This window comes from Pan troglodytes, chromosome 6 (assembly GCF_028858775.2).
Source record: "Pan troglodytes isolate AG18354 chromosome 6, NHGRI_mPanTro3-v2.0_pri, whole genome shotgun sequence".
Classification (NCBI taxonomy): domain Eukaryota; kingdom Metazoa; phylum Chordata; class Mammalia; order Primates; family Hominidae; genus Pan; species Pan troglodytes.
In genome coordinates, this window is record NC_072404.2 from 60,471,485 (window position 1) to 60,615,663 (window position 144,179).

Here is a 144,179-nt window from a genome sequence, read left to right on the forward strand (position 1 = left end):
CGGGAAATTATCACAGAAGTGAGCACTATTTATAAAATAAGATGCTAATATTATTTGCAAAAGCAAAAATTAAAAGAAATTAAATATTTAAATCTAATATTTAAAGTAATTACATTATGTAGTAAAGTACTTTGTAACTAACAGATTCTCAGATCAATTTTATGAAATTATATACATTTATAACATTAACAGTGCATACAATAATATACAAAAATCTGAAATATGCAAAGAAAAAATTTTTTGAAAAATATCAACATGTTAACTGTTACTATTAGAATGTATGGTTATTTTTATTTTTGCTACGTTTCACGTGTCTGTGATTACTGAATTTCTCCAATAGCACTTTCATAATGAATAAATATAAGGATAACAGAAAAATTATGAAAAGAAATTGAATAGACCTTTATTTGACCTTTGAAGAAAGAGGTACTTGCTGTATTTAGAAACCACGAAATGATTAGATGAGTAGGCAAAGGACATAAGATTTTTACAAAATAATATGATATCATAAACCAATGTATGGCAAAATGTTCAATCATAGTAGCAAAAAAGAAAAACAGTATAAAATTAGTACAGAATAAGATATGTAGGGACAAATTGAAGAAAAATGATAATTTTAAAATGTTTGGCCTTGGATGCAATGGTTCATGCCTGTAATCCCAGCACTTTGGGAGGCTGAGGTGGGAGGATCATTTGAGGCCAGGAGTTCAAGACCAGCCTGGGCAACATAGCAAGACACTATCTCTACAAAAGATTTTAAAATGTTTAAATAAAATTTTTTTTAATTTTTGAATTGGATTATAAACTGGAATGAAGCCTTTGAGAGTATATATAGACTGTATATATATATATATATATATATATATAAAATTATGCATAGTGTTTGTATGTATATATACACACACACTACATGTATACATATGCCCGTTTTCTCATCATTACTATTCACTGAAGAACTTCAGTTCTAGATTTCTATACTAAGCGACCAACTCCAAAACAGATGAAGCTTTTCTCACAATGTAAACTACTAGAGAAAAACAGGAAAACAGTAGGAAAATCATACACCCATACCCACACCCACCCACACACACACACAGGCAGCCACATACTGACATATTATGGAAGTATTATCCACCCAGTTACAATTTTATTTAACATTTTTATTAAAAATGTTTATATCTGGATAGGAAAAAGCATACAGTATCATATGAAGTGAAATGCAAAGTACAAAATTGTACAACTGTGTGAATGAAAATAATTAATATTTATTAAATACTATGTATTAAGCACCATGCTCTGTGCTTTATGCATTTAACTTTGTTTAATCCTTCACAACTCTATGAGTAGGCATGAGTATTACCCCAATTTTATAGATGATGGAACTTCATAAATTAAAAATTCCGTATAAAAATTGAAATGAGATATAACAAAATGTTAACAAAAATTTTAGATTATAGGTGATGTTTTCTATGTTTATTTTTCTGAATTTTTGTACATCCCCTAAATGGAGACTACTGTTTATATTATTGGAATACAAAGCAATGCATTTTAATTTTTTTTTTTTTAAGACAGAATCTTGCTCTGTCACCCAGGCTGGAGTGCAGTGGTGCGATCTCGGTTCACTGCAACCTCCGCCTTCCAGGTTCAAGCGATTCTCCTGCCTTAGCCTCCAGAGTAGCTGGGATTACAGGCGTGTGCCACCACGCTCTGCTAATTTTTGTATTTTTAGTAGAGACAGGGTTTCACCATGTTGGCCAGGCTGGTCTCGAACACCTGACCTCAGGTGATCCACCCACCTCAGCCTCCCAAAGTGCTGGGATTACAGGAGAGAGTCACCATGCCTGGCTTGCATTTCAATTTTTTAAAATGGTCGTTGGCAATAGAAACATAGATCAAAAAACAATGGGAAAATGTTCTGTCTCAGATATTAGCAACAAAAGAAAACAAATGGAGAAGCCATAAAAAGTGTAGCTGCCGATGAAAAAATGTATGATTTGGTAAACAGAATGCCAAGAACAAGTACACAGTGAAATGTCATTTAATAAGATAGCATTCTTAGTGTATAGAAAGTGTGTAAAAATCCTGACCTCAGGTGATCCACCCGCCACAATGAACTCCTGACCAACATGGTGAAACCCTGTCTCTACTAAATACAAAAAATTACCCAGGCATAGTGGCGCATGCACCAAGTGGCACATGCGCTACTTGGGAGGCTGAGGCAGGAGAATCGCTTGAACCTGGGAGGCAGAGGTTGCAGTGAGCCGAGATTGTGTCATTGTACTCCATCCTGGGCAACAAGAGTGAAACTCCATCTCAAAAAAAAAAAAAAATCCTTAAGGTAAATCAAACAAAATAATTTCCAGATCAAGCCAAAAATAAAACTTTAAAACTCTAAAGAAAAATCCACAGTAATATGATAGAAGATTTGTCAAATCTGTATCATAGAGTGATCTTGGGTTTGAAGCAATAGAAGAAGTCACAAAGGGATAAACAAACAGATTTGAATATAAAATATTTATAAATGGTAGAAGGAAGAAAAAATAAACTAAAAAGCAACAGACTAGAAAAACACTTTAAAAATATTACAACTGGGAAACAGTCATATTTTTAAAGTTTAATTTTGCATTTTAATTGGATATTTACATTAACATCCCATCAGATATTTGGGAAGAGATTAAAATATTTCACACAAAATTGTGTAGAGGTTTGCAAATAATAAATAAAACATTAGAAAACATGACCCTAAATAATAACCAAAATGCAAATTAGAGCAATAGCTGAGTGTCTTCTCCATGTACTTAACTAGCAAAAAATGTAGTGTAAAAATGATATAAACACCCAATGGATGTGAATATCTTGAAGCTAGATTATCGTGAAACTACCATGGCTCACTTTAAGTCTTACATTCTTTCAGGAAAAAATTCTGGCACAAAAGAACCTCATATCATTTGACTTCTCACTTCCACATATAGGACTTTGGTTTTATGTATTGATATTAAGCCGTGAATTTCGTATCTCATGCCATTCTCACAGCCATCTGGAAAAATAGGGATTGCAGTCTCCATGTAGCAAGATTGAGCCAAGGCTCAGAGCATCTTTAGTCATCAGAGCTTTATCTCCCCTGAGGAGACTGTTTCTTGCACCGACATCTGTGGCCGCCAAGCCCTCCAGCAGCCCCTCCGCAGCCGCAGGGGACCCGCACAGCCACGCGCACCCACTGCCTCTCGGGGTCGGCCTGCGCGCTGCCATGGACGCGTCAACCTCCACGGCCTGGCACTGCTGGGCACTTATGCGGGTCGGGACCCGTGTCCTTAGTCCCACAGAGGGACGGGACGGGCAGCAGGTGTGGTGGGTCGCCTAGCAGCTGAGGAGCTGGCGGTAACCTGCGGCGGTGGTTTACAGCCTGCAGCTGCACCGAAGGAGGCAGAGAGGAAACCAGGGGTGTGGGCGAGAAACAGCCTGGAGGCAGCCTCCTGGGAGATGGGGAGGGAGGTGGCAACGGTGACAGCTCCTCCCAGGCTGCGTGTCCCCTGTGTTCTGGTGAGAGCCAGAGTGTTCTGTAGAGGCTTGGGGTGGACGGTGAATAAGCCTCTCCAGTGACCTGCTGGAGACATCTATGGGCCGCAGCCACACTAGCCCCCCGGGTTGCGTTCGTCTTTCTTCCTGCTCTGTGCCTGTGGTTTCCGTCCTGATCCGGGTTCTACTCTTGCTGTCCCTTGGATATCTACCTTTCCAGTATGCCGCCAAAACCAAGGGTGGCTCCAGTACCTATTTAGGAAGACTTCTTGGCAGGTCCACATTGCGACCAGACCTCCCTGAGGTCCCTGTGCAGGATTGGGAGGAGCTGTGGGCGTGTATTAAACAGAATCACAGCACTTGAATGGAAGACTCTCCATTTAGTTACAACTTGCTGTTTTAGTAGAAGATAGAAGATTCCTCCATTACCACCACCGCCATCACCACCTTCTGCAGCGTGTCCCGGGTGGAACCGGCTTTTGCCCAGGTGCTGCTCCAGGTGGATGTTGCCGTCCGTCTGGCTGGATTCCTTCTGCCAGCAGCAACCATGAAAGAGCTGCAAACTTCTTGGGTTGGAAGGTCTCTCCCAGTGGGGGCCTCTCCCATACCTTGTGATATGGATGTTGAGTTAGGACATTTACTGAGGTAATTTTATGGTCAGGTGTCTGGTAAATAGGAAATTCAAATAGTTTAAGAGGAAAAAAAAAAAAGCATTGAACTTCCCATTTATTCCCCTGTGGGCTCTGATGACCAAACTCTATCAGCAGAGGCTCTCAGGTCTCACTGAGCAAAGACAGTTTTCTAGGACTGCAGATTTATTCTCTCTCGGTTCTGAAAGTCAGAAGCCTGACCTCCAGGTGCTGGCAGCACTGATCTCCTCTGGAGGCCCTGAGGGAGAATATAGCCCATGCTGTCTCCTGCTTCTGGTGGCTGCTGCCAGTCCTTGGTTTTCCAGGCTCATGGAAGCATCACCCTGATCCACACACATGGCGCGTCAGTCAGGGCCTCCCAGAGAAAGGAGAAAGAGAGGTATTACAAAGAACTAGCTCAGGTGATTATGGAGGCAGGCAAGTCCCAAGATCTGCAGGGTGCACTGGCAAGCTGGAGACCCAGGAGAGCTGATGGTTTTGTTCTAGGCTGAATTTGAAGGCCTGGAAATCAGGAGAGCCAATTGCTGTTGTTTTTGTCCAAAGACTGACAAGTTCAAGACCCAAGAAAAGCCAATGTTTCCGTTCAGATCTGAAGATCCCAGTTAGAAGGCAGTCAGGCGGGAAGACTTCTCCCTTACTCAGTGGATGATCAGCCTTGTTCTGCTCAGGACTTCATCTGGTTGGATGAGGCCCACCCATGTTGGGGAGGGCAAAGTGCTCTACTCAGTTCACCAATTTAAATGTTAATCTCATCCAATAATGTCCTCACAGAAACACCCAGGATAAGTTTTGTCCAAATATCAGTGTACCTCGTGGCCCAGTCAAGTTGACACATAAAATCAACCATCACATGTTCCCTCTATGTGTCTCTGTCTAAAGCTCAGATTCTTGTAAGGGCACCAGTTATTGGATTAGGGCCTGCCCTACTTTGGTATGACTGCATCTTACCTTGATTACATCTGCAAAGACCCAGTTTCCAAATAAGGTCACCTATACAAGTACAGGAATTAGAACTTATGCATATTCTTGGGATTGAGGGAACACAATTCAACCCCAAATAGGTATTCATAGTTGAAAGCTGACTTGATTTCTGGCAAATTACATCTTCATGGGGAAAGAGACCTTGACTAGAATCAGTTGAAAATTTTGTCGAGAAATAGGAGACAGAGGTCACCTATGCCTCTTGCCAGGGGTTGACGTCATAGTGAGAGGGTTGTCAATTTTAGAGATGTTAGATGAATTTAGTCTGGATGCGAAATTGTTTAGCTCCTAGCATGTTATGAGGATGGCTCCCAGAAAGACATGCAATTTCCCTTTTCTGATAAAGTCAGGGTAGAAAAATGAATGAGAAATAAATTGCAGTAGTGTTTGCTGCTTGGAGTGTAAACTGGCACACCACTTTGGAAAACTGTTTGATATTTGCTCCTAAAGTCTTACATATGGCTCCCCCAGGACACCGCAATCCCCTCCTAGACGTACACCCAGGAGAAGTGAGTGCATTTGTCCTCCAAAAGATGTGTGCAAGACTGCTTACAATTGTCAAGAACCCACATTTCTATCAGAAACCAATAAATGTATGGTGGCATATTCATACGGCAGAATAGTCCCCAGCAACAAAAATAAAAGAGCAAACCACTGGCTCAACAACAATGTGGGTGGACCTCACAGACATAACATCGAGCAAGAGAGACCAGACACAAAGGAGCAGGGACTGTGTGACTCCTTCCCCACACACTTCAAGAATAGGCAGCACTGATCCGAGGTGACAGACCCCAGATCCATCGTTCCCTCCTGGACAGGGACTGTCTGCAAGGGGCAGAGGGAGCCATCTGGTGTGAGGGAGATGCCCTCTGTCTTGCCCTAGGTGTTAGTTATATGCATGCATGCGTATGTAAAAATCCATTACACTGTACACTTAGCACTTGTGCGCTTTGGGGATGTATTTTATACCTCAATTTATTTTATTTTATTTATTAATCTTTTTTGGAGACACAGTCTCACTCTGTCACTTAGGCTGGAGTGCAGTAGCAGGATCTCAGCTCGCTGCAGCCTCTGCCGCCCGAGTTCAAGCCATCTTCCTGACTCAGCCTCCCCATTAGCTAGGATTACAAGTGTGCACCACCACACCTGGCGAATTTCTGTATTTTTAGTAGAGGCAGGGTTTCACCATGTTGCCCAGGCTGATCTCAAACTCCTGACCTCAAGTGATCTAGCCGCCTCAGCCTCCCAAAGTGCTGAGATTACAGGCATGAGCCACTGTACCTGGCCTGTACCTCAATTTAGAAAAACTAAAAAATGAATGTGTTGAATTCCTACTACATGACAGGCATTATTCCAGGCACAGCAGTAAAATCAGAGTCCCTGCTCCTGTGGAACTTACAGTCTAGGGAAAGAAGACATTTCCTACACTAATCCACTAGTAAATGGAAATGCCGAGAGTCTGGGAATAACACAAAGACAGAGCCAATGGGATTTGCTGACGGATTTGATAGAAGATTTTCAAAAGAAGAGCAGATTTTTACTTTGGGCCCAATCATCTGATAGCCTGAAGTTGTCTTTTATGTATGTGAGCAATACAGGGCTAGATGCAGGCTTAGAAAGGAAACTCAAGAATCTGCAATTCCTGTGAAGACATCTAAGTGCAGGGCCCAGGTAGGGGCAAGACGTCTGCATCTCCAGTGCAGGGGGGTGGTCTGTGCTGGAAATTTCCATGTGTAAGTTTATAGCATATATTTGATTTCTTTTGTTCTAATAATGGAACTGGGTAAGACTGATGAGAGAGATTGAGGCAAGGGAGGGGTTGGGTTAAAATGAAAAAAAACCCTGAGTATTATTTGACTTCTGAAATTATGTGCCTGCATAAAACAAAAACTAAAAATAAATGTAATCATGAACGAAATTTACTCTCAAGGTTAAATAATTTCTGTACACATTCTATCCATCCTTCCCTCAACTTCATCTTCTTTCCTCTGAAATATGTCTCAATGGGTTTCAACGGTTGTCTACGCATAGTCTTTCTACATCTAAACATGTCTAACTCATCTTGAATGAGAGTTTAGTTAGTACAATGGGCTATTCAGTAGGAAAATTCAAGGCACTCAAGTACAGGTGAGTTGTAAAATGGGCAACCTTATGAGAAGGATGCAATTCTCATAGGAAATGGCTCCAGCCGCTGAATGGCCTCTAGTGCCACAGGAGAAACAGCAGAGTTGCTGTGTCTTGTTCTGCCCCCACCCAGGGCGATGGTGGGGTGAAGTGGGGCCAACTCCTCAAATCTGGCTCCAACTGGATGACTTGGAGAGTTGAACATTGAGTCGGGGAGTGCGGGGAATGAAGTGGCCAGCTTCCAAATCCCGCCTATGACATCTGTAGAGGCAGAGACAGGCGGGTGAGCTGCTGATGGAAGAGCTGAGAAGCAGGAACCAGTCAGCAGCCTGGCATTGGTCAGGACAAGGGGAAGCAGGAACTCCAGGGCCTGCACTCTGAGAGCTGACCTGGAGTCCTTTGGGGCCCCCTGATGGGCAGTGGGGTCCCAGCACAGAAGCTGAAGGTGGACCCCTTTATTCGTAGAGGCCAGATGGGTCAAGGCATCTGTGGAAAAGAGAATGTCTGTGAAGGAAGGGGTCTAAATAACACGTCGTGTGGGTCTAAATAACACGTCCACTCCACGCAAGTCAGAGTCAACTTCAAACATGGCACAGGCCTGAAACGTGCAGGGCCAGCACTGAACACGACCGGCGGAGTGTTCCTCTCCCCTGCCTTACCTTCCTTCTAGCCGCCTTGGCTGAGGGAGTGACAGCTGGTGATTTTGAATCAAATTAGGAGCTTTAACCCTGGGATGGGACTGGACAGTCTAGGTTCATGGTTTGAAACTGTGTTTTGTGTCTTTCTTTTTCTTTTTTTTTTGAGACAGAGTCTCACTCTGTCACCCAGGTTGGAGTGCAGTGGTGCCATCATGCTCACTGCAACCTTGACCTCCTGGGCCAAAGTGATTGTCCACCCTCAGCCTCCAGAGACTTGGGACCACAGACCCATGCTACCATGCACAGCTAATTTGTTGTTGTTGTTGTTATGGAGTTTCACTCTTGTTGCCCAGGCTGGAGTACAATGGCGCTATCTCGGCTCACTGCAACCTCCACCTGCCCAGTTCAAACGATTCTCCTGCCTCAGCCTACGGAGTAGCTGGGACTGCAAGTGCCTGCCACCACACCTGGCTAATTTTTTGTATTTTTAGTAGAGACAGCGTTTCACCATGTTGGCCAAGCTGGTCTCGAACTCCTGATATCAGGTTATCCACCCGACTTGGCCTCCCAAAGTGCTGGGATTACAGGCGTGAGCCACTGTGCCTGGCCTGCTAAAGTTTTTTTAAATTTTTTGTAGAGACCAGGTCTCGCTATGTTGCTCAGACTGGTTTGATCGCCTGGGCTCAAGCGTTCCTCTGGCCTCAACCTCCCAAAGTGCTGGGAGTACAGGTGTGAGCCACTGTGCCCAGCCTGTTTTGTATCTTAAAGCTTCCACACAAATTTTAGTTAACTTAAGAGTGCTCAGAAACATCTCCACAAGCCTGTTAATTTTGAGAGTGGAAAAGGAGTTCCTTCACAGAAAATATTTCAAAGGGAGACTGGGGAACCCACTAAATTTGCAAGTATTCCATCCTTCCCTGTTGGGTTGTCCAGCAAAGAGGGGAAATTAGCTACATCAGCTGTCTGAAGATATTATCCCGACTCACCAGGGCCTGTGGTTCATCCGTGGCGGGTTATTGGTCTTTTCTCTCAAGATGCATGTTAGACTTTCTTTATCTCCTGGATGGTCTGCATTTTGTTACATCTCAAGTGTGGATGTTTTATTTATCTGATTTGGAGAGCTTAGGCCACCCTCTTGATCTGAGGTCTCAAAATCATTCATTTTTTTGTTTGTTTCAATACTGAAAGTTCTCTCTTAAAATATGGGCTTTTCATCATTCCTTCTAGTCTCTTCTTCTGGAATCCTCAACAAACATATAAGAGAGATTCTCAATCCATTCTCCACATCTCTGGGTTTTCAGGATTTTGGTTCTGGCTCTTAAAATAGTGCCCTAGAGATAATTTTCCAGTATTAGTTTCTAGTTCACTGTTTTGCTATTCAACTGTGTCTAGTCTAAAATCCCTCCCATTTAGTTTTTTTAAGATTGCCATCGATTCTTCTTTACATCTTCTCTTTCTTATTTTTTTTAGCATATCATTGTTCACATTTCATGAGTGCTATTCCTTTTTAGCATCTTAAATGTAATTATTGCAAATATTTGTTAGTCTACACCAGATAATTTTATCTGCGGTAAATTTAGTATTTCATTTTTTGCTTTTTCCTTGTGTCTTTTTATAAAATTAAATATTTTAATTAGCTATAAGATGGGTAAGTTCTGGGGATTTTATACATTTTTGCAAGTATGTGTTGCAGGAAAAACTTGTTTTGTTTTGTTTTGATTTGATTTTCTCTTTCTTGTTCTCTCTGTTTCTCTCTTCCTGTGTAGATATTTTGTATTTGCCTCCAGCTGGTCCCTCAGATATAAATGTAGAAACGATAGTTTTCAGACTTCTAGTCCACATTAACGTTGAAGACAGTGAGATGTGATCACCAAGCCAGTGGGCAGCTTGGCTCACATGTGGACATGAAGCTACGCCTTTGTCAAACTTTCTTCCTAGGCCAAAATCTTTCCATGAATTGGTAAAGTAGACTTCATTTGATTTTATTCTTTTTTCATGAGCAAGACAACTCACTTCTCACCTGCTTCAACCTCAGGTAGACACTCTTCCTTCTCTTTACCCCACAGGTGCCCAGCCCCTGTCCTTGCTGAGCCCAGAGTCCACAGGCCAGCACCCTTTGCTATCAACATTGTTCCTGTCTTCTCTCTTTTACATCTTGTCTACACGGTTTAGGATTAAAGATATGGGAGGGACCAATTCATGAGTTTAATTTGCCACCTTCCTCAGAAGCTGCTTCTCCACCCTAACTCATGGAATTTACTACTTGGTTAACTTAATTCATCCTCACTTTAAAAACAAAATAATTTTTGGCTTCAGAGTTTGATCAAATTCCATAAGTTTTTATATAGCCTTCTCATTAATTTCACTTTCTCAGTAAGCTATAATTTTTTTTTAATTTCCTCATTGGCCTAAGAGCTATTTAGAAATTTTTGTTTCTTTTGCATCAGAAATATGAATCAGTGAATAAACCACCTCGTTTTCTAATTTTAAACCTTTTTTCAGCTGTTCTATATATATGTTTCCCACCACATGAATGATGAAAGAAAAGTCCCAAGTCATCAAAGTCCCTATTTATCTGTCCTCAAGAAGAAACAGAAGAAAGCCTACCTCAGCAAGCCTCATAGCTGTTTCCTGTCTTTCACTGCTTATGAGATGCTGGCTAAAATTCCCCATAGCTGACAATGTGGCCAATAAAATAATATCAGATTTTTTTAGTGACACATGCCTCCATTCTATAATGTTAGCTTTATATTATTTTTACTCTATCTTATATGTACTCTGACATTTCAAATCGAGAGAAGAAATAAAAACACTTCAAGAGACTTATGTGTACCCATTTTATTAAATTTAAACCCACTAAGGCAGTCAAGAGTGTGCCTTGGAGATAGAAGCTACTTGGGGCAGATTTCTATATTTTGTCCTATTTCATATTGTTAGATTCAGTAAAAATGCATTGAGAAAACAGGTAGGAACATTCAGTGCATTTAAATCTATTTCAGCTTCTGACTTAATCTGATGAATGTGTACCCCTCTTTTGAGAGTGAACTAAAAGTTAAACTTTAAAACAGGCTCCATGACAAAGGGATGTTACAGAAGGGCAACATCAGCATCAGGGTTGGCTTCATTCCAGCCTTTTCACCAGCAGTCTGATATGAGTCATTGGTGTACTGGCACCTCGGCAACCCAAATGAACCGATGAGAAGAAAAGGAAGTTAGAACTAGGCTTGGCAGGGGTTTGGAAGAAAGCCAGGCAGGGATCCTTTCCCCTAGGTGGTGTTTCATTCAGAGCACTGGTTCTCAAATGGTGTCCCTGGAAGTGGAACATTAATTCTATCCAAGAGCAGGTTAGAAATGCAAATTCATGGGCCCTCCCATGACCTATTGAGCCAAAATCTCTGGGGAAAGAGCCCCGGAATTTGGGTGGGAAAATGAGGAGTTGTTGCCTGCAGGGTACAGACTTCCGGTTATAAGATGGATAAGTTCTGGCTGGGCCTGTAATCTCAGCGCTTTGGGAGGCTGATGTAGGTAGATTACTTGAGGTCAGTAGTTCCAGACCAGCCTGGCCAACATGGTGAAACCCCATCTCTACTAAAAAAAAAAAATACAAAAGTTAGCCAGATATGATGGCACATGCCTGTAATCCCAGCTACTTGGGAGGCTGAGGCATGAGAATCACTTGAACATAGGAGGCGGAGGTTGCAATGAGCCAAGATTTCACCACTGCTTTCCAGACTGGGGGACAGAGTGAGACTCTGACTCAAAAAAAAAAAAAAAGAGGTAAGTTCTGGGGATCTAAGGTACAGCATGGTTACTTTAGTTAATAATACTGGATTGCATTCTTGGAACTTGCTAAGACGGTAAATCTCAAGTGTTTTCATCACAAAACAAAGGTAATTATGGGAAGTGATGGCTGTGTTAATTAGCTTGATAGTGGTAGGCACGTCACAATGTATATATCAAATCCTCACGTTGTATACCTTGAATGTTTACAAATTCTATCAATTTTTACCTCAATAAAGCTGGGGAAAAAATCTTAAGCTGCATTCTGCGGGGTTTTTTAAAGTAATAATATCACTATTGTTTTTTCCAAAACAATGATATAGATAGACATATAGATATTGTGAACCCCAAATATCTGAGACAGGCCTCAGTCAATTAAGGAAGTTAATTTTCCCAAAGTTAAAGATGCGCACCTGTGTCACAGCCTCAGAAGGTCCTGATGACATGTGCCCAAGGTGGTCTGAGCACAGCTTGGTTTTATACATTTTAGAGAGACATGAGATGTTAATCAGCGTATATATATATAATGAAGGCTGGTTCTGTCCAGAAAGGTGGAACAACTTGAAGCAAACGCGGGACAGCTCGAAGCGGGAGTGGGCTTCCAGGTCACAGGTAGGTGAAAGACAAATAGTTGCATTCTTTTGAGTTTCTGATTAGACTTTCCAAAGGAGGCAATCAGATATGCATATACCTCAGTGAGGAGAGGGATGACTTTGAATAGAATGGGAGGCAGGTTTACTCTAATCAGTTCCTAGCTTGACTTTTCCTTTTAGCCTAGTGATTTGGGGGCCCAAAGATTTATTTTCCTTTCACGTGCCCCCTCTTTTCTTTTTCAAATCTTCCATAGAAAGCATTTTAGAAGAAAATGAGTCCCTGGTCTCAGGTTTTGTCTGATCTTTCATGGCTAGGATGGTTTTTTCCCAGATGGGCAGGTCCCATGTTATTAGGAAAGCTCATTTTTAGCAGGTTGTGATGTCTCACTTCTTATTAAGAGAAAATGGGGGAGGAAGGGAGAAAAACAACAACAAACAAAAGAACAACTCTGGAAAATTGATATAGGCCACACTACTCTGAAGTCCATACATCAGTATGCAGGTATGAAAGTGGCTTATGTATGTAAATAGATTTCCAGTATTTTCTTCGGAACTTTAAGTTGTCTAGTTTCAGTTCACAGGGCTTTAAGAAAGCACAGCTTAGTTTTCAGAGATTTCAAATCAGGAAAAATGGAGGCAGGAGGGAAAAGAAAGAAGAAAAAAATGGAAAACATTTGTTTTGGAGGCTTGGAGACAGGAAAAATTAGAATTCAGTCCAAACTGTAGAAAATAATAAAAATTGAAAAAACACAGGGCAAGACTAGAATCTAACAACAGGTATACTATAGTTTTCGAAACAAATTTTCTCTCTCCAGTTTCCCTTTTCCAGTAAAGACAAATCATGGTAGGACTGATTTGGCCAGATGATTTGTATAAAGAGAAGCAAGAATAATTATATTTTACATAGGCTTTTAAAATTGGCTTTGATGGAACTTTGTTCCATAGAAGGAATCTCAGATAAGACTTTCTTTTTTTTCTGTTTTGTGATGGAGTTTCGCTCTTGTCATCCAGGCTCAAGTGCAGTGGCATGATCTTGGCTCACTGCAACCTCCGCACCCCCAGTTCAAGCGATTCTCCTGCCTCAGCCTCCCAAGTAGCTGGGATTACAGGCACCCACCACCACACCTGGCTAATTTTTGTTTTGTTTTGTTTTTAGTAGAGACGGGATTTCGCCATGTTGGCCAGGATGGTCTCAAACTCCTGGCCTCAGGTGATCCACTAAAGCCAAGCCCCACCATGGATTTGTACCATCAGATACCTATGAGTTGGGTAAATTCCTCTCCTCTTGAGGTCCCAAGATAACTTGAGACTCCTGGACCTGTCAGAAAGTGACTTTCTTTACTTACCACAGGTCAGGAACCCTGTACAGTGACTCTATAGACAAAATATGAGGCCAGTTTCCCCAAGGGGCTTTTATTGGCTCTATAAGTCAAGTTCGATTCCTTAAAGGAAAGCACACCATTCCAGTTGAAGCCTTGGTAAAATAACCAATTTCCCTAATGGTGTCCTGTTGCAAAAGAAAATATTCTTATTGCACTTATGCAAAGAACTATATTGCCGTAAGTTAAGAGTACTCACAAGTAGTTTCTAAATCTGGATAAATCAAGTAGACAGAAACAAATATGCTCCAAATTTTGTTCCAGAAGTAAACTTTACTCAATTGCTACAAGCTGTAAGTAGCTCAAAAGAAAAGTTTTCTTGACTGTGGAAAACAAAACAAAGGATCAGCAATATTTTAAGCAAAAAAGTCAAAAAAAGATTACTTAAATCTTTTATTAGTTCAATCCATGCTGTTAACTCCTGTTCCACATGACATTCATGGACATCCCAGCTCTCCATGAAAGACCTGAAAGTTTTTCCTCTATTCTAATGTCACAATTTCCAAAGTTATCAGAGCCCTGCATTCAACAACACCTACTAGAGTTTTATAGCTGATTATAAAACCACCTTCTAGAGAGGACCAAAACAAGACAACAATTGTCCATGGATGACAAAAAGTTTTAGGGCAGCCATAGTCAAAGACACAATTGACAAGGAAATTAGTTATCTCTGTGGCACACAATAATTTAACATAATAGTTATAATTATTACTGATAGCATACACTAAGTCATATCAGAATTATACGAGTTTCCCATAATTTTGAAACACATACCAATAACATATTTATACAAATACAGCCCAAAGAAAGCCAAACATTTCATATTTGACAATGCTTTCTGCATGATTTTTATGCCAAATAAGCCAAGTATGTCATTTTTGGAATTTAGGAAACCTAATATCTTAAAGGATTAATTAGGTCAGAAAAAGACACAATTTATCATTTGATTTTGGAGAGTTTGTAAATATCAAAGGTTTAAAATGCTTGATATCACAAAATAGGATCACAGGTCATTGTAAAATAAGTCATTCATTTAACCGAAGTGATAACTCAAGGATTTAAAAAAAAAAAAGGCAAATCCTTTATTCTTTGATAGAGGAGACTTAATTTAATCCTTTAATGACTCACCAGGTAGAGGGTTAGTATGTTGGAGGTAATTACCCTGTAAACACCCACACACCCTTTATCTACCCCTGTTCTAGACCCACTCATTACCTACTTCTGCCCCACACCCACTCATTAGCTACCCCCTCGATATCCCTGCCACTCTCTATCCCACACCACTCACTACCTCCCACACACCTCACACCCACTTGTTCTCACAACTCTACAGCTACTCACTGTCAAACCCCTGCCCCATCACCATTTTCTACTTCCTGCCCCACATCCACTTGTAATTTGTCCTAAGTTCCCTATGGATACTTACTTAAGTATTCAGTAATCCTATCTCTCTCTCCATCTATCTGTCTATCTACCATCCACCCATCCATCCAACTATTTTAACAGGGAGTTAGGAAAGGGCAATTCAGCTTTCCTAGCTACTCATGATCTTAAGCTAGAACCTCTACCTTGCACTTACTTACTTGAAACTGCTTGTGAGTGGAGCATGGAGGCTTGGCATCCTGGTGAGTTTAGTGTCTCACACTCAAGAACTGCTCTCTTTCTTTTTTTCTCTTTTGTGGGAGTCTCATGCACACTCACACAGCATGTGGACAGAGCTGTGCTCTTACAGTTTGCTGGAGAGTCACATGTTGGACTTACTGTGGCCACAGTTATCAATAGTAAGAAACCTTAGTAATTCCATGTTGAAAATTACTTAGTATTAGAAAACATCTTCTTGTCATGTGATCAGCTATGTTAAAAACAAATAATTTTTAAAAACATTTAAATTATTAGTTATTTATTTGTCCTGTCCTAAGACATACTGTTGAAGTGTATTATTAGGAATTATTCAGGGGCCTGATATCAATTAAGAGGGGCATAGTAGAACCCAGGCAGTCTTTCTTCCTTCCCCCAGCAGTGGAAGTTGTTTTAAAACAAAATTGCTTGACCCAGACATTAAAAAGAGAGCTTCCTGGCCAAGCGCAGTAGTTCACACCTATAATCTTAGCACTCTGGGAGGCTGTGGCAGGTGGATCACCAGGTCAGGAGTTCAAGACCAGCCTGACCAACATGGTGACACCCCATCTCTGCTAAAAATACAAAAATTAGCTGGGCATAGTTGTGCTTGCCTGTAATCCCAGCTACTCAGGAGGCTGAGGCAGGAGAATTGCTTGAACCTGGGAGGCAGAGGTTGCAGTGAGCTGAGATCGCACCATTGCACTCCAGCGTGGGTGACAGAGTGAGACTCTGTCTCAAAAAAAAAAAAAAATAGATTTTTCTTTTATTTTCATTTTCTGGCTATCTTAGAATAAATTTACAAATATCTCATTTATTTTTTCTCCTTGAGGCTCTTGGTCCATATAGTAAATAAAATTTAGACAACTTTTTCCTGAGAAGATCCAAACTATTAGACAACAATTTATCAGACAATTGGGTCCCATAAAAGTACTCTTTATTCATTCCTTCTTCCTCACAGATTGTGCAGTGTCAAATTGATGGAAGGAGCTTCTTTTAAACATCATTTATATAAAAACGTTTGCTTTTAAAAGGGCCTCAAGGCTCACACCTGTAATCCCAGCATTTTGGGAGGCCAAGGCAGGTGGATCACAAGGTCAGGTGTTGGAGACCAGCCTGGCCAACATGGTGAAACCCTGTCTCTACTGAAAATATCCAAATTAGCTGGACATGGTGGTGGGTGCCTGTAATCCCAGCTACTCGGGGGGCTGAGTCAGGAGAATCGCTTGAACCCGGGAGGCAGAGGTTGCAGTGAGCCAAGATCACGCCATTGCATTCCAGCCTGGGTGACAGGGCAAGACTCTATCTCAAAAAAAAAAAAAGGGGGGGACCTCAGGTCATTGTATTCCTGACTCCCATGCAGCTGTTTTCTATGCAAGAGATAATATAATCTTTTTAGTTCAATTAACCTTTGATTTTAGTTATGTAACCTAGGATCTAGTGCTCACAATTATAGAATCATAATGTAGAAAAATGGGTCCTAAGTCCCTAATACATATCAAAAGATTTACAAAATTAGTTTTACTTAAAAGATTTAGTCATTTTCAGAAGAATTTACCAGAGGAAATACTAATATTAGTGATTTATATCAAAGGGGTAAAACAAAAGCTGAAATGTTCTTTTCAAAGTAAGAAGAATTGGTCTTCTTTACAAGTGTTCTAAAAACATGATATAAGCCCTCAATTCGACAAAATAGATCAGAAAGATTCGTTGCTTTCTCCTGTACCTGTTGGAATCTTTTTTATGTGTCCAATAGCTTTGTGATTTAGTGATTCATACATTTGCTTTGTAATTCATTCACAACACATCTGCTCCAAAGTTTCATCCTGGAGTTTCAATAAGCATTGTCTCCCCCAGTGTCCCATAGCTCCTACTCATCTGCCTATTATGCATTGATTAAAAGCTAAAAATGTGAACTTTTTTTTTGAATAGTGATATTGCAAAAACTATTGCATAGACTTTCATGTTGCTTATAATTATTTTTGGTCCACAGTTTATAAAGAATACATAGTTATGCCAATTTCTGGAAATACATGCTTCCAGACTACATGAATAGCTTGAATTATTTAAAAGTAATATTTTCAGTTGACAAGGTGCTAAGATAACAAAAAATGAATTAAATATTATAGCTACCTTAAGGCTGGGCATGGTGGCTCATGCTTGTAATCCCAGCACTTTGGAAGGCTGAGGTGGGTAGGTCATGAGTGGATGTGCAGTGGGTTGTGGATAGTGAGTGCATAGGGGTGAGTTTGCATGGCAAACAGTGTCATCTCTGAGTGGGTTTGAGGTGGGATGTAGTTAGTAAGTAGGTAGGTAGGGAGTGAATACAAACATTGGACCTAGTCCTGTAATTGGAGTTTTTCAGTTCATTGGACCTGACTGTACATGGGACGTGATCTAGGAACCATACTTGGGATGTGGCTCTTAGACCAGAACTTTCCACGTAGAGTTTGAACTAGTGCCCTAGATTTGGACTTTACTCCTGGGTGGAACTGGCTCTCTTACCTCAGACATAGACTTCAGCCTTGATGTTGGATCTCAGCCTAGACCAACTTTTCTCATAAACGTTGTACTGGAACCTCAGACCTTGACCTTCAAATGTGCTGGACTTAGACCTTGGTACCAGAACCATGGGTGCAAACATCAACCCTGGACCTTTGACATACACCTTGTATTTGGATCTGTATCTTGCATCTGAACCTGGATCTGCAAAGTGGATCAAAACCTGGATCTTGAAACTGGATCTTGGACCTTGCTCCCATCTGGACATCAAATCTGACCTGAGGCATAGAAATTGGGCCTGGACCTTGACCTTAGAATTGGACTTCGGACCTTGGAGCTGAACTTTGCCCTGGAAATAACATATCAGACCTCTATCACGATCTCCATTTCAGACCCTGGACTTGAACCTGGGCCTGAAATGGAAAGTGGACCTTGAATCTGGATTTGTCCAGAATTTAGGACTTAAAATTAGTCCTAGATCTTGGACCCTGGTGCTGTGCCTTTGACTATAATCAGGGGTTTGCACCCTATCTGTGGTTTTCTTGTATGAGCACAGGATCAACTCCCCACAGAACAGATGTCAACACTGATGATGCAACAGGCTCACCAAAAGCGTACAAAAGGTTTCTTATTCACACAGTGAGGCTTTCTGGGAATGCAGGAAAGGCATCGCAGATGGTCTCGAAGAAGCTGAGAGAGCAAGGAGGGGCAAGTGGCTTGCGGCTTTATTGTAGTTAGTGGGTGGGACCAGGGCATGGACCAGGACTTGCATGGTCTGAATTTTCTGCCATTGCCAAGGGAGGAGCCCATGGGATTTCTAATCATCTCTCCAAACTATGAGGCAAGTGGGAAAGAGGGAGGGCTGGGCTTGAAAGTCACTCAGATATTAAAAGTGGCATAAGGCTCTTCATTGTAATTCATACCTGATGAATGACTGATGGCTGAAATATGCCACATTTCACATAATTGAATTTAAACGTGTTTAAGTACGCCATTATGATGTTTTATGATGCCCTTAGTCTGAGTCTGGTAAGGGAGATAAAATTTCCATTGAACGCCATGTTCAAGAGCCCAACATTGTGTATTTTTAAAAGTGAACTGAGGATCTTGGCCATTATCAATAATACCTCAACTGTTGCGGGAAATAGAGAGTACCTGAATTGTAGATTAGTATTTACTGAGACATGTGTGACCTTGGTTTATATTGTTGATAGTTGTGAGACAAGAAGTTCTAAGAGTTGTTTACTCCCAAGGTTGTGTTCTTAGAAAAAAAAAATTTTGCTCCATTGGCTAAACTTGATGGCCAGATCATGGACAATGGCCAAGGATCTATAAGAATGTGCAGGTGGCTGGGCATGGTGGCTCACGCCTGTAATCCCAGCACTTTGGGAGGCTGAGGTGGACAGATCACCTGAGGTCAGGAGTTTGAGACTAACCTGACCAACATGGAGAAGGCCTATCTCTACTAAAAATACAAAATTAGCTGGGCATGGCGGTACATGCCTGTAATCCCAGCTACTCAGGAGGCTGAGGAAGGAGAATCACTTGAACCCGGGAGGTGGAGGTTGTGGTGAGCCAAGATCGCACCATTGCACTCCAGCCTAAGCAACAAGAGCAAAACTCTGTCTCAACAACAACAACAACAACAACAACAACAACAACAATGAAAAAAAAGAATGTGTGGGTAAGGGTGGCTGTTGGACAGAGCATCAGTGCTAAGATGCCAACCTGAAGTTCAGCCAATTGCACTGAACATTCAGTCCCGGACTTTATCCAAGACACTGATTAAGGGATGGCCAGCAGCAACTCTCAACAGGCTCTAGCATGTGTCATGCTGATGATGCTGTCCATAAAGTATATTAGCTCCCTTTCTTATTTACTCAGGGGACCCCCAAGTGACCAATGAGTCCAAGAGAGGAATGATTTCCTCCAGGCCTATATGGTAAATGACTGAGGACAAGGCGAAGCTGCTTTCTCCTGCAAAGTTGATATGCCAGATGTCACAGATCTTGCTTTATCCTATAAAACATCACTTTTATTTTAGCAAGGTTTCAGTGGCCATGCCAAGCCTGCAGGGTACTGCCTCCATGATCCAAGGCATAGTGAGAAGCTCGGGGCCTGTGAGAGCCTTTGCCCAGAAAAACCCAATGTGCAGCCCAATACAGCTAATGGTGTAAAGCACGGGGCTCAGGGAGGCAGAAGCCCAGGAACAACTTAGGGCCATTCTGGCCAGACTCCAGGAGGCAGCAAAGGAGGCTGCACAAGCTCTACAATGAAGGAGCCTCTGGGATCCACTGATTGGAGCGCCTGTTTTGTTGCCATTTGAACATGTACTAGAGCCTTTTGTTGTAGGAGGTCTCATTCAAAGTGGGCCAATTAGCCAGTAACAGAATAAATGGTTTTAGGTAAAATGTAAATGAAACCCAAACCCAGAAATTCCTAAAAGATGCCAAACTGTTCTAACATTGTGGGGGCTGACGGTGTCAATTGTTGTTTCTTGACAGTTTCAAGGATGAAGTAGCCCTCAAATGATCAAATAAAGCTCAGACATTTTGCTAAGGCGGAAGGGTCTTGTACCATGTGTGGGACAGTAGTGCATCCCTTTCTGTGAGCTCTTTTATGAATATTTGTATGTACTGAATAAGTGTGTCAGATGAATCTCTTTGGAGAAGAAAGTCACCAATGCAACATCACACCTATGCTCCTGGAGAAAGGTGGCTGTAGCTAAGATCTTTCCTGCAAAGACAGGCTGTATGATAGTTGCGACAAAGACTGCATGATGGTCAGGACAAAGACAGACTGTGTGATGGTTGGGCTGTTGAGGTACCTCATGGGCAGCTGGGTAACGGTGCATTGTGTCCCCTTGAAGTTGAAGGCCACCGAGAGGCTGTTGCAACAGGTGCAGAACAGAACATACCAGCCAAAGTTATGATTGTACGCTATTTTCCAGTTGCTCATTGGATGAAGTCAGTAGTTTTAGTAACACTGAGTATGGGGATTATAATGGGTAGAATCATGGCATTAAAGAATTCACTGTGAGATACCATTCATTTTTTTCAGGTTTAAGAATAGGCTAAATTAAACCAAAATAGGACTTTGATCCTTGAAGGTCCTGATTTAATTTATTTGGAGCTGTGGTAACAATTATGATAGATGGGAACAAACCCATAGGGTCACATTCTATCATGCCAATTCTAAGTGCCAAAGACTGAATTTAATTCCAGTGTATTACTTATTGGGTCAGAGTGTCCATACCTGCTATGGGATATTTTAAGGCAATTGGCACAATGGTCATGGGGAATTTAGGCAAAGCAATAGTTCTGATTGCTTTAAGGTGCAGCATACCTATGTTTCTTTTATTTTATATTTGCAGTTCCTCTAAGAGTATAGAGGGTATCTTATTAAAACTTACTGAGGTCCTCAGGTATAGGATAACTTATTTAAATTTAGTGAGGTCCCCAATTATAATAGTAATTTGACATCCAGTATAGATCAAAGTGATGAAGGTTTACCAGTTGCAGCACTTCAGCAGAGATTAATTTGGAACCTATACCGTAGAGGCACAAAATCCATTCAGCACCTCTTTTATCTTTTTATTATGTATTTTCAGTAAATTTCAGCTCTGCAGTTGGATCAAATTGTGGTACAGAGTCAAAGATTCAGGTCCAAACTCTAGGTCCAGGTCTAGTTCCAGGCTTAATATCCAACTGCAAGGTATGGACCCAAATTTCAGGTTTTAGGTCATGCCCAAGAAACTTAAAATCCCAGGTCCAAGTTTTACAGCCAACATCCATGTCCAAAATTAAATCCAGTTTCAAGTCTGAGGTCCAGATCTGACTGCCTGATCCCGAGGTAAGAAGCAGTTACAAGGTTTACCTCCAAGGTCCTAGAAATAGGTCCAAAATCCAGGTATTGGTCAGTTCCAAAGTACAGGTTGAAACAATTACAAATTTGTGTTTAACATCTAGGGAAAGTTCAGGGTTCAGGTCCACAGTATGGATCAAGGATCAAGTTCTAAGTACAAGTTCCAGGTCCAGGGTTATGTCCAGGTCTATGTACAAGATCCAAGAAAAACTTTGGACATCAAGATCCAAGTCCTAAGTCTATAACAATGACCAAATTAAAGGTCAGGCCCAAGGTCCTAGACATATCCAGGCCCAAGGTTGACGGCCTATGCCCAGGTCCAAAGTCAAAGTCATGGTCCACAGTCCAGATTGAAGTCTGAGCCCCAGGTCCTTGTCTAAAGTCCAATTCTAAGTTTCATTGTCCAAGTCTTCATCCATGTATGAGGTCCAGGTTCAGGTCTAAGGAATGATGTTTATGTGCGCATTCCAGTTCTAGCTCTCTGAGGACTATTTTGAAACATCTCCAGGTATGAGGTCTAGAAATGAGGTCTGAATTTTATTTTCAAGTTCTGGGTGCAAAGTCAAAAATCCAGTCCAAGACATCATACCTAGACTCCAGGTATGAAGTCCAGGTCCAAGATCTACATCCATAGTCATGTTCAGGGGCAGGTTAGAAGTCCAGATTTGAAGTTTAAATTGAAGTTTAGAAGTCTAGTTCCAATGTCCTCTTCCAATTTCTTGGGCCAGATCCAGATCTAAGGTCCTGATCTAGACCAAAATACAGGTCCAAAATCAATACCTTAGGTCAGATTTAGGTCCAAGTCTAGAACAGAGATCATGATTCGAGTTCAAGATTAAAGGTCTAGGTCCTGGCTTGAGATCAGTTTCAAAGTTCAGGTATGAGGCTTGGCACTGATGTTAAGGGTACAAATCCATTTCCAGGTTAAAGTCCAGATTGAAATCTATGCCTTGTGCAGATAACCCACGGTTGAGATCCAATATCCAGGACCCGGTCTAGGTTTAGGTCTAATATCTAAGTGCAAGGCCTATGTACAGGTCTGAGTTTCAGGCATAACGGCAGGTTAAAGGAACTGGGAAAATCCAGGTCTGAGGCCCCGGATTTAAGATTTGCCTGAGTTCCAGGTCTGAGGTCCACATATGAGTTTAGAGATCCAGTTCCAAGGCATAGGTCCAATGTCCAATGTCCAAAGTCTGGGTCAAATTTATGTCAGAAGACCAGGTTCAAAATCTAGGACCAGGTCAAGGTTGAGGTCTAAAGTCCTGGTCAAAGTTTGAGGTCCATAATCTTAGTTAAGAATCAAGGTCCAGATCCTAGTACCAGGACCAAGATTATGTTCTAAACTAGGTTTGAGACCTAAGATAAAAGTTAGATGTCAAGGTCCAAGATTCAGGTCCAAAGTCTAGTTCCATGACCAAGGATACTGACTAAAGTCAGTGCCAAGTTCCTCAGCAACCAGGTCCAAGGTTGAAGTGCTATGTTCCAAGGTCCAAATTCCAGGTCCAAGATCCAAAACCATGATCTACATTCAAGGTCTAAGTCAAATCTCAGCTCTATATCCAGTACAAAGGTCAAAAGCCCAGTTCAAAAGTCCAAATCTATGTCAAGGTACAGGGCAAAAGGCCAGGTCCAGTACTTAGGTCCAAGGTCCAGATTCCAAATCCTGGTCTTGGTCTAGTTCCTGGTCCAATGACCAAGACCAAGATCCAGATCTAGAACCAATATCAAGTTCTAAGTCATTTCCATGTCTAGTGTCCAGGCATAACGTCAAGTCCTGGTGTAAAATCTAGATCCAAATTTCAGACCAAAGGTTCTGTCTGAGTTCAAGCCCCAAATCAAAGATCTAGGCCCAGTACCAAAATTCAAGGTCCAAATAGAAGGTCCAGATAGACATCCAAGTTCCAAGTCCAGGATCCTGAGCAAATGTCTAGGTGCAGGCTCAGATTCTGGTCCACTTCTAAGGAAGGTCATAGTAAAATCCATGTCTCCATATCCTACCTTCAGAGTCAATGTCCAGGACTAGGTCAAGATTCAGAATAAAGGTCCAGGTTCAAGGTCAAGGCCACACCCTTCTTTCAGGGTCAAGGTTTGGGTTTAAGTTCCAGGTCCAAGGTCACAGCTAGGTGCAGATGTGAGGTCTAGGTCTGAGGTCCAGTTCTAGGCTGTAGGTGTGCAGTACAAGTCTGAGCTAAGAGATCAATATCCAATATCTAGGTCAACGTTCAAGCCCTCTGATTAAGACAAGGTCGAAGTTGAGGTCCAAGGTCCTAGACAAATTCAGGTCCAAGCATAAACCTGAAACATAAACCTGAAAGTATAAACCTGAACAGTTCCAAGATCCAAAGCAAGATCCAAATTCCAAGGACAAAGACCAGTTTGTGATCTGAAATTGGTACAACATCCAGGTTCAAAGCCCAGGTCCAAAGTTCAGGAACAAGGTCCCAGGCCCAAATCCAATATTCACATCCATGTTTAAAGACCATCTCTACATCCATGGTCCAGGACCAATGTATATATGTCCAAGGCGAAGTCCAGGTCCACATGAGAGTTCTTTGTGGAAGGTGCAGGTTTGAGTTGAGAGGACCAGGTCCAAAAACCAGGATTTGACAGATCTAAATTCCAGGCTAATGCAGGGCAAAGTCCAGCTCCGGCCAGGCACGGTGGCTCAAGCCTGTAATCCCAGCCCTTTGGGAGGCCGAGGTGGGTGGATCACAAGGTCAGGAGATCGAGACCATCCTGGCTAACATGGTGAAACCCTGTCTCTACTAAACATACAAAAAATTAGCCAGGTGAGGTGGTAGGTGCCTGTATTCCCAGCTACTCAGGAGGCTGAGGCAGGAGAATGGCATGAACCCAGGGGGCGGAGCTTGCAGTGAGCCGAGATCACACCATTGCACTCCAGTCTGGGCGACAGAGCGAGACTCCGTCTCAAAAAAAAAAAAAAAAAAGTCCAGCTCCAACATGGAGGACTGCTAAGTCCTAGGTCTGAGTCTCAGTCTAAGGACTGAGTCTAGGTTTGTGTCCAAGCTCCATGTCCAGGCCCATGGTTCAATTCCAACCTACTTGTCATATCTGAAGCCCCAGTCACCACCTACCCCCACCTCACAGCCCATCACTACTGGCAACCTGCCCCATACTCATTACTACTCTCCTTGAACTCACTACCTAATGCATCCTTACACTCAGTCACTACTTACTCCTTTTCCCACACCTGCTTACTACCTACATTGCACCTTACACTCACTCATTACTTATCCTCACCCCATAACCACCAACTGATTTCCTCCTGGCCACAGCAACTCACTATGCCCCAGGCATACTCAATACCTCACTTCCCACCTCCTCATTACGTGCCCCTCACCCCAGACCCAGTCATGAACTACCCACTGCCCCCTACCCACTCTGTTGACACTCTGCCTCATACACACTCAACACCTATGCCTCAACCCTCACCCATTCACTACCTATACCCCTACCAACACCCACTCATTCCTTAGCCCCTCCACACTCAGGGTTTACATGCACATGCTCATAGTCACCACCTGATCCCATCCACACTCATTCATCCCCCAACCCCACCTCACACCCATTCACACCTCATCCACCCACAACCAACTAGGACCTAGCCTCTGCTCCATACATGATACAGTTTGGATGGATTTTCTCCTCCAAATCATGTTGAAATGTGATCCCCAATATTGGAGGTGGGGCCTGGTGAGAGGTGTTTGGATCATGGGGGCAGATCCCTAATGGATAGCTTGGTGCCCACCCCATGGTAATCAGTGAGTTCTCACTCTATTCATTCATGCAAGAGCTGGTTGTTTAAAAGAGGCTGGCACTTCTCTTGCTCCCTCCTTTGCTATGTGACATGCCTGCTCCCCTTCACCTTCCTCTATGACTGAAAGTTTCCTGAGGCCTCACCAGAAGCAGAGGCCAGAGTCATGCTTCCTGTATAGCCTACAGAATCATGAGCCACATAAACCTCTTTTCTTTATAAATTACTCAGCCTCAGGTATTTATAGCAATGCAAAATGAACTCATACAACACCACTTACTCCCTACGCCCCCACTGCACAGAAAGTGCAAATAGATTACAAAACACGATCATTATGAGATAAAACAGACTCAATCTGGCATTGCCTAATTTGCCCATTCATGCATTCACTTACTCATTTCATAAATATTTATTATTTGCTTCATGTACTTATTAACTATCAGCTATTGTTTTAGAAATTGAGAGAATAGATAAGAGCTAAGCATAGCTCCAAACCTCCAGGATATTTCAGCCTATATAAGACATGTGTAAGTACAGAAAAGAGCTAGGGCTGCCATGAAACACAGGGCACCCAACTGACAGGTGCGGCTGTGGGAAAGTGGGGCAAGTGAACTGAGCCATGAAGCACAAGTCAGCTCCAAGTGAAAAGAGCCATGTGGGCAGAGCCGCAGGGCAAGAGAGAATGTGGTATCATCAGAGAATGGCACATGGGCCATAAATAACAGGAAGGTTACTGATGAATGCTTACTGAGAGCCACCATGCTACCAAGCACGATGCTGAATGCTGTGCGTGAATGACCTCACATACAATTCGCCCAGCTCCATGAGCAGGGGCCATTTTATTCATTTCATAGCAAGGAAAAAGTGGTGGAGAGAGATTGGATAAGCAACTTCCCTAAGTCATGTGGCTTCTACATGGTAGGATCGGAACTGGAATCTGTGGCTACTTGATGTTAAACTGGTTCTATACCGCCTCCTGACACTACCCAGAAGTAAGGGCTAGATCACGGTGCCCCATGGGGATGTACCAAGAAGCTGAAGCTCTCTTGAAGTCAATGAGAAGCCCTGAAGAATGTACAGAATAGCATTTTTTAGGGGTTTTGTCCCTAACTATAAAAGTAATTTTAAGTCTTGTGATAAAAACAATACAGTAAACCCCTCTCAAATTTGGGAAACACAGGAAAGAAAAATCAGAAACATGAAAATCAGTCAATGTGACAACACTGGGAGTTAAGTGCTGATAGCATGGTAGTCATTTCCTTCAGATCTTTTGTATCATTTACCATTTGCTCATTAAAAAATAATTCACTGAGGCTGGGCGCAGTGGCTTATGCCTGTAATCCCAGCACTTTGGGAGGTCGAGGCGGGCAGATCACCTGAGTTCAGGAGCTCGAGACCAGCCTGGCCAACATGGTGAAACCCCATCTCTACTAAAAAAATACACACACCCACACACACAATAACCAGGCGTGGTGGTGCACACCTGTAATCCCAGCTACTTGGGTGACTGAGGCAGGGGAATTGCTTGAACCCAGGAGCTGGAGGTTTCAGTGAGCGGAGATCGTGCCATTGCACTCCAGCCTGGGCAACAGAGCAAGACTCTGTCTCAAAAAAAAAAATAATAACAATAATAATAATAATAATAAGTCAGTGAGCACTGAATTGGTGCTGAGCACATTGCTAAGCACAGGGATACACTAGGGAACAGGACAGAAATGCTCTTCTCCCTGAAGAGTCTGCTGTTTGGTGATAGTGAAAATGCTGAGCCAGGAGGGATGGAGGCACCGTGCCCTGTGACAGGCGCTCCACAGGGGCATGACCCAACCTGGCTGCACGTCCAGTGAAAACCTTGAAGGTCAATCTGAGCAAGAGGACCTGGCTGGGTGGAGAGTGAAGAAAGACTGTTCCAAACGAGAAGGACAGGATGTGGTGAAGGTGCTGAAATGGAGAAACATATGACCCTTTTGAAGGGCAGGAAAATATTCAGATACAGCGGGAGCATGTCGAATAAAAGACAAAGTAGCAGGAGATGCATTTGCGGACCTTCTCAATGACCAGTCAAGGCAAGACTTCAGAAGTCATTTAAGCCCGTTGGACTTTATCCTAAGAGCAATGGGAAGCCGCTACAGTTCCTTCAGCAGCAGAGCCGCATGGAGAGATGGAGTGTTTAACTTTCACTCTGGATTGCTGCAGCTGCAGTGGGTGATGTGGAGAGATCTGATGAAAGGTAACTGTTCAGACACATGATGACGGAGACTGCTCCAGAGCGCTGTCCACGGTGTGTGTGTGTGTGTGTGCGTGTGTGTGTGTGTTCGTTCACAAATTCAGATGCACAGCAAAACACCTCTGAAAACTCTCTTTAAATTTTTCAGTGATGTAGGGATTTCTCATCCTCAGCCTCCACTCTCCTTCTTACCCTGGTATCTACTTTTCTTCTCTTTCCCTCTCTGACTGCCTATCTTCCTCTCCCCAGCTTTCTCTCTGTGTGTCTGTCTCTCTGTCTTTCTGTCTCTCTCTTCTCCCTCTCTCTCCTTCTCTGTCTCTCTCTCCCCCTCCCTCTCACTCTCCCACTCTGTCTCTGTCTCTCTCTCCCTGCCACTCTCCCTCTTTCTCTCTTTCCTTCTCCCTTTCCCCTGTCTCTCCCTCTTTCTCTCTCTCCCTCTGGTTCTCTCTCTCTCACTTTCTCTTCCTTTCCCTCTCTCTCTGTCTCTCTCTCCCTCCTCTCCCTCTTTCTCTCTCTCCCACCCTCTTTCTATCTCCTTCTCTCTCTCTCTGTATCTGGGTCTGCCCAACTTTTTCTCCCCTCCCCTTTCTCTCTCTCTTTTTCTCTCTCTCTCCTTCTCCCTCTCTGTCTCTGCCCTCCCCTTTCTCTCTCTTGACTGTGCACTTTCACTGCCTCTCTTCTTATGTAAGGCATTTGTAAGGCCAGCTGACCTCTCTGGTTTCACACATCACTCTGCCCAGCACTTTGCACATTTACCCACCATCCTTTCTTATTTTGCATCTATTTCATTAGAAGGCAGGAGGTGAATTATAAATGAAATATTTATTTATTACCTTTTATACTTAGCTCACTATTCCATATTAAAATTATTTCATTCTATGATGTGAGTTAAGCATCTATCTCTTTAAACTCCAGATACCTGGCCACTTTTTCCAAAGCCATGTGCTGGATGGGCTCTGCCCTCCTGCTGTGTTTGAGGCCCAGTACTCAAACACAACAGGGCCCTTTGGGGTCTGCTTCCTTAAAATATTTTATTTATTGGTTCTGGCACTACCATCTTGCAGTGTTAATTTTTTAACATTGCTTGGCAAGTTTCATCTGTTTATTTTCCAAAGATCTTTAGAATTATTGAATGATAGTTTTATTTTAATGTTATAAAATCAGAAAATCCAAATTGCATTAAAACCAAATCTTTATAATATTTGATATTTTATGCCATAATTTGCTTCCCTCAATTAATTCAAGTATTCTTTTATGTTTTAGTAATAATTTATTTTTTTCATACAGCTCTCACACATTTCTTAGATCGTATAGGCTTTTGCTGCCAATGTTATTTTTCCAATACAGTTTATATATTGTTATTCCATTCATTAGCCACATAACAAATATTTACTGGACACACACCAACTGTCAGACACTGTATGTAATAGGTGCCGATGACCAAGACAAATTTAGAATGATTAATATGAGGGAATTCAGATGTGCTTTGGTGTATGCAATGGAAGGACTCAGCCTCTATTTCAGAATGGCATTGCTTAATGAAATGATGCTTAATGACATTTTAAATAAAATGAGCCTCCAACTAAATGATCTCAAATTGGACCCCTTAGGTGGCATTTTGGAAATTCATGTGGGCAATTTCAGTTGTCACGGTGAATGTGGGTACTCCCAACATTTTGTGCATGGCAGATATGACTGACATTTTGTATTCAAGGATGCCTTGTCACTACAAAAATTATGACCAAACCAAGTTGAAGGCAGTGAGAGGACTAGAGATAGAAATTGACAGGGATTTGGGGAATGAGCATAATGAATGTCTAATATTAAAACTCAAGAAAAAGCTACAAAACTGTAAGTGTGCATCGCTGGCACAGGAAATGACAGGATGGTGAAATGAGACCCAAATACATAGTTGATTTTTGTAAATTAGAAAGATCTCATTTTTAATCAGTAGAGGAAATATGAATTGGTCACTTGTACTAAGATAATCATCTAATGGTATGGAAAAAATAAAATTTGATTTTTTACCTTGTAACACACATCCAAATGGATCTAGATAAATCAGAAATTCAAATGGAGGAAAGATCACGTAAGGACAAGAATGCAGATACGTGTAACAAAATATTTTTAATTCTTGAGGTAGAGAATTTTTTAAAGCATATCATCAAAGAAACGAAACTCAAAGGAAAAGATTCGTAGCTTTGATGATTTTAAAACATGAATGTATATATGTCAAAAAATACCATATTTTGACTGGATATAAGGATAACAATGATATGTGTTTATGTAGAAAACTCAGTATTCTCACAGACATATAATTTCTGCAAATTATTTTCCTATTTTCCAATGGTTTAAAGAAATATATAGAGAACACACCAAACAAATATGAAAAAATGGTTAACAATTAGTGAAGACAGGTAGAGGACATAGAAGTATTCACTGTATTAGTTAATTACTTCTGGATATTTGAAAATATTCACAATGAGATTATGGGGAAATACACTGTTAACAAAATTAAAGGGGAAATGATACACTGAAAAATGATATTTCCAATTTACTGTGCCAGAGAACCTAGAGAAATCTTGCCTGGGCCTGAAAAGACTTTGATCATTTTCCAAATTAAAAACTTTCTTCCTTTATCCAGAAAAAAGCAAATCCTGGAAAAATGACATTGGGGGTTGATTGTGCCACAGGCTTATGTATTAAGTTAAAACAGAGAGAAAGAAGGAAAGTATGAGATAAAAAATAATTATAGCTTGTTCTATATGATGAAAATGTCTTCATCGCTGGGCGCAGTGGCTCACGCCTGTAATCCCAGCACTTTGGGAGGCCGAGGCGGACGGATCACGAGGTCAGGAGATCGAGACCATCCTGGCTAACACAGTGAAACCTCGTCTCTACTAAAAATACAAAAAATTAGCCGGGCATGGTGGCGGGCGCCTGTAGTCCCAGCTACTCAGGAGGCTGAGGCAGGAGAATGGCGTGAACCTGGGAGGCGGAGCTTGTAGTGAGCCGAGATCACGCCACTGCACTCTAGCCTGGGCAACAGAGCGAAACTCTGTCTCAAAAACAAAAACAAAAACAAAAAAACAAACAAACAAAAAGAAAATGTCTTCATGCATGTTTTGTTATAATGTTTCCATTAGAGTAGGAAAGAAGTTCAGCCCTCTGTACCCTGTATGAGAAAGAAAATGCCATAATTGGATGCCATTACTGTCAATCATCCTACATATTATAGAGAAAGGCAGGTCACTTCATCTTGGGAAAAAGCAGCGACGGGATTGTGTCCACGAAAGTTTACCATTGACCCACCTCATGTTTGTCCCCACCTCTGAAAAGAGAAGTAGTTTCCAAGTTTGCATGGGTCGGAAATAGACCAAAGAAATACACCTTGCCAACAGAAAGCTATAAAGCCAGTACAGATTGCAGCCAATCGTTAATGCTGTTTATCGAAAAAGTAAAGGACCATTTAAAAAAAAAAAAAAAAGTCACTCTCCGGAATCCTCTCTGCCTTTTACAGAAAAGCAGTGAATAAATTAAGAGTTCTGCAAGAAGAAGGCTCCTAATCTTTGGTTCATAATCCCTGAAATGAACACAGGACATGGAAACGTTAATTCTATTATGTAAAGAACTCTAACAAACTAAATAAGAAAAATATTTTTTAAGAATAGCAGCATAGGCAAAAGCCACAATCATGAAATTCACAAAATAAGAAATACTAGTGTAGGTAAACAAATAAAAACAAGTTTAATCCTATTATTAATCAATGAAAAGCAAATTATAGCAACCAAGAAATATTTTTATTTATCAAAAAGCATACATTCTTTAAAGAAACATAATATGCAGCAATAGACATCTATTATATACCATTCATATATGACAGTTATGGACATAAATTTGGAGAAAACCATTTGGAAAAATACATTTAGCAGGCAAAAATCATTGTTTGATGTGTGTATATCTGTGCATTTATGTGAAACAATAGCTAATTAGTGAAATAAATTACAGTGCATTCCTAAGATACAGTCAGTAAAAATGAAGTTGAATTAAAAGTAAACACATGTATACTCTAACCTAATTTTAAAGCAATTAGAAGTTCAGGTGTAGGCAAAGAAAAAATACTGGAAGTATTCACACCAAGCTCAACTGTGTTTACCCTCTGGAGTGGAATCCTGAGAGATTTGTCATCCCTTTTTTGGGGGTGCTTACTTATTTCCTATGAGCATTTGTAATTACTTTTAAAGTGTATTTTTAAAAGAATGTGAAACAGGTGTCCATATCCTAACTTATCAAAACTCAAGCTCTTAATACATGGTAAAATCAAAATTCCAACGTGAATTTTTTTTTTTCTTTTGAGACGGAGTCTCCTTCTGTAGCGCAGGCTGGAGTGCAAGTGGCTCGATCTCAGCTCACAGCAACCTCCACCTCCCGGGTTCAAGCAATTCTCCTGCCTCAGCCTCCTGCGTAAGTGGGACTACGTGCCACCACACCTGGCTAATTTTTGTATTTTCAGTAGAGATGAGGCTTTACCACGTTGGCTAGGTTGGTTTCAAACTCCTGACCTCAAGTAATCCACCCACCTCCCTACATGAACGTTTTTGCGTCTTTTAAAGTTCATGTTTTTATTAGTACACATTATAACTTGCTCGTTGAAAAAATATTAAATTGAAACAGCAGAGCCAGAATATGTAAGACTGGAGAGAACACAGGATGGCCTCTGCGGGTGGATGGATGAGAAGAATATCCCTTCCCTCCTGCCGATGCTGCGCCACACCACAGCCTCACGGCTTGTTCTGTTAGACCGATGCCTCCACCCGGCTCTCTCCGTGTCCTGCACACAGTACGCCACCACCCGGGGTATGAAATAATACGTCCAAGGTCACTCAAAGGGCATCATATTTAAGACTTAAAATCTCTTCAAGTTCCCTGCCACCTCTGAAAAGAGTAGCAGATAATGAAATTCAGAACTTCGTTGTCCGAGTGACCCGGCACATGTGAGACTCTCCGGAGTTTTAGGGAGGAAAGCCCTTTATTATATGAAATACTAATTATGCACGGAGAGAGAGACGTCAATCACACTGCATCAACGGGAGAGCAGATACTTACCTGCCAAGGCAAAGAAGATGGAACAGTAGCTAATAAACAATAATAGACTGTTAATAAGACCTAAACATCAATATTTTCTCCCACAACAATGGCAGCGAAATTCAGGTTAAGAGAATAAATATATAAATATCAGCTATGTTTTCTAAAGATGTGTGCAGCTGCATTCCAAGTGAGAAAAATGTAAAAGGGAGATTCTGTGACATACCATATATATGGAGTTTTAATAATGCAATGTTGCCAACAAAATGTGTAAAGGATCCAAGGCATCACAACTCGAATTAGGGATATGCTTGATATTCATTTTAGAAAAATCTTTCCAATATTAGGTTAGTTAATGCAGTATTCTATTTTCAAAATCATGATCTAATCATTTCAATTTTATGTCTCTGTCATTAACCATTCTGCCAGAAGTATACCATGTGGTTTGGCCCTCTATTCAAATACTCATTCTTTAATATATTTAAGTGGCTTGGGTTATCATAGAAAAAGGTCAGTCCTCCTTGGGCTCCCAGTCAGAGTTCCACTGATCTTCTCCCGTGGCTTCCTCCGTGAATTTCTCAGCAATGTTGCTCATGGTCTGACATCTGGTTGTGTGTGCCCATGCTCACCCCACCATGCTCTGAGGAGGATAGGAAGCCCCTCTAGGAAGCACCAGACATAGGGGCGACTGTATGGTCACCTCCCAAATGGTATCATTTATTCTCTCTGTGTTCAAGGATGATTACAAAGAAAATACGCACACACATACACACACACACTATCATATGAGGATAATGTACAACACCAAAAAACAGGCACGCTATACTGAGAATTTAGAAGCAACATCATCTCTGAAGAAACAGATAGGATTCTGGGAAAGTTCTGTATCTTGATTTGAGTGGTGTTTATCTGAGCAAATACATATGTAAAAATTAATTGAGCTGTATACTCAAGAAGTGTGCACTTGACTGCATTTAAGTTATATGTCCATTTATAACATGTAAAGGGAGAAGGAACACTAGGGGAAAAGATTCAATAACTGAGATTGACTGGGACACCATCACAAAGAAACCCCTGTATGTGTCAACACTGAGTGTAATGAAGCATGTGTGAATGCCCTCACAACTGCCAACCACAGTTACCACTCAGAAGAATGAAGAAAAGATAAGCGATTCAGAAGGCATATCCCCGAGATCCAAACTGGAAATGCAGGTGAGCATCAGAAGCAATTCTAAACAAAGGAAAAAAGAAAACAGTGTTGACCTTCTAACAATCTTTATCTCCTAAGAACGCTGGCCCTTTGTCATGTAACTTGTGCTGAATCATGCAACTGTGCTGCATCCTCAAGGAGCATCCTCAAGGAGCCAGCCTGGGCTCAAGCAGAAGGTGCAGTGCTCCAAGTATTCCAATGCTGAACTGCACGTTGTACGGTCTCTTCAGGTCAGGCTCAAAAGTGACAAAGCCTCACTTCACCAAAGTCTCTTGTTCAAAGCAATCAGAGCCAGTTCAAATTCAAAGGGAGGGGAAATAGAGTCTATCTTCACCTGGGACATACAATGAAGTCATGGGGACATGCATATAGGATGAGAGAAATTGTAATGATCATCTTTGCAAATATTTCCCAGGTTTTCATTTGACTTAGAGCATTGTTTATTTGTTGAATTAGTTAATATGCCCAATATATACCATGCTGTATTTGTGGTTTCTTGTTATACTGAGAAACTCTTATTCCAAAGCAAGTAAACATTCATTCACATTTTCTTTCAATAATTTTAATTGTTTTAGTTCAGGGTTCAGTAAAGTTTTTCTGTAAAGGGCCAGATAGTAATTATTTGAGGCTTTGTGAGCCATAGAGTGTATGTGACAATTCCGTCTAGGAAAGCAGCCATAGACAATACATAAACCAATGTGCATGGGCATTGATATGGTTTGGCTGTGTTCCCACCCAAATCTCTTGAATTGTAATCCCCATAATCCCCACATGTCATAGGAGGGACTCATTGGAGGTAACTGAATGATGGGTGCAGTTTCCCACATGCTGTTCTTGTGATAGTGAGTCAGTTCTCATGAGATCTGATGGTTTTATAAGCATCTGGCATTTCCCCTGCTGGGACTCATTCTTTCTCCTGCTGCTGTGAAGAGGTGCCTTCCACCATGATTTTAAGTTCTTGAGGTCTCCCCAGCCATGTGGAATTCTTAGTCAATTAAATTATATTTCTTTATAAATTACACAGTCTCGGGTATTTCTTCATAACAGTGTGAGAATGAACTAATACAGCCATGTACCAATAAACTTTATTTACAAAACCAGGTGATGGGCTGGATTTGGACTTCGGGTAGTAGGATGCTGACACTTGCCTTAAGGTATCTGGTCTTGTGTTTGTGTATGTGATGGGAAGAAATACAAACCTTTTCAAACAATTTTTATGGAATAATTATCAGATGAACAATCGTTTTCTTATTGCTCTCTTATAGCTTATTTATCATCTGGTGAGTAGGGCCAGTTTCCGTGCTGTCCATTTGGTTCCATAATCCTTTCATTCATGCACCTTATGTGTTTAATTATGTTTGCCTTTACATTACATGTTTTGTACCAAAGGTCAAATATATTCTCATTGTTCCTGTTTTGCAAAAGTGTCTCAGCTTATCTTTCCAATGCAGTCTTAGAGGTGAACTCTAGGATAATATTCAAAGTATCAAAACAAACTTAATTTTTACTGGTATTCTTACAAGAACTACATTAAGTTGTATATTTTAATTATTTTATTTTATACTTTTAGGTAAAAAATACATCTTTACAATATTAGGTCTTTCTACCCAAGATCATGACACTTCTCGTTACTTAACCCTTGGTCTTGTGTAGTCTCCTGGATGGATGCTGAAGATCCTGTGGAAGATCCAAAGCCCTAGAGAGTGGCAAAGCGGCTAGAGGGAAGGAATTTGGACCTCCATAAACCATTATGAGAAAGACTATCCACCCCAAACTCATTTGCATTATGACAGGGAAGATAAACCTTTCCGTTGTTCACCAACTGAGGTTCTATGTTGTTTGTTTTTGTTACAGCAGCTAGTCGTCCCTGATTTATACGGTATCCTATACTCTTGTCCTTATACTAAATGAGTTTTTGTTTCGCTTTACATTTCCTAAATGATTACCTTAGAAATCTTAAGAAAACTATTGATTTTGTCGTGTACTTTTAGAGATATCTTAATCTTGTACATTACTAATTTAAATGATTTGTGTTGTTTTTCAATTGATTCTCTTGTGATTGTCAGCTGGATGTGAGCCTAACGATGTTACTTGTCTGTTCCCTTTAGATGGTATTACTCTTATTTCTGTTTCTTAATTTATTAGATTTTAGAAATTCTTCAATAATTATGAAACAATGGAGAGGATAAAGAGCATTCTTGATTTTATCTCAAATTTATTTAAAATATTATGGTATTTTACCCCATTATGTTCTTTTTAGAGAAATACATATTCTTTACCATCATTTTATGCTAATTTTTTTCAAGAATGGGCATTGAGGCCGGGCGTGGTGGCTGACACCTGTCTGTAATCCCAGCACTTTGGGAAGCCGAGGTGGGCAGATCACCTGAGATCAGGAGTTCGAGACCAGCCTGGCCAACATAGTGAAACCCCATCTCTACTAAAACTACAAAAATTAGCTGGGCATGGGTGGTGGGCACCTGTAATCCCAGCTACTCAGGAGGCTGAGGCAGGAGAATTGCTTGAATCCGGAAGGCAGAGGTTGCAGTTAGCTGAGATCATGCCACTGCATTCCAGCCAGGGTGACAGAGTGAGACTCTGTCTCAAAATAATAATAATAATGGGCATTGACTTTGAGAAAATCATGTACATTGTTTTTCCTTGAACTGTATTTAAATAAACTATTTTCATTGATTTTCCAACATTAAGCCATTCTTCTATTGCCTACTTGGTTATGGTAAGTTCATTCTTAAAATACAATATTGTCTTGAGGTTATTAGTTAAGAAATGTATGCATCCATATTTAAGAAATTTATGCATCTATATTTTAGATAAAATTTGTAGCTTTAGTTTTGGTTTGCATATGTGAAGTTTTACTACATTAGTTTTAGTTCTATTGAATTTTGAAGTTTTCCATCTATAATCTAGTTTGGAGTCAACATTGTTCCCTCCTTTTGGCCCAAAGACAGTGAGTACTTGGACTAGTATCACCGCTAATATGAGTTGGCATAAATAATGGTTAACAAATTCTTCCCTTTTCTGCACAAGAATTTGACCTTTAGTAAAATGTCTAGATCTGATTATCTGGAGACATGATAAAGGTATAATGTCAACCAATTCTAAGACAATACAGCTTATGGTAAAAATTAACTCCTAAGTAGCAAAAATGCATCCTGACTAGGAGAATTACAAGTACCCAGAAAAATGATATGATTGGGCTTCCATAAATGTAGTGACTTGAAACTGGGCATCTCCCTTGCGGATGCCCTAGAAGCCATGCCAGTGCAAATATTACAAGAAATTTTAGCTCCTGTGCTTCATAAGGCTTTCAAGCCAGGGGGCTCACCCAAGTTAATCAATAAGTATCTTAATTCTTTGCACCTAAGATGTTACCAGGGACCAAAAATATTTTCACCAGACAAATTTATGGACTATTGCAAGGAATACCACAGAAGAGAAATACCTGTCACTGCACTGACAGCATGCGATGCTTCCTAAGTGATTATGCTGCTGAGAGTGACTTATGGTAATCTATGAGTCTGAACATTTAATTGAGTTTAAAAAGACCCTTTGGTGAACACTGAAGCACTACCATGAGCACAATACTCTTCATCAGGATGTTAACACAGGTCATTATTAGAATCATTGTGGACCCATGGGCAATTCTAGTCTTACAAGTATAGCACTTCCACACTCTAGAACGCATTACTTCTTGCTGCTTCCTTCCACAGTGTCAGCATGCAATGAAGGCTGATGTTTGTGTTGGTGGACATTTCAATTTTACTACAACTCATATTTCTACTTCTTTCTCTTACTCCTGCCTGGAGTACTTGTTCTAGCTGTCTTAAGAAATGCCCATCACCCCACACTGATGTCCAAGTTTTCAATTTAAATAACTATGTTTTTGTATTTCTAGAAATTCTATTGGCTATTTTTAAAAACTGCCTTTTTTATGTTGTCTTTTTCTTTCATTATAGTGCCTATCTCTTCTTTTACATTTATAACCACTTGAAAAATTAGTATTTCCAAATTAAATAATATTACTTCGCTGACATGTTTAGACTCTCTTTTATCTCAGGTCTTCTAAGTACTATACGTGGACATGTTTTATTTGTGAACTCTCACTTAAAATAGATTATTTCCTTATGTAGTTTATTAATTATCATATGTTAAGTTATGCCTTGGAAGCAAATAATCTGAAAGTTTAAATGTTTTTAAAACTCCTATCTATTGGGATATGAGTGTAAATCATTCTATTGGTAATACCCTTCCCATGAGGACTGAGGTGGACATTCTTTTTCAATACATGCTTCCGAAATCAGCCACCTTGGCAGAATGAGAATAGCACACAAACTCTTAAGTGCTTCCACCAGAAGTGACACATATCATTTCCAAGCAATTTTATTGGCTAAAGCAAGTCTCGTTTCATTCAAGAGGATGAAGGAATGCATTAACACTGAGTGCCTAAAAAGGGGAAAACACAGACATGTTGATGAGTAGCTTAAGGAACTACCACCCATGGTGTCTAATTTTTTATTGTGAGCTCAGCTTAGTCGAGAACTATTTTTATGATGGGCACTGTTTGTGCTCTGTATATTTGAGGTGCCCTCACAGAAAATATTTGTATTAATTTCTGCCTGATGCCCCAAAGATTTTAGGATTTTACAGATATAACCAGTTTTGGTGTTAACTTTTTAGCTTTGGTTCGTCTATCTCATAAATTATTGTCTGTCTGCCCGAGGGTTGCTCAGGTTTATAGTTTTAATATTTCACTGGATTTTTTTTTACAGAGGTAAGCTTCCTTATTGCTCACTTAGAAATTTTAGACCAATCACACGAAACATGCAGCCATGTCAGTTTCCACCTTCCACCTTGCCTGTCCTGTGTGCATGTTCAAACCCCTGCCTCTAGCATTAAAGTTCATATCTTATCTGATGTCCTTGTAAGCCACCACAGTATCACTGTGCATATTTAACATATTTTATTTTATTTTATTTTTGAGATGGAGTTTCGCTCTTGTCGCCCAGGCTAGAGTGCAATGGCGCCATCTCGGCTCACTGCAACCTCTGCCTCCTGGGTTCAAGAGATTCTCCTGCCTCAGCCTCCTGAGAAGCTAGAATTACGGGCATCCACCACCACACCTGGCTAATTTTTTCTATGTTTAGTAGAGACGGGGTTTCACCATGTTGGCCAGGCTCCTCTCGAATTCCTGATCTCGGGTGATCCACCCGTCCTCGGCCTCCCAGAGTGCAGGAATTACAGGCGTAAGCCACCGCACCCGGCCTACTTAACATACTTTAAATGAATATTCTCTTTATTTATGTTACTTGAAATTTCCTGGCTATCCATTCACAAATTTGGTCAAAATTTATTCTGCGTTTCTGTTATTTTATCTGCTATGTTGCCAGAAATGCAAATACTGTGCACATGTTTAATTATGAATCTTCTCTACAACATTGTTAACTACCACAAAGATAGGAATTACATCAATTTATTAACTCTTATCTCCATCTTGTATCCCAGAGCTTGATAAATGTTTTACAATGAACAAATAAATATTACCACCCTAGGGTACTTGAGTGTTTAATGAAAGCAGACATCAATCCTTTCTCTTCTTGTAAAAGCATGCCTTTCATCTCATCAAGAAATGAAATCTATTTCCCTTCTCCTGAATCTGGGCTGGTTGTGTGACTTGACTTGTCCAATAGAAAACAGTGGAAGTGAGGTTCTGGGACTTCCAAGCTTATGTCTTAATGTAATTATAACTTCCACTTTTTTGTCCTGGAGCTTGGCCATTTGAATATAAGGAAATCCATACTAGAATACTAAATGAATGAGACCACATGGAGAGAAGTCCTGTAGAATGAGAGGTCACCTTGGATATTCCAGTCCCAGCCAAGCTTTCTGCATAACAGACTTCAAACATGACCATCAGAGAAATCACCCAACTGAGCCCCAGTCAACCAATGAAATTGTAAGAAATAATAAATTCTTAGTGTTGAGGCAACCAAATTTTGGGGTGGTTTGTTACATAATAATAAATAACTGAGACACTTAGCTAATGACCAGTAACTGGCTGTGCCACTGAAAAAGACAATTGGACAATTATCTTAAAATTTACATCATAATTTGTAAGGAAAAAAACCCTAGAAAGTAGAATGACAGTCTTAAGCTGACACGACTAAAAGAAAAAATAATTTAAACAATTATGAATGTTTTAAAAATTGATTCTAAAACTCAGATACATTGGCATTTGGAGACTGGTTTACTCTTGGGTTAAAAGGTGTACAGGTAATTGATTTGTTCAGCCAATTTCTGAAAAGATTTACTGAATTTGATGTGAGATTTCTCACATTTACATCACAACTTGGTTTTATACAGTTAAATTTCTTAAGTAGAAGAAAATAATCTATAGATTTCTGGCTGAGGAAACCCACCAAGCGCTTTCCCACATTCTAATGTATTCAGTTCTTTACCCACAGGTCTTTAAATCTGGCATTTTACAATGATACCACTCTAGTACTGATGCCAAACAAAGGCTTCAGCAATGATCATCAAAGGTTGTAACTTTTCATGCTTTTGACATTTCATAAACTCTGACTGGAGATTGTAGAAAAAAAGTGAAACAAACTCTAACGTGTTAACTGATTTTATTACAAACATAAAACATTTCATATTATAGCACAATAATTTTTGTGTTATGATTGTCCAGATCAAGGCAATGTAGCTATTTCCATGCATTTCAACAGAATTGCCCACAAGATGTGTTAGGTTGCATGGAAGAGAATGAGTTGGGAGGATCACACCAAAAATAAAGCACATCGTAGCTTTATTGTTGTTGGCTGCTGTTTCTGCAAAGTTTCTAGAAAATGAAGAACTGTTTATGTGATGGATTATGTTTATTGACCTGGGTATGTCGAACCAGCCTTGCATCCCAGGGATGAAGCCGACTTGATCGTGGTGGATAAGCTTTTTGATGTGCTGCTGGATTCAGTTTGCCAGTATTTTATTAAGGATTTTCACATCGATGTTCATCAGGGATATTGGTCTAGAATTCTCTTTTTTTGTTGTGTCTCTTCCAGGCTTTGGTATCAGGATAAAGCTGGCCTCATAAAATGAGTTAGGGAGGATTCCCTCTTTTTCTATTGATTGGAATAGTTTCAGAAGGAATGGTATCAGCTCCTCTTTGTATCTCTGGTAGAATTCGGCTGTGAATTCATCTGGTCCTGGACTTTTTTTGGTTGGTAGGCTATTAATTACTGCCTCAATTTCAGAGCCTGTTCTTGGTCTATTCAGAGATTCAACTCTTCCTGGTTTAGTGTTGGGAGGGTGTATGTGTCCAGGAATTTATCCATTTCTTCTAGATTTTCCAGTTTATTTGTGTGGAGATGTTTATAGTATTCTCTGATGGTAGTTTGTATTTCTATGGGATTGGTGGTGATATCCCCTTTATCATTTTTTATTGCGTCTATTTGATTCTTCTCTCTTTTCTTCTTTATTAGTCTTGCTAGTGGTTTATCAAGTTTGTTGATCTTTTCAAAAAACCAGCTCCTGGATTCATTGATTTTTTGAAGGTTTTTTTGTGTCTCTATTTCCTTCAGTTCTGCTCTGATCTTAGTTATTTCTTGCCTTCTGCTAGCTTTTGAATTTGTTTGCTCTTGCTTCTCTAGTTCTTTTAATTGTGATGTTGGGGTGTCGATTTTAGATCTTTCCTCCTTTCTCTTGTGAACATTTAGTGCTATAAATTTCCCTCTACACACTTCTTAATATGTAGAAAGATGAAACTGGATCCCTTCTTTACACCTTATACAAAAATTAATTCAAGATGGATTAAAGACTTAAATGTTACACCTAAAACCATAAAGACCCTAGAAGAAAACCTAGGCAATACCATTCAGGACATAGGCATGGGCAAGGGCTTCATGATTAAAACACCAAAAGCAATGGCAACAAAAGCCAAAATAGACAAATGGGATCTAATTAAACTAAAGAGCTTCTGCACAACAAAAGAAACTACCATCAAAGTGAACAGGCAACCTATAAAATGAGACAAAATTTTTGCAATCTACCCATCTGACAAAGGGCTAATATCCAGAATCTACAAAGAACTTAAACAAACTTACAAGAAAAGAACAAAAAACCCCATCAAAAAATAGGCAAAATATATGAACAGACACTTCTCAAAAGAAGACATTTATGTAGCCAACAAACACATGAAAAAATTGCTTATCATCACTGGTCATCAGAGAAATGCAAATCAAAACCACAATGAGATCCCATCTCACATCAGTTAGAATGGCGATCATTAAAAAGTCAGGAAACAACAGGTGCTGGAGAGGATGTGGAGAAATAGGAACACTTTTACACTGTTGGTAGGACTATAAACTAGTTCAACCATTGTGGAAGACAGTGTGGCAATTCCTCAAGGATCTAGAACTAGAAATGCCATTGGACCCAGTGATCCCATTACTGGGTATATACCCAAAGGATTATAAATTATGCTACTATAAAGACACATGCACACATATGTTTACCGAGGCACTATTCACAATAGCAAAAACTTGGAACTCACACAAATGTCCACCAATGACAGACTGGATTAAGAAAATGTGGCACATAGATACCATGGAATACTATGCAGCCATAAAAAGGATGGGTTCATGTCCTTTGCAGGGACGTGGATGAAGCTGGAAACCATCATTCTCAGCAAACTATCACAAGGACAGAAAACCAAACACCGCATATTCTCACTCATAGGTGGGAATTGAACAATCAGAACACTTGGACACGGGGCAGGGAACATCACACATGGGGGCCTGACATGGGGTGGGGGGTAGGGGGAGGGATAGCATTAGGAGAAATACCTAATGTAAATGACAAGTTAATGGGTGCAGCAAACCAACATGGCACATGTATACCTATGTAACAAACCTGCATGTTGTGCACATGTACTCTAGAACTTAAAGTATAATTTTTAAAAAAGAAAATAAAGAAGTGAAGTTTTCTCTCAACTCAACATTCTTTATCTGATTTTGTAGAAATAAAGTATATTTATCATCCATATCATTTACGTTGATGATTGCTTAAGCATGAAATAAGAGAAAAGAGGAGAGCAGAGGGTCACTGCTCATTGCCAAGTACAGGTTAATGAAATCCCTGTCTTCTGTGAGTGCTTTTTGCGTGAAGCTGTCTTTTGGTCTTAAAATAGCTCTTCCAACACAGCTCTTCTGATATTATTCTTCCATTAAATCATCACCAAGGTAATTGTATCCTATTGATGAAAGAATCTATTGATGCTCTATTTCCTTTTTATCAAGTAAAGGTCACATTAAGTGAAAATGGCTATTAAGTAAATAGCAAATAAATTGAATCCTGTAACGAATGTCTCCATCTGTATACACCACAGAGAGGAAAAAATGAAACTGTACATATAGATTTAAAATTAGTTGAAGATAAATGTAAAAATATGGTAGTCTCTTGAGAAAACATTGCATAAATGAAATTCAGACAGCAATGGGTTTTAAAGAGTGGACAATTTTTCATCACTATAGAAAACTTTTACTGTAAGGCCAGTAAAACATTGATACTTTTCTACTGGTTTGAACAGTATATTTACACAACACTAAACAATTTAGAAGAATAATGAAGGATTACACAAATTTTATTTTTTTATCCATACAGTGTCATAATACTTATTAGGAATTTTATCTGGACTTAATTAAACAACATTCTATATACATACATATACACACAGTAAATCTTGAAGCTCAGACTTAATTCATTACACTTTCTACCAAATCATGAAAATATCTCTTTTCATAAAATGAAACTATTCACTAAATAGAAACAACCCTAAATTTTGAATAAGGATAAATTTTGAGTCTTCTAAGCAAGTGTGAACCAAGGAACCAATTATTCCAATTCCTTGTTATAGGCACAGGAACATAAAGACAGTAGTATTCTTCACTAAATATTCACAAGCTTCTCATCATATATGCAAATCTTAGAGCCATCCCATATATTTCACACAACAAAGAGCCATTGGGAGTGCTGTGTGATGGGCCTGAGAGTTGACGCTGCCGTGGGGAAAGGGACTGCATGGACAAAAGGTGTGTTCCTGAGAAACAGATTCGAAGAGGGGCCTGGATTTCTCTCTTGCCAGAATGAAAGCTTTGAGAAACCAAAGATCAGTTGCACAGCACAAATTATGTGAGAAGAGGGGTTTCTATATGAAGACAATGTTAAATTTGCAGGGCTAATGGTAGGAAACTGACTCTACAGAACCCTAGAGAGCCTAGGAATGCCTGATGCCTAAACCATTTTTTCCACAAATGACAATGTGGTCTTCATAATTCTGCATTTGACTCAAGAATCAAAACCATCTGGATGTCTGTATATTCTTTTGAAACCACAGACTAATGGTTTCTGACATGCATAGTTATATGTGCCCCAATTATAAAAAGGTGTGTGATACCATATAACATTAAGATTCTAACATCTACCAAGACCCTTATCTTTCATGGAGGATGTCACCAGTAGTCAAAGACCCTACAGAAACACTCAAGGCCCTTAAGCAGCTGCCCAGAGGCAGGCTCTTCTGCTGGGAGCAGCAGCTTACTCTCAATAACGTGTGGTTTTAAAGCAAAGGCCTAGTCTAAGTGGGCTTGCATAGTGAGGAGGGGGCTCTTCTCAGCAATCTTTAGGCCCTGATTTAAGAATTTTTAACCAATGTAATTAGAAAGTATGTGTAAACTGGGAATTCAGAGTTGTGGGATTAAAATTAGTTCAAAATTCTAAAAATAAAGACACAAAAATCTGTTATCACAGGATGACAAGTGTGGGTAATAGTCTACCATGGAATGAGTAGAAGCTGGGGATTTTAGGGAGAATGGCAAGCCATGGCAATGAGGAACAAGGCAAATACCTGCCCCACGTCCAATCTTCCGTGTTCTGGTGGGTTTAGGGTAGGGACGGGAACTAGTGGAGAGGGCAGGCAGTGTGCTCACTGTACACTTCACACTTCTTGTAAGAATGTGTCCAATCATGTACTCTCAAAGAAAATGGGATTTCCCTCTGTTCCTACCAGAATACTGGTGGGATGGACAGAAACTCTGTCTATCCATAGACAGCAGCCATTCCTAAATTGCCTTACTAGGGCTTTATAGTTACAAAGAAGGACAACCCACTCATCCCAGCTCAGGTGAAGGCGTCTATTGTAAGGAAGACTATCAAGCTGCATGGAAACATAGAAAGCAGCAGAAACGGAGGTCGGCTCCACAGGAACTAGGAACTGGGAACTGAAGCCAAACTAGTCTGTCAAAGGCCCTGTTTCCCTGCATCTCCCCACACAAGGCACCGGGACACACTAGGGGAGGAGAAAGAGTGACAAAGGGCCTGCCCCGGGAGCAGAAAATCACACACACATAAACGAACTCATGTTTACAGAAAGCCGTGTTGTGGGTTATCATGAAAGGAACAGAGTTCTAGAGTAGTACACAAGAAAGGACACAATTTCATCCATCAGTCAGGGAAGTTCTCCCCGGAGACGTGACTTTTCAACCGAGACCAGAAAAATAGCCAAGGGGAAAAAAGCGAGGAGGCATGGGAGACCGTTTTGCACCACAGAGACTGGAGCAGAAGAAAGCCACAGCCTTGCAGCATGCCAGACGCCCCACAACTGAGACTCCCTGACGCGCGTGGACCCTCCGTGCGAAAGCTCCTGGGCTGCGTGCCTAGGGTCCATCTTCTCTGAGAAAACTTAACAAAAATGCCCCCTCCTGAGTTCCTAGTGCCTTTTTGAAACATTAAGTATCACAAAGTACTATTTATGGTCTCCAATCTTAGGATTGTCTTTTTTTTTTCTAGTTAGTTGTTTTTAATATTTTTACTTATAAAATCTGTAATTCTACCTATTCAAAAATAATAAAATATTCATTTTAAGTAAACAAAGTGTAGCAGTGAACCAAATTCAGCGAGAAGTAGGCAGTGGTTCTTAGCCTTGTCTGCACATTAGAATCACCTGGGGGAGGTTTTTTGGTTTTCTTGTTTTTTTAAATTAGAGATTCTGGGGGTACATGTTGTGAAAGAGGGTACATGTTGTGAAAATAAATCTTGGGGCCCCCAAATCACTATGCTAAAGGGAAAAGTCAAACTGCTTAGGGCAAACCTGCCTCCCATTCTATTCAAAGTCACCCCTCTGCTCACTGAGATACATGAGTATCTGATTGCCTCCTTTGGAAAGGCTTATCAGAAACTCAAAAGTCTGCAACCATTAGTTCCTCTATCACCCACCTGTGACCTGAAGCCCCCTCCCTGCTTCCAGTCTTCCTGTCTTTGCTTCGAGTTCTCTTGCCTTTCCAGACTGAACCAATGTACTTCTTCCGTATATTGATTGATGGCTCATGTCTCCCTAAAATGTATAAAACTAAGCTGTGCCCCAACCACCTTGGGCACATGTCGTCAGGACCTCCTGAAGCTGTGTCATGGGCACATCCTCAGCCTTGGCAAAATAAACTTTCTAAATTAACTGGGACCTGTCTCAAAAGTTTGGGGTTCACATTTTGGTAACCACGGGGGATTCTGAGTGGAGATGCCCCTGACCTTTGACAAATCTCACATCGGTGCTTGGTACCAGCATGAGCTAACTTTATGGCTCAAACCAAAAGGACAATCTGCTGAGGTCTGAACGCAACCCCTCCAGAGAATCCCTGATCTCCCGAAATTTGAGATCTAAAGTTTATTTTGCTGTACAACTCCTTTTTTTTTTTTTTTTTTTTTTTTTTTTGGAGTTTTGCTTGCTTCCAATACAAGGAAGACTAGTTTTTCCTGCCTCTGTGATGATGGAAGGCAAGTAACTCCTTTATAGAGTTTGAGCTGTCTTCCAACAGGGAAGATGAGTTATCTGTTTTTTTGTTTTTCTGTTTCTAAGATGGTAGAGAGCAGTCTACAGCCTGAGACCCATCACTAGTAAGAAACTGGTTTGGGATTCTGTCTTGCACATTCCCTTTAAATGACTAAAGGTAGCATTAACACCAGCTGGTGTTAATTTCTGCTTACATTTAAGGGCTCAGAAATCATATAATTTGTGTGATCATAGTTCGTTTAGCAGCATTTTGTCCTAGCTGAAATATAGCAATAAGATTTTTTTAAAAGCTTTTTTTTAAGTGTTCAATGGTTAAGAGTCAGCTCAACTAAAAGGCTAACATCCAAGATGTATGTGTGTGTGTGCGCGCGCATGTGTGCATGTTTGTATTTGAAAGGCCTTTATGGTTTTGTTTTAAAAGCTAGCTTATTTATTAAAGATTTTACTCTCCTAGGACCTTGTCTTTCTTTTTGAGCAAAAGTTTTTCTTTCTTTTCATTTGACTGAATTGTTTTCACTTGATTTTTTTTTTTGACTAAAATAGTTACTGCAACAGAGGGTACTCTTGGTTTTTAAGAAATTTATGTTTAATTTGGCTGAAAGAAAAATAAAAGTGTCTCCCTCTAGCACCACCAGACCTTTTCTCTCTGTACCTTAAGTGAGGTAAAATTTGCTATTTGATTTTCACAAACTGAGTTGTTTAATGTGCAAATTTAGGGCTATTTAGCTGACAACTGCCTAGGGTTGTGAAAGAGGTTATCAAGAATCTGAAAGTCTAAGCTAGAGAAAAAAAAAGGGAGGTGACTTTATAAATCTATAAAATGTACTTCCGTCAGCATGCCTAATACATCTTTATATGTATTTATGTGTTGTATACAAAATATTTCACTACTAAAAATATATAAAAGAGCTCTAACTGGTTTCAAGAAAAATAAAAGCACCTAAATCAGATACTAAAAAAGACTAGTCACATGCTTTTTTCAGGTTTATGCAACAAGTAAAATCTTTTTTCTTCTGAGACGGAGTCTCACTTTTGTCTCCCAGGCTGGAGTGCAATGGTGGGATCTCAGCTCACTGCAACCTCCACCTCCCAGGTTCAAGTGATTTTCCTACCTCAGCCTCCCGAGTAGCTGGCATTACAGGCACCCGCCACCACGCCTGGCTAATTTTTTTGTATTTTTAGTAGAGAGTGTTTCACCATGTTGGCCAGGCCGGTCTCGAACTCCTGATCTCAGGTTATCTGCCTGCCTTGGCCCCACAAAGTGTTGGGATTACAGGCATGAGCCACCACTCCTGGCCAACAAGTAAAATCTTTTTTTTTTTTTTATTTTGAGACGAAGTCTTACTCTGTTGCCCAAGCTGGAGTGCAGTGGCGTGATCTCGGCTCACTGCAACCTCTGCCTCCTGGGTTCAAGTGATTCTCCTGTCTCAGCCTCCTGAGTAGCTGGGATTTACAGGCACCCGCCGCCACATTTTTTTTTTTTTTTTTTTGTATTTTAGTAGAGATGGGGTTTCACCATGTTGCCCAGGCTGGTCTCGAACACCTAAGCTCCGGTAATCCACCCGCCTCAGCCTCCTAAAGTGCTAGGATTAGAGGCGTGAGCCACCACGCCCAGCCAGTAAATTCTTTAATAAATACGCTAGCTTTAAAATGATTGGTAAAGAAATATTAGAGGCTGGACACGGTGGCTCTTGCCTGTAATCCCAGCACTCTGGGAGGCCGAGACGGGCAGATCACCTGAGTTCAGGAGTTGCAGACCAGCCTGACCAATGTGGTGAAACCCCATCTCTACTAAAAATACAAAAGTTAGCAGGGAATGGTGGCATATGCCTGTAATCCCAGCTACTTGGGAGGCTGAGGCGGGAGAATCGGTTGAACCCAAGAGGCGGAGGTTGCAGTGAGCCAAGATAGTGCCACTGCACTCCAGCCTAGGTAACAAGAGTGAAACTTAGTCCCAAAAAAAAAAAAAAAAATTAGAAATGTCTTAAGAATTGCCAACATAGATTTTTTGTTTTGCATTTATTAATCAAACAATTCACACTTATCCCTGACAAATACTGTAAGATGTCGAAATTTGTCATAGGGGTTTCAAAACTATAAACCCAGCCCAAAACAGAATGATGTTTTTGTAATTTTTAATAAATAAGACATTGATAGGGGTTTATTGAAAATAGCTGCATCTTGAATTTAGTAAGATTACCATAACTTCTAAGCCTGTGGCTTTAGGCAGTCTAGTCCATTGGCAATAAGGAGGTTTGTTTTGAGAAAGCACTGTTATCTTTGTTTCAAAGCTATAAACTAAGTTCCTCCCAAAGTTAGTTCAGCTGATGCCCAGGAATGAACAAGTACACTGTGGAGGCTAAGAGCAAGATGGAGTTAGTTAGGTCAAATCTTGTTTCACTTTCAGTTATAATTTTGCAATAGCAGTTTCATAACTTTAAATTCATGATTATCAGAGTTTTCATAAATAATCTAGGTAAACAATTAAAATAACTAGGTACATGTAATGGGATAAATACAGACAAACCGGTCATAATTTAGAATATAAAGTTATATTAAATTAAATAATAGATACTTCATTATTTGGGTATTTTCCAATAAATATATATTGTAGGAAAATGTTCTTGCAAAAAAAAAAAAAAGTATGTCCTTTTTTAAAAAGATTAAAAATTTGTGTCTAATTCAAAGCTTATTTAAAGATTATATATAAAACAACGTAAAAGGAACCAGGAAATAAACTTTCTAAATTAACTAAGACCTGTCCCAAATTTTCAGGGTTCACAATGTACAAACTTGTTGCATATGCATATATTGTGTAATGGTGAGGTTTGGGCTTCAAGTGGACCCATCACCAAAATTACAAAGGTTGTTCTTTTATTACTACCTAAGCTAAACTTCCACTTAGCTCTTAGACCATTAGACTCCTGTGGCTGGCAATGTAACACCACTTACTATGACAACAGGAAGCTTTTGGCTAAAATAGTTTTCATTTCATTATAGGGGAACTTTCTCATGTCCTATCTTTGCAGTCACCTATGCTTCTTTGTCTTGCATTATGCCTACCCACATTGAGACCAACGCCAGACATCTCCCCAACATCCACTCTTATGGTGGACCTTTCATTATGATATAAACCGGCTGGAAATTCACTGAAGCATTTTTCAGTACTACCTTCTCTAACATGCAAGGGATTTTAAGAAAATTAATATGGTAACCATTTGTATTTATTCGCCAATAAATATTTGAACCTATATCCTGTGTCAGGCACTATTTTGTTTGTGGAATGCATCCATGAAAACAACAAAGATCTCTGCTTTTGCAGAGTTTACACCCTAAAATTGCCTCTTAAAATGGTAATAGGGATTAACTTTGTAACTACAGTAGTTATAACATACCTGTGTGCCACCCTTTCCACATTTCTACTGCATTCGGGGGTCCAAGGTCGCCATCCTAGGAGAGCTTATGAGTGTTCTGGTTTTTTACAGAAGTGTGAGAGTCGTCCTCATAGGGTAGGTCACATGGGGGCCAGGAGAGAGTTGAAGCACAAATAGTCAAATGCCTGCCAGGTAATACCTGGCATTATTCTGACAGCATCCATGGAAGGCCCACACCCCACAGGAGGAGGCAGAGCCACATAGTTTTTCTTCCAGAACAGTTTGTGTTATTCCCTCCAAGGAAATGGTCTACAAACATGGGCTAAGTTCTCCCTGGGTGCTTCCCTGGTGTGGCCCAAAAAGTACTGGCCTCTGTCTAAGAGGGAGCCTCATTCCCTCCCTCACTTCCTACCAGGTCAGACCTCCTCCTCTCCTAGCCCACACCCCAACTCCTCTAGGATCCACTGGTTTCTTCACAAACCCAAGAGCAGGTGAGGATGACAGTGGTCTCTTACTTCCTCTACACGCCTACCTCCTTCTAGTTCTATTGTTATGCCATATACTACCCTGTGCCTTCCTATCCTCAAGATTTACCTTTGATTCTCAAAAGTCCTGTCCTATACGTTGAATAAAACTTGAACTTTGACTTTGTACAGCTCCTTTTACTCACTCCACACTAGTCCCTTCTTTGGCATGCAATGTGTTGCCTCTGACTTGGGAAAAGTAAATTTTCAAGTGATCAGGTATAAAAAGCACAAAGTTGATTGTTTCTTGATACTGTCCTATTGTCATAGCTTCTCTTAAAACAATGTGCCAACTCTAGGAAACTCTGAGGAACAAAACATGTACCCATCCTTTGAGACAACACCCGTATTACCTCTAGTATCTGCCTTTTGAAATCCAATGTATCCTAAAGTTTCCTCTACAATATATGCTCCTCAGGAAAACCTTTCTCACCCTACCCGATACACACAAGCGGGTATAAGTATTAAGAATACTCTCACGAATGTCTCCAATGCAGGAGCCAATGGGCTCTCCATAGAACTAAATCTTCTGTCTCCTCTACCCTTGTTCCTTAAAGTAGCATCAGCATCGCCTGGGAGTCCATGTAAGTTCTATAAAAATGTGAAATCTCAGCCCCCTCCCACACTTCCCGAACTGGGATCTGCAGCAAGACCTTCAGGTGGTTCATCTGCACACTGCAGTGTGGGAAGCTCTGCTCCTAGCACCACCAGCACATGAAGACTGGGCCTCAGAATCACACCCTCCCGTCCTCCAGTCTCACTGCCTTGCCTCAGTGAGTCTCACTACCTTGCCTCACTACTCTCAGGAAAAGAAGGGCAAAAACCATCATGCCCTTAATTCCTACTCATTTCAGAAGACCAAGACTCCTGACCATCCCTTATAAGCTGCTCTCTTATTTCTCTTTTTCTGATTCCATCTTTCACCCTTCCTTAACTCCCGAAACCCTTCCATGCAGCCCATCAGAATCCACGGTCAGTTATAGAGAATCTCAAACACGTCAACCTCATTTCAGAACATTTCCTTTCCCCTTATGCTGTTCCAGCACTGTATAGCCAGCAGCCCTATCCATGGAGATTTCATTCCCTCTCCCATCCTACTCACAAGGCTGGGGCTGGAGGGCAGGCAGCTTCTCCTTGTTCCTCAAAGCAACTTCGAGATCATCCTCTTCTCACAGCTCCACCCTCCAGTTCTGACACGTGTATCATCAGTCAGCAGCATCCACTATCCCTCCTAACAGTATTCATCTGAAACAGCACTCACCTCCGGTCATTGTGCCCTCACACCATGCCCCAGAAGACTTTGGCTCCGGGATTGCTGTCCTTCTTTCCAACCCTACTTCTACGGTAATTCACGGTAATTTAATACCCACAAACGTAATCCTTCTCAATACACTGGCCTCCCAGCTTCTTGACTTCCTCACCTCCAAGAATCTTGATTTTCAACCTGTATTAGCTACTGAATCCCATGGTCTTTCCAATGTTACAACTGGTCATTACCAATAACTACAGGCCCTCCATAATTTGATTCCAAGCATTGTACTTTGCAACCAGCAATTCTACCTTTCTAGTTAATTCTCCTTAGGACCCCAATTTAAACAAACCTGTACCTCTCTGGTACACACAGTCTATGTTGTCCCTCACGCACATCTTGCCTTCTATTTCTTACCTAGCTTGAATTCCATGGAACTACTCTATCATTCTGACATGTGTCCTCAACCTCACTGCCTCCTCCCGTCTTCTCCTCCTTGGAAAGAGTCTGATTCTGTACTCATATTCTCCCTCATCAGCAAGAATGAGCTATTCCCACTACCACTTGAACCAGACTCCCTTTCTTCTCACCCCCTCATCAATTTTCCCCTCAGACCATTCCTATCACCATAAAAACACACTGCTAGTTCTCATATTAAAAATAAATCCTCTCTCAACCCAAATACCCCTTTAACCTACTGCCCTTTACAAAAATCACAGGAGCAGTTTGTCCATACTCCTCAACTCCCCTCATTGTCTTTTGAACCACCCCAGCCAGGCCCTCCAGATTATAACCAACCTCTACATTGCTAAGCCTGTGTCAAACCTTGATCTTTATCTCACATAACCTATCAGCAGCATTTGGCTCACCTGCTCACTGATTCCTGGAAACCTTTCTTCTGGCTTCATGATTCCCAAATCCGTATCTCTAGTTGAAACATCTCCTCGGAACTCCAGACCAGTATATCCAACCGCACATTCAACCTCTACTTCACTAATAGGCATTTCAAACCAGCATTCCCCAAACCAAACTCCTAGCCATTCTCCAACATCTACCCTTCTCATCTTCCCCATTTTAGCAACTGCAATATCACCAGGCTTTCATTGTTTGTCAGTTATATGTATGTAATTATTCACAAAGGAGAACTATTTTGATGCCTAGTTGATGTTCAGATGCTTTGAGATTGAATTAAACAAATTAAAGTACTTTTTTTTTTTTTTTCGAGACAGAGTCTCACTCTGTCACCCAGGCTGGAGTGCAGTGACACAGTCTCGGCTCACTGCAACCTCCGCCTCCCAGGTTCAAGTGATTCTCTTGCCTCAGCCTCCCAAGTAATTGGGACTACAGGTGCACGCCACCACGCCCAGCTAATTTTTTATATTTTTAGTAGAGACAGGGTTTCACCATATTGGCCAGGCTGGTCTCAAACTCCTGACCCTGTGATCCGCCCGTCTCAGCCTCCCAAAGTGCTGGGATTACAGGCGTGAGCCACTGTGCCCAGCCGCACTTTATTCTTTCATGTTGACAGAAGATGACTTATTGTCAGTTAGAATTAACTCCTCAGAGATAAGAGAGGTCTGAGTAAATAATGCATTGGTAGTTGCCTTAAAAAAGAATCAGAAATACAAAGAGTTTTATTTTACTCACCTCTACCCTGCTCTGCTTGGTTGCCTGAGCCTTAGCTCAGCATTTAATGAACTTAGAATGAGAATTGTGCAGTCGTACTTCAGAAGTATTCTTTTCTGAATGAGGCTGTCCATGTTTCTGAGTAGCTACATGCAGCTAGTTACATGGGAGCATTTTCTACTAAAAAGTCATAATACAACAAGCTAGTGACCTCCAGCTGGGCTTTAGCTGAAAAGACGAGCTGTGTGGCTGAGTAACGTTTCTCAATCTCAATTGATGTTAAGAATCACCATCTAAGAGCATTTTTATAAAGCAAAGAATCCAAGGCCCAACATCTAGAGATGCTGATGTGGTAGATCTAAGGTGGGGCAAGTGCCCAGGTGAGTCTTATATTTGAGAAAGGTGGAAAGCACTGGTCAGTGAAGATGAGACTGGGTAATCCTATAAGAAGCTGACAATATTAATAATAATACACACAAAAGTTACAAATGTTAGGTGAAAATATTCATACAGTAAAATTACTATCATTGAGAATTCCTTCATCCCAAAATACCATAATGTAAATGAAAACACCTGCCAAAACAAAAGAAGACAGGCACAATGTACTAATAGGAGAATGTAGAGCAGGAGTCTCGTACTGGTGGGGTAGAAATTAGCATGACTTCAGAAAATGATGGGCATTACCAAGGCTGAACATGGACATAATTTGACACTGTAGTTTTACTTAGGTATGAGACCAAATGAAATGCTTGCACAGCTATACCAGAAGACATGTATACCCACATTCTTAGCAGAAAACTTGGAAGAACAATTGTTGAAAGCAAAAAACTGAAAACAACCCAAATGTCCATCAATAATAAAACAAATGAAAAAGTTACGGAATAATTTCATAACAGTAAGTTATATACCAGTGCAAATAAATGGACTACAGTTACTGCAGCTATGCTATCTGCATGCATTAACCTCAAAAATACTCTTTTTAGAGAGAAGGCAAGTCACAAATGAATACAAACAGCATGATTCCAATTATATGATGTTAAAAACAAGTGAACAAAAACGTGTTGTTCACGTACCCATACACGTGGTACACAACCTGAAGAAAAACGAGATGACTTTGCTTGCAAAGAAGAGAAACTGGGGAACTGCTACAGGAAGGGCATTAGTATGTTTTGCTACAGGTATTTTAAAAACAGAAAATGTTTAAGAAATTCCTTCAGGCGATTCATGCATGGTGAAGTTTAATACTGTTTCAGAGCACAATGTGCCAGCTCTCATATATGCTAGGAGTAGGGTGAATAAGAAAAATATACTTATTCTTTCCTACTTAAGAAATGCAACTGTTGCTTGTGAAGGTTACTCTGCTCTATCACCAGAATTCTTGGTCAGCCCTCATTTCATTTGCATGTATACATACAAAATATGTATGTAATACCTTATCTGCTCATGTGTCAAGAACCAAGTAAGTCATCAAAATAATCAGCCTAAATGTATGCTATAATAGGAATTTACAATTATCTTATGTCAAAAAATATTAATGCTCAGAATCATCTTAACCAACAACGTAATACACATTTGCCAGCAGCAAGTCTACATTTCAGAATTTCTACCGTGTTTAAAATATACACGTATATAGGTGCATGTATGTAAATGTCTATCTATATATACATATATGTAAACATACACAAGTATACACGCACTTGCTATACATGCACATACAATTTTGGCCTTTAAGCAGCTAATAGCTATAAATGTGACTATATGGTCTCCTTAGGCTTAGAGATGACCAAATTTTCACTGTTTTTTTTTTTTTTTTTTTTTTTGAGATGGAGTCTTGCTTTGTGGTCCGGGCTAGAGTGCAGTGGCACGATCTTGGCTCACTGCAACCTCTGCCTCCCAGGTTCAAGGGATTCGCCTGCCTCAGCCTCCTGACTAGCTGGGATTATAGGCGCCTGCCACTGTATCCGGCTAATTTTTGTATTTTTAGTAGAGATGCGGTTTCACCATCTTGGCCAGGCTGGTCTCGAACTCCTGACCCCATGATCCACCCACCTCTGCCTCCCAAAGGGTGGGGATTAGAGGCGTTAGCCACCGCACCCGGCCTTTCACTGTATTTTTATCTTTGAAGACATCAATTCATTCAAGATTGAAACACTGTCAACATTTCATTCAGTAGGCAGAAAAATTTGTTACTGTTACTACAAAAATAGACCAGAATCTCTGAACCGTGGATTCCAAAACTGAGGAATACTGCGCAGTCACACTAATTAGACACTTCCCTACCCTACTGAGGATGAAAGAACATGTAAACATGTGTTTTGCTAACAAATTTCTAAAAAATATTAGAAGTAGGGAAATAAAGCTCAATAACTAAACACTGAATGAACAAATTGAAGCAATGCAATTGCTTTTTTAAAAAAGGGGGAATACACTCAAATTTAAATTACTGCTTGTGTTCTATTTTTAGAGACAAGATCTCACTCTGTCACCCAGGCTGAGTGCAGTGGTGCAATCATGGCTCACTGCAGCCTCAAACTCCTGGGCACAACAGATCCTCCCACCTCAGCCTCCCAAACAGCTGGGTCTACAGGTGCACGCCACCACACCAGACTATTAAAAATTTTTTGTAGCGTTGAGGTCTTGCTATGTTGCCCAAGCTGGTCTTGAACTCCTGGTCTCAAGCAATTCTCCTGTGTAGGCCTCCCAAAGTGCTAAGATTACAGATGTGAGCCATTGCACCTGGCTTCACTTTTTTTTTTAAAGGGGAAAGAGGATAAGTCCCCTTTTCATTTCAGACTCTTATCAGTGAATTCTTAATAAAATTCAGAACTCCAGTGTTCAAGATAGAGTGACTGCTTTAGTACATCTATAAGAGGACCTCTTACTTCTAAGTTTTAACCATAACTCTAGGAAACTATTTCAAGTAGCTTCTAAACTATAATAATTTTGACTATCTATTTAAAATTCCTGAGGTCAGGAGTTTGAGACTAGCCTGACAAACATGGAAAAACCCCGTCTCTACTAAAAATACCAAATTAGCAGGACGTGGTGGCACATGCTTGTAATCTCAGCTACTCGGGAGGCTGAGGCAGGAGAATTGCTTGAACCCGGGAGGCAGAGGTTGCAGTGAGCTGAGATCGTGGCATTGCACTCCAGCCTGGGCAACAAGAACGAAACTCCATCTCAAAAGAAAAAAAAAAAAAATTAAGTGCTTACAGAAAAACTCGTACCCTGCCCTCAAATTCTAATAGGGAATCACCATCTTTTACTTCCTGTTTCGTCTTGGACCATAGATAAACATTTATCTGATAGCAGATGCTGTAACTTGAATGTTTATGTCCCTCAAAAATTCATGTTGAAATTCAATCTCCAGACAAGCACAGTGGCTTAGCCGGGTAATCACAGTGCTTTGGGAGCCGAGGTGGGAGGACTGCTTGAGGCCAGGAGTTCAAGACCAGCCTGGGCAACACAGTGATACCCTATCTCTACAAAAAATTAGACAGACATGGTGGCATGCGCCTGTAGTCCCAGCTACTCGGGAGGCTGAAGCAGGAGGATGGCTTGAGCTCAGGAGTTTGAGGTCACAGTGAGCTATGACCTGGGCGACAGAGCAAGACACACATACATACATACATATAAAGAAATTTAATCTCCAATGTAATAGTATTAAGAGGTAGGGCCTTTAAGAGGTGAGGAGGTCACAAGGGCTCTTCTCTCATGAATGGGATGAAGGCCCTTTGCCTGTCTATCACTTTTGCCTGTCTATCCCTTTTGCCATGTGAGGACACAACATTTAAGCCACCAGCTTGTAAGCAGAGGCCAGGCCCTCACCGGACACCAAACCTGCTGGTACCTCGATCTTGGACTTCCCAGTCTCCAGAACTGTGAGAATAAATTTCTATTATTTATAAATTACCCAGTCTCAGGTATTTTGTAATACTAGCATAAAGGGGTAAAACAGAAGAGCTCTCAGAAAGTGTAATATTTCACCAAACCCTTTCATTTCTCTTATAAACCAAATTATTCAGAGAAAGAAACTACTATTTTTTATCGTTGAAATGTGATAAGTATCTATGACAGAAAAAAGAGATATTCATTTACTTTGAAATTACTTTAATTTAGAAATAGAAAACATCTTGAAAGGAAAAAAAAAAACCCACAAAACATACAGGCAAATTTGTATTCTGTGAGTTTCTCACACCCTCACACTTGTTCACCAATCTCTAAGATGAAAAACTCTCTTCGAAAATGTATTCAGCCACCACTGTAAAAGAAAGAAAAATTATTACTTCTGAGCATAGATAAGATTTTAATAATTATTATTATTTGAAATGCAATATGCTATAACTTTAGTGGCTCAAGACCAATTATTTGAATCCCACCTAACTTTATCTAAAGATGGCATAAAAGAATGGCACAATGAACTTTAAAATCCTGAACCTGAAAAGATGATGTGGCTACTGGAAGAGGTCTATGTGTAAACTCACAATGCCCATTCAGGAAATGCCATTTTGGAACAGTCTAGCGTAACGCCTTTCTGAACACAACAAAAAATATCAACTACATGACAGGATGGTTAGTTGAGAAGCTTTTCAAGTTGATAACGTTGACACACCAGTAGAACACACCAGCAAAAAATAGACTGCAGATGAGCACAAGGTACTCAAGCACTGCATCTTACCATAATCATTGCAAAATCTGGGTTAGTCATGATGAAAACAAAAATCACCTTTTCTACAGAAGAACTTCTGAGTTTTAAAAGCATAAACATTAAAACTGCATAGTCAGATATACATTCTAGTAATGTTAAAGCAAAATAATTCCATTACCATTAGAAAATTATATAAAATAGGCCAGGCACGGTGGCTCTCACCTGTAATCTCAGCACTCTGGGAGGCTGAGGGAGGCAGATCACCTGAGGTCAGGAGTTCGAGACCACCCTGGCCAACATGGTGAAACCCTGTCTCTACTAAAAATACAAAAAAAATTAGCCAGGCATGGTGGGGTGCAACTGTAGTCCCAGCTACTCAGGAGGCTGAGGCAGGAGAATCACTTGAACCTGGGAGGCGGAGGCTGCAATAAGCTAAGATTGCGCCACTGCACTCCAGCCTGGGAAACAGAGCAAGACTCCATCTCAAAAAAAAGAGAAAATTATTATATAAAATACCCCTGAGCATATACTTTAATGTTTAGCATTTTAAATGCTTATGCTATTAAATAGTATTGCTATAACTAAAAGGCCAGCAAGTGCCTATTTTAAATTCTAATACTGTGAATATTAATTTTGATTGCTATACTTATAAAAAAAAGAAGAAAAAAATCATAAGAAAAAACTGATAATTCAACCCAATGAGTTATTTCCCTTGCTACCATCTCAAAATGATTTAAACAATGATTATCCTCTTTCAAGCAGGAAAAGCAAGATTCCTTTCAGTTTTACAGCTGTCCTGGCATAACATGAGAAAAGAGTAAGTTTTCTGTAGTGTCTCTCACAAAATGTTTTAATTGGCCTTCATGTTAAGGTAAAAAATATCTAAAGATAGATTTTTTTAACTTCTTAAACATTGAAACCATTTTTTTTTAACTAGAAGAAAAGTTTTCTAAGTAACTAGCTTCTGAAAGATTTCCTGTGTTGCTCTATCACTAGCCATGCAATCTGAGTAGATTACTTAGCCTCCCCATGCCTGTTTCCTCATGAAGATTAAATGAGTTGACACACAGTCATGGAAAGTTCTCAATGAATGTTAACTATTATTATTGCCACCATCACCATTAGAAAAGACAAGAACCTGAAGTTGTTCACTTAATTCAACAAACACTTATTCAGTGCTTTTAACGGATACAAGGGGGCTCTGGACCAGACTCTATAGGAGAGACATACAATATAAATAACAAGGCAGGCCTGCCTCACAACTCATAATCTAATATGAAAAGACGGACCTGAGTATGACCCAAGGCAGACAATGATGTCCGGCAAAAGGGACAAAAATATAGGTTAAGTGAAGGCCAGGGAAAAAATTTGAAAGGTGCTTGTATACCAAAAAATTGGAAAAGGTGGGCTTACGTGTTCTTCTGAAAGGTACAACTAAGAACAATGAAGGGTGATTATCACAGGAAACTAATTTTGTTATCATTTTAAAGAAACACTTCCTATCAATAAATCTGTCTCATGACAGAATGGGAAGCAGAAAGAGCAGAGGCACCGAGTATGAAAAAGAAGGGACTTGACAGAGACTCTGCCACTTCTTTTTACTGATTTCCTCATTCTACTTCAGTATTCTCCCCGTGATTCCACAGTTCTACAGTTGGCATTTCTCACTGGTAAAATACAAGGGATTTCTGAACTGACAAATGAGTTATCAGTGACTTGGGCCCATCTATTTCTAACTATTTATGATCCTGAATATCACTTTGTGGCACTTCTGCCTTAATAACTATGGTAACCTACTTAAGAAATCCCTCTGACAATATACATTGTTACTTGTCATTTAAAAGGCAACCTGTACCAGTACCTGGGATAAAATACCTAGTATTTAGGAGATTTATAGTTTAGAAATTTTTTAAATCATTGCTTCAAACTTCACCACCCCATAAAATCAATTGATGTTACTGATTGATATTAGATAGATTTCAATACCATATGGAAGTTCTCAATGAATGTTAATTATTATTGCCACCATCACCATCAGAAAAGGCAAAGAACCTGAAGTTGTTCACTTAATTCAACTAACACTTATTCAGTGCTTTTAATGGATACAAGCACTGATATACCTGATATTATTATCAGGTAATAATAGATTTTATTACCTCCAAACAGTGGATGAGGCTGAGATTAAATGCATACAAAATCACAAAGTAAGTAAGTACTGAAACTCATTCTAAGTCCTTACCCTAAACTGAATTACCTAATTGCTCTAATTGCTCAATGCCACAAGGTGTCCCAATGACTTGTAATGAATTTAAAAAGCAAAATTATTTGGAAACGAATAAAGTGATCCCAGTGTTTCTCAGCCTTTTTTGCCTCCTAACATACTTAAAAGTTATGATATTCTCCTATCAGTATCAATGGCTCATTACAGTAACAACTTTCACTTGTATTCTTACCCAAATTGTTTCTGGGGCCTTACATGACTTAAAGTCATAATCCAAGTAAGAACTATTATCCCCACTGAATAAACTGGGCACAGAGAGGTTAGGCAAATTGCCTGAAGCTAGGACAGCTACTGCATAACAAGAAAAAGGTTTTGGATCTAGGCAATCTGGTCCAGAGTTAGAATTCTATCACAGCAGTGATTTTTGGATGGGAAGCATTTGCTCTGCACATTAGAAATTAACAAGGTAACAGCACAAAGAGGACTTAGGTTTCAATGCTGGCTTTGTGACATATGAGTGTCTTTAATACTTTCTTGACTCTGTAAAATTTTATTTATTAAAGAAAATAGTGCCTAGCACACAGAATTTCTGGAAAGATCATGTAAGATCTAAAAGCCCTCAATTATCAGGTACTCGTAAATATCAGTAGACTCCAACAGCACTAAAAAGTCAAGAGATGCATCTCTATATTAACGAAATAACAGCCTGTCATCTCAAATGGTTTCGAGTTTCATTCAATCCTAGTCTATTTCATAAAGTTTACTTACACAATGATGTTATTAATAGGAATATGGATCAATTTCACAAAGAAGCCAATGAATCCCATTATAGCAAATCCTATTGCTGTTGCCATGGCAATCTTCTGGAATTCTGCATTTAAAAACAGGAAATTCACATATTTTTTGCACTGTCACTGAAAGTATGGGGAAAAAACTATCAGCAACATAAATGAACTTAACTAGTATACATTTCTCCTGTTAATAGATATATAATTCAAAAATAAAAAGGTGAGACTATTAACAGTAAACAAGTTGTTTGACAGGTTTTAAAATTTCCATGTTTTGTTGATATTTAAGGAAACAAATAATAATGCATATCTGTCCTAGTGAGTTCATCAGCAAGTACTAAAAATATTTTTTCTTCTTAGCAAATGACCAGAAAATATCAAAAACAAAAAAAAGGTCATGGATGAAAGAAATATACATTATTTTTCTTAAGTTTTAAAATGTAACATTGTAATTTTTATCATAACATATCGATTATACGGGCAGAAACATACCTTTTTTTGGGTACATTATAAACGATGGGTCCGGTGCCTTTGCTATTATGATGAAGCCAAAAATAAGACTTGAAAAATCAAATTGGGCTGGTCCCAGTGGCTTGTGCCTGTAATCTCAGCACTTTGGGAGGCCGAAGTGGGCAGATCACCCGAGGTCAGGAGTTTAAGACCAGCCTGGCCAACATGGTGAAACCCTGGCTCCACTAAAAATACAAAAATTAGCCGGGCGTGGTGGCGCATGCCTGCAATCCCAGCTACTCAGGAGGCTGAGGCAGAATTGCTTGAACCCAGGAGGCGGAGGTTGCAGTGAGCCGAGATCGCGTCACTGCACTTCAGCCTGGGCAACAGAGTGAGACTCTGTCTGAGTTGAGCACAATTTTATAAAACATTACACTGGTAATATTGTCATTTTATGTTACTTCCTAAGAGAAGCTTTCCCTGATCTCCTGACTTGGTTAGTCCTCCTATTATGTGCTGTCAAACTTCCTTCTAGTTATCTTCCATAATACTTACCACAGCAGTAATTAAAAAATATAACTGCAATAATTTGTTTATGACAGTCTTCCTTGGTAAGAGTCTAAGCTCCATGACAGCAAGGACTATTCTCTTTACTATATTATATACATGTTATATACTATATTATATACTATATTATATACTATATACTATATACAATATTATATATATTATATACTATATATATACTATGTACTACATTATATATACTATATACATTATATACTATATACTATATTATATACTATATACTATATTATATACATGTTATATTCTCTATTATATTACCAGCTCCTAACTCAATGAATGAATAAAAGTAGACAAATTTAACACATGAATCATGATAAATAACAAAATTAACTTTCTAGTTTGGCAAAAACTATATTGTTGGTTTCATGTTAAGGTTTTGTTCGTTGGGGTGGGAGCTGAGTAGGGAGACTTCAAAGCTTTTCCAAAGAGAAAATATGTAAGATACTAAAAGTCATAAAATGTTACTAACTAAAATGTTACATGGAACATAAGGCTGTAATAAATAATCTTACACCATTTGAAAATACATAAAAAATTTAGACGAGTAAAAAATTTAGAAAGAAGTGACAACGTTAAAAAGCCGTCGCGCAGGATCAATCAATAAAAATGTTGATGAAAGTAATGCAAGGGCTATTAATCAAGATGTTAAACAAAAGGCTTAGAAAATGCAAAGATTTAATTTTTTCTCTCATAGTCAAGCAATTACCTTTTCTATCAGGTTTAGTGCATCTTTTAACCAGCCGAATGGAGTCCTTTACAAACTGCCGACTTGGCTCAACAAACTGCATTACCTGATCCATGACTGCCTGTTTAAAACAAAAAAGATACTCACTGGTATTGGTTCTCATACAATAAGCACTTGCTCATTTATATAAAGATGTAAATGAGACCAGCCACTGAATTCACGTCTAACATGGGTCAATTCCACCTCCTAAAATAAAACAAAAAACAAACTCCAAAGCCTAAATTGATATTATTTTTGGACATTTCAGTTAATTATCAAAGGCAATAAGAAAAGCACAGATCTTACTCATGATATCTTCACTGACAAAGAACAGCACACGCAATATAAAAAGCCTATCTCTATTAAAAGGTTAAAAAAGGTTACGCATTTAGTAACACATCCATTCCTTTTCTCACTCTGCAGTCCCATCCATTTCTCATTCTACAGTCCCCTCACCGCTCCTAAGGAACCATCAGTGTTGAGATCCAACAATTACTTGCCATATTTTATTTTAAACTACGCAGAAGCCAGTGTCTTGTACAGTGAATGCCAACTACGGTGCTGCAAGAGCCTAGAATGGAGGCAAACGTGAATTTCAACCTTGATTTTTCTAAAACGTGCCAATACAACATACTTCTCTAAAGTATAAAGAATGGCTAAAGGAAGACGCAGATTCTGAGAAGCTACTAGCTAAATTTCAAACTTTTCGATTTGAACACATCTTTTAAGGAAACAGGGCTATATATTTTACCATACAGGTTCTTTTGAGGAATCTATTACCCAATAGAAATGTTATCCGATCTTAGCTTTGAGAGCCACTGCTATAGTAAGTAAAGCGGCCAGGGTGTTATTTGTATTTTCCTCCATTTCCAGTACTCAGAACAGTGGCCAGGTGGTAGTTCAAATCACTGGCTATGGAATGTAAACCTCTGTAAGCCCCAGTTGCCTTACTTAGTGTAGGGTGTGGACAACGAAATGAAATAATGTCAATGAAACACCAGGAATTCTGCAACGTTCTGAGGGCAAAAACACAGTAATGTCTGTTTTCTCAGTATTTCACTTAACTTTGCTCTTGAAATCCAAAGGGCTTAAACTTTTTGTAATCATAGTTGTCACGAAGGAAGCTAAGAATTCTTTATCCAGAAAAACGCACGCTACACACAATACCGCACTCAATGTCAGGGGTAGAGATCCAAAAACCAACTATGATCTCTCGAACTAGACTCTAGACCAATGCTCTCACTTTAAACCACGGAAGCGGCGGCAGGACCAGAGCTGAGTACAGCTCTTCCCAGACAGGACTCCACACCAGCACACAGAGCCAACCCCGAAGGGATCGGGCAGCAGGACATCATCTTTGGCTGCAGCACAGAAGACGCCGGGGCAGGACGCTAAGCCCTGGAGCCCCGCGGGCCGGCCACCCAGCTCGCCGGGAGTCCGCGGCCCTGGGTTTGCCTTCCGCCAGAGGCCGAGTTGGTGGGATGTCGGCGGCCAGACCCCGGCCCTGAGCCAGGGGACCACTTACCGCCCGCCCCGCGACGGCCGCCCGGGGAGACACGCCGGCTCGCCCACGCCCGCTGCCCCCAAGAGTCGCAAAGGTGTGGCCGCCCCGTTCGCCCGTACCCACCGGTGGGAAGAAACTCACCTACCCAACCGACACCTAAAATGCCAGAGACACGTAGCACTGGAGCTTGCTGATGGAGGCCCACCGGAACCGGAATCCGGGTTTCTGCCAACAGCCCGCCCACTCCTCCGTCCTATTGGTTCCTTACGCGAAATCTCAGTGCGCAAGCGCAGCGCGACGTGCGCCCGGCCACGCTTCCTGGAAGAGATGCATTGCGGGGCTCGCTAGTGGGGCGTTGGCCTGCCTTAGGAGTATGAGTCTGGCGTCATCCCTTTTTTCCCGGCTGGGTCCCGGGATACCCCACCAGCCCGACCTCAACCCACTCGCGTCCACAGCACGAGCCCCAGCGGCCTTGCGCGGTGCTTGCTCTCTAGTAGCGGCTGACTAGGTAAATCCTAAGTTGTGGTTTTTTTTCCTGCGGTCCAGCTTGATGTGTGTCCTTACGGTACATACTTTTTGTATGTATATAATGTTGGTCGAAATGAAGCTTATGAGCAATATAATGTTATGGCCTAATTCAAAATAGTATCCCCACCCCAAACTATGACTTTGGCTGTCATTCACGGTAATGAATGCCGCTGTAATTGAGGCCTTTGTCAAACGCTAGGTTTGGTTACGGGAGTGGTCATAATGTACACACAGCTCCCCACTTACCCACAAGGATGCATTCCAGGAACCCCCCGCCGGATGGCTGAAACCGTCAGTAGAGACGGGGTTTCACCATATTGGCCAGGCTGGTCTTGAACTCCTGACCTCGCGATCCACCCGCCTCGGCCTCCCAAAGTGCTGGGATTACAGACGTGAGCCACCGCGCCCGGCCATGTTTCCTTTTAGCAATGGAGCATAACGGGATCTGAGGAACAATATAACTCAGGAAGAGCTGATGGAACATTAAGACGTGTTACAACTCTCAGTGCTTCTTAAACTTCTTCAGTAACTGAAATCTCCTGTTAAGTTTTTTAGTAAATGAAATTTGTAACCCCAGAACCTCCAGATATTGATTCAGTGGGTCAGGGTTAGAGGTCACACACCTCCGTATATCTGACTGTAGGTGGTCCATACACACTACACATACCTTGCCTTAGCTTTAAGAGTCACTTTTAAATTCTGAACAGACTGAGATGCGTTTGACTAGTTCTTCATCCCTGGGACTTCAGCCCATGTGTGATCTCCTTAGAGGCCTATAGTGACCATCTAAGGCAATCCTGTCTATCTCATGCTCTTTTTTTCCTTTTTCACAATACCTTCTTCATTTGCTGCATAGCATTTGTATTAACATGTATTTATTTATTCCTCGGTCTGTCTCCCTACACTGTAAATCCCCTTACTAGACCATAAGCTCCAAGTGGGTATAATATAGCATCTAGTAAAGTGCTAAACACAGTAAATGCTCAATAAATAATTTTCAAAAAAAAATTCATTCCAAAAAAACATAAAATCACATGTTGGCAAGTTCACCCCAACCACCAAATGTCTGAGTTGACAGTATTTTCAGCAAAACACAGAAAATCAAGTAACACATACAGTGGTTCCCCTTATCCAAGAAAATCTGGTTCAAAAAGAGATGTGTACCAGAAGGTAATCTGAGAGAGGCCACATTCAAATAACTTTCATTACAGTGTATTGTTATAATTGTCTACTCACCTGATTTCGGGAGTTTGAGACCAGCCAGACCAATGTGGAGAAACCCCGTCTCCACTAAAAATACAAAAATTAGTCTGGAATGGTGTCGCATGCCTGTAACCCTAGCTACTGAGGAGGCTGAGGCAAGACAATCGCTTGAACCCGGGAGGTGGAGGTTGCAGTGAGCTGAGGTCACACGACTGACTGCACTCCAGCCTGGGCAACAGAGCAAGACTCCGTCTGTAAAAAAAAAAAAACAGGCCGATAACAGCAAATCTGTGCAAAAATACGTAACAATCAGAACTCTAGAACTCTAATTCCTGGTTACTAGGAGTGTAAAATGGCATAACCCTTTTGGGAACAGTTTAGTAGTTTATCATAATATGAAGCATATATACACCACCTATGGCTCCACAATTCCAATTCCAGGTACTTATTGAAGATATATGAAACTAAATTCACAGAAAGACTTGTACAGGAATGTTCGTAGTAACTTTATTGATAACAGAACTAAAAGCAACAGGGTACCATCAATAGAATGAATAAACATACAGGTATAGTCCCACAACAGAATAGTACTCCATAGCTAAGGAAAGAAAACTCTCTGCCACAACATTGATGAATGACAAACATGGTGAGTGAAACAAGCCTACGCTAAAGAAGGCACAGTGTGCAGTTCCATTTGCAAGAAATTTTAGACAAAGCAAAAATAATGAATGGTGGAAAAAATCAGAACAGTGTTTGCCTGGGGCTACAGATTGAGAAGGCAGGTGAGGGAACTGGGGAGTGAAAGTAATGCTCTGTAATTTAACAGGTCTTAGGGTTTCACAGGGGTTAGTCAACGTGGGCAGCTATAACAGAGTATCATAGAGTGGTGGCTTACACAACAAACATTTATTTCTCACAGTTCTGGAGACTGGAAGTCAGAGATAATGGTCAGGTTCTTGTGAAGGCTTTTACTGGTTTATAGATAGCTACTTTCTCATTGCATTCTCACATTGCGGGAGATGGAGGAAGAGAGAAAGAAAGGACCAGCTCTCCTCCTGGTCGTAAGAACACTAATCCCAACATGGGGCTTCAGCCTCCTGACCTAATTACCTCCCAGAAGCCCCTCGTCCAAATGCCATCACATTTGGGCTTCCCCATATGAATTTGGAGGCACACAAACATTCCATCCATAGCAGCAGGTCTGTGCCTTTTTCCTCAAAAAAAAAAAAAAAAAAAAAAAACCTCAACAAGTATTGAGCTCTAGTTAATTATACAATTGTCGATGCATTTAGGAGGGAAATGTACAGGTATCTACAACTTATTTTGATTTTAAAAAGGGCAGGTTCATGGTTAGAGGAATAGACTGGTGATAATGCAAATACAACAAAATGTTAAATGTAGACTTAGTTGTGGTGTAAGATGTTCATTGAATAATTCTTTCAATTTTTCTGTATGTTTAAAAATGTTTATAAGATGGGAAAAAGTCAATATATAGATCACCAAATCAAGTTTTAAAAATTTTGACATAAATTGTACTGAGTGTAAATTGAATGTATATAGCAGAAATTTTAAATTGCCCCTCAATTTAAAAATACATGAAATATTAATAATATCGTTTGAGATAAGCTGAATTAATATTCCATTTATATTCTTGAATCTCTGCCTGAAGCAAGAAAAAGTTTAAGAAGATCTATGGAGAACCAAGGACTCCATAGCAGCTGTCTTTTTGTTTTGTATTACTTCATTTAGGTATGATGACAAAGTAGAAAGAGCTGTATCTTTTTAAAAATGAAGCTGACACAGTGGTTGAAATTATGAAAGTGTCAACAGTTCCCCAGGAAAAATCAAAGACTGGACCTAGATTCAAACATAAAGACTTTTAGACAGGAATATTTTAAGAGTTAAATGTGATGAGATCAAATAAAGTTTTCTCCCCTCCTCAAACCCTTTTTGAAAAAACAAGGTTTTAAGTACTATAAAAAAAGTTATTCCATCTTATTTAGTTAAAAATGCAGTAACCAGAAGAGGGTGGTGAAGTTGACTCGAAAGATTTAGAGATCACAGAATTAGTTGCCAGTGACTCTATATTATCAATTACAGTAAACAGTTTCAATTGACTACTTCCTCCTGAAACTCACTGTTCCCTTTACTTCATGATCATTTTCTTAAAACAAAAACAAAAACCTTTCTGAATCTGCCTAATGGACTTATTTTCCTGCATTGGCCTGTATTAGAGAAGTCTAACTGCTCTGACACACATAGCCACCCTCTGGGCTGGCCACGTGCTGATTTCTGCCCAGGCCAGTCTCCGCAGATCTGATGCAGGGCTGTGTTCTTTCCACATAGTAAGTCTCCGCGGATCTGGCACAGGGTCGTGTTCTTTCCACACAGTCGTGCAGGGTTTCAGGCTCTCCAGGGTGCAGTGCTGCTACTGCATGTTAAGGTTCTTAGTATATTTCAGGAGAAAACAACCCAATTAAAAAATAAGCAAAAAGGCCGGGGGCGGTGGCTCATGCCTGTAATCCCAGCACTTTGGGAGGCTGAGGCAGGGCAGATCACAAGGTCAGGAGATGGAGACCATCCTGGCTAACACGGTGAAACCTCGTCTCTACTAAAAATACAAAAAATTAGCCGGGCATGGTGGCAGGTGCCTGTAGTCCCAGCTACTCAGGAGGCTGAGGCAGGAGAATGGTGTGAACCCGGGAGGCGGAGCTTGCAGTGAGCCGAGATCGTTTGCCACTGCACTCCAGCCTGGGCAACAGAGCGAGACTCCGTCTCAAAAAAAAAGAAATAAAAAATAAATAAGCAAAAGATCTGAACAGACATTGCATAAAAGAAGATACACAGATGGCAAATAATCATATGAAAAGGTACTCACCATTACCTGTCACCGGGAGATTGCAAACTAAAACAACAATGAGATACTACTGCAAACCTATTTGAATGTCTAAAGTGCAAAATACTACATCAAGTGCTGGTAAGGATGTGGAGCAACAGGAAGTCTCCGTTGCTGGTAGGAATGCCAGTGGTACAGCCACTGTGGAAGGCACATTGGCAGTTTCTTACAAAGCTAAACGTAGTCCATACTATCCAACAATTGCGCTCCTCGGTATTTAAATAACAGGAAGAGTTATGCTCGCACAAAAACTTACACTCACGTTTATCACGGCTTTATTCACAATTGCCAAGACTTGGAGGCAACCAAGATGTCCTTCAGCAGATGAATGAATAAACAAACTGTGATAAACCCAAACAATGGAATATGCTAAAAGGAAGTGAGCTCTCAAGCCATGAAAAGACAGGCAGGAACCTCAGATTCATACTGCTATGTAAAAGAACCAGTTGAAAAAATACACACTGTATGATTCCAACTAGGACATTCTGGAAAAGCCAAAACTATAGAGACAGTAAAAAGATCGGTGACTGCCAGGTCTTGATGGGGCTGAGGGAGGGTGAGAGAGAGGGAAGAATAGGTGGAGTCCACGGAATTTTTAGTGCAGGTGAAACCAGTCTGCGTGATGTTACAGTGGTGGATGCATGCCATTATGCATTTGTCAAAGCCTGAAGAACTATACAGAGTGAACCCTAGTGTAAACCATGGACTGTAGTTAATAATAGTGTATCAATATTGGTTCATCAGTTGTAACAAATGTTCGCTAGTACTGTATTAATAATAGAGAAAACTGTGCAGGGAGGATGCGTAAAAGGTTGTGGTACCTCTTTATTTTCTACCCAATGTTTCTGAAAAGCTAAAACTACCCTTAAAATAAAGTCTATTAGTAAAAATTAGAAATAAAATATAAGATCCTAGGAGAGGGAGAGAAACTAGAGTCATCTCACTGCTTCCTTTATGCTCTGGCTGAAGCACCATCAGGCTCCTGCGCTCTTTCCCTCCACTACCAATCTTTTTTTTTTTTTTTCTTTTTTTTGAGCCTTGTTGCCCAGGCTGGAGTGCAATGGCACAATCTCGGCTCACCGCAACCTCTGCCTCCCGGTTTCAACCGATTCTTCTGCCTCAGCCTCCCAAGTAGCTGGGATTACAGGCATGCGCCACCACGCCCGGCTAATTTTTGTATTTTTAGTAGAGACGGGGTTTCTTGATGTTGGTCAGGCTAGTCTCAAACTCCCGAACTCAGGTGATCCACCCGCCTTGGCCTCCCAAAGTGCCGGGATTACAGGCGTGGGCCACCGCAGCCGTCCCCAGTCAATCCTTTTGTCAAGATGCTGAGAAGCCCAGTGCCTTTCCCAAGACAAAGCCATTGACAGACTCCAGTTTGACCACAAACCTTGTCATAACACGTTGACTTATTTAAACAAGGTAAGGGGTTCTGGCTTCTTCACTACATCCCCTGGAGCTGTATGATGAATTACGACTTATGACAGCATGAAGTCACTTTTTTACATTATTTGAGATATGGAGGATGTTACGGACTGAACTGTGCCACCCCCAAAATTCACAAGTTGATGGCCTAACTCTTACGACCTCAGAATTTGACTGTATTTGGAGATAAGGTCTTTTCTGTTTTTGTTTGTTTGTTTGTTTGTTTTTGAGACAGGGTCTCACCCTGTCACGCAGGCTGGAGTGCAGTAGTGCTAACACAGATCACTGCAGCCTCAACCTCCTGGGCTCAAGCGATCCTCCCACCTCAGCCTCCCCAGTAGCTGGGACCACATGCATGTGCCACCACGCCCAGCTAATGTTTTTTCTTTTTTTTTTTTTTTTTGTAGAGACAGGGTTTGGCCACTGGAGATAAGGTCTTTAAAGAGGTTATTAAATTAAAATGAGAGGCTGGGTATGGTGGCTCACACCTGTAATCAGCACTTTGGGAGGCTAAGGCAGTTGGATCACCTGAGGTCAGGAGTTCAAGACCAGCCTGGCCAACATGGGGAAACCCCATCTATGCTAAAAATACAAAAATAAGATGAGCATGGGGTTGCACTGCCTGTAATCCCAGGTACTCAGGAGGCTGAGGCAGGAGAATTGCTTGAACCCAGGAGGTGGAGGTTGCAGTGAGCTGAGATAAGGCCACTGCACTCCAGCCTAGGCAACAGAGAGAGACTCCATCTCAAAAAAAAAAAAAGTTAAACTGAGGCCAGAGGTGTAGGCTATAATCCAATATGACAGGTGTTCTTATGGACACAGATGTACAGAAAGAAGGTGATGTGAAGACACCAGGAGAAGATGCACAAATTAAAAAAAGAGGCTTCAGAAGAAACCAACCTTGCTGGCATCTTGATCTCAGATCTCCTGCCTCCAGAACTGTGAGAGGATAAATCGCTGTTGTTCAGGCTTCCCAGTCTGTGGTATTTTGTTATGGCAGCCCTCACAAACCCACATAGAAGGCACGCTTTCATTGCCTTTTTTCCCCTCCTGTTTCCTAAGAGAGATATTAACAGTTCAAGCGAGTATAATTTTTGGACGCACACAGAGTAATCTCATAGGAATATAAAAATCAGGACATGTCCTGTCCTATTGCTGCAAGGTAGAACTAATCTTTTAGGAAGAGAGCTTTGTGAGTACTCATGTGAGGGAAAGGGATCATAGTTTTGAAACTTCATTTTAATACTTATTTCTTAATCAGTTAAATTTTATTGTCAAGTGGTTTTCTTTAAGGAGCTTAAGGACACGGTTTTTCCTGAGTTTATGCGTACCTGAATATGCCTGTCTGTATACTTTAGTGATGTGGGTGCATATAAATTTGGGCATCACTTTCTTTTCTTTATAATCTAGTTGAAAGATAAATACTCCATTACATCCTAGCACTCAGTGTTTCAGAAGGGAAATCTGATGCTACCTCAGATTGTCCCATCCTTGTCCCCTTGATGTGATTAAAGGATTCTTTCTCTGCAACTGAGATTCAGTGACAAACAGGATCTCAATGAAAAGTGACATTCTATATCATTTTTTCCCAAGACTGCTCGATTCTTACTTCAGGGAAATGTTGTGTTCTTGTAATATGTTTTCTGTTTGATCTGTTGGAGTATCTGTTTAAGGCAACTACCCTTTTGTTAGCTTTTCTTTGTTCTTTTTATATTTTCTTAATTGTCTTACCTTAATTACACCTCTGTACTCACCTTGGTCAGCTCAAGTTTTTTTATTTTTTTTTTTGCACTTTATTAACTCCATTTTTAACTACTGTGTTTCTTGCTATTTTAAATTTATTTTGTGATGTCATTTTGGTTCTCAATTTTTTCTTTAGTGGGACCGTCTTCCATCCTGTTTCATTCTATTTTTAGGTTAGTTCACTGATTGAGAAGCGTTTTGCAGGACTCATGCCCTGAGACCTTTCTGGTTGCAGAGAGTGGCCATGGAGGCCTCCTGTCTCCGAACTGCCTCCTCACCAGCCTCCTCATCTGGCTTCTGCATGCGACCGCCACCTCTCGATGTATTTATCTTTCAGTGGCATATTTGTATAATTTAAATTTAGTAGATCCTTTAAAAAAATGTATGTTATAAAAGTTTAAAACTCAAAACTGAAGAGAATATAATCTTGTCATGGCTTTTCTTGCACATTCAGAGCAAGCGGCTCTGCCTTCCGCCTTGCTCTCTGCTGTGTGGCCAGGCTTCTCTCAGTGCCCTTGGTACATTTCCGGAGTCCCCTGTGCCCGGTAGAACTCTCGCCTGTAAGCTGTGCTTTGCTTGTGTTCACTTCAATGTAGACAGATGGCTAGGCCTCGTTCCAGCCGCTCCTTTGCAAAGGATATGGATTCTGTTTTCTCCTCAGAAGTGTGACCCAGGGCCCTATCCAGGGCACAGTGACAGTGGGGACAACCCCGGGTCTCAGGCTCTTCCTCCAGGGCCCCAGCTAGCGTCCCTCTGGCCCGTGCTCTGCATCTTGCTGGAGAGGTCTCTGCTCTTGGATTGTGTTTTGACTTTGCCTGAGCTTCCAGCTCAACCCCCTCAGACAACATTTCTCCAAAGCAGGAACGATTTGTGGAAATTCTCAACATTTTTTTCACTCTGTTTTGGGGGCTTAGGGTCCATGATAGGGAGCTATGCCAAGTCATGGCAGAGTGTTCTTTTTCTGTTTTCTTATTTCATTATGGCCGCATGAAGTTGTACACGTTTCCGTATTGGGTTCTTGCTCTTGCTCTTTTTGCTGCTGTCAATAATTATTGTTGATTACATCAGATGTTGGAGGAGGTGAATTCTGGGTGCCTGTTTTACTTCACAGCCATTGCTGTTTTAATAAGAAGATGGGGCTGGCTAACACGGTGAAACCCCGTCTCTACTAAAAAATACAAAAAATTAGCTGGGCATGGTGGCGGGTGCCTGTAGTCCCAGCTACTCAGGAGGCTGAGGCAGGAGAATGGTGTGAACCCGGGAGGCGGAGTTTGCAGTGAGCTGAGATGGCGCCACTGCACTCCAGCCTGGGCGACAGAGCGAGACTCCATCTCAAACAAAAACAAACAAAAAAAATAAGAAGATGGGGAATTAAAATATCATGCCCTGCCATCTTGTGATCCTTTTAACTCAGGAGTCCTTTTTAACTGGAAAACACAGAGATGTCTCTACTATTTCAAGAAGCTATTAGATATGTCCTGTTTTTCTATGCCATTCACTTCCCCTGAATTGCTCTGAGACCTACCCTGTGCTCGTTGGTGCAGTGGGAGTGATCTAACCTTTAAGGGGATAGCTGTTCCAGCCTACCGAGATGACCCCACTAAACACGGGGTAATGCTAGCTGGGAGAGAAACCAAAACAGTAGAAAAATGAAGGAGCCAGCAGGTTTATTGTAAAGAGTTCAATTGCCTACTGTTACAGACAGAAATGGAAGCAAGTGAGGAAAATACATATAGATGCTTTTGAACCAAGTTTCCTAACTCCCAGGACAGACATTTTTTCCCCCATTTTATCTGTATGCTTTTCTGCCATCCCTTACTGGCCCCTGGATGGTTACTTTCTATCTGTTTTTAGAAATGGGAAATTAATACCTAGTCCTCAGGTTAGTTCAGTTCAGTCTAAGAATTGAGTATCAACGAAGGACATAATTTATTCACTGTACAAAAGACCACCCAGCTACAATGCCCAGTTTCGTCAGTTATAACTGGGATTAATTAAGTGGATTTTCATATCTCCTCCCTTTTTATTGTTCATAAAGCTTCCCACCTAAGACTGATAGTGCTGTCAACAGCTCTGTTGAGGCCAGGCACAGTGGCTCAGTTATCCCTGTTATCTCAGTGCTGTGGGAGGCCGAGGCAGGAGGATCAATTGAGGCCAGGAGTTTGAGACCAGCCTGGGCAACATAGTGAGACCCTGTCTCTACAAATAAAAATAAAACCTAGCAGGGCATGGTGACATGCTCCTGTGTCCTAGCTACTGAGGAGGTTGAAGTGGGAGGATCTCTCGGGCCCAGGAGTTGAAGGCTATAGTGAACTATGATTCTAGCCTGGGTGACAGAGCAAGGCCCTGTCTCTCTGTTAAAAAACAAAGACAAACAGAAAACAGCTCTGTCCAAGGGGTTGGGAGATCCTCGATGAAGGAAGAGAAGATAATTGGTTGGGGCTGGAGTGTACAAGGACTTCAGGTTCTAGCCATGGCGGAGAAACTGGAGCAAGACCTGCACTCCCAATACCAAAAATGAGAAAACTGGACAAAATATGTGAAACAACTCTTTCAGACACTGGGAAACAGGAAATACAAGACTATGATTCATAAGGGGAGGGTAAAAAAGTAAAGTGAGTCTACCCCCTCAGAATTCTGCTTGAAAGGCAGTTTTCAAACCAAAGCCACAAGGTAAGGGGAAAAGATTATATGCAGAGAATGGTAATTATTAGTGACCAGGAAGATAGATGGGTGGAATTTCTAGGGCATACTAGCATAGAGGAGGGTGCCAAATGGAAAAAGAGCTCTAGAAGTCTGCAAAAACCTCCCATTGCGTCTATTGAGGAAAACCAATAGTGCCTATGTAAGATGTAACACCATGAGGCTGGGCTAACAATGACCAGGAGCTGTAAGATGAACAATTCGCAGAGGACACAAGGGCTGGGAGACTACGAGTTCTAACCAGCCAGGTGGAGAGTCCTCCTTGACTGTATGGGACATTTAGTGGAAACCTCAGGAGGGTGGCATCTTAGTAACAGGGCTAAATTTGCCATAGTGTAAAGATTTATACAAAAAAAGGAAGGAAAAAATTAAAGCTACACACTTGAAATTAAAAATTATGTTTGACATCCACTCAAAATTACAAAACATGCAAGAAAGCAGAAAAATGTAGACTTGTAACCAGGAGAAAAGTCAGTCAACAGAGGCAGATGCAGAGATAGCAGAGAGGAAGGACTTAAGTGAGTGACTTTTAAAATCCTTTGTAAAAATAAGCCCAAGGATTTAAAGAAAATTAAACATAATGAAAAAATCAATAGAAAATGTTTTAACAAGAACCAAACAGAACTTCTAGAGCTGAAAAACATATCTAGAATGAAAAATTTCCACTATAGGTGTAACGTCCAATGAGAACTTCAGAAGAAAAGATCAGTAAATTTGAACACAGCCATAGAAACTATGATAGTAGAAGCACAGAGAGAAAAGGAGATTGAAAATGAGCCCAACATTAGTGAACTGTGGGCAGAAATATATTGGCAAATTTTAACAAATACCTTTATGGAGAAAAAAGCCTCAATCTATAGCATTGGCCAATTTTCATGATGTAAATATTCCCACTCTGGCTGATTTCAAGGTGCCAATGTGACATCAATGAATACAAAATTTTCCAAATTTGACTAATTATAAACTGACGTATCCAATAAGCTCAGAAAACCTAAATAAAAGACATAGTAGAAAAAGATAATCTTAAAAAGCCAAATTTTAAAAAGTACACATATACAGAGGACTAAAGATAAAACCAAGAGCAGATATATCATAGGAAGCAATTAAGGGCAGAATCACCTCTTTAAACCACTAGTTGGGGTGGGGAGTGAGAGGAGGGAGTATGAACCTCAAATTCCATATCCATTGGGAATGTTCTTCAAAACCAAGGAATTATACTTTCTTCATCAGAAAGCTAGAAAAAATGAGAATATTAACACCAAAGTAAGTAGAAAGAAGCAAAAAGTAAAGATAGACTTTTAATAAAACAAGGGTCAGCAAATCACAACTTTTCAGGCAAAAATATGGCTTCACACTGTTTTTGTGAATATTTGCATTTGAAAATAGTCCCACTCATTCATTTACTTATTGTTGTCTAGTGCTGCCTTACAAATCATATGGCCAGCAAACCTAAAATATGTATTAGTTATTTACAGAAAAATTCACTACCCCTAGAAACAGACAACAGAGATAAATCAATACAACTAAAAGGATTCTTCAAAAAATCAATCTCGATAAATCTATTGCTAAACTGATCAGAAAAAAAGAAAAAAAATAGAAATTTCCAATATTAGGGATGAAAGAAAAGACAGTGCTACCAGTCCTACAAACATTAAATGGGTAATAACAGTACAAACAAATTTATGCCATTAAATTTGATACCTTAGAATCAATGAAAAAATTGTACAACAAAAATTGTTGCTAGAAAATCTGAATAGCTCTATATGTATTAAAGAAATTGAATTCATAATTTCCTTCTTACAGCAAAACTCCCAGGCCCAAATGTCTTCACTGGTGAATTTTATCAAACATTTAAAAAAGCAATAATAATTGTAATAAAACATAACCTCTCTCAGAATATAAAAAGAACCCTTTCCAACTCAATTTTTGAAGCCAGCATCATGCTGATACCAAAACCAGACAAATAGAGAAAACTTTACACCAATATTCTTCATGAATCTAGATGCAAAAATCTTTAACAAGATATTAACAAATAGAATCCATCTATGTATAAAAAGGACGATATATTACAATCAGGTGGAACATTTCTTAGAAGTGCCAGGTTGTCTTAATATTTGAAAAACCAAGGCAACTCCTCATATTAATAGGAGGGGAAAATGTTTTTTTTTCCCTTAGGGCTAGAAGAAAAAGTGCACTTGACAAAATTTAGCCACATTTATTACAAAAACTTTCATCAAAGCAGGAATAAAAAGAAACTCTCAAGCTTATAGAGGGCACTTTTAAAAATGTGCAGCTAACATCATACCTAATGGCAAAAGACTGAACTTATTTTCTCTAAGAACAGGAGCTAAGAACAGGAACAGAGCTGATGCTGGTACAGTTATATATCTGTATGGAAAAAAAAAAAACTTTAGTATTTCCAACATATGATACACAAAAGTTAACATGAAAAAGATCATGGATGAAAATGCAAAAAGTAAAACTATAAAACTTCTAGGAAAAATGTAGGAGAAAATTTTTGTGATCTCAATGTAGGCAAACATTTTTGAGGTAATAAATCTATTTTTTTTTTTTTTTTTTTTGAGACGGAGTCTCACTCAGTCACCCAGGCTGAAGTGCAGTGGCGCGATCTCGGCTCACTGCAAGCTCCACCTCTCGGGTTCACGCCATTCTCCTGCCTCAGCCTCCCAAGGAGCTGGGACTACAGGCGCCCGCTACCACGCACGGCTAACTTTTTGTATTTTTTTTAGTAGAGACAGGGTTTCACCGTGCTAGCCAGGATGGTCTCAATCTCCTGACCTCATGATCCGCCCGCTTCAGCCTCCCAAAGTGCTGGGATTATAGGCGTGAGCCACTGCGCCCGGCCCACAAATCTGTAACTTTAAAAAATGATAAATTAGACTATCAAAATTTAAAATGTTTGCTCCCCAAAGGATACTATTAATAATATAAAAAGGCAAGTCACAAACTAGGAAAAAAAATAACTATATATATGTGACAAGATACTTTTATAGAGCATCATATATAAAGAAATCTTATGATTCAATAATTAGAAGATAAATAACCCAATTTTATAAAGTGAGAGAAGCAAATGAATTAAACAGACTTTAACCAAAGAATATATACAAATAGCCAATAGCCACATGCAAAGATGCTCAGCATTATTAGTTAGCAGGAAAATGCAAATTAAACTCATCATGAGTCACCTCCACACACCCATTAGAATCAATGTTCAAAAGGATGATCATACCAGATATTGACAAGGACATGGCTCAGCCAGAGCTCTCACTGATTGCCGTGGGAATAGAAAATGGTGTAACTGGCCAGGCGCGGTGGCTCACACCTGTAATCCCAGCACTTTGGGAGGCCGAGGCAGGTGGATCACTTGAGGTCAGGAGTTCAAGACGAGCCTGGCCAACATGATGAAACCCTGTCTCTACCAAAAATACAAAAATTAGCCAGGTGTGGTGGCAGTCACCTGCAATCCCAGCTACTCGGAAGGCTGAGGCAGGAGAATTGCTTGAACCTGGGAGGTGGAGGTTGCAGTGAGGTGAGATCGTGCCACTGCACTCCAGCCTGGGCAACAGAGCAAGACTCCGTCTCAAAAAAAAAAAAAAAGAAAAAAGAAAATGGTATAACTATTCTAGGAAATACTTTGGCTGTTTTTTTATAGTTAAATATCTACTTACTCTACCAGTAATTTGCTTCTAGGTATTTACCAAGAGAAATGAGAACATTTGTACACATTTGTTACACACATTTGCTCATAGCAATCTTAATAGTCAAAAACTGGAAGCAACCCAGGTGCCCATCAACAGGAGACTGGGTCAATAAATTGGGGTATATTCATACGAGAGAATAGTACTGAGAAGGAAAAATGAATAAGATACTGTTAGATTTAACAAAATGAATAGATCTCAAAAGTGTTATGTTAAATGGAAAAAGCAAGTATTTACATAGACACAAAAGAGTACATGCTATATAATTCCTTTTAGATGAAATTCTTAAAAGTCAGAACGGATCTTTGCTGACATAAAGCAGATCAGTGGTTGCCTGGACAAGAGCTGGGGTGAGCTTGCCTGTAAATAGGTACAAGGGTACTTTGGGAGGTGATGGAAATCTACATGCTGTGTTGAGGTTGACTGGGTGTATACATTCGCCAAAACCCCTTGAACTGATACAAAGGTGCAGTTTATTGAATATAAACTACACCTCCGTGCAGTTTTTTAAGAAGAGTTTATGTGTATTTTCTCCTGTTTGAGCTTTGAAAGAACATTCCAAAGCTCCCAAATGCTTTGGAATCCCAAAGCTCCCAAAATGTTTTCTATTAGAAAACATTTAGAAGTGCTCAAAGTAGCAAAAGGTTTGCCTAGTTTTATCGGAAGTATGGAGAAAAGACACAAGATGGCGGTGTTACTCAGAGAAAGCAAAAGTGTATGGCGTCTTTCTCAATAAAGTCTCATTTCACCTGGCAGTTCTTCACGTCATTGACACGATTGTCCTCAGTACTTTCTTCTCCAGGTGCTTATGGGAGTCTTCTCTAATATACTTAATTACTGTCTACACTCAATAACTACGTCACGGATCCTTTAAACATCTCAAGAGCTTTTGTTTTTCTGTTGTTATTGCAAATAAAAGTGAAAAATGTAAATAGTTTGCAATCCAGTAATCTATTTCGTTATTAGGGAGACTCATGTCTACTGCAGTTTGTTACTCCATAATGGAAGCCCCTGAGAAGTCGCCTTACCTCTGGGAAGAGCGCTTTGCTTCCCAGAGAATCTGATTCGCATTTCAGGCAGTCAGCCACTGGAGGGCAGTGCAGAAGCGTGAATGCCCTCACCTGCTCGGAGGCGGGAAACCCTGCAGCAACTGCGTCTTCTAAGGGAGCCTAGGACCAGGTTATTAGCAGAGGGGAAAAGAAAATGAATCCATTCTGGAAACCATCCGTTTGATTCAGAATGTTTTGTGTAAGACAGTATTTCTTGGGCCAGGCACAGTGGCTCACGCCTGTAATCCCAGCACTTTGGGAGGCCCAGGCGAGCAGATCACTTGAGGTGAGGAGTTCAAGACCAGCCTTGCCAACGTGGTGAAACCCCTTCTCTAATAAAAATACAAAAATTAGCCAGGTGTGGTGGCGTGTGCCTGTAATCCCAGCTACCCAGGAAGCTGAGGCAAGAGAATCGCTGGAACCCGGGAGGTGGAGGCTGCAGTGAGCCGAGATCATGCCACTGCGCTCCAGCCTGGGCGACAGAGCAAGACTGTCTTTAAAAAAAAAAAAAAAAATATTTCTTGGTAATTACAAAGTTGTGTCCATCAGACGAACTCTAGAACTCTACGGATAACTGTGGACTCTAGCCTCCATGTACAGAGCAGCTAAGTGCAGACTGGAGAGAGGGCAGGCAGGGGCCGGCCGAGGGCGGGGTCCTGCAGGAGGAGGAGGCGCCGGTGAACCTCCCATTTCCACGACTTGTACTCTTGGGGCAGCCCCTGGTCTGTGCCACGTGGATGGTGAAAGCTCACATGGAGAACATCCCACTGCCTTGAAGAACCAGAGGACAAAGTTTAGGACAACTGCAGTCACTGGCTGGGGGGTGGTGTGGGGCAGGGATGGGGGACTGACAAACAGAAGAGCTGGGAGACAGGGAACCTCAGACCATGAGTAAAGGCTAACTTCCTAGCTGGGCCATGCATGGACCTGACAAGCTTCCCTCGCTAAGGCCCAACCATGCAGCCCTGATGGCCCTGCTGCCCCACCCAGGTTCCCCGCACTGTGGGGAGATAAGCGGAAGCTGGAAGAGGGCAACCCTGGGCTTACAGCCTGGTTCTGCTCCCAACCACTACTCCTAATGTCTTGAGCTTGTTACCAAAGCTCCCTGAGCTTTAGTTTGTTTTCCAGAGAAAAGATGAAACCAGACCTCTCTCCTAGGGCTGCTTTTGAGGACTACCAGGGATAATGTGTGCAAAGCGCCTGACACAGAGGGCTTCACTCTGTCATTAATTTGCTTCCCACCTCTCGTTTGTGGTTTCTCTGGAATCTTGTGACTAACTCCTGTTGCAGGAAGTCAGGGACCCCAAACGGAGGGACTGGCTGAAGCCATGGCAGAAGAACGTGGATTGTGAAGATTTCATGGACACTTATCACTTCCCCAGTCAATACCCTTGTGCTTGCCTATGCCTGTCTTTACTTTAATCTCTTAATCCTGTCAGCCAAGGAGGATGTATTTCGCTTCAGGACCATGTGATAATTGCGTTAACTGCACAAATTGTACAGCATGTGTGTTTGAGCAATATGAAATCTGAGCACCTTGAAAAAAGAGCAGGATAACAGCAATTGTTCAGGGAATAAGAGAGATAACCTTAAACTCTGACTGCCGGTGAGCTGGGCAGAACAGAACCATATTTCTCTTCTTCCAAAAGCAAATGGGAGAAATATCTCTGAATTCTTTTTCTCAGCATGGAACGTCCCTGAGAAAGAGAATGCGCGCCTGGAGGTATAGGCTTATAAACAGACCCCCCCAGGTGCACCTGTCTCTTATGGTCGAGGCTGCAGAGATGAAATATACTCCAGTCTCCCATAGTGCTCCCAGGCTTATTAGGAAGAGGAAATTCCCACCTAATAAATTTTGGTCAGACCGGTTGATCTCAAAACCCTGTCTCCTGATAAGATGTTATCAATGACAATGGTGCCCGAAACTTCATTAGCAATTTTAATTTCGCCTGGGTGCTGTGGTCCTGTGATCTCGCCCTGCCTCCACTTGCCCTGTGATATTCTATTACCCTGTTAAGTACGTGATGTCTGTCACCCACACCTATTCACACACTCCCTTCCCTTTTGAAAATCCCTAATAAAAACTTGCTGGTTTTTGTGGCTTGTGGGGCATCATGGATCCTACCAACGTGTGATGTCTCCCCAGGACGCCCAGCTTTAAAATTTCTCTCTTTTGTACTCTGTCCCTTTATTTCTCAAGCCAGCCGACGCTTAGGAAAAATAGAAAAGAACCTACGTGATTATCAGGGCAGGTCCCCCGATAAACTCCGTTTCTGAGATCAGTTCTAGTGGCAACCCTCCAAGTCAGCTAGGCCTCAGTTCCTGATCTTACCCGTAAACGCAGTGAGTTTGCTTCTCACAAGCTTTGGTTATCTTGTCTGTCTCCCTTTTTGAAATCCAGGTTTGAAGACTATTCGGCCATGCTTTTGCAGTGAGCACCAGCTTGCTAGAGCCCCTGGGGGGCCGCAGCCAGCAAGCTGGAGAGTTACCAATGTTCCAAGAATGTTTCAGAACCACTTGCTTTGTCAAAGCTTGGCCTTGTGGACTTCCCGTTTTACATGAGATTCTCTAGTCTTTGCCCATCTTCATTTCCTATTGCCTCCTATATTTTTTTTTATTTTTCTTTCTTTCTTTCTTTCTTTTCTTTTTTTTTTGTCAGTGGCAACTTTTACATGATTTTCTGTGATCATGCACACAGGGACTAAAAGCACTCACTCTCTCTGCATCTGGGACCCGTCCTCTCCTCTACCTCTCACTGCAGTCAATGGTGTTTGCTCCTCTGCCCTTTGCTCTTGCTGGGCCGTGGTGACAGCTTCCTGTCTAGGTTCTCTGCCTTCATTCATGGCCCTGTGTGCCATTTTCCCCGACATCCAAGACTTAAACTTTTAAATACGGTCATCACATCATGTTAACTCTTCACTTTCACTTCTTGCGTAGCTGCTTGCTGTAGCTGGAGTCAAATCTACCCTCCAAAGACCCCCGGCTCCCTCTCTTCCCCCGACTGGCTGTGCTCTGGCTCTTTCCGACCACACGTGTGTCAAGCTCCTACTATCATCCAGGCCTCCCCACGTGCTTGTCCTGTGCTCTAATCGTCTTTCTTCACCCAGCTGCTGCCTTTTATCATTCCTGCTTTGGTTCTATCACCGTCTCCTCAAAGAGGTCTTCCCGGCTGTCCCAACTGAAGTAGTCCTCACTTAGCCTCAGCCCCTGTCTAAGCCATGGCAACGTTTCGTTCCCTTCATCACACTTAGCACTGTTGAAAATTGTCTTTATTTATTTGTTCCAGCACCACAAAGTTCAGGTGTAAAATATAGTTTACTGGAGGAAAACAGGCCAAGAAGTAGTGGGTTGCACGGTCTCCTTAAGTCGTGTTACTCCTTAGCGCTTAGACAGGATATAGACAGTCTGGTGCGTCAGGGCCAAGGCACCAGCAAGGAAGGACAATGTCCCCATGACGCTCTGTATATTTATGGTGTGTATTTAAGAGAAGGGAGCAGGGGATATCTGTGGGACCGCACACGTTCTCTAGTTGAGAAAGTGGCCTTGTTGGAAGGGAAGGTCCTCCAGAACCTGGCAACCAGACACTGACCCGTCCTCCTATTAGGCTCGGGTAGAGCGCCTACCAAGTACTCTGCTGAGCTATTATATAAAGGCAGGGAGGAAGTGAGTCCCTGGGGCCATGCTCTTCTGCCTCTCCTGAGTAAAATATAAGCCCCATTGAGAAACAGAGTTTATCTTGTTTACCACTACAATAGTACCAGGCACATAGAAAGGCAATCAAAAAATATTTATTGAGTGAATGGGAGAATAGCAGAATGAGTAATAATAAAATCATGATTCAAAAGTAACTGAAATTCAGAGAGAAAGACCAACTTTACTAGAAATGGTATCTTGGTAGTGACCTGGAGCTGATGAGGAGGGGGTGTCTAATTTACTGCAGCATTGTAACTACGCATAGAAGGCACAGCAGGAGGGCAGCCACTGATGTGGCTCCAACTCTTAGAGGTTCCTTTCCTGGTTTTAAATACATGCCATGGCTGGGCACGGTGACTCATACCTGTAATCCCAGCACTTTGGGAAGCCGAGGCAGGTGAATCACGAGGTCAGGAGATCAAGACCAGCCTGGCTAACACAATGAAACCCTGTTTCTACTAAAAATACAAAAAAAAAAAAAAAGCCGGGTGTGCCTGTAGTCCCAGTTACACGGGCGGCTGAGGCAGGAGAATGGTGTGAACCCAAGAGGCAGAGCTTGCAGTGAGCCGAGACCACACCACTGCACTCCAGCCTGGGCGACAGAGCAAGACTCCATCTCAAAAAAAAAAAAAAAAAAAAAAGGACACGCATGTTAGTCCTGCACTGCCCACAGCTTCATTTACGGAATTACCACTGTCAAGTTGACATGTGCTGTCTCTTAAATTACTCTTCGGTATGAGAAGCAAAGTTGCATGTTTATTTTTGTCAGAGAAAGAGACTGGGATTCTTTGGAAGACATAGGCCAATTGCCCTTCATACCAAGAAAAATCTTTCTCATTCTGACTGTTTTGTTTGTCTCAAACCAGCATCACAGACTGCCCTGGATGGGTTTTGGCAACAAGAGTGATAATGAAGTCATTTCCATGGTGATAAGGTCAACGTTGTTAATGCTTACTGCATCACAATCAATTTTTGAAATGCTTCTAAATTAGAAAAGTGAAAAAACGTGTTAAATGAAGGAAAAGTGTACGATGAGCTAAATGCTGAGGAGAATGACTAATACTCCACATGAAATACTCATCAAGCACTTGATCACATGCACCTCTGGAGGGTTTCTTATTAGAAGACACTTCCCTGGAGATGAAGTCAGTGTTCTGGTTGCCCCCATTTCACAAATACCAACCTTGGAATAGATATTATTGACTTGTAAAATGGACAAAATTTGTTTTCAAAATGTCAATAAAAACTATTAAGTAAGCAAAACAAATCTTTAGCAGTCTCTATCATGGCCCATTAGTGGAATTACTTTTCTCCACCAATGTAATAATCTGTGTTTCAGGTCTCTTAGGAACTGAAAAAATTACGTATAATGGAGAAATTATACCTATTAGGTCACTATGTGTTTCTACAAGTCAAGTAGTCTGTTGCAGTAGCTTTAAAGCAATTTTCTCAAGCTAATGATTAGTTTAGCACGGTCTTATCCTCTCTGACATTTTACACTCCTGACGACTTTTTTCTTAGAATTCTCCTTAGCGCCATGTTTCCCCATTTTGATGCTGCTCTTTTCCTGCTCCCTGTTGGGGCTTTTAAGTGATGTTTCTTTCTTTGATCACCTCCTGAACATCAATGATAGTCCCCAGTTAATCCATTCTCCTCTTATACTTGACACTTTTTTTTTAACCTCATCTGATCACATAGATTCAAATTTCACTTAAATATAGGCTTTCAGTCAAACTTCTCAATAATGTTTGTAGCCATATCTAAAACTGGACTCATCTCCACTCAACAGTCCCCCAGGTTCCTCACACTCAACTCACCCACAGCTCCTCCGTCCCCACCACCAACTCCAGGTGCTTCCTTGATGTCCACATTGGGATGGATGTGATTCACTTTCCAATGCTAAGTGTGGGAACCTTTCTGCAGCCCACCCTTTCACTCACCACCGTTCTCTGAATCCAGCCATCAACCCAGCAGCCTGCAATTCCTTAGGATCTTTTCTCTTTTCCTTCCTATATATCTTATTCCAACTGGAACCACTGTAAGGCTCATGCCTAGTCTCCCTAAGCTCAGAAGGCACTCAGCTTCCAGCTGGGAGGAGCGGGCCTCAGTCACCAAGTCTCCTCAAGCCTCTTTGACGAGATGAGGTGGGACCTCTTCAATATTAATATGGCTCTACATTCATTATACTTAAATTACAGAGAGTTTATCAGGAAGAAATACAATTTATGCTAGTAAATATTTCTTCTATATAAAAAATGTAAAAGAATTTGGGAATAAAAACCATGGAAGTGAAAGATATGAATCCTGACCTTCAGAAGGAGTGGGAGTGGGTGAGAAACCAAGATTGCAGTGACCTGGGTCTGGATTTCAGCTCCTCCATTTGTTTGACTGGGGCAAGATATTTTAGTTTTGGTTTCTTTGTAAAATGAAGAGGAACACTTCAGTCAAAGGTACGTTTTGACATTTAAATTATATTGCATATGAAGCATACATCCCCAAAACTTGGACATGGTAGATTCTCATCAAATCATAATTATTATAACTTAGAAGCACAAGACTTTCATAATTGAAAAGTAAAATATCAGTAATAGTTTAAAATAACAGTTTAAGTAAACAATAATAGAAACGCCATGAGGAATCCACCCTGTCTACCAAGGAACAGTGCGGACTGCCATTCCTCAAGGAGCCCAGATTGTCTGGAGCGGAAAGAAATTACAGACAGGAAACCCCTACCTAGACACAGCAGCACCACACACCAAATGTTCTCTGACTCCTCAGCTCCTGAAAAAGAAGATTTTGCTACACAAAGCAAAAAAAAAAGAGAGAAAGTTTTATAGATTTTTATGGTCTTTAAATAAGATTAGGGCCAGGCCCGGTGGCTCACGCCTATAATTCCAGCACTTTGGGAGGCTGAGGCAGGCGAATCACAAGGTCAGGAGTTCGAGACCAGCCTGACCAACATGGTGAAACCCCATCTCTACTAAAAATACAAAAAATTAGCTGGGTGTTGTGGTGCGTGCCTGTAATCCCAGCTGCTCAGGAAGCTGAGGCAGGAGAATCGCTTGAACCCGGGAGGCGAAAGTTGCAGTGAGCTGAGATTATACCACTGCACTCCAGACTGGGTGACAGAGCGAGACTCCGTCTCAGGGAAAAAAAAAAAAAAAATTGAAAAGTTAAAAAATAAGATTACTCTAAGACTCACCGCTCACCTGTACCCAGGGACTTCTAGGTTTGAAAGCATTTCCACCACTACTGATGATCTAAGGGAGGCACTGGGGAAAGTATAGCTGCATAATCCTTCCCTGTGGGTGTCACTCCCTAACCTCCAGGCTCTCCTGGGTGTGGACTGGTTGGGGGAGATGATTGGAAACTGCCATTTGTGTCTACTGCGCACAATGATAAGAGATAAACTTGGCTGGGGCTATTAGAGGTCGTTTATTTAGTTCAACATTTCGTGTACTAAAGAGGAAACCCAAGTTCAGACCGGCTGAGTTGGAAAAGTCACCTAGCTACTGGAAGCAGAGCCAGGCCTAGATCTCCTAGTCCAAAACTTCTTTTCTCCCACACCACAGCTGCTGCTTTACATTACTGGGGTTTTGGAATTTTACTCATTCAAATGCAAATGTTTTGTGTGCTTCTTTAATGGGACATTTTTTGTCTTACTTTACTAAGTAAAGTACAGAGTGAATGAGAGTGGATTGGAGGTGTTGAAATCGTCAACCTCTTTTAAAGCATCATTATTTTTCCTTTGTTTCTCTTTACGATGTGAAACACTTACTTCTTTTTCTTCCCAGCTTGAATTGGAGACAGCAGCACAGATAACTTGACTTTCTTGTTCTAGTGGATGATGCAAGTAGTGAGGATGCGATTAACGAAATCAATGGCTCATGGGAAAGCCTTCCCATTTCCAATCTCACCCCTACTTTAGGATATGGTCCAGTGAATCCGTTGCTATGAAACAGTGCTGCAGCTGGGCTCAGTGGGGGTCTGGGTGGTCTCACAAAAGCTAGCAATAGTTGTGACTTGGAGAAATTAGAAGTGTTACGGGCCGTCCAATATCACATCACTGGGATAAGTCATGATCGTGTGACTTCATAAAGTTTGCCATTGACCCATTCATCAATTGGTTATTGAAGTCATACTATATTCCAGGTATTGTATTAGGTTCCAGAGATATACTGTCCTTGCTCCATAGTCCACATGGACAAATCAGCGAGTGATCGTGATGTGATGTGGTGGATGCTGTGATGGAGAAAGACGAAGTGAAAATATTCATGCACCAGAGTGGCATCTAACCCATCTTCCGAGGTCAGGGAAGGCTTTTTGGAAGAGATGATATTTAAGCAGAAACCTGAAGAATAAAATAGATGGCACAGGTGAAAAGGTGGAATAGAGGATGTTCCTAGCAGAAGAAGCTGTATTGTATGTCAAAGGCTCAGAGGCATCAGAGAACCGGCAGAACGCAGGGAAGTACAAGCGCACAGTGTGCCGAGAGCACAGGATACAGGTGCAAGATTGGGAGGAGGACGTGTCCACAGATGGGGTGGAAGCACTGCACAGCCTCCAAAGCTGTACACAGCCTCTCCTTGTCTGCCACAGGACTTTGCGTGTGACCACTGCACCTCCAGGAAGGCCAGGTGCACATCGCTTCCCATGCGCCCGGCCTCATGGCCTTTGGGGGTTGTCGTGTGGAATGGAGATGACACGAGTGGTGCATGTGAGGTCAGGGAATTGGGTATGCATGTCACCACTCAGAATGGGGCTCCTGGGTGGTGGAGGGAGTGCAGTTTTCTGCAGTATCTTTGAGCAAGGACAAAATGGCAACAGAGGAGTAGCTACAACTAATAGAAAGATTTCAACTAGCAATAGCTTAAAGAAGGTAGAAGTCTTTTCCTCGCATGGGAAGGCAGCCTGCATACAGGCAGCCTGGGCCTTTTGTGACAGCCACACAGCGTCCTCTGAAAGGGCAACTCGCCTCCCAGGTTTCTGAAACCTAGTTCTCCGCATGTGGCTTCTACCCTGGGGCTGTGTAAACGTCAGCATTCTAGCATGGAGCTGGGCTGGACAGGTAGCAGCCCTTTCCCTAAGGCTAATGCATTTCTTGTTTCTTTCCAGGTCAGTCAGGATCTTTGATTTTGGAGCACAAGCCTTCTGCGTGCTACTGACTGGGTCCTGGCCTCCCTCCTTCCATGGCATCGTCGTGAATGGGAATTTCCACCACTGCCTCCATTAGGTAACTATGGTGAGCCTGGCAATCGCTTACTATTATTTCCAGTGCTGCTGTTTTTGTCTTTTTAAAAATTATTCTTTATTTTTAACATTTTATTTTTAAATAATTTTGGGGCTGGGCGCGGTGGCTCACGCCTATAATCCCAGCACTTTGGGAGGCCGAGGCAGGCGGATCACAACGTCAGGAGATTGAGACCATCCTGGCTAACACAGTGAAACCCTGTCTCTACTAAAAACACCAAAAAAATTAGCCAGGCCTGGTGGCGGGCACCTATAGTCCCAGCTACTCAGGAGGCTGAGGCAGGAGAATGGCGTGAACCCGGGAGGCAGAGCTTGCAGTGAGCTGAGATCACACCACTGCACTCCAGCCTGGGTGAAAGAGCGAGACTCCGTCTCATAAATAAATAAATAAATAAATAAATAAATAAATGAATAATTGTGGACACAAAAAGTTACAAAAATACTACAAAAAATTCCCATATACCCTTTTCGTACCTTCCCAAAATGTCACTATCCTAAATAACTGTAGTATAATCATCAAAGCCAGGAACTCAAATTGATAGAATACTAGAAATACATCCATATACCTTATTCAAATTGCAGTGTCCCACTAATGTACTTTTTCAGGATCCAGACCAGGACCACAAGTGGCATTTAGTTGTCATGTCTCAGTCTCCCGCAACATGACTATTGTGCCTTCTAAATGCATCATATCAGACTGTGTATGATCTTACACTTTGATGCCTTGGTTAAGGTAGTATATGGCAGGTTTCTCCACCATAACATTTACTATTTTTCCTGTTGCAATTATTAAATATCTTGTAGAGAGCTACACTGAAACTAAGCAAATGTCCTGTTTCTCGTTATACTTCTCTCCTGCCCAGCTGGTTTTAACACCTGTTGATGACTTTTGCCTGCAACAGCTGCTCCTGTGGTATTTGTCAAATAGTGATTTTGTTGTGGTCTTTTAAAGTGCCATCATGGGCACACAATCCACAGCTGGGTTTGAGAATGTCCAGGAGTTGACTCTTGTCAGACCACTATCCCCTGTGGTCCCTGGTCCTTCCAGGTCTGCTATGCTGACACGGGCCCCTTCAAGGCTTCCCTGCGAAAGCCAGCCCCAGGCAATAGCACTGTTCCAGGCTCCACTTTCTGCTTATTCTCCACCTGCTGCTTCTGCTCTTCTTTCTCTTCTGGATCCAGGCTCTGGGGGTTATTCCTGGAATAAATCTAGATCTAAGGTTGGGCTTTGCATGTTTTTGGTGCAACACCCCATCGTCTGTCCTCCTGGGTTTATTAAACCTGAATTCCACCTTCCTCCTCCCCTAACACAGTCCTCTGAAGTTGGAGTCTATCACAGCCTTCATCATGCAGGTCATTTACGGAGGTCCAGCTCTTCAAATCTCTGTGCATTTGTGGAGGTGTTCTCTAACATTTTCTCTTTGGAAGACTAAGAGCCAATATTGGACAAATTATTCATGTACTTGGGAATTTGTAGACATAGTCAAATTGAATAAGTGATTATTTTGTCATTAAAAAGAAACTATGCTCACCCCTGATTATCCACCAAGGGATGATGGGAGTTGAGGAAAGGGGTGGTAGGGGCAAGTCCCACAGAGGAGTAGGTCAAAATCTCCTTGGAGAACTAGGCATACTATTTTTATGTTCATCAGAAGTATGCACTGATCAAAAAGGCTGAGAAATTGTCTTAGCACAAAGTAGACTACTTTGAAGATCTAGATGTGAGTATAATTGAGACAGGATTGGGGTAAAGGAGTCAAGCTAGTCTCAGCAATTGCAGCATAAAACAGGAGGAATGCAATAATAGCAATGAGATCTTTACTGAGTCCTTACTAACTCATTTAACCTCCACAGCAACCTAGGGCAGTAGGTAAAATTGCTGTTCTCATTTTAGAGCTGTGGGTTCAGAGTGACAAGGTAATCAAAGGGCACTCAGGCAATTACTTGGGGAGCCAATACTGCAGCCCAAAGCATCTGACTCCAGCACTCACATCCTGATCATTGCCGACCATGCCTGGCCAGGTATGAAACAGAATGAGGTTTCGCTGTGATCTGGGGGGACGTAGTTTGTAAGGGTGCCTGCACCCGTGCCTGTCACAGAGCACACTTCCCATTGGGAACATCCCTGTCGACACTGCTGGCCACCATGGCGCCCTCTGGCTTCCTGCCCACAACAGGAACAGACCGTGGCCTCCTTGGTGATGGTGGGTCTTACTTTGGCTATTGCATCACTGCTCACTTACCCTCATCTCACCTAACCAGTAAGTCCACATGTGGGATCCCTGTCCCTACCACACACACATCCATTCAGGACAGGAAGTGCATGATGTGACTCACGAGCAGAGGGAAAGGGAATTGCGCTCAGCTGGTAAAGGCAAAGAAAGAACAAATAGAGGCTATAGCCACCAAGAAGAAGAAGAGAAGAGAAAGGACCAAGGCTAATAAGCACTGAGATGGCCTTGCTTCTTGTTAAAATATTGAGATGTTTCCAACTGCTTGGTAAATGGCCACTGCTCCAAGCCCACCCCCTTCCTAGTGCCCTGTCACCCTATCACTGTCTTTCCCCTTTCCAGCAGCTACAGAATTCAGAATGGTTTAATTCAGAATGGTTAGGTCCTAACCACTTGAATATTTTAAGTATTACCCCAGAAGAGAACTAAAACCAAACATTTGGCAAAAGTAGATTTTATCTACCTTTCATTGCCTTACTCCAGAGCGCGATTTCTGTGGCGCACAATTCCTCTCCCTGTCAAAATGCTCTTCCCCTTGGCAGCTTTTATCCTGCAACGCGGTTGCTGAAGATTCTGCTTTCACTCCCCTTCCTTGGGAAAAGCCCAGCAGAGAGGACCTTCCAACCAAACTGCCCTTAGCCATTCAGCATGGCCTTGCTGCCCAGAAGTTCACCCTCTTGGCAACTGTGGCCTACACTGTCCCAGCACGGACCCACGGCAGAAGAGGGCCCTCATGCACTCTGCACCCCTGTCAGACTTCTGTGAAATTAATGGCTCAGATAGCAAAGAAACCCAGTTCAGCCACCAAACTACTTAAAAGGCAGTTACAATCAAGGCATAAGATGTGATAATTTGATACACATATTCATTGTGTAATAATTTTCACATTAACACATCCATGGCCCCCAGTAGTTATCGTGTGTGTGTGTGTGTGTGTGTGTGTGTGTGTGTGTGGTTAGGACATGGGCAGTCTGTCAGATTCAAAACCAAGAACAACACTTCTCCAGCATTCCTTCCTCCAGTCCCCATTCTCTGCACCCTAGAGCAAACCCGCCTCCTGTGAGTAACACAAATTAACTCTAGTGTTAGTTAGAGAATTCAGTGTTTAGGAAATGGCCTTTGAGCCTCGGACTCAGTCTAGACGTTTTTCAGCCTGTGCCTCATCTGGGTGCCTTGCCGTCCTGGTTTCAGTGAGACCTGGAGCCGGCTCCGCTTTCTTTCCTGCCCGTGCCGTCTGCTTCATGCTCCCATACTTTTCTTATAAAACAATATTTTAAACTCTTAAATAAAATTGTAGGAAAAAAGTCATCCATAAACCTAACTCACAAAGTAATTACCTTACATTTTAGTCTATTATTTTCATGTCTGTAACCATATAAATAATTATAGCCATAGCCTTAAATTTTTCTCTCAAATGTTTTATTATTACATAATATAATTTCATATTTTTAAATTACCATTTTAATAGCTAAATATGCCATTTAGCTACTATGTCCTAATTTCCTTAACCATTTCCTTATTGTTAGATACTTTTTTTTTTATTATTTTACAGTTACAGATCACGTTACAATCAATACTTCAATGGACTTCACTTTTTTTCCTTTCCACTGTTTTCTTAGAATAAATCCTTAGGAGTTAGAATACTGGTCTGAGTCTTATAAATATTTTTATAGCCTTTTAACTTTCCATGAGGGCTATATTTGTTTATACCACTTGCCTCATTTCATGTCTGCATTCTACTTGCATGTCTTACCCAATCTTCTTCTGTAATTTTTATATTATCCTTTCTTTTACTTAGAAAAATTGTATATTTTTATGTAATTGCATCTGTTATTTTTCTCTTCTATCTTATATTGCCTTAATTCTTAGAATGTTATCAACACTTTAAAGTTCTGCCTTTTTGCTGGCCCATCTATAATTTCCTTAATATCTTGTTCTTTGATATATTTGGGAATTTTGAATATAGTTGTATATATTTTTTTCCACAACACTGTATCATTAACCCAATATCATTTATGATGTTTTGCTGTTTTACAAGGTTATAGTAATCCTACACTAATCTAGGTCAATTTCTGGGCTCTCTACACATTTGCATTCATATGTTTTTATACTTTTCATTCATATTTCTTTGTTTTCAACATGATGCTACAGTATGTTTTGATATCAGGTACAGATACTTATTCCTTGTTATTATTTTTCTAAAAACATTCTTCTGTTATACTCTGACAATCTTCACGTCCATGCTATTTGAGTAGTCTGTGCTCTTGGCCACACCCTAAGCTAAGCCAGCACCGTGATTATCCCACCTGTGAAATAATAAACTTAAATCCCACTAAACCACGTACTCATTCTCTTCACCTTCTCCACTCTTTTATTCCAAGTCACCCTGCACTTTGCACCATTGGGATCTATTACTCCAGCTCCTCACTTCACTCCTCATCACCCCGGCGGAGCAAAATGATCAATTATTTTAGGATAATTCCATCAGCATTTCACGTTTCACAATTTCTTGTCTATCCGCCAAAGTTACGTTGCCCATTTCCAACTCTGGAGGCCCCTGTCTGTCCAGGCTCAGTTTCTCCCCTCAGCTGCCCGCTGCAGCCTCACAGAAATCAAGGGCCCCTGTCACATTACAGTAGTTTCTCTGGTTGCGCATGCAGGATTTGCGTCAGGGTGGTAGAAGATTGGAATTGGCAAATCCAAATATGCTGCATTCTCCAATCTACGATGTTGTTATAGTGAGTGTTAAAAATTCTGGAACAGATTTTTTGTTGTTGTTGTTGTTGTTGTTGTTTTCTTTTATTATTATAGTTTAAGTTTTAGGGTACATGTGCACATTGTGCAGGTTAGTTACATATGTATACATGTGCCATGCTGGTGTGCTGCACCCACTAACTCGTCATCTAGCATTAGGTATATCTCCCAATGCTATCCCTCCCCCCTCCCCCCACCCCACATCTGGAACAGATTTTAAAACGTGTCAGTCACCAACTAGGAGACTAAAGAGTTACCCTAGAAACACTGCATGGCATGTAAGAGCAAATTTCCTTTTTTACCAGTAACATTCATTTAAATAGGAAATAGGAAACTATAGAAGGAAATATGTGTGTGTGTGCACGCATATGTGTGTGTGTGTGGGTGGGTGGGTGGAAGGGGTAAAACGGAAACACAGGGACAGAGACAGAAACAGTTGAGAATTCCTGCCTCAAAAAACCCGATCTGCTGGAGTTTGTATACATTGTCTTTTCCAAGCTTGAAAAAAGTTCTCCACAGAAGTAATGACCCTGGACTTGCAGAAGAGAGCGCTAAAGCTCAGAAAGTAAAGTCAGCTCTCAAGAAGACTTCGCTAGTAACTGGCGAAGTAGGATCCCACCCAGATCTGCGTTCTCCACCTGCTGTCACATGATGCAGTGAATCAAACAGTACTGTCACTGCTTACCTCATTACGATGCCACGCTGACTGTCTCAGCTCCACGACAGAGGTTATTGGCCATTTTGTTCAATGACACCTAGCAATGCCTGCTTCCTACCAGTTACTTAACAATAGTTGTTGAATAAATTGCTCCATTCACTTATATTCATGGCATATGGATGAATAAAGAGCATGCTCACCAAATATTTGGCTAGCAAGTACTCATGTATGTACAAAAGAACAGCCATGTGTCGGGCAACAGAATCAGGGTCAGAAACTCTCCTGTCGGGTCAGGGAGCAATGTGGTGGGACAGGGGCTGCCTCAAAGCCTCCTTTTGGGTTCAAAACCCACAGGAAAATGCAGCAGAAGAGTTTAGGAAGAGTACTTTCTATTTTGTTTGGAGGTTGGTTTTTTTGGTTTTTGGCTATTTTTAAAAATTAACACCTTGCATTGGTGTGGTACCTTTGTTACAACCAACAAACCAACGTTAGTACATTACTATTAGCTAACATCTGTAATTTAAATTAGGGTTTACCCTTTTGTTATATAGTTGGATAATTTGTGTTGTAGAGTTTAATGAGTTTTCACATATGCCAGTATCACTCATCCATTATCATAGCATCATACAGAATATTTTCACTGACCTAACAATCCCCTGTGCTTAACCTATGTATGCTCCTCCCTGTAGCTCTCAACACCTGGAAACCACTGATCTTTTTACCATTTTTATAGTTTTTTTTTTTTTCAGTGTGCTGTACATTAAGAATCATATAGCATGGAGTCTTTTCAGACTGATTTCTTTTACTTAGGCATATGCATTTAAGGTTCCTCCATGTCTTTGTGGTTTGAGAGCTCTTTTTTTAAAACCAGTGGATAATATTCTGTTGTCTGGATATACTGCAGTTTGCTTATTCATTCAAGTATTAAAGGTTATTTTGGTTGCTCTCAATTTTTAAGTTATGAATTCAGTTTCTAGTTAGCAGAGAACACATGAGCGTCAGTCTCTGGTACTATGCTGTTTCTAGAGCTCTATAGATGTGAGCCTACCACATGCTACAGCAGGAGAGACGTCTGCACACAGTGGGCCTGCTCTTCTCTGCAGTCTTCAGACTGGCTTTCTGATGCTTTTCATGATTATTTATTGAGGAATATAGTGTTAAATTCTAAGCCCAAATATTTTCTGATAGACTGGCACATTCGGGAAAAAAATGCAACAAAGACAGTTGAAGGACTCAAAATCCTCTCCTTTGAGGAAACACGGAAGAAGAGAGAATTCAGAGATGCTGCCAACCATCTGCAGCCACCTTAATGGCAGTCATCGGAAAGAGGGCCAGCCTCGCTCCGCAGGACCATGGGGGATAGAAGTAGGAGCAATGGGTGAAAGGAACCTTGGAGCCGTTCCAGGTTTTGAGAGGACGTTGAGGATTCCCATGCATTTTGTTGCAGACATTTCCCCATCTCAATCATCAAAGAGCAGGGGATAGTTGCCATCTGACCATCGAGTCTCAAAATATTGCAGCCCTGATAAGTTCTTACATATACCCACAGGAACTTGATTCAGAAACGTGTCAATCAAAAACATTTCTGAGACAATCTTGAAATTGAGTCCAGTAACCCACACAGCCCAATTCTGTTATCTCAGATGTCATCAGACGCCCTTGAAGGTGATTGAGGTTGCTTTTGTAAAGTTGGAGTTTAGAACCCTTAAGTGAGCACATCAGCTCTCGCATGGGGTATGGTGGCACCTGGAGAAGGCAGGCATTGCTTTCCTCTGGTGCTTGTGAGTTTTCATATTCAACACGTTTTGTCTTCTCTCCACCTGGGTTCAGAATTCTTCCTGCAGTTCTCACCTGAAACCACAGCCATGGGTGGCCCCACAGTGCTTTTCACTGAGTGACATGAGGACCCTGTAGGTCTTCTTCCCTCTGGAGCTGAGGCATCTGGTGTACCCCCTGTTTCAAGCAGTTCTTGCCCCATGGAGGGAGACCCTCTTCTGGGGACTTAGTGCCACACAGACACCCGTCCAGGGCCCAGCGCGTACAGCAGCTCCAGGAAGAATGCTGGCTGTTTTCAGGAACTAAGCTGGTTGGGTCCTTAATTTCATGCCTGAATCTCCTTTCATTTTCTGAGAGCCAAGTTATGTGGTATTTTCCTTGATTGAAATTCTTAAAATCATCTTGGTCCAGTGCCTACCACCCACCCTCTGCCTGTTGTTTCTCAGTATTTCTATAGAAACAGACATCCAGGTATTCAAATCCTACAGTCCTAGAAATGGCTGTTCTCACCAGAGGACGTCAGAGCCCTGTCCTTTGTTGTCCAATGCCCAGTGCAATCTCCCTGTGGCTCAAGCTGGGCTCTGGACAAGGAGATCGTTTTCCACAGGCAAGAGCAGCACCCCTGTGACACGCCTCACCTTCATGAATTCAGCCTGGGCTCCTCAGGCCAGAGTCCTAAAAGCAGTTTTGAGTCAAACCTATATTTCTTTTGGCTTCAAGGAAGAACTATATAAATTTCAGTTTGGCTACGCAGGTCCCGAAAGTAAATGTCATTACAGGCCTTTATTTAAGATCAGATTTTACATTTGACACCTTTTCTGTCAGAGGAAAGTACATGGAAATATCGAGTCATGCTTATAGTGCAATCAGTTTAATTAGTTTGTACACACTAGTAAAATATCAAACATTGGCAGAGTCACATCTTATGACTGTGCCCCTTACCATGAATGCATTACATTGTTGCCATGGAGTTTCATGTTAAAACACTATTTCATCATTTCACACTCCAAAACACTATTTGTTCAGCCAGTTGTGCCAAAACAATTGAGGAAGAGAAAAGCAGGCTGCAAACACAAAGCCAAACCTTTGTGGTGAGGTGGGATCGATGGCCATTTTAATCCTGCACCATTCTGTATTTTCTTAAAATTTTCCTCAGTGACAGATTAAGGGGCCAAAGGAAAAGTTACTGTGCAAAGAATTTGAAGAGACAGAATGAATTCCAGAAGTTGTCCTGATCAGAAACTGGTAAGCCCAACAACAGTCAAACTGAGAGCCAAGTCAGGAATGCAATTTCATTCACAATTGCCACAAAAAGAATAAAATACCCAGGAATACAGCTAACTAGGGAGGTGAAAGATCTCTACAATGAAGTTTACAAAACACTGCTCAAAGAAATCAGAGATGACATAAACAAATATAAAAACATTCCATGCTCTTGGATAGGAAGACTCAGTATCATTAAAAGGGCCATACTGCCCAAAGCAATTTACAGATTCAATGCTATTTCTATTAAATTACCAACGACATTTTTCACAGAACTAGCAAAACTTATTTTTAAAATTCGTATGGAACTAAAAAGCCCTAATAGCAAAGGAATTTTTTTTTAATTAAAAAGTAAACTTTAATGTCAAAAATGCAAACTTGGGGAGGGCAGAAAGATCACACACAAGGCTGTCACTTCACACTTGGAGGGTTGCTTCCCAGAAGGTGGGCAGCTGGGCAGAGGTGCTCCTCTCTTCCCAGTCAATTGGGCAGCAGGGCAGAGGTGCTCCTCACTTCCCAGAAGGTGGGCAGCCGGGCAGAGGCTCTCCTCACTTCCCAGAAGGTGGGCAGCCAGGCAGAGGCACTCCTCTCTTCCCAGACAGGGTGGCGGCCAGACAGAGGCACTCCTGTCTTTCCAGTCAGTTGGGCGGCAGGGCAGAGGGGCTCCTCACTTCCCAGACGAGGGGGGCGGCCGGGCATATGCGCTCCTCACTTCCCAGACAGGGCCTCGGCAGGGCAGAGGAACTCCTCACTTCCCAGACCGTGTGGAGGCCAGGCAGAGGAACTCCTCACTTCCCAGACAGTGCAGTGGCCAGGCAGAGGTGCTCCAACTTCCCAGATGGTGGCCACCGGGCAGAGGTGCTTCTCACTTCCTAGATGATGCCGGGGGTGGGCAGAGGCGCTCCTCACTTCCTAGATGGAGCAGCAGCTGGGCAGAGGCCCTCCTGTCTTCCCAGACGGGCAGCAGCTGGGCAAAGGGGCTCCTCACTTCCCAGTAGCCAAGGAAATCTTAAGCAAAATAAAAGCAGAGCTGGAGGCATCATGCTACCTGACTTCAAACTACACTATAGGGCTACAGTAACCAAAACAGCATGGTACTAGTACAAAAACAGACACATAGACCAATGGAAAAGAATAGAGAACCCAGAAATAAGGCTACACACCTACAACCATTTGATCTTCAACAAACCTGACAAAAGCCACGGAGAAAGGATTCTGTATTCAATAAATGGTGCTGGGATAACTGGCTAGCCATATGCCTAAGATTGAAACTAGACCCCTTTCTTATACCATGTACAAAAATCAATTTAGGATGGATTAAAGACTTAAAGTATAAAAGTATAAAAACTCTGAAAGATAACCTAGGCAATACTATCCTGGACATAGGAATAGACAAATATTTCATGATGATGCCACAAGCAATTGAAACAAAATCAAAAGTTGGCAAATGGGACCTCTTTCATAGTTAAACTAAAGAGCTTTTGCACTGCAAAGGAAACTATCAACAAAGTAAACAGACAACCTACAGAATGGAAGAAAATTTTTGCAAACTATGCATCCAACAAAGGTCTAATATCCAGCATCATCTATAGGGAACTTAAAAAAATGTACAAGAAAAAAACAAACACCCCCATCAAAAAGCAGGCAAAGGACATGAACAGACACTTTTCAAAAGAAGACATACATGCTGTCAATAAGCATATGAAAAAAGCTCAACATCACTGATCATTTGAGAAATGCAAATCAAAACCACAATGAGATACCATCTAACACCAGTAAGAATGGCTATTATTAAAAAGTCAAAAATAACGGAAGCTGGCAAGGTTGTGGAGAAAAAGGAATGCTTATACACATTGGTGAGAGTGTAAGTTAGCTCAACCATTGTGGAAGACAGTGTGGCAATTCCTCAAAGACCAAAAAACAGAACTACCATTCAACTCAGTAATACCATTACTGGGTATATACTCAAAGGAATATAAATCGTTTTATCATAAAGACACATACATGTGTATGTTCAATGCAGCACTATTCACAATAGCAAGACATGGAATCAACCTAAATGCCCATCGATGGTAGACTGGATAAAGAAAATGTGGTACATATATACCATGGAATACTATGCAGCTATATTCTTTGCAGGAAGAAAGATGGAGCTGGAGGCCATTATCCCTAACAAATTAATACAGGAACAGAAAACCAAATACCAAATCTTCTCACTTGTAAGTGGGACCTAAATAATGAGAACTCATGGGCACATAGAGGTGAACAGCACACACTGGGGCCTATCTATTGGAGGATGGAGAATGAGGGGAGGGAGAGGATCAGGAGAAACAACTAATGGCTTAATATTCCAGGTGATGAAATAATCTGTACAACAAATCCCCGTGACACAAGTTTACCTATATAACAAACGTACACATGGACCCCTGAATTTAAACGTTAAACAAAAAATAAGATAAAAAATAAGCACATGCAAAAAACAAACAGAAAAAGAAACTGGTCAGCTTTATGTGTGGAAGAAATGGGGGGATAGGAGACTCATCAAATCCACTCAATTTGATGCATATTATTTGGCCTTAGTTCCAGAAACCATGCAAAAGGCTGGGCCCAGAGGTGAGCAGGAGCCCAGCACACACGCATCCTCCCCAGTGTGGGTAAGCACCACCGCAGTAGCCGAGTGGGCAGAGGAGAGAGCTTTCCATTCGTGTGGAGGGGTTGGGGTAGATGCCATGGGAAGCCACTCAGAGGGACTCTTGGATTTAATGAGTCCCAGAAGTAAGAAGAGGAGGTCCTCTCAACGTAATGAAAGATACAGAGGTTGGCTGGGCGTGGTGGCTCATGCCTGTAATCCCAGCACTTTGGGAGGCCAAGGAGGGCGGATCACCTGAGTTCGGGAGTTCGAGACCAGCCTGACCAACATGATGAAACCCCGTCTCTACTAAAAATACAAAATTAGCTGGGTGTGGTGGCACATGCCTGTAATCCCAGCTGCTTGGGAGGCCGAGGCAGGAGAATCGCTTGAACCTAGGAGGCAGAGGTTGCAGTGAGCTGAGATCGCGCTCCAGCCTGGGCAACAAGAGCGAAAATCCATCTCAAAAAAAAAAAAAAGAAAAGAAACAGAGGTTTAAGAGGTTATATTGTTTGGGGGCCATCAAATAGAGCACAGTGCTGGTCACAGAATTCCCAAGGGCAGCAGATTTAGCGTCAGGGGCCTCTTTGAAACTGATCCTCTCTCCAGCAAATGTGCATACACGAAGACAATACACGCTGTAAACGATTTCTGGGTTTCGCGGATGTTGAAGAGATCCTGTTGGCAGCCTCTGAGTTTGTATTTGCAGGCTGCCTGGCTTCCCAAGAACCAGGGTTGGTGCTTTGCAAATTAAGATGTTTATGATATGAGTGCTTGGTCACAACTTTGGAACCATGTGATAGCTACTTTCATAAAAATCCAATTAAAAATGGATTAAGATCACTTTAATACTAGAGGAAACTTAAGAGATTGATGAGCTTGGCCTCTTTTCCTCCTCAGCAGACATGTTTTGTCAAGCCATCACAGATGGATGTGCATTTTCTTCCCGAGAACACTTGAAGCCAGGAAGGCCATGCTGCAATATTTTCCTCCAAATGCTTTTATTGAATGAAATATTTTCTGTTGTATTTGAAGCCACTTGTTCTTCCTCGATTCTTTGTAAACACTGAGAAATACTGATTAGGATTTCCAGAAAAAATAATTATTTTCCACTTACCAATTGACTCTGGTGTGTATTTTGTGGATAAAAACTAGAGTAACAACAATAATAGGAATTTTGTCAATATGGGTAAATCATGTGCCCCAACAGCAGTGCCCCCAGCTGGTGAGTGGGTGGGCGACCCTGGCCTGCGTTTCTTTCCTCTTTTGCAATGTTTGTCATGCCGTCTCCACCTTGCATTGATATTTTTAATATTTTGACTGTAGAGTGTATTTCCTTATGCATGCCCTTTAAAAATGATGCAGGATAATTTCTAGAACTGTAAATTTTTCACAGTCAGAAAAACATTGATGTATATCTTTTAAAGCAGTGGTAAGCCTAATTCTTGATGTTTCTTTTAAAAATGTAAATAGCTTAATTCTATAATCAATGAGTCCACAAATGTTTGCAGACATTCTGCTATACACAAGGCAGCATGTTCTTGAAATAACAAAATATTAAATGCGCCATAAAAATTCTCTCTCTAGATTACTGTTTGAGCAATCTGGATATTACATGATTAAACAGTAATTTCCTGAGCACTTCTGCGTGGTTCTTTAATAAAGAAGAGGGATTATTTACTGGTGTAACCTGAGACTCACCAGGGCATAGAGAAAGCAGAGGGTCTGCTTTCAGCCTCGTCTCTGAGCAGAACATCATTTTCTTATCAGTACTGGATTAAGCAATTTGTGGTCCCATCCCCTGGGCCACTAAACCATTTTGTGGGCAATAGTCCATAATCACGGAAAGCTGGCAAGATGTTTGTGTAGCGCAATCATCACAAGTCTTTCAGGACGTTCTGATGTCGTTGAAAAAAATACTTTGCTAAACCATCAGTGTGAACATGCTTGAGTGACACCTGGTCACTATTCTGTCTGCAGGGAGGCAGGGCTGATTCCCAGAGGCTCCTGTCTTAGAGAAAGATAAGAACCGCTGACAGGGACCACCTTTCTCCCTTCTCTCTCAGGCAGCACCCAGCCTTCTCCTCTAGAAAAGCACTGGACCAAGACAAAGAATCCCTGTTTCAAGGGATGCCAAATGACCACTCTGACCTGTATTAGACCTGGGTGAGCACTGATTTTAAGGTTTTTTCATTGGTAATGAATCCGGTTGAGGTGACCCCATTGTCTAGGGAAGGCAGGGCCAAGGACGCATGTCCCTGCTGAGGTCTGTCTCAAAAAGGACATGTTGGGCCAGAGGATATTGTCTTACACACATGCATCAAGAAAGGGGCTGTATTTGAATCGATAGAAGTAGAATTAAATTTTCTCGTAGAAGCAGTGTTGTGATACTAGGATATAGACTTGGCCAGTGGTATCACATAAAATAGCTCCAGGAGACATTTATTTACTCTTTCATTTACTCCAGGTGCTAGGCTATATCTCAAGTACTTTTCATAAACAAGGTTATTAAGGACACATGCCAAAACACTGTTCTGGAAACTTTTTGTTTTGTTTATTCCAGAATTATGCAAGGCAGAGTGGCATTTCAAAAGCTCTATTTTTCCCAGTTTTTCACAGCTGATTATTTTTTTAAAAGCTGCAGTTCTACCTCCATCTTCAACAGAGGCAGATGCCCAAGTCTTGCCATTGCTACGTGGTGTCCTGACCGCCAAGGAGGTAGAGCTCACAATCACATAGGAACATGTATTTCCAATTTTCTTTGTGCTAACTTCCTTGCCACCATCAGTGCACTGGGTTTTGTGGATGTTGAAGAGATCCTGTTGGCAGCTTCTAAGTTTGTATTTGCAGGATGCCTAAAATCATAAGATATTATGTGCTGGGACATCAAAAAATATATCAGCTGCTAGCTCCAGAATAATGAGACTACTCTCACAAGTGCAAATATGGGTCATTGTCACTGCAATCTGGGTACCTCAAAGGCCTTCTAAGACAGAGACCATTGTCTATGTATCTTGCTATCCCCAGGCCTAACGCAGAGCTTGGCATCAAGCTCGTATCCCACCAATTAATGTCTATGAAATGAATGCATGAGCTATTAGCCCAGAGAAGATCTGGATAGTTTGCCTCATCAAGGCCTGTAAGTCTTGACCAAGGCTGGCCAGGGCAGCACAGGCTTCAGGGGAGAGCCAATCAAAAGGAGGCATGGCCAGCTCTGGGCAGGCATCGTGTACCAATGTGGGGACTAACCACTGAAATGCCAGTCAAGACACAAGAAGGGACCTAGGCCAAAACCTGCCCAAGGTTAGCAGAGCGGCAAGGGAAGGAAGTATCAGGAGGATCGAAGTATTGTGGGCACAAAAAGGCAAAGTGCTAGTATTGCTAATTTTGACCCAGTGCCCGTGGGCCACCAACAGGACAAAGGCGGCTGTGTGGTGTTCCCTGTCCCAGGCATACTGAAGGTGGGATAGAGTGTGAGAACACCGCACAACCCAGGCTGCACCAGGGCGCTGGACACCAACAGAGCTCACGGATATTTTAGCTTCTGATAATTCAGCTTTCTTCTCTCACAGGTGTAAACTCACTTTTAGAAAAACAGTGAACCATGGGACTGTACTAACAGAAGAACAACAAACGCCCACCACAAGCCCCGCCTGTCTGTGACGTGGTGGCCAATGCAGTTAGGAAGAGAGAGCTCTCATCTCAGACTCGTTCACATCGAGCTGGTCATGACTGGAAAGTTTACACGTATTGGCAAATATGCATGTTTTAAACTATGGTGAAACCCCATCTCTACTGAAAATATTAAAAATTAGCCGGGCATGGTGGTGGGCGCCTTCAGTGAGTTTCTGAATTAGTGTGGGGCATTGAGGAAATATTTCAGGGACAGAACTTCACCCCAGCCCAGGCCTTTTCTCACATGCAAAGGCAGATGCAAGGGCAGAAGTCATCGTCTTGGGATGAAGGTCTGCAAAGTCATTCATTTATGCCCAGGAATTGGAAATCTCAAGACTCTAGGCTGTTTCCCTAGTTAGCCTTTGCACTCTGAACTTGGCTTACTCCCCTCCCTAGTGACCACTCTTCTGAACTTCACTCACATTTCTGTCTAAGAACTAAGACGCAAGAGGAGGTCCCAACCTCAAAGAAACTTGTTTCAAGTTTCTTTCAGAGGAGGAGTTAAGCCAATTAGATGGTTACGTGTTGTGTAACTGAGCTCATAAAACATGAAATGGCTTGAACTAAGGTAACAGGGGATAAGTGGCTAGAAGACTTTTTAACATTCTTAATTTGGCTGTAGGGTGGAACACATGAACGACTTCAGAAACATTTTTGGTGAGCAAGATAGAATGGAATTGTTCATGTATCAGGCAACTTAGTGTTTGGGAGATAACCCCAGATAAAAGGAAAATTATCATGGGATGAAATTAATGAAATAAGTATTAAAAAGTTCTTAGCCATGAAACAGCTAAGGACAATTTACAGAAGTCAGAGAGGCGAAAGTGAGATGAGGAGGAAGGAGGGAAATGCCTCTGACAAACACAGCCAATTAAAAAGTACCGTGATTCTAAGCCGCAGCACGCTCTGTCTGGTCTGGCCTCGCCTAGAGTTCTTCTGCACCCACACCGAACCCAGCTGCTCCCCTCACTCCCCACCATCCTGCGTCTCCTCACACAGCCCAGTGGAATCCAGCGGTGTGCGTGCTCAGGTCAGCCTTCTCTCTTCCAACCCTGGTAGCTCATGACCAGCTTGTGAAAAAGATCACTACACAGCGTGGCAGAATTGCGCCACTGAAAATGCACGTTCTCAGCGTTCAGCTGGCCTCATGATTTCACTTCAGTCTCCTAATTGTCTTTGGTGAGAATTTTCTCTTTTTTTCCTTTTTTTCTTTTTTTTTTCAGACGGAGTCTCGCTCTGTCGCCCAGGCTGGAGTGCAGTGGCCCGATCTCAGCTCACTGCAACCTCTGTCTTCCAGGTTCATGCCATCCTCCTGCCTCATCCTCCCGAGTAGCTGGCACTACAGGCGCCCACCACCATGCCCGGCTAATTTTTTGTATTTTCAGTAGAGACGGGGTTTCACCATGTTAGCCAGGATGGTCTCGATCTCCTGACCTCGTGATCCGCCCGTCTTGGCCTCCCAAAGTGCTGGGATTACAGGCATGAGCCACCGCGCCTGGCCTTTTTTTTTCCTTTTTAAATTTGTTTTTAAATTAAGAATTGTATCTATTTAAGACTTTTCTTTATCTCCTTAAGCCACCCCTCATCTGTGCTAGCAGGCTGCTCGGCATCCTACTTCGAGGAAGTTGAGGACAGCAGCCCTGATCACCCCCAAATGCCTGACCCTGAACTTTAGAGGTATCTCTAGCTTTTCCGTAGCTTCCTTTCTTTTTCTTGGCTCAGACCTTAAATTCTTGGCTCCCTGCTTATCTCCTCCACACACTCCCCTTAATTAACCTCATGAGCACTTTTTGGATTCTCTGCCTATTTCCTCTGACTCTCCAATCCTGCTCTCCATTTCTGCCCTTCCCCAGGCTGCAGAGACAAGGACCTAATTGCCTCGGGGGCATCATCCCTATTCTGGCGTCTCCAATGACATCATCACCTACCTCTTTAGCTAGCCCTTGCCTTTTCTGTACTTTGCTGTGGCTGGTGGGGACTATCACCAGTTATCAAAACCTAGAAGTTCTGTCTTTTCCATCACCTTCTCTACCCCTGGAGGTCTTTCCAATTTCCCTTCATTATTATTTCTCCAGCCTGCTCTGCTTTTCGTCGTCTACTCCTACTGCTTCAGTCCAAACCCTCACTAGCACCTAGACAACTCAGAAGCCTCCAAAATCATCTCTAGTCTCAAGTCTTGTCCCTTTTAAATCTGTCTCCCACACTGTGGTTTGGGCACTCACCTTTAAATGGAAATTTGTCTGGCCTAGCCCCTTTTAGTGCCTTGCCATTGCCCACATAAGAAATCCAAGGCCAGGCGCAGTGGCTCACGCCTGTAATCCCAGCACTTAGGGAGGCTGAGGAGAATCACTTGAGGTCAGGAGTTCAAGAACAGCCTGGCCAACATGGAGAAACCCCGTCTCTACTAAAAATACAAAATTAGCTGGGTGTGGTGGCATGCACCTGTAATCCCAGCTACTCGGGAGGCTGAGGCAGGAGAATCACTTGAACCTTGGAGGCAGAGGTTGCAGTGAGCCAAGATCGCACACCATCGCACTCCAGCCTGGGCAACAAGAGTGAAACTCCGTCTCAAAAAAAAAAAAAAAAAAGAAATCCAAGTATGCTACCAGCACACACAGGGTCCTCCCTCTCCAGTCTGCCATTGCCAGCTCTGCCTTGCACGTCATGGTCCAGCAACACAGAACTGCCCATAGTCCCCACACTCGATGTGCCATTTCTGAACACCTTACAATTTTTTATCCTCCCTCTTTGGCCAACTCCTATTTTGACAACAAAAATATTTTCCTCAGGACACCCTTCCGAATTCTATAGACCACATGAGGTTCCCCTCTGCATTTCCATGATGCTTTTTGTTAATGAACTTTTAAGAGTTCCTTTTGCTGGGTGCAGTGTCTCACGCCTGTAATCCCAGCACTTTGGGAGGCTGAGGTAGGCGGATCACAAGGTCAGCAGATCAAGACCAGCCTGACCAACATGGTGAAAGCCCGTCTCTACTAAAAATACAAAAATTAGCCAGGTGTGGTGGTGCGTGCCTGTAATCCCAGCTACTCAGGAGGCTGAGGCAGGAGAATCGCTTGAATCCAGGAGGCGGAGGTTGTAGTGGGCCGAGATCGCGCCACTGCGCTCCAGCCTGGGCGACAGAGCGAGACTCTGTCTCAAAAAACAAAAACAAACAAAAAAAGAGTTCCTATTATGTTTCATCCGAATGAATTAGACTTAGTACACAGTTGATTTTCTCCACATCTGATGACTAGCTGACACTGAACATCAGTAAGCTAGCCTTCCTACATGAGAACTTCATGTGCATTCGGTAACTCCGCATTTCATGTGATCATTACCTGCATTACTCACATGAAATCTCACTGACCTGGATTGTAACAACCTTTCCACATGTCTTCCTCAGCAGTCCCTCAGTCCCTCGAGAGTGGTAAATATGTCTAATTGATTTACATATTCTAATATCTGACAGTGTGACTGTTTCAAAACAGTTGCTCCATAATTGTTGAATTAATGAAATACTAACTCTCCTCCATTTCAGCGTAGTATCCTTCTGTCTTTATGACAAGGATTGCTAATTTCAAGCTTTTAACCCAGTTGTTTGGTAGTCAAGGAATATATAAAACTGTTTCCTCATGGAACAAAAATAGTAATATCCACAAAACCCCATTTTTCCATCCACCTCCTGTATATAAATAAACCTAAGATCGTTAAAAGGGATGTCGTGACTCGAGAGGTCTCCACCTGAAACTGGGACTTGACTTTGGTTTTACTGGCTCTGCTAGGCTGTGGGCTGAATATAAAACCATGCCTAGTCCTTTGAATCCACTTATTATTTCTTTACAAATGCAATTTGTAGTGGACTTCCTGAAAATGTTTCAGAACAGGATATAGCATCTTATTTTTTTTTACTTTTTCTTTAAAATATTCAAGGAAATCTAAAAAGCAGAGAGAGGAAACTCAGCACAGCTCTGGCAGCAAAGATCAGAACCATCAGAGGCCAGCATTAGGGAAGGTTATGGTAAGAGGCAGCACTTGCAGTCAAAGTCAGATTCTTCATCAGACACAGTGCAACGCCGACCCAAGCAGCTCCTGGCTGGCACGGGGCCATGCTCCAGGCTGGGTCTTCTCCAGTCCTTTCGTTCACACCTGCACTTGTACGTTTTGCTTCAGTTTATTACTCTGTCTTTCCTTTGCACCTAAACAAAACAACTACTTTCCCCGCCCGCCCCCGCCCCCCCAACCCCGAGTAAGTTTGGACCATTCTCTCAGACATTTCTTGGTATGTAGAAATTTCTGCCTGGAATAAAGTTACTTGAATGACGACGCTAACCCTTCTTGGATTTGCCCTTGGATCGTAACTCAAGGACCCTGTGCCCCTCACTAAGTCTCAGATGCATCTCTCTTGTTTAGATAATTCTACATCTTCTTCTGGGTCTTCAGGCCTGGCATTCTTCTTGACATTCTGACGTCTGCAAATCTATCTCATTCACTCCCTTATGTTATCGACTGCAACTTTCTTCAGAGCACTGGCTTTTCGATGCCTGAGTCAATTAGATCAGGATAATTTGTGAGATAAATGGAAAATTCCTACACGTGCTCTTGTGTCAATATTTTCTCTCCATGAGAAATCACACTTTGCTCCTTAGCCGCTTGGGTTGTTACCTTAGCACAGTATGACTGAGTCAGGAGAGCATATTTCTGTTTTTCACTGATTCAAATCTCAGCTGAGGAGCTACCCGCTAGGCTGGCACCTTCCCTCACTACCTACCCGGGCCTTCCACTGCATTTGGTGGGTGCACTCCTGAGCGGCTTGCTGAGTCAGAACTAGTTGGAAGATGACTAGGACTTCCAACAAGGTTGCTGACAAGTTTCTCTTCTAATACATGTGAGCAATTTCCTGGCCTGCTTTTTTTTGCTGCCTCTCCACTAGATGTTCTTTGAAAGCATGGTAACCAGTCATGGAAAGGTTTTCTGACATACAGGAGACCAAACGTTGGCTAGCTAATTCTTAGGCTGAAATTATTACTGTAATTTGAAATAATAATTATAAAAACATGCAGGATGTGAATCTTTAATAATCCAACCAAATTCAGAGACCGAAACATGTTACCAGGCAGCTTGTAAAAATGTTCCCGGTACAGTATGCTGTTGCATTCTGGATAGCGTCTCTTACCCCTCTGAGCAGTGCAATCACCCTGTAATAATTCTCCACCTTTTACACTCTTCTGCCTGGAAGGTGGCAGAGTGGTGTAAACAGGCTTTCTGAATTTAAACAACAACAACGCTGATTTGCGGCATTTGCTGACTTTTGTTGTGTAAAGATTCCTGCCATAGCTGATTTCAAGCTATAAACAGTTTAGCAGCTTCCTCATAGAATTCCTGTGCATTTAACAATTGGTGCTCTGAGCCCACAGGAGCTGCCTCCAGGATAACCCTGGGTGTGGAGCCCAACCTGAGACACCCATCGCCTCTCTTACGCCCAACTGAGGGTTTGCCAAGGTCCATGTGAGAGGTGAGGCCAGCTGGACTTCCTGGGTCCAGTGGGGACTTGGGGAACTTTCCTGTCTTACAAGAGGATTGTAAAACGCACCAATCAGCACTCTGTAAAACACTAATCAGTGCTCTGTAAAACACACCAATTGGCGCTCTGTCAAATGCACGAATCAGCAGGATTCTAAAAGTAGCCAATTGTGGGGAGGATTGAAAAAAGGGCACTCTGATAGGACAGAAACGGAACATGGGTGGGCATAATAAAGGAATAAAAGCTGGCCATCCCAGCCAGCAGCAGCAACCCGCTCAGGTACGCTTCCACGCTGCAGAAGCTTTGTCCTTTTGTTCTTCACAGTAAACCTTGCTACCCCTCAGTTCTTGGGTCTGTGCCATCTTTAAGAGCTGTAACACTCACCATGAAGGTCTGCGGCTTCATTCTTTGAAGTCAGTGAGACCATGAACCCACCAGCAGGAACCAACTCCGGACACACATGGTCTCTTCAGAAACAAAGTGGTCTCAGCAATGAACGTTTCCAGCGAACTCCCTATATAATTTGAATGTAACAATATATCACAACATAAACAGGCTTTCCAATTTATGCAATAGGCTTTACGTTTTCTGTATTTTTGTCTGCATGTATAGAATTGACAAAGCCTATATTTTCCACATAGGAAAATATACAACGAAGAGTTATTTTGTTTTTGTATCAGTGTTGCGTGGAATATTCCACTTCAGTTAAAACAGCTGTTGTTTGGGCAGAGTATCAACGTGTGGCATACACAAGCTAAACAACCCAGTAGAGACTGCATTCTTTAAGAGGAGCTGCTTACCTGGCAATGCCCGCTGGGAGCTTCCCTAACTGGAGGTCCCCTCACTGGGAGCATCCTGCCAGTGCAGACAGACGTATAACCTGGGATGTCTGTTTTTTCTTTTTTCTCTTGACCTAGTCAGAAGATTGAACATGTTGTAACTGTAGAAAGTCCGTCATCCTTGTGTATGCACTTGCTGAAAGATCCACTGAAGAGCAACCTTCATGAACATTACCAGGGGACTTGTGCTCCTATAAAACGCACTGTTTTCCTCACTGCGAGGTGGGTCTCTCACCGCGATGGACTATCTGTGATCACAGAGCACTTCTTCCCTGGGCCTTCCCTGTCACACTGATGGCGTGAGTATGTAGGGCAGGGGTGGGAGTGAACATGTTAATCTCTTTTGAATAAACTGATTTTGAAGTAGATGTCTCAAAAAAAAGTTTGTCGCAATACTTTCTGGGTAGTGACATTAATTCTCCCCACCAAGAGTAGTAGTTTGGAGTTATTACTTATAAGCAGTGTGGCTTATTTAATAGTTTTATTCCCAGTGCATTTCAGGCCACACATCTTCAACGTATAAAGTGTTTGTGTAGGGGAGAATTAAAGTAAAACAGAGAGCCACCTCTTCCTCCCAACCTGTCTCCAGTGATTCCAGAGAGAATGCGGCAGGTCATAAGTACAGAACGATGCTTTGCACCTGAAATAAACCAATAAAGTAAGGCGGACACAGGAGATGGTTCAATCCCAATTTAGGTTTTGGGGACAGAAGGGCTGACCGTCCTGGGGATGTGGCCTTGAGTGTTCTCTGTACCCCGTGCAATTTTCCACAGGAGCCTTGGCAGAGAGCTGCTGTCAGAGTCTGGGGCTTTTTCCATCCAGAGCTGGGCAGCATCACCTCCCATGCCCTGCCCAGTGCTGCCTGGGCTTAGAAGCTGGCATGGGCTCTTGGTGCAGGCACGCACACATACACCAGCAATGAGGTCCACACATCAGTCACCCCAAACTCAAACCCCTGGGCTCTCGCACGCCAGATGAGAGCATGCTACGATTCTTCAGTTATGTTGAGAAAAGACGTAAATAGCAATAATCTTGAAACAATGTTAGGGAAATAAAAACACAAGTGTAAGCCAGAAAAGAAGTCAGCTGTCAATATAACAACAAATATAAGAACAAAATCAGAAGTCCGGGTGTGGTGGCTCATGCCTGTAATCCCAGCACTTTGCGGGGCTGAGGCAGGCGGATCACGAGGTCAGGAGTTCAAGACCAGCCTGAACAACATGGTGAAACCCTGTCTCTGCTAAAAATACAAAAATTAGCTGGGCATGGTGGCATGCGCCTGTAACCCCAGCTACTCAGGAGGCTGAGGCAGGAGAATCACTTGAACGTAGGAGGCGGAGGTTGCAGTGAGCCGAAATCGGGCCACTGCACTCTAGCCTAGGCGACAGAGTGAGACTCCATTTAAAAAAAAAAAAGAACAAAATCAGAATGTGTAACTTTCAGGGGTAGCAGAGAAATTTTGAACTATTCAGAGGAAGTTTAAAAAAAGGAAGAAAAAAGAAACAAATAAAATATAGAGAATTGAAAATGTAAAATAAGATGAGAGAAACAAATCTGCTATATGAACAAGTATAATTTGGGGAAGATTGAAGTGAGTGTGCATATCCCTGAGACTGGTGAGGAACGTGTGCGTGGACATGAACATGTGGATGGGATGCCCAGGGGTGCATACAAAGCTGGGAGGGGGAGCCAGGGCATGGGCCATGGGCAGGCTGCCCCCCCCAGCCTCCCCTCCCATATACCTCCTATCGGGGAAATTCAGGAATCCCAAGCTCTGTAGAACTTGGCCTTCTACATCATTAGGCAGTCATCTCTACCAAGGAAGGAGGAGAGAACTTTTTAAATGTACTTTTAAAATTGTTTATTTAAACATTTTTTACTTATCAAATTAAAGTTTGTGGGTTTGATGTATAAATTTTAAATATTTAGACATGTGTGAGCGTGTCTTTGAGCATCATGTGTGGGCCAGGCAGTGAGGGCCCTGAGACGTGGGCAGATCCTGGCAATGCAAAGAGCAGATCCAGCTGGTCTTGCTAGGGGACTGGAGCTGGGGAGTCAAAGAAAGGGGGGCCCATGGACCCACAGTGGACTCAGTTGCCACCACAAGGGATAGGGAAGGCCGTGTGTGGAGTGGATTTGGGGAAGAGCATTCAAGATTTCACTGTTGGGAATGCTGATCACGAAACATCCACGGGAGCTGCCAAGTAGGCATTTGGATGTGTGGGTCTCCAGGTCAGGAGAGGGTCCCCGGTAGACTTCCATTCATGGACAGCAGCAGGCAAATGGAATTTACAGCCATCATAGATGGGGACAGCAGCAAGCATGTGACTGTAGACAGAGAAGAAGAGGAGTGAGGACTGAGCCCTGGGATCTTCCGATGTTAGCCAGTAACTCACTTTACTCAATGCATCACACATTCAGGTATTTGAAGTATATTTTTAAGGGTCTTGTAAGAGGTTGGAGAAAATCTAACGCTATTCAAAGCTAACTGGAGTCTATTGAAATTCTCTGAAAAGTTTTAAAGTAAAACTGTTTCTTCTATCAATCTCCTTGATTTCAACAAGGTTTTCTTAACTTTTTAAAGCAAATTCCAGAATGTTTTGCACAAAATTAAAATTAAAGGGTGTTGCCTGTGGGCACCTTAAAGAGTCTCTTTGATAAGTCTGCATATTGGCTTATTGCTCAAGAGAGATAAGTTGGGGTCCCCAATTTTTATAACATACTGTCAACTCTGTAGTCACACTGTCTATTTCATGTCATTGCTTGTTAGAAACAGACTATCCGCACTGAGCAGAAAGTACCAGTAACTATTCTCTGCTGCAGCAGCTGCCCATGATGCATTGTGTGGTGAGCCCTCGCCCTCAGTTTTCTGCCAGGTATCTCTCTGCCCTGCTTCCTCTGGGCTCTCCCTGAAGTTGGGGGACACTCAATCATCACAAACCTTGAGGTGGAGGAGGGTAAAATGCCCAGGAAAATCATCAACCAATGGAAAAGAAAATGCAGTGAATTAATTCCCTGGGCTGGTTGCTCCTGCCTTAGCCTCCCAAAGTGCCAGAGGAACACTTGAGGCCAAACGTTCGAGACCAGCCTGGCCAACATGGTGAGACCGCCCCCCTGCCGTCTCTGCAAAAAATGATACTAAAAAATAAGTGCCAGCCACCTTTGTCTAGCGAGACATGCTCTGTGTGAATGGGGTCCCGGTGAACAGAGACCTAGTTGTGCACCCAGGAATGAGCTCATGAACATACCCTATTCTGACTTTCCTCCCTTCTGTCTTACTTTTCTAGCCACTTCCTTTGGTACCAGTCCCAAATAAAGTATCTGCTCAGGTATCTAAGGAAAGATACTCCTATTAAATAGCACAGGCTCAACTTTATTTTGAACTCTCTAGAAGGATATTACCATATAGGTAATGTGGAAGATTATCAAATGAAAAGATCTTGTATTACTGTACTAGCTTCAGGCCTTTGCAGTGGCTATTTGCTCCACCCTAAATGTTCTTTCTCGAGATGGTTCACTCCCTCACATCCCTCGCAATGGAAATTCAAATGTCACCCTCCTATGTGGCCTGGCCAGGCCATCTTGGAGACCAGCACACCTCACCCTATGTCACTTCTCTTGTAATTTTTCTTCATAGCATCATCTGACATCATATATGTTTTATTAGTTGTTTGCCTACAAAAGCAAAAAGGACAGGGGTTTTACCTATTTTTTACACCAATATATCCAGCTTTGCCCACAATAGACTTGGTACAAATAGGCACTCAAATTTTTGTCAAAGCAAAATTTATAGGGCAATATTTGTCTAAAGGATATGGCCAGAAACATGCTTTTTTTCTTCAAGATATTTTTTAAAATCTTCCAGTAAGCATTATACATTTATTGTGGCATCTTTTCATGTTGCGGGAAGACAGGAATCCCGAACAGAGGGACTGGCTGAAGCCATGGCAGGAGAACATAAATTGTGAAGATTTCATGGGCATTTGTTAGGTCTCCAAATTAATACTTTTATAATTTCTTACACCTGTCTTTACTGCAGTCTCTGAACATAAATTGTGAAGATTTCATGGACATTGATCACTTCCCCAATCAATATTCTTATAATTTCCTATGCCTGTCTTTACTTTAATCTCTTAATCCTGTCATCTTCGTAAGCTGAGGATGTATGTCGCCTCAGGACCCTGTGATGATTGCATTAACTGCACAAGTTGTTCGTAAAGCATTTGTGTTTGAACAATATGAAATCTGGCCACCTTAAGAACAGGATAACAGCAATTTTCAGGGAACAAGGGAGATAACCTTAAAGTCTGGCTGCCTGTGGGCCGGGCAGGACAGCCATATTTCTCTTATTACCAAAAACGGGTAAGAGAAATATCACTGACTTCTTTCCCTGGTAAGGAATATTAATAATTAACAGCCCTGGGAAAAGAATGCATTCCCCGGTGGGGGGGGGGCCTCTAAAATGGCCACTCTGGGGGGTGTCTGCCTTGTGCAGTTGCAGATAAGTGATGAAACATGCCCTGGCCTCCTGCAGCACCCCCAGGCTTGCTAGGATTAGGAAATTCCAGGCTGGTGAATTCTAGTCAGACCGGTTCTCTGCTCTTGAACCCTGTTAAGATGTTTATGACAATGCGCGCACAGTGGGACGTGGAACTTCATTAGTAATTCCAGTTTTGCCCTGACCTTGTGATCTCGTCCTGACCTTCTGCCTTGTGATCTTTTGTTGCCCTTGAACCATGTGATCTCTGTGACCCACACCCTATTTGTACACTCCCTCCCCTTTGAAAATTGCTAATAAAAACTTGCTGGTTTTACAGCTCAGGGGGCATCACGGAACCTGCCGACATGTGATGTCTCCCCCGGACACCCAGCTTTAAAATTTCTCTCTTTTGTACTCTTTCCCTTTATTTCTCAGACCGGCCAACATGTAGGGAAAATAGAAAAGAACCTATGTTGAATTATCGGGGGCTAGTTCCCCCGATATTTTTGTGTTGGCTAAATTTAATACTCAGTTATAGCAATTTTTTTGAGACAGGGTCTCACTACGTTGCCCAGGCTGGCACAGTGGTACGATCTCGGCTCACCACAACTTCTGCCTCCTGGGCTCAAGCTATCCTTCCACATCAGCCTACTGAGTACTTGGGACTACAGGCACGACCCCACACCTGGCTAATTTTTTGTTTGTTTTTTGTAGAGACAATGTCACTATGTTGCCTAGGCTGGTCTCAAACTCCTGGGCTCAAGCAATCCACTTGCCTTGGCCTTCCAAAATGCTGGGATTACAGGCGTGAGCCATCATGCCCAGCCAGTTATAGCAATTTTCTTATCATTTGGTTTAGCATTCAATAAATGCTAGCTAATATTTCTGTTGACAAATATTTTCAGAGTTAGCAGATAACTAGACAGAGGAAATCAGCCTAAGTGAAACAAATGACAATTTGACCACTAATACATTTAAATTTGCTAAAGTCAAATACATTTCAGTGTATTAAAATAGATTTTCATCTCGGTTTTAAAGGTCTCTGGTGAAAGACCCCAGATAGATGTGGAAATGTTTTGAAGTAAAGTCAGTGCTGGACATAAGTTCTCAGATCTGATGGGTGAACTCACTTAGATCGAAGCAACTGTGGGATCAAAGCCACTTACAAAATTGCAGTACACTCTGAATTTTAGAATGAAGACATTCTTAGGGACACATAAATAAAATCACACTGTTCTCTGAAGTTAGACTGTCATGTAGATGGTTGGTGCCAATTAACGTTATTACTGGTAAATGTTCTACTGAGGAGGACAGATTAAACCATCTGTTTAGACTGTGAGATATTCCTTCAGCAGTGAGGTAGGAATCCTTCCTGCCACCTTTTAACAAAGGACAATATCATTCTGTGTCTTACTGGTATACACGTTATGAAAGATTATTTCACTTCCTTACACATGCTCAATGGGGTTTCCAAGTTTCCAGAAATGTTTTCTTCTTCCTAAGAAAATTAGTTCTTATGCATCTTAAATATTTTCTTACCAATTCATTGAGGTTCTCAAAACAATGAAATGAATCATTGAAGAAACGCTCCTACACAGACAGAAAAACACCTATAATTCTTGCTGATCAGAGTTCTTTACAGAGGAAATTCCAGAATACATGTTAGTCTGCAGAGTACTCCTAAGATCTTCTAAAGGGCTATTAATTTAAAAATACATAAACAAAATAATGTCAATACAATTTTCCTCAGCCCCTCCTAGAGGCCCCTGGCTCATTTGTTTGTAAACACCTTTTCCCTGCTGTTCTCATGTTAGCATATCTTTGCATCGTTACTATAGTTGGTATCATTTTGTTTATGATTTTTTTTATTTTTACACACACAAAAATATTTTGCTATATCACTAATTTTTTGTGTTGGCCAAAGCATTTCACGGAGAAGAACACACACACATGCACACACACACACACAGAAATGTCGCCTTTTATCATAAACATGGTAGTTGAAGAATGATCAGAAATCACACTTTCTGTTCTCAGGGATTTATAGAAACATAATGAAAACCCAAAACAGGAAGCATTGCTTTTTCTGCAAAGAGGAGATTCCCATCGTATGAGGTCTTGACACAGTTATTCTATTTTCTTTGAAGTAAATGTGAGTTTGTGTGTTTAATTCCACTCTGGGGCTTTCCTGTTTCTTTTTATAGAGTGTCTCTACTTCCATCAAATATGGCTTTTCACATGTTTTTTACTTTAACTGTGGTTTTATGGGAATAAGATTCTTAACCAAGTATATACAGACAATTTCCTGTAAAGTTTCCTGACTTTATGCAGGTCTCCATTATGAACACTGATTGATAAAAATCTACTAAGAGAAATTGTAGTGCCTGTCATCCCCACTTCACCCTAAACTCATTTCCTGCCAGGCCAAACTCTTGAAATAGTTCAAGCACAGTAATCCTAAGAATACAACAAATTACATGCTGATCTCATTGGAGAGCATTAAGTTTGTGGTTTGCCAGGAGTTCATTTCTAAGTAATGCTAAGATAGATCACTTGCCAAAAAAATAAAAAATAAAAAAAGCTATTTAATGTTTCAGTTGAGCAGTGATTTATTTTCAAAAATATTTCCAGATGTTCCAATTCACCTACACTTTATAAGGCCACATTTCTAAAAGCAAGTGGCCTTGACTTCCAGCTACTCCATCAAGTTATCCACTTTTGTTTAATACGTTGAAAGAAAGATGCCTATTTATCTCACCTCAGGGTCTTCTTGGTGCGGGAAGTCCCCAGGGTAGATGTCCTGAGAGTCAACAGTGAAGCCGCATGGGGAGACTTGTGCCACATCTGCTTCCAGTCAGTCCCTCTGCTGAGGGCCACAGGGCCGCTGCTGCTCGTGAGAATTCCGGCTTTCATGGCCTCCCACTGCCAAAGAGAAGAAAGGGCCAAACTGCCAAGTGACCTTCATCATACCACATGCTTCTCAGTGTAAACACGTTCCTGGGGACGTATACTAAAGTCAGAATGGTATACCTTTCCTTCATTCCACTGTCAGAGAGTATGTATGCATTCCTCAGACTGGGGTTTTAAACCTTGGCTCTTGCTCAAACGTGAAGTAATCAGAAGTGATATGTTGATAAATTGTCTACTTGTTTGATGTAAGCAGGGAAAAGCCATTTTCCATGTAGAGTTTGAAAATCATACTTAGTTTACTTACACTTAGTACAAAGAAAGTTCCACCCTCCTACTGAATAGGAGACTTATTGAACCTGCTGCTTGACAGTTGCTTAAAAATATTTTAATATTAGCTGTAGGCTCCTAGAAACAAAAAGTGTATTTATAAAAAAATTACATTTTAGGCCAGGCACGGTGGCTCATACCTGTAATCCCAGCACTTTGGGAGGCTGAGGCGGGTGGATCACGAGGTCAGGAGAACAAGATCATCCTGGCTAACATGGTGAAACCCCGTCTCTACTAAAAATACAAAAATTAGCTGGACGTGGTGGTGGGTGCCTGTAGTCCCAGCTACTAGGGAGGCTGAGGCAGGAGAATCGCTTGAACCCAGGAGGTGGAGGTTGCAGTGAGCTGAGATCGCACCACTGCACTCCAGCCTGGTGACAGAGCTAGACTCTGTCTCCAAAAAAAAAAAAAAAGACATTTTATAAAATGATCTTTCTCTGCAGAAAGCTGGCTAGTAATGGATATTCAGTGGGTTAATTATACTTACTGTAAATGGGATTCTAATTTATTGACATTAAGTGCACATTGCTTTTGGAGTAATATCCAATTAATACATTACCCATTAAGAGTCCTCTTCACAGGGCCTGTAATGCCTACTGCACAGTTCACTGACTTAAGTGTACAGTGTGCACACATGGGGCTCTGAGAAGCTTCTGCTTAGATCCCTGTCTGAGCTAAGACTCTGTGGTAGTTTGGAATGATGATCAACACTCCTTTGGACTGGCTGGATGCGAATTCAAACCAGCTCTACCTATCATTCACTGGCTATGCGAACTTAATGTCTCCTCACTTGTAAAATGCAGATATTACATCTTCTCACCACTGTGAGCAATAAGGCACTAAACTAGCATGCTTAACACGGTCTCTGGAACATCATAAGTGCTCAATATAGAATCCTATTTTTATTACGATTATCATTTTTCCATTTGTTTTCATCAACTACAGACCATCTTAATTATCTATTGTGGAATTCTACTGCATGTCTCCTTGAACAAGAATTAATTATTTACAAAAAAAAAAAAAAAGAGAGAAGCCGGTATTCTTTTCTCAAGCTATATCATGTATTCAGTCTTTTTGAAATGTCATCTTTTCCTTAATTACCTCAAGAACATTATTTTCTGGGTTGGTTGTGGATCTTTTTCATCAGAGACCTTCCGCTATAGGAGATGATCTCTCCTGTGTTACCAGAAGTCACAAGTTAGAAAGCCTGGGCACATTGCCCTGCTGGGCGCCTTCGGGAGACAGCTGCACAGGACAGCTCTGAACTGGATGGGACTTCCTTAGAGCATTGCTGTGGTTTTTGTCTCTGTTTTACACCCCGCCCTGAATTCTGGCTAGCTCATGTGCATGTGCAAACCGCAGAATATTGGATGTAAAATTGGAAAGCTCACACCGTGAAACTTGCCAGGAAGAGTGTCGCTGTGTTTATAGAAAGTAAAATGGTGTTGAACAGTGTTGAACAACGATTTTGAACAATGGAGCAGCCATTTTCAGCTCTGGTGCAGTGCAGAAAGCAACTCTTCCTGCCAGACAGACTTAAAACCTCCAGCTTCCTTTTCTGATTTGCCTTCAGCTAGGCCTGTGTGCTTCTGCTTTTTATTCATTTCATGGGAGTTACGCTTTCCTGCATCTTTTTGCAGACTCCTTCACATAGAAATTTTCCTAGACAAGGTCATAATTTGTAAGCCCTCCTTTGTCTTTGGTTTGCAGCTACCTGTTGAAAATAGGTCCAGGTTGGTTTATTTCTACCACAGATTTTGGATTGAGGAAGATGCATCAGGTGCAGTCTGGGAAGAGTGACCATTTGTCCTCGTATGTCAGACTGCAGCTCCTATTCCAACATAATTAATAGTGCACTTTTACTTGCTAAGTGATCTAGTTTAGAAAATACACTATATGATCACCCTGAATCTCAGCCCCCAGAAAGGGTGAACATAAAGTCATCAACTTTATTACTGATCATGGCACTGCCCCTCTCCCTAGTGAGGAGACTTGCAGGAATAGGTTGATTTGCATCTTCCTGGATTTGTTTATGTTTATCCTTTTGTTTGTTTCCCCAGTTGGAGTATGTTGCAATGAACGGCTCACGGAATGGAATCACGGAAGAACTTATTGGAAGGGGAACCAAGGCAGCTCCAAGGTTTTCCACTCAGGGGCTCGTGGCTGTCCCCATAGAGTGCTTCTACTGATACACTGAGGGGCCCATAATTTCCACTTTGTAGGTTCATACGTTTCTAGATTCTCAGCTCCAAATTACACAATCCTGGCACAAAATTCGACTGGCTCAGTTTGAGTTAAATATTTACTGACTCTAGCAGGAGGCAGGGCTCCTTACCACAGACAGGATGGTTGGGAGAGTTTTCAGAGAAAAGTGAATTGGAGTCAGGCAGCCATCCTAAGTGGTGTCTACTCCATTTATTTTTTCTTTTTAAAATTTATTTAATTTTATTTTTTTATTTTTTTATTTCAATAGGTTTTTGGGGAGCAGGTGGTGTTTGATTACATGAATAAGTTCTTTAGTGGTAATTTCTGAGATTTTGGTGCACCCATCACCTAAGCAGTGTACACTGTACCCATTGTGTAGTCTTTTATCCCTCACCACCCCCACCCTTTCCCCCATGTCCTCAAAGTCCAGTGTATCATTTTTATGCCTTTGCATCCTCATAGCTTAGTTCCCATACATGAGTGAGAACATACAATGTTTGGTTTTCCATTCCTGAGTTGCTTCACTTAGAGTAATAGTCTCCAATTCCATCCAGGTTGCTGCAAATGCCGTCATTTTGTTCCTTTTTATGGCTGAGTAGTAGTACCTGGTATATATATGCCACATTTTCTTTATCCACTTATTGACTGATGGGCACTTGGGCTAGTTCCGTAATTTTGCAATTGCAAATTGTGCTGCTATAAACGTGTGTGCAAGTATCTTTTTCATATAATGACTTCTTTTCTTTTGGGTAGATACCCAATAGTGGGATTGCTGGATCAAATGGTTGATTTACTTTTAGTTCTTTAAGGAATCTTCACACTGTTTTCCACAGTGGTTGTACTAGTTTACATTCCCACCAACAGTGTAAAAGTGTTCCCTTTTCACCACATCCACACCAACATCTATTAAAGATTTGTTCTTTTCGCTTAGTCTTGCTTTAACTATGTGGGCTCTTTTTTGGTTCCATATGAATTTTAGGATTTTTTTTTTCCTAATTCTGCGAAGAATGATAGTGGCATTTTGATGGGAATTGCATTGAATTTGTAGATTGCTTTTGGCAGTATGGTCATTTTCACAATATTGATTCTACACATTCATGAGCATGGGCTGTGTTTCCATTTGTGTTGTCTATGATTTCTTTCAGCAGTGTTTTGTAGTTTTCCTAGTAGAGGTATTTCACCTCCTTGGTTAGGTATATTCCTAAGTATTTTAATTTTTCTTGCAGCTATTGTGAAAGGTGTTGAGTTCTTGATTTGATTTTCAGCTTGGTCACTGTTGGTATGTAACAGAGCTACTGATACGTGTACATTAATTTTATATCCTGAAATTTTGCTGAGTTCATTTACCAGTTCTAGGAGCTTTTTGAAAGAGTCTCTAGGGTTTCTAAGTATATGATCATATCATCAGCAAACAACGATGGTTTGACTTTCTCTTTACCAATTTAGATGCCCTTTCTTTCTTTCTCTTCTCTGATTGCTCTGGCTAGAACTTCTAGTACTATGTTGAATAGAAATGGTGAAAGTGGGCATCCTTGTCTTGTTCCAGTTCTCAGGGGGAATGCTGTCCACTTTTCCCTGTTTAGTATAATGTTGGCTGAGGGTTTGTCATAGATGGCTTTTATTACCTTAAGGTATGTCCCTTCTATCCCAATTTTGCTGAGATCTTTAATCATAAAGTATTGCTGGATTTTCTCAAATGTTTTTTCTTCATCTATTGAGATGATCATGTGATTTTTGTCTTTAATTCTGTTTATGTGGTGTATCACATTTATTGACTTATGCATGTTAAACCATCCGTGCATCCCTGGTATAAAACCCAATTGATCATGGTGGGTTATCTTTTTGATATGCTGTTGGATTTGGTTAGCTAGTATTTTGTTGAGTATTTTTCCATCTATGTTCCTCAGGGATATTGGTTGGTAGTTTTCTTTTTTTGTTATGTCCTTTGCTGGTTTTGGTATTAGGGTGATACTGGCTTCATAGAATGACTTAGGGAGGATTCCCTCTTTCTCTATCTTTTAGAACAGTGTTAATAGGACTGGTATCAATTCTTCTTTGAATATCTGATAGAATTCAGCTGTGAATCCGTCTGGTCCTGGACCTTTTTAAATTGGCATTTTAAAAATTACCATTTCAAGCTCACTGCTTGTTACTGGTCTGTTCAGACATTCTATATTTTCCTGGTTTAATCTAGGAGGATTTTATATTTCCAGGAACTTATCCATCTCCTCTAGGTTTTCTAGTTTATGTGTATAAAGCTGTTCATAGTAGCCTTGAATAATCTTTTGTACTTCTGTGGTGTCAGTTGTAATATCTCCTGTTCCATTTCTAATTGAGTGTATTTGGATCTTCTCTCTTCTTTTCTAATGGGCTATCAATTTTATTTATCTTTTCAAAGAACCAGCTTTTTGTTTCATTTATCTTTTGTATTTTTTGTTGTTGTTGTTGTTTCAATTTCATTTAGTTCTGCTCTGATCTTGGTTATTTATTTTCTTCTGCTGGGTTTGGGTTTGGATTTTCTTGTTTCTTCTCTAGTTCTGAGAGACGTGACCTTAGACTGTCAGCTTTTGCTCTTTCAGACTTTTTGAGGTAGGCATTTAACGCTATGAACTGAAAGGAAAATATCTTGGACCCCCAAAATCACTAAGGAAAACTCAACTAAGGAAACTGCTTAGGGCAAACCTGCCTCCCATTCTATCCAAAGTCACTCCTCTGCTTACTGAGCTAGATGCATATCTGATTTGCCTCCTCCGGAAAGGCTAATCAGAAACTTGAAATAATGTAATCCTGTATCACCTATCTGTGACCTGGAAGCTCCCTCCCTGCTTCTCGTCTTCCTGCCTTTGCTTCAAGTTGTCTCACCTTCCAGACCAAACGAATGTACTTCCTACATATATTGATTGATGCCTCATATCTCCCTAAATGTATAAAACCAAGCTGTGCCCTTACCACCATGGGCACATGTCATCAGGACTTCCTGAGTCTGTGTCATGGGAGTGTACTCAACCTTGGCAAAATAAACTTTCTAAATTAACTGAGACCTGTCTCAAATTTTGAGGTTCACAGAACTTTCCTCTTAGCACTGTTTTTGCTGTATCCCAGAGGTTTTGATAGGTTGTGTCATTACTATCATTCATTTCAAAGAATGTTTTAATTTTTATCTTTATTTCATTGTTGACCCAATGATCATTCAGGAGCAGGTTATTTAATTTCCATGTATTTGCCTGGTTTTGAGGGTTCCTTTTGGAGTTGATTTCGAATTTTATTCCACTGTGGTCTGAGAAATTACTTGATATGATTTTGATTTTCTTAAATTTGCCAAGATTTGTTTTGTGCCTATCATATGGTCTATCTTGGAGAATATTCCATGTACTGATGAATAGAATGTGTATTCTGCAGTTGTTGGGTAGTATGTTCTGTAAATATCTGTTAAGTCCATTTGTTCTAGGGTGTAGTTTAAGTCTATTGTTTCTTTGTTGGCTTCCTGTCTTGATGACCTGTGCAGTGCTGTCAGAGGAGTATTGAAGTCCCCCACTGTTACTGTGCTGCCGTCTATCTCATTTCTTAGGTCTAGTAGTAATTGTTTTATAAATTTGAGATCTCCCATGTTAGGTGCATATATATTTAGAATTGTGATATTTTCCTGTTGAACTAATCCTTTTATCATTATATAATGTCCCTCTTTGTCTTTTTTAATTGCCATTGCTTTAAAGTTTGTTTTGTCTGATATAAGAATAGCTACTTCTGCTCACTTTTGGAGTCCATTGACATGGAATATCTTTTTCTACCTCTTTACCTTAAGTTTATGTGAGTTCTTAGGTGTCAGATGAGTCTCCTGAAGACAGCAGAAACGTGGTTGGTGGATTCTTATCCATTCTGCAATTCTGTATCTTTTAAGTGGAGCATTCAGGCCATTTACATTCAATGTTAGTATTGAAATGTGAGGTACTGTTCTATTCATTGTGCTATTTGTTGTCTGAATATCTTTTTTTATCATGTTATTGTTATATAGGTGAGATTTATGCTTTAAGGGGTTCTATTTTGGTGTATTTTGAGGATTTGTTTCAAGATTTAGAGCTCCTTTTAGCAGTTCTTGTAGTCCTGGCTTGGTAGTGGGGAATTCTCTCAGCATTTGTTTGTCTGGAAAAGATTGTATCTTTCCTTCATTTATGAAGCTTAGTTTCACTGGATACAAATTCTTGACTGATAATTGTTTTGTTTAAGGAGGCCAAAAGTAAGACCCCAATCCCTTCTAACTTGTAGGGTTTCTGCTGAGAAAGCTACTGTTAATCTGATAGGTTTTCCTTTATAGGTTACCTGATGCTTTTGCCTCACAGCTCTTAAGATTCTTCCCTTTGTCTTGACTTTACGTAACCTGATGACTATGTGCCTAGGCAATTATCTTTTTGTGATGAATTTCCCAGGTGTTCTTTGAGCTTCTTGTATTTGAATATCTAGATTTCTAGCAAGGCCAGGCAACTTTTCCTCACTTATTCCCTCAAATATGTTTTCCAAACTTTTAGATTTCTCTTTTTCTTCAGGAACACCAATTATTCTTAGGTTTGGATGTTTAACATAGTCCCAAACTTCTTGGAGGCTTTGTTCATTTTCTTAAATTCCTTTTTCTTTGTCTTTGATGGGTTAGGTTAATTTGAAAGCCTTGTCTTTGAGCACTGAAGTTCTTTCTTCTGCTTGTTCAACTCCATTTATTTTTTCAAGTTGAGGTCTCACTCCGTCACCCAGGCTGGAGTCCAATGGTACAATCACAGCTCATTGCAGCCTTGAACTCCTGGGCTCAAGCAGTCCTTCCACCTCAGCCTCCTGAGTAGTCTACTCCATTTTTATCTGTGCTATCTCAGTTACTTTTTTTTGTTTTTTTGAGATGGAGTTTCACTCTTGTTGCCCAGGCTGGAGAGCAATGGCATGATCTCGGCTCACTGCAACCTCCACCTTCCAGGTTCAAGCAATTCTCCTGCCCCAGCCTCCCAAGTAGCTGGGATTACAGGCACCTGCCACCACACCCAGCTAATTTTTGTATTTTTTGGTAGAGACGGGTTTTCACCATGTTGGCCAGGCTAGTCTCAAACTCCTGACCTCAGGCTATCCGCCTGTCTCGGCCTCCTAAAGTGCGGGGATTACAGGTGTGAGACACCATGCCTGGCCAGTTACATTTTTATATTGGAACTATTTTTGCAATATGAAGAGTTTTTTGTCTCAATATTTCCCTTGACCCTCTCCCACAGTCATGCCCTGGCCACCTGTGCTCATTACCTTAAGAACAGGCATGAGATATCAAAAATGAGAGAAAAAAATGGACCCTTAAGGAGAGGAAAGTTCTTATGGGATGGTAAGAGAAGTATTAACAGCAAGGATTCTCGACCAAGATTATTGTTCCTTAAATTAGGGAGATATATAGAGTTGAAAGGAAACTTTGAGATGAAAATATCAGTAGGACCAAGAAAGAGTGACCTCGCACACTCCTTCCCAGACCATGCCCCAGGGGGAAGACAGAAACTCCAGGCTGATTTGTGGATCTGAGACATTCAGTGTTTTCTGGAGAGACAGCAAGATCCAGGAGGAGCAGAATAATCCCCAAGCACACTGGGGCAGTATGGGAGTGGCAGAGAGAACCACTAAACCCCAAAAGACCATGCAGGTGGGGAAGAGGGAAGGCCCCATACACAACTAACTGCCTAGGCAATGGACATGCCACCAGCTGCCTAGAACACAGCAGATAATGAACCAATCAATCAATACCTCCATTAATAAGTGTCATTGAGGGCTAAATCAAATAGTCACCTGTGACACTGTGGTACCTAGTAAACTCCATAGAATTTAAGCAGAATCCTGAGGAAACCAGGATTAAAATGCTGCCATCCTGAGTTGAAAAAGAGAAACAAAAATTTTCATTTCTCGCATGGTCAAAGCTGTGAACTGAGATTTACACTTGCAATGCTTATGTGTGAAAACTGAATTACACACAGTAACTTTTACTGCTCTGTGAGACTGTTTATATGGAATGGGATTTATTCATTTCTTGAAAGTTTGAGCACCTTCACCATCAATACTAACTATACATACATACAAATGTAGCTTTTGAGGAAATGGATAGAATTTTGAAAACATTGACATTGGTGTTTTGGGAAGTTTTTGCTATTTTTACTTTCTTTCAGTATTTTTTTCTTCTAACTTTTATTTTAGGTTCAGAGTTACGAGTGCAGGTTTGTTACATGAGTAAATTGCATGTCACTGGGGTTTGGTGTATGAATTATTTCATCATCCAGGTAGTGAGCATAGTACCCCATAGGTAGTTTTTCAGTTCTCCCCATCCTCTCACCCTCCACCCTTAAGCAGGCCGCAGTGTCTACTGTTCCCTTCTTTGTGTCTATGTGTACTCAATGTTTAGATCCTACTTACAAGTAAGAATATACAATGTGTTTTTGAAAAGGAATCACATTATTTACTTTTCCTTCTTGTTTGGAGCAATAAATACTATTTTCCTTTATTAAAAAGTGATATGTGTCATGGCTGGGCACAGTGGCTCACAACTACAATTCCAGCACTTTCGAGGCTGAAGTGGGAGGATCACTTGAGGAGTTTGAGACCAGCCTGGGCAACATAGCAACACTCTGTCTCTATAAAAACAAAAAAAATTTAAGTGGTGGTGTGCGTCTGTAGTTCCAGCTACTTGGGAGGCTGAGGTAGGAGGATCACTTGAGCCCAAGAGGTTTAGGCTACAGTGAGGCATGATCTGTCTACCACACTCCAGCCCAGGCAATAGAGTGAAACTCAGTTAAAAAAAAAAAAAAAGTGGTATGAGTCTCTTGTAGAAAATTCAGATGAAGCAAAGACATTTTAAATTATCTAATTTTATGATTCAGAAATACTGTTGTTAAGAAATTGGTATCTTTATCTGTAATTATTAAATATATCATGCTTAATATTTGATCATCTATATTTTCTGTATTTTCCATTTCTTTTAGACATTTTAATCAATTATTTATAATTATATGGAGTATTTACTTATAATTTGTATTTTCAAGTATCTTATAATGTTATTTTTTTAACCCATCAACTAGTTTTATTACCAAAATAAAAACTGTAGCAGCTACACACATTTTCTTCATTGCTTATTGTACATAACACTGAGTGTTGGTGGTTAATTTTACAACCTAGCCTTTAGATTATAGAATGTCCAAGATACAATGGTGACTAAAAGAGACGAGGACTTAACATCACCCTGGGATGAATGCAGTGGCTGCAGCCGCCTCCTCGCAGGGGTCCACTCTGTGCTCCCTGCTTTGGGGAAAGAGTGAACTTGTATTCATCTGTATGAGAAATATAGTTGCATTCCGTTAGGAAGAAGTGTTTATAATGTTATTTTAAAATATAATTTAAATATTTGTCATGGTAAAATTTGGGAAATAAACACACATATAAACATACAACAAATAACTTGTAATACCATCACAGAGAGAGAACAATTGTTAACATTTTAGTGTTTTCATTTCAGGTCTTTGTGTTTACACATACATCACACATGTACAAATTGAGATTATATGATATATTATATTATAATTTGTAAACTTAAAAATTCTCTTTACATATATGCACTTTCATTTTTTTCTTTACTAGATTTGTTACAAAACTTTCAGTCATCATATAAAATAAATTTTTATTAATTATTACATATATTGTGTTTCTTTGAATTATTTCTAGTTTGGGTTTATTATGTTCTTGTTCCTGTTCTCTTAAAAATGTCTTTGTTGACACTTGTTTCTTGGTTGGGCAGTTTATTTATTTTCCTCCTTTTATTCAGAATAATAAAGACATCTATGACTGTGGCAAAGTGAAAGCTAAAAAGTATGTTATTTTCTTATTTTTATTTTTCCTCCTTAATTCAATAGTTATTTGAGATATTGGATTTAAAAATAGATACACAAGTTAATATTTTTAAAGTGGCATTTTTTATGATTCTAACACTTTGGAGAGAAATATGAAAGCACAATAAAAGTAAAAATTAACTATTCCATAATACAGCAATAATTGTTATCAATATTTAGTCACATATACTTTTCATTGTTACCAGCATATGTAAAATACATTGAAATGAGATAATATTGTGTATATTGCTTTGTGAAATGCCTTTTTCTGCTTCATAACACGGCATGAATATTTCACCACAGTATAATTTTATAATGTTCCTGTAGAATCTTACCATATTGAATGCTTGGAACATTTATTCCCTTTTTTCCTATAGCAGACACTCTTGTACATAAAATCATTATAGATAGATCTGATTAGTTCTCCAGGAAAACTCCTGAAATTGAATTATTGGGTCAACTTTTAAGGGCATTTTAAGGCTTTTGATTTATAGTAGTAATTAGTTCTACAGAAAAGTCACCCAAACTTACACTTCCATCAGTAGTAAATAAAAGGTCCTTTTCATACTATTTCTATTTCTTTTTTATGAGTAACTTCACGTTTCTATTCATTAAACAATCATTGATTCCATTTTTTTCTTATTTACTTGTTACAGCTTTTACAAGTTTATTATCCCTTTGTGGACCATGTTGTTTCTTTTTTTTTTTTTTTTTTTTTTTTGTCATTTACCTTTTAAATTTGCCTTTGCTTGCTTTTTCTATTTAAACGTTTATTTCTTTCCAATTTTGTTGCATTTTGGTTATTTATAAATATTATACAAGTGATCATTGCTAAAGTATACATGAGTGTAGCTGTCTCTTGTGTTTATTCTATCTGATTTTTTCATGGTTATCTCCCTGTTGCCTTGAGAAAGACAGTTGTCACTTAGTTCTCTGGCAGTGTTCTTTCCTGTTCTTTGTTAATTCCATAAGAGCCCTTGCATCAATTCATTTTCCAACTCTCCCTCTTACTTGTTCCAGCAAGTAAAATCAAATTGGTGTTTATACAATGAATAAACCAAAGGTAGCTGAGATCAAAGTTTTCTGGAAGATGATTGATAAGGGGACTTTGGTGTAATACTTGTATTAAAAAGTAAATATTTAATTGGAAAGCAATACATTAAAAGGACACTATGTATTTTTAATTAACTTCATTCTGTTGCAATTCCATTCTATTTCCCTCTGCAATTATACTTTCTTCTGAGTCATCTACTTCTCTTTCTCTCTCTTTGCCAGATCATTCCCATATACAACCATGGGCTGGTGTCTCCAATTCTAAAATGAACAAACAAGCAAAACACAAGCTAATAATACATAAATTAACCTCCCTTTGTTCCGCATGAGCTTGTGCCTATTTCTACGCAGTCCTTCAATTCAAAACGGCTGGCTAGTGTTGTCAGGAGCTGCCATTTCCACTTCCTCTCATCACATTTCCTCTGCTAACATTTCTAGTCACACTGTTTCCCCATTTCTTCACTGAGGCAGCTCTTGTGGAGGTCACCAATGTGCCCCGTTTTGTTATATCCAGTGGTCACTTCCCTGTTCTGATTTCACTTGCTCTTTCATTAGCAGCAGACAAGGACGGCCACCACTTCCTTCTGCTCTTGATTTCAGTGGTGCCACTCCCTCCTGATTTCCTCCTATCCCTTGGGCTGTATCTCCATAGCCTCCTTTTTTGGATCATCTTTTTCTGCTTGGCCTGGAAATACTGGGAAACTCTAAAATTAATACTGGACTCATTTTCTTCCCTATCTATATAATCTCCCTATAAGACTTTATCCTGTCCTGTGGATTAAAATTCTATGTAAGGGCTTTTCAATGTCTGTTTCCTTTCACTCAGCAAAATGTTTTTGAAAGTCATCCTTGGAATTGCATGTCGTACTAGTTTGCTTGTTTCATGTTTATTGCTGTGTAGTATTACATTATGTGACTGTACCACAAATGGTATATTTATTCACCTCTTGGTGGACATTAGGGTCATGCTTGGTTTTGGCTACTATAAGTAAAGCTACAATGCACATTCAAGTTATATGCATCTCTATATGGAGATAGTTTTCATTTTGGGGGCAGTGAGGGAATGCTTTCATGAGGAATTGCTGCATCCTTTGACAAATGTATGTTTAACTTTAGGAGAAACAGCCAAAATATTTTCCAAAGCAGTTGTACCATTTCACATTCCCACCTGCCATGTATGAAGTTCCACTTGCTCTACATGCTTGCTATTATCTGTTATTGCTTGATTTTTTTAAAAATAGCCTTTCTAATGGATCAGTCATGATTTTAATTTGTGTTTTCTGATGAGTAATGTTCTTAAACACCTTTTTGTGTACTTACTGGGGAAATGGCCAGATTTGTTAGGTTATTTTTCTATTATTGAGTTGCAAGACTGGTTTGTATAGTCTGTATATATATCCTTTATCAGATATATGTGCTGGGAATAATTTTTTCCAGTTTATACCAGGCTCTATCCCTCTATCTAAGGATGCAACTTCTCTACAAATAGCCGACTGTACAGGATTCAGCTTCTTTCTGGTTTCAAGTAGCCACACTCTCATCCTCCCTTCAGGTCTACACATGATACAAGCCAGGCTGCCTCTCACTAGGGAACACTGCACCAATATATACCATTCTCCTACACACACGTTTGTGTGCAGGAGATATTTCTTTTGAAAGTAAACACTCCTTTAGCCATATTTCTCTTTATGGTCCCTTTTCCTCTATTCTTTTCCCTGTTCCTCTGTTCTTTTCCCTTTTTTTCTTTCTTCTTCCTTCTTCTTTCCTTCCTTTCTTCTTTTCTTCCTTCCTTCCTTTCATTCTTTCTGATTGAAAGAATCTTCCCCCATTGGAATATAAACATTATGAAAGAACTGACCCGTGAGTCTTAAAAGTGATTGCTGTATCTTTTTAAAAAGGCTTGCTAAATAAATATTTGTTGAATGAATAAACATGTGAATAAAGAGCAAATTTTTTTTCCAGGAAAAAAGCCTAGTTTGATTCCAGGTTAATAGAAAGTTTTAATAAACCTAAAGAAAAATATAAAAGGAGACTTTCTCCTTCTACAAACCAGGCCTTTAGGACAGCTTCATCAGCAGGGGGAGTGAGCAAGAGACTGGGCAGCACCACAGAAAGCTTCTGCAAAGCTTCTCTAAACACCAATGCCCAGGGTTCACACCAGGCACACTGAGGCAGGACCCCTGCAAGTAGGTTCTGGGAATCTCTGCTTTTCTAAAACTCTCCAGGTAATTCTAGCACAGTGAGTTGCTTCTCCACACAGCCACTGCTGCTGCTTCCTCTGGCTTTGCATCACACCACCATAAGCCACATTTCTCTGCAGGTCAAAGATGAAGGTCAGTATGGCATGGTAAGGCCACACTGAATGTTTATAAAAAATATCTACTACTATTTGTATAATGTGTCTTTCAGTCTTGGTCCTTGGAAAACAAGTATCAGTCTGTCATTGTATTCAAAGGCAGAATTCAGTCTTAAATTTTGGCAAGAAGTTCAAAACTTGAGAATACTCAGTTATAATCTAAACAATTAATTCACAGTGATCCTCAAGCAAAACGAATTGTTTTTACCTCATCCTGGTTAAGAAACATTATAAGAGATTCTATTATGATGCGAATTACTCCTTTAAAGTCTGTTTCCTTACAGAAATAAGCCTGTTTTGCCACTCCTATTCAACATAGTACTGGAAGTCCTGGCCAGAGCAATCAGGCAAGAGAACGAAATAAAAGGCATTCAAATAGGAAGCGAGGAAGTCAAATTATCTCTGTTCACAGATGGCATGATTCCATATCTAGAAAACCCCATAGGCCAGGCCCAAAAGCTTCTTAAGGCTGATAAACAACTTCAGCAAAGTGTCAGAATATAAAATTAATGTACAAAAATAAGTAGTATTCCTGTCCAGCAACAACATCCAACATGAAAGCCAAGTTAAGAACACAAGTCCATTCATAGTTGCCACAAAAACAATAAAATACCTAAGAATACAGCTAACCGGGGAGGTGAAAGATCTCTACAATGAGAATTACAAAATACTGCTCAAAGAAATCAGAGGTGACACAAACAAATGGAAAACATTCCCTGCTCACAGACAGAAAGAGTCAATATTGTTAAAATGGCCATACTACTCAAAGTAGTTTACAGATTCAATGCTACTCCTATCAAACTCCAATTACCTTCTTCACAGAATTAGAAAAACTATTTTAAAATTCATATTAAACCAAAAAAGAGCTCAAATAGCCAAGGCAATCATAAGCAAAGAGAACAAAACTAGAGGTATCATGTTACCTGACTTCCATCTATACTACAGGGCTACAGTAACCAAAACAGCATGGTACTGGTATAAGAACAGACACATAGACCAATGGAAAAGAACAGAGAACCCAGAAATAATGCCATGAATGTACAACCATCTGATCTTCAATAAAGTTGACAAAAACAAGCAGTGAAGAAAGGACTCCTTGCTCAATAAATGTTGGTGGGATAACTGGCTAGACATACGCAGAAAATTGAAACTGGACCCCTTCCTTATACGGTATTCAAAAATCAACTCAAGATGGAGTAAAGACTTAAATGTAAAACCTAAAACTATAAAAACACTGGAAGATAACCTAGAAAATACCATTCTGGATAAGGGATTTTATCACAAAGATGCCAAAAGCAACTGCAACAAAAACAAAAATTGGCAAATGGGACCCAGTTCATCAAAAGAGCTTTTCTGTATAGCAAAGGAAACTATCAACAGTGAACAGACAACCTACAGAATGGGAGAAAATATTTTCAAACTATGCATCTGACAAAAGTCTAATATCAAGAATCTATAAGGAGCTTAAACAAATCAACAAGCAAAAAACAACCCCATGAAAAACTGGGCAAAGGACATGAACAGACACTTTTCAAAAGAAGACATACAAGTGGTTAACAAACATGAAAAAAATGCTCAACATCACTAATTATTAGAGAAATGCAAGTCAAAACTACAATGAAATACCATCTCACACCAGTCAGAACAGCTATTAAAACATTAAAAAAATGACAGATGCAGGTGACCTTGTGAAGAAAAGGGAATGCTTACAAACAGCTGGTGGGAACATAAACTAGTTCAGCCATCGTGGAAAGCAGTTTGGTGATTTCTCAAAGAACTCAAAGCAGAATTACCATTCAACCCAGTAATCCCATTATTGGGTATATATCCAAAACATATAAATCATTCCATTATAAAGATAGGTGCATGTATTTGTTCATCACAACACTATTTACAATAGCAAAGACATGGAATAAACCTACATGCTCATCCGTGGTAGACTAGATAAATAAAATGTGATACATATACACCATGGAATACTATGCAGCTATAAAAAGGAATGAGATCATGTTCTTTATTGGAACATGGATGGAGCTGGAGGCCATAATTCTAAACAAACTAAAACAGGAAGTGAAAACCAAATACCATATGTTCTCGCTTGTAAGTGGAAGCTAAATGCTGACTACACATGGACACAAAAAAGGGAACAACAGACTCAGGAGCCTACTTGAGAGTGGAGGGGCAGAGGAGGGTGAGGATTAAAAAATTACCTATCGGGTACTAATGCTTATTACCTGGATGGTCAAATAATCTGTACATCAAACCCCCATGACACAAGTTTTCCTTTGTGACATGAATCTAAAATAAACATAAAATAAAACTAACTCATATAAACAAGTTTTAAAAAATGAGCCTGTTTTGAAGGAACTAGTTCCATGTTCTTTACACACTGCTGCCATCATAAAGCATGAGACAAAGTAGCCTTCTTCTTGAAGGAAAACTGAATGCCGAGTGTTGCTCCATTAATCGACAGGCCTTCCCAATTCAATTCTACATGACCACAAACATGATTCTCCAATTTGTCCTTTTTCTTCACATCTTCGCTTGCATTCTAACTACCTAGATTATTCAAAGAAACCTCTTATCCCTTTAAATGATTTCAGTTTCTATGACATTCTGAATTCTCCCTGCTGTGAATTAAAACTTGCCGAAGCAGAGCTCCATGCATGTTCCTCTCACACTTCAACACTCTCGACCTGTTTTACAATGTCATCTACCTTCCCATCCTCCAAATGCATTTTACAAATTTCAACCTCAGTGCTTTTGTTTTCAAATATTCCTGGCTTGTTCATTAGTAGTTCCAAAATTTCTATAAAGGAGAGACTCTGGGACAGTTCTGTGACTGGAAAGGCTGAGGGTTGCTAGCTGGGGACTTTTGTGAAGATGGCATGTTGGTTTTATTTATACCGCAGTTCAGTTTTCTGGAGGGGGAAGTTGTGGGTATTATGATTATGGAGTGTAGGGATGGGGATGTTAAATTCTTGGCTACCAATTTTTTAAATCTCCCAAAATGCACTTCTTCATCCCATGACCTGTCCAATGTGTACTCATTTTATAGAACGGGCCTCATGTCTGAACTCCTTAAAAATTACTCTTGACAATCTCTGGTAACTTTCTTAATGCTTTTTGTTTTAGTCCCACATTAATTATACATGAAAATATGTCTGGGCTCTCCAACTACAGTCCAACTGGACTGAGCACAAGAAATACATCTGAACTGAAATATCTATTTAGCATTTAACATGGTTCTGTTAAAGTAGCAGGCAGCTGACTGACATTTTTTGTCCATTCACTTAGATAACTAAAATTGTAATGGAAATAAATAAGTATGTGAAAGAAAGTAGTGACTATCCAAAAGTGTCTTGAAGACATTTTGAGTCAGAAGACATGGGTGCAATTCTACCACTGTGACCTTTGCAGAGTGCTATAGTTTAGATGTTTTGTCTCTCCCAATCTCAGGTTGAAATGTGATCTCCAATGTTGGAGGTGGGACCTGGCGGGAGGTGTTTTGATCATGGGGGTAAATCCCTCATGAATGGCTTGGTGCCATCTTTGAGTTCTCACACTATGAGTTCACAAAAGATCTGATTGTTCAAAAGAGCCTGGAAGTACCCCCTCTCTCTTTTGTTTCTTCTCTTGCAATGTGACACACTGGTTCCCCTTTGCCTTCTGCCATGATTGGAAGCTTCCTGAGATCTCAGCAAAAGCAGATGCTAGTGCCATGCTTCCTGTACAGCCTGCAGAACCGTGAGCCAAATAAACCTCTTTTCTCTATAAATTAGTCAGCCTCAGATATTTCTTTATAGTAACACAAAAATGGACTCATACACTGAGTTAGCCACATTTATTCCCAGTTTTCCAATGTTTGTGAGCCATACATGTGATAAGGAGTTAATTTCCAAAATACTTAAGAAACATATTTGCTACAATATTTGCTAAAACTCAATAGCAAAAAAAAAAAAAACAACAACAACCTGGTAGCACAATTTTTAAATGAGCTAAAGACCTGAATAGACATTTCTTCAAGAAAACATACAAATGGCCAACTTGTATATGAAAAGTTGCTCAATGTCACTAATCACGAAGAAATTTCAAATCAAAACCACAATGTGAAATATCGCCCTACTCCTGTTAAGATGTCTATTATCAAAAAAACAAAGACAACAAGTGTCGGTGAGGATAGAGAGAAATTGAATCCCTTGTACATAGTTGGTGGGCATGTAAAATTGTGCAGCCATAATGAAAAACAGTATTGAAGTGCCTCAAAAAATTAAAAATAGAACTAACATATGATCCAACAGTTCAACTTCTGGGTATTTATTCAAAAGGATTGAAATAAGGATCTTGAAGAGAAATTAATACTCCCATGTTCATTGCAGCATTATTAACAATAGTCAAGATGTAGAAACAACCTAAATATTCATTGGAAGGTAAACGAATCAAGAAAGTTTGGTGTATACATTCAGTGGAATACTATTCAGCCTTAGAAAAGAAGGACATTCTGCAACATGTGAAAACATGGATGAACTTTGAGGACATTATGCTAAGTCAGTCACAGAAAGATAAATACTGCATGATTTCACTTACATAAGGAATCTAAAACTGTCAATTTCATAAAAGCAGAGAGTAGAATGGTGTTTGCTAGGGGCTGGAGGGAGAGGAGAAGGGGAAGTTACTGTCCAATGGATATAAAGTTGCAGTTTTGCGAAATCAATAAGTTATAGAGATCTGATGTACAGCGTCATGCCTACAGTTAACAATACTGTATTGTACACTTGAAGTCTGTTAAGAAGGTAAATCTCATGTTAAGTGTTCTTATCACAAATGAAAAATAAAGGGGAATGAGGAAGACCTTTTCACAAGTCTGGAATGAGGATAAAATGAGACTATGAATGGGAAAATACTTTGTAAACTGTAAAACTTTACAAAAACATTAATTCATAAAGCAGCCAGGACCATCTTTTTAAATCTAATAATCAGGTTGTCTCATTCGTAAGCTTAAAACTCTTCAAACATAATATTTTACACTAATAAAAGGCTCTCTCTAGCCTCATCTGTCTTTCATCACCACACACACACACACATGCATGCACACACACGCACGCACACACACACGTACACATACACGCACACGGGTATTTCAGCAGTTTAGCCTCCCTTCCATTCTTGTAATATTTCAAGTCCCTTCTATCCCTGAGTCTTTCTTATCCTTCAGCTCTTAGATCAAACACAACCTCTACAGAGACCTTTCCAGACCATCCTATCTGAATAACCTTCTCCCACCCCTTGCCTACTCATTCATCATCTTGTTTATTACTACCTGATGCCACACTTTGAAATCATCTTGCTCAATTTTTTTTGTTTGTTTTCTTATTCATCATCGCTCCTGGCTCCGTGGGTTCAGGGTGTGGCCTGTCTCTCTTCTGTCCCCAGAAGCTCTGTACCAGAGCAGAATCTGGTACATGGTAGACGCTCAGTACCTGTGTGTAAAAATTGAATGAGGATGTTAAGTGTTCCCACCACAAAAATGACAACTATGTGAGATAATGCAAGCTAGATTTAGCCATTCCACAGTGTATATATACAGTAGTCCCTACTTATCCATTCCAAGAGGATACGTTCCAAGACCCTCAGTAAATGCCTGAAACCGTGCGTAGTACCAAACCCTACATATACTTGCAAAAGGAAAACAAAAACTTAGGAACCTAATTTCACTCTGCTAAAAGAAAATATTAAGCTGAAAGCTGAGTCATGCAAGAAGCTGCTTTTCCTTTTATTCCCAAGCAGAGTAGTACAGATAAAAGGTTAAACATCTCCACAGGTAGCTACTGTACCCTCACCTTATCTTAAGCAAAGCGCCGATTTACTGAGAGCTAGAAGAACACATAATAGGCTATTCCCCTACCTGCTCCTTTTCTCTTGCAACACATGGATTCAGTCATGTAACCACAACTTCCCTCTTTCCCCTTTAAATACCAAAGCCCTCAGAATCGTCTTTGGAGCAAGGCACAGACCTCCCTTGCGGGCATTTCCTTAACCTTGGCAAAATTAACTTCTGAATTGATGGAGACCTTTCTCAGATACTTTTTGGTTTACACACTATACTTGGCAGTCAGTCTGATCACCAAGACAGCTAAGTGACTACCGGGCAGGTAGTGTATAACAGCCCAGGTACGCCGGACAAAGGGATGATTCACATCCTGGGTGTGATGGACGGGACAGTATGATATTTCATCACACTACTGAGAATGGCACACAATTTAAAACTGATTCTTAATTTCTGGAATTTTCCATCTAACACTTTTGGACCATGGTTGACCACAAGTAACTGAAACCGCAGAAAGGAAACTGCAGATAAGGGAAGACTACTGTACTTCAGAACATCATGTTGTTCATAATAAATACAAACAATTTTTCTGTCAATTAAAAAATAATAAATAAAAATAAAATGTTTACTACCATAAAAAGAAAATGTGATATACACATATAATGGAATATTATTCAGCCTTTACACGGAAGGAAATTCTAACACATTTCTGCAACATGGGTAAAGCTTGAAGACATTAGGCTGAATTAAGTGTACCATTCGATTCAATACATATTCCTTTAAAAAATCTATTCCACGTCCTCTAAAATATACCATACAACTTTCAAACACTGAAAAAATACACAAAAAATATAAAGTAGAAAAGGTGTTAGGAGTTATCTTAGTATTTTTACAAAACAGTAGTTAAAAGATTATAGCAGATGGAAATAACGTAAACAAAACAGCATTAAAGCATTTAAACATCATTAAAAAGATTAAATCATTGTTGGTTTTAAAATACACCTACCCTCTTTCTCTTTTCATAATATGTACCTCAAAAATACAATAAAATACTAGTAGAAATTATCTCTAGAAGTTGATATCGCAGAAATTATTTTTGCCTTGAGTTTTTTGCGATGATAATGTATTACTCTTAAAATCAGAGAAGCTGTAATGCCGTTTCAAACAAAGTAGAAAAGCCTCCCCATTCCCTGCCCCACCACTTCCCTCTTGCAGTGCGGTTTTTCAATAGAAGAGCAGAGTAGAGGAAGGTGATCCTAAGGATTCTCCTCCTAAGAGGGCCAGGACTGCACCTCCCTGGCTGGGGTTCACACAGGACTGGTCCTGGAGCCCTGCCTGCTCCATCTGGGAGAGGAAGCCCAGGACTGGGCTGCAGGTTTGTGAATAGGGGCACCGAGGCGTGCAGCGACGCTGAGTGACTCTTCCATAATGCAGGGCTGAGTGGGCGGCAGGCCAGACGTGGGTCAGGGCCCGTTCATCCCGAGCCGTGTCCAGCCCTGGCCTCGCCGGCCCAAGTCGCCCGCCCTGTGCAGCCAGAGGAAGGCGACGAGGCTGAAGTGCCGCTTGTTTCCGAGCCTGGATGAGTAATGACGCGTTTGTTTTCCAGAAGCAACGTAAATCTGGCTTGAGGCTGGCACAACACAGCAGGAGCAGTGCAGGCTGGTGGCCAGGCGCCCGGCCCTGCGGCTGCCGAATCTTCGCGAAGCCTGCATCCGAGGCGCGCACTGGTTCCAGGCCCTGCGGCCATGCGAGGGAAGCCGCAGCGGTGGCCGCAGCGGTGGCGGCTCCTAGAGCGGTGCGGGCTGGTGCTGGCGGCAGGTGGGATGGAGGGGGGTGGGCTCTTCATGTCTCTCAACCCCTGATTAGAATCCGTGTCGACTTCTGGACACGCGGGCCGAGAGGAGCTGAGATCCGGCCGGCATTTCTCAGCCATGGGTTCTTTTTTGTTTGTTTGTCTTTGTGTTTGTTTTGAGACGGAGTCTTGCTCTGTCTCCAGGCTGGAGTGCAATGGCGCGATCTCGGCTCAATGCAACCTTCGCCTCCCGGGTTCAAGCGATTCTCCTGCCTCAGCCTCCTGAGTAGCTGGGATTACAGGCGCCTGCCACCACGCCCAGCTAATTTTTGTATTTTTAGTAGAGATGGGGTTTCGCTATGTTGGCCAGGCTGGTCTCGAACTCCTGACCTCGTGATCCGCCTGCCTCGGCCTCCCAAAGTGCTGGGACTACAGGCATGAGTAACCGCGCTTGGCAACCATGGGTTCAAAGCAGGCGCAGGGAAGCTTCCGGAGGGTGCCTGGACGGCAGCTAAATGGTTGGGGCCTGGCTCCTGGCTGACCCTGTCTCATCCCCGGTGGCCGGCTCCCACCCGTCTCTACAGGGCCGGCCTCCTGCCCTAGGATTCTGACTCTGCAGGCTTCCGAGCCCAGGATTCCTTTTTTTTTTTTTTTTTTTTTTTTTTTTGAGACAGAGTCTCACTCTGTCGCCCAGGCTGGAGCGCAGTGGCGCGATCTCTCTCGGCTCACCGGTTTCACCGTGTTAACCAGGATGGTCTTGGTCTCCCGACCTCGAGATCCGCCCACCTCGGCCTCCCAAAGTGCTGGGATTACAGGCTTGAACCACCGCGCCCGGCCCCGAGCCCACGATTCTAACACGCAGTGGAGGCTGAGAGCCTTGGCTGGGGCGCCCTAGGGTCAAGCTCACCATGTGGCCTTTGCGGCACGTCTGCTTCTCTCTGCCTGGACCGCTCGGGTTTGAAGGCCCAGGGCGGGCCCCAGACGTCTCAGGGGCCACAGAGGCGCTGCTTCCGGAACTGCTGGAAGAGGATGACCAACTGCTGCTGCCGGGTCGAAGCGTCCTTGCGGAGGGACCCCACCAGGAAGGACAGGGAGCCACAGCCCTAGTCCCCTCGGCTCTCCTCCCGCCTCCCAGTGCCTGGTCCAGTGTCCCAGTGGCAGAAGCGAACAGGGACCAATCCGCAAAGGAGAAATTGAGTTGGCAGTGACATTGCCGGAAAAATCACTACTGCGGAGTGCGGAGAGGTGGTTTGGGGCTGACAGGCAATGGTTTAATTGCAGGCAGAGTCTTGCGCCTGATTTGCCTATCATAATGTCCTTGGTGGAAGTTATGGACTTCCACCCACCCTGCTCCCACCCTCAATGTGTGCATTAAATTCAGAACTCTCACCAGGCCCTATGTTTGCTGTGTCCCCTGCCTCACTTCATGCCCTGTACAGTGACCTTCCGTCCTGTCCTCATGCTCACCGCACAGTCTTTGACCAGAGTTTTTGCATCCCTATCTCTGCAACTTCCCTCAAATCTGCTGCAAGGCAGCACACATCCTCTGCCTCCTTTAAATCCCGATTCAATCCTCACTACCCCGACCTAAGTCAGTTCCGTCCATCATAAAGTCCCTTGACGCCATGCAGCAATTCAGCAATTCAGCATCATATTTATCAAGGAAGCTTGCTTGCATTTGTGAGATCCCTTTGGCACCTCCCTCTGCTACAGGGTAAATGCCAAGGTCGTGAACTGCCTCTCTCTCTCTCTTTTTTTTTTTTTTTTTTTTTTTTTCTGAGACGAAGTCTTGCTCTGTCACCTAGGCTGGAGTGCAGGGATCGTGCCACTGCATCCTCTGCCTCCCAGGTTCAAGCAATTCCCCTACCTCAGCCTCGGCAGTAGCTGGGATTACAGGCGCACACCCAGCTAATTTTTGTATTTTTAGTAGAGACGGGGGGTTTTACCATGTTGGCCAGGCTGCTCTTGACCTCAGGTGGTACACCCGCCTCAGCCTCCCAAAGTGTTGGAATTACAGGCGTGAGCCACCACACCTAGCCGAACTGCCTCTCTCTTTGCTGGCCTCTTAACACCTTGCCTGGCACAAAGGAGGTCCTCAAAAATGTGTGTTGAATAAAACTTGCACAATTCACTAAGCAAGACTTCTGCACTAAAGGTACCTATTTTTAAACTTACAGAGTTTCTAGTTAGCTAGAACATAGTATCCAAGAGGCTGAGAATCTTTGCCTAACCATTTTAGGACCCTTTTACTCCGTGAAGCCAGTGCCCATCACAATGGCTTTCACAGAGTAAAAGGGTCCTAAAGTGGTTTTCCTGGGCATGGTGGCTCATACCTGTAACTCCTGAATTTTGGGAGGCCAAAGTGGGAAGATTGCTTGAGGCCAGGAGCTCGAGACCAGCCTGAGCTACATACTGAGACCTCATCTCTACAAAAAAGTTTTAAAAATTAGCCAGATGTGGTGATACACACCTGTTCCTAGCTACTCAGGAGGCTGAGGTGGAAGGATCTTCTGGGCCCAGGAGTTCAAGGTTTCAGTGAGCTATGATGGTGCCACTGCATTCCAGCCTGAGCGACAGAGTGACATGCTGTCTCTAAGGAAAAAAAAGGGTTTTCACTCCTATCTCTAATAACTCCTCTTCTAAGAAAATATTACAAGAATGTAATCAGAAAGGCAGACAAAGATTAAATACCAATTTAATTATTATTTGCACAGAAACAGCTGGAAACAAGCTAAATATCCTATGTTAGAGAATAATTGAATAAACTATCAAGTACTTCTTGATGGAATATTATGATGCCATGAAAATAGTATCTGAGAATTTTTTTTTTTTTTTTTTTTTTTTTACTTTGGAAACATTTTATGGGATGAGGATAAGAAGAAAATTTAATATGCTACATGTTAAATTATTTCAACTGTGCAAAAAATACACAGAAAGCAATTGGGAAAAGTAGCCAAATAAAGAATGATGCTAGGTAGTTGATTGTTTTATTTTCTTTTATTTTTACCCTTTTTGTATTATTCAAATTTTCCACAGTGTCACAATGAATAAATCAAAAGCTATGTAAAAATTAAAGAATTTGCCGCAAGTCCTGGGTTCATAACTGTGACTGATAGACAGCAAAAGGGTAAGCAGCCAACATAACCAATGAGGACCGCATGCTAATTAGGTTCCTGGCACAATTTCGGAATATAAGAAGGGCAGACAGATTATCCTGGGGTCCTCTTGTTCAGGCTGGGGTGTGAACAAGTGAGGGTGAGCGTTCTTCCAGAGACCCTGCGAACAACTCAGTGGGGTCACGCAGTGCAGCTGTGCTTAGTGGAGGGTAGGCAGTCAGGACAAAGTGAATCCTCGGGTTGTGACCCAGCACGTGATGTTAGCAATGTGGTGCCTTGGTGCAGACTGAGTAGTCTCTCCCATTTCTCCTCCTCCTGAGAAATTCACGAGGCAGAGAGTGGTGGACCGACAGGAATGGCTGCCAACCCTGAGGCAGAGATGGACGTCTGGGGATCTCTGGTGGGAAACATGCCTGATCACAGATAAGACTCCTCAAGCGGCAAAAACACCCTGGCCTAAGAAATGGATAGGAACGTAGTTTGAAACCTTGCACTCGATCACCCTGTTCCCAGTGGAAATAGATCCCTGCGCTATAATAAGTGTAAACTTTCTCTCGCTGTCTTTCTTACACGCACACACACAAATACACACATTCTCTTTCATGTTGACCTGAGGAAAGTGACCCAGTGGCCTGACCCAGAACCTGATTCCTTTGCACGCTTCTTGGCGCAGCCATTGAGGTGCCCAGCACCCAGACACACAGCATTTAACTGGGGCAGCTGGCTTCTCAGACCTGCCTGGGAACGCTAACTGGGCACTGGATACGGTGCGAGAGAGAGCTCAGAATGCGTTTATGGTGTCCAGCAGATGACCATCCCAGTGTGGGACTTTACAGTAGTAATGAGCAATGGAAATTTTGAAAATATTTCTCAGGAAACAACCGCTGGCCAGAGAGCCCTAATTTAGGAATCTTGCACAACTTTTCCATCACGTGATGAATTTTGAGTTTCTAGTGTCACATGTGCCAGAGTTTTCAGAGTCCTGAGGCCTGTTTTGCTTTGTTTTCTTTGCCTTTTCATAATACTAAAGATTAAAGCTAGTCAGATATTTTGGGATATTTCAGTTAAACAAATCTCTGTATTTCAAAGCAAAAACGATAGATAATACTGTTTTTGCTGGTGGAAAATAAGCTAATCGTCCTTGTTGCCTGAAGACTGCTTTTCAGCAGAACGGCCAGGCCCTGCCTTCACATAGAGATGTTACAGGCTCTGAGTGAATGGAATAGGTGTCCAGGCCAGGTAGGACTTAAAGTTTCTAACAACAAATTAAATGGTTGTTGTCGAGCAGAGTGAGTAGAGTTTCATGAGTTACATGAAGGATTGTAGGTGTGGGTGCCCCTGAGCCTCCTCACACTTCAGTGTATTTGCGATGTTGCATTGATGCTGTTCCTGAGCTAGGGATTCAGAATTAAGCTGACGGAACCCACGCCACGTGAACTCCAATTCCCACTGCAGTGTCCTTGATCCACACTGACATTCCAGAGCACCCCCGTTCCGCTCTGCAGCAAAAGTTAAGACACCAGAAGCCTTTGTAAATGATCCCTGAACACTCAAGCATATTCCTCCAGTCAAAAACCAATACAATGCCAAGGATTTACAGGAATTGTTTTGGAAAATTATATACATTGAATTAGCCCACTGTTGTTCAAAATCATTGCACATCCACTCTTGGATAGAACAGTATAATGCATGTAAAGCACTTGTCAATCCAGACAGCTATATAAATCTTAGTTATTTTTATAGTATAATTGACAGAGCTCTCATCTTGAGTCATCTAGCAAATAATTTATCAGTGCCTACTACATGCCAAGCAACATTCTGGGCCCTGGGGATAAAGGAACAAAAACAGATAAAAATTCCCCAACCTAATGGAACTTGTAGTAAAGGAGGAGAAAATAAACAAAACCAATAAGTAAAATAACTTGTGCATTAGATAAAAAGACATGCAAGAGAAAAACAGAACAAAAAGGAGGGATATATATACTGGGGAGGGTGAGAACTTTAGGTAAAGTAGCAAGGAAGGCCTCCCCCAAGGGTGATAGCTGGGTAAAGTTGAGGCCAGTGCAGCTGCAGTGCCCTGAGGGGTTTAGGAGGTGGGCGGTGGAGGGAGTAGGAGATGGGGCCAGGGATAGCAGAGCCCAAACTGTCTAAGGGAATAGCCTTAAGGGACATTTTAATG

At 41.2% G+C, this 144,179-nt stretch overlaps 2 protein-coding genes across 3 annotated transcripts; one reads left to right on the forward strand and one right to left on the reverse strand.

The window, feature by feature from the left end:
* Positions 1–57,666: 57,666 nt before the first annotated feature.
* SEC61G (SEC61 translocon subunit gamma) lies at positions 57,667–64,747 on the reverse strand. 2 transcript variants are annotated; one of them, XM_009453095.5, is made up of 4 exons: positions 64,638–64,747; positions 62,975–63,074; positions 61,211–61,313; positions 57,667–57,834 (listed from the first exon to the last, which is right to left on the reverse strand). In XM_009453095.5, the coding sequence occupies exons 2-4, from the start codon at positions 63,066–63,068 to the stop codon at positions 57,825–57,827; spliced, it is 207 nt and encodes a 68-aa protein (XP_009451370.1). In that variant the 5' UTR covers positions 63,069–63,074; positions 64,638–64,747; the 3' UTR covers positions 57,667–57,824. The 2 variants fall into 2 exon arrangements, with proteins under 2 accessions (XP_009451370.1, XP_003318488.1); XM_003318440.6 differs by having other exon boundaries at positions 64,642–64,712.
* On the forward strand, positions 63,782–110,433 carry LOC100615113 (uncharacterized). The gene is made up of 4 exons (XM_063815921.1): positions 63,782–63,818; positions 64,288–65,004; positions 88,571–88,688; positions 110,130–110,433. The coding sequence occupies exons 1-2, from the start codon at positions 63,782–63,784 to the stop codon at positions 64,842–64,844; spliced, it is 594 nt and encodes a 197-aa protein (XP_063671991.1). The 3' UTR covers positions 64,845–65,004; positions 88,571–88,688; positions 110,130–110,433.
* The last annotated feature ends 33,746 nt before the right edge of the window (positions 110,434–144,179 follow it).

Coding starts and splice junctions, on each gene's coding strand:
- LOC100615113 (XM_063815921.1), top strand. CDS start 63,782: ATGTTATCCGATCTTAGCTTTGAGAGCCACTGCTATA. Junction 63,819..64,287: donor CTTTGAGAGCCACTGCTATA/GTAAGTAAAGCG, acceptor AGCTCTTCCCAG/ACAGGACTCCACACCAGCAC.
- SEC61G (XM_009453095.5), bottom strand. CDS start 63,068: ATGGATCAGGTAATGCAGTTTGTTGAGCCAAGTCGGCAGTTTGTAAAG. Junction 61,314..62,974: donor CACTAAACCTGATAGAAAAG/GTAATTGCTTGA, acceptor TTTTAAATGCAG/AATTCCAGAAGATTGCCATG.